The sequence below is a fragment of the Dermacentor albipictus genome, chromosome 5, assembly GCF_038994185.2.
Source record: "Dermacentor albipictus isolate Rhodes 1998 colony chromosome 5, USDA_Dalb.pri_finalv2, whole genome shotgun sequence".
NCBI lineage: Eukaryota > Metazoa > Arthropoda > Arachnida > Ixodida > Ixodidae > Dermacentor > Dermacentor albipictus.
In genome coordinates, this window is record NC_091825.1 from 30,493,990 (window position 1) to 30,638,168 (window position 144,179).

Consider the following 144,179-nt stretch of genomic DNA (forward strand, 5'->3'; position numbering starts at 1 on the left):
AGTATGTTATATAATGCACAACACGCTACATAAACTTTGCATGACTTTGAGATGGAAGCATGGTTTACTACGGTTTGTCAGCAGGACACACCAAGGTATGCATACTTGTGCAATTCTGTTCCCACTTTAACGCCAAAGAATAATTATTTATTCCCTTTTGCAACAGCAAAATAACCGTGCATGTACTCATATAAAAATATGCATCAAGTATTTCTGGAAATAAAAATGTTGTATTGTGACAAAGCGTTGCGCCCTTGAGAGCAATGCCAAAATCGGGAATGCTACAAGTGTCGTCTGCTACGACGCCTGCTCGCTGCAAACGCGAGACTTTTCTCGCAGACGACAGGCACTTGCGAACTCTCTCGCTCTTTCGAAAGGTTGCGTCGGCTGTCACAATTGCTGAACGTCTTCAAGTACTTTTAAGCACATCTGCTGCAGTGCTAGCTAGGACGCTAGTGGCCTCCTACGAGTATGCTCCATCATATTTTATATTGGCGTACCGCTTCCGAAGCGTTTCAGCGTAGCTTTGCGGGTACCCATTGTGCGACACTAGACTACAGCTAGGAAGCAGCTATCTTTCCTACCACAAGTAAGTTTGTGTTCTCAAAGTCCTAAAACACGCATTTCAATGAGCACATAAACGAGCACATAATGAAGCCCTCAATAAAATTTGATTGTCAAGCCACTAGAAGTACAATTGTATATGTCTTGTATCAGTAGTGCCTTCTTTGTTCTATTCTGAAGTTTCATAAAGCACGTAACGCTACAGTGCCAACCTAACACACTTAACAAACAAAGGTCTAAACGCTCAAAACATGTTCTTTCAACGTTTACGATGCCGCCGCTTTCTCGTCACGGCTTCGACGCCACACCGCGACACAAGCATCGTCCCAGTCGCTGGCCCAGCGCGCTATCGCCACTCCGAGCAACATAACAAACGCAGAGAGCTTTGCGTTGCACTGTCCAACTGCAGGTTATAGTAATTGCGCTTGGAGCGAAACCGAAACTTTTAAAAAAATACTTGTGCACTAGTTCGCCAGTCAACAGAATGCCAATACGAAGCCTGTACTTCCCATCATTCCCATGATGGTTGAACGATCGCAGCGCCAGATTTGCCTCTAGGTATACTAATATGAAACTCTATGCTAATGTCCTACCTAGGTTATTTAAGTTGTGAAACACCACCTAGGAGCGGCGCGAGAACGCGGCCCTCTGCCGTCTTCTCTCGAGAGGCGTCGCTGCCGCCGCGGTCGGCCTAATGCCCTTGGATACGGATGGATGGATGGATGTTAAGAGCGTCCCCTTTGGAACGGGGCAGTGGGTTGTGCGGTGGCGTAGAGGTAGAACACCCGCCTCGCGTGCAAGAGGTCCGTGGTTTGAATCGCGGTACCGCGCAATTTTCCACCGGACTTAAAAAAAAATCCGCGTGTTGATAAATTTGCATAAAAAGGCCTGGAGTGTGGCCTGATTCCGGTGACCAGAACCGGTAACACACTCCCTCATCAGAGCAGGACTGGCCACCCTGGTGCAGTACTTGGCCACAACCTCCTATATGAACACAACAATCAAATCTCGGCCCTCAATCCATAGCAGCTGCGAAGCGACAGACCACGGCGGCGGTCAGACCTGCGACGCAGCAGAGGGTGCTAAGAATGCCTGGCTCCGGACAGGCCACCATTAGAATATGAACCTGGCAACGTTTAACTATAGAACGTTATCTAGTGAGGCGAGTCTAGCAGTGCTATTGGAGGAATTAGAGGGCAGTAAATGGGATACAATAGGGCTCAGTGAAGTGAGGTGGACAAATGAAGCATATACAGTGCTAAAAAACGGGCACGTCCTGTGCTACCGCGGCTAAGCGGAGAGGCGACAACTAGGAGTCGGATTCATTATTAACAAGAATATATCTGGTAACGTACAGGAACTTTATAGCATTAGCGAGAGGGTGGCAGGTCTTGTTGTAAACCTTAATAAGAGGTACAAATTGAAGGTCGTACAGGTGTACGCCCCCACATCCAGTCATGATGACCAGGAAGTCGAAAGCTTCTATCAAGGCGTGGAATCGGAGATGGGTAGAGTGAAAACAAAATACACTATACTGATGGGCGACTTCAATGCCAAGAAGCAGGCTGGAGACAAGGCAGTAGGGGATTATGGCATAAGCGCTAGGAATAGCAGGGGAGAGTTATTAGTAGAGTTTGCGGAACAGAATAATACGCGGATAATGAATACCTTCTTCCGCAAGCGGAATAGCCGAAAGTGGACGTGGAGGAGCCCGAACGGCGAGACTAGAAATGAAATAGACTTCATTCTCTGCGCTAACCCTGGCATCATACAAGATGTGGACGGGCTCAGCAAGGTGCGCTGCAGTGACCATAGGATGGTAAGAACTCGAATTAGCCTAGGCCTGAGGAGGGAACGGAAGAAACTGGTACATAAGGAGCCGATCAATGAGTTAGCGGTAATAGAGAAAATAGAGGAATTCCAGAAGAGGTATTCGGCTTTAACTCAGGAAGAGGACCTTACTGTTGAAGCAACGAACGACAATCTTGTGGGCATTATTAAGGAGTGTGCAATAGAAGTCGGTGGTAACTCCGCTAGACAGGATACCTATGAGCTATCGCAGGAGACGAAAGGTCTGATCAAGAAACGGCAATGTATGAAAGCCTCTAACCCTACAGCTAAATAGAACTGGCAGAACTTTCGAAGTTATTCGACAAGCGTAAGACAGCTGACATAAGGAAGTATAATATGGATAGAATTGAACATGCTCTCAGGAACGGAGGAAGCCTAAAAGCGGTGAAGAAGAAACTAGAAATTGGTAAGAATCTGATGTATGCGTTAAGAGACAAAGCCGGCAATATCATTACTAATATGCATGAGATAGCTCAAGTGGCTGAGGAGTTCTATAGAGATTATACAGTACCAGTGGCACCCAAGACGATAATGGAAGAGAGAATAGTCTAGAGGAATTCGAAATCCCACAGGAACGCCAGAAGAAGCAAAGAAAACCTTGGGAGCTATGCAAAGGGGGAAGGCAGCTGGGGAGGATCAGGTAACAGCAGATTTGTTGATGGATGGTGTGGCAGATTGTTCTAGAGAAACGGCCACCCTGTATAGGCAATGCCTCATAACCTCGAGCGTACCGGAATCCTGCGTGGACGCTAACATAATCCTAATACATAAGAAAGGGGACGCCAAAGACTTGAAAAATTATAGACCGATCAGCCTACTGTCAGTTGCCTACAAACTATTTACTATGGTAACCGCAAATAGCATCAGGAACACCTTAGACTTCTGTCAAGCAAAGGATCAGGCAGGATTCCGTAAAGGCTACTCAACAATAGATCATATTCACACTATCAATCAGGTGATAGAGAAATGTGCGGAATATAACCAACCCTTATACAAAGCTTTCATTGATTACGAGAAAGCGTTTGATTGTGTCGAAACCTCAGCATTCATGGAGGCATTGCGGAATCAGGGTGTAGACGAGCCGTATGTAAAAATAGTGAAAGATATCTATAGCGGCTCCACAGCCACCGTAGTCCTCCATAAAGAAAGCAACAAAATCCTAACAAAGAAAGGCGTCAGGCAGGGAGATACGATCTCTCAAATGCTATTTACAGCGTGTTTACAGGAGGTATTCAGAGACCTGGATGGGGAAGAATTGGAGATAAGAGTTAATAGAGAATACCTTAGTAACTTGCGATTCGTTGATGATATTGCCTTGCTTAGTAACTTAGGGGACCAGCTGCAATGCATACTTACTGACCTAGAGAGGCAAAGCAGAAGTGTGGGTTTAAAAATTAATCTGCAGAAAGCAAAAGTAATGGTTAACAGTCTAGGAAGAGAACAGCAGATTATGATGGGTAGCGAGGCACTGGAAGTGGTAAGGGAATACATCTACTTAGGACAGGTAGTGACAGGGGATCCGGATCATGGGACTGATATAATCAAAAGAATAAGAATGGGTTGGGGTGCGTTTGGTAGGCATTCTCAGATCATGAACAGTAGGTTGCCATTATTCCTCAAGAGAAAAGTGTATAACAGCTGTGTCTTAGCAGTACTCACGTACGGGGCAGAAACCTGGAGGCTTACGAAAAGGGTTGTACTTAAATTGAGGACGACGCAATGAGCTATGGAAAGAATTATAGGTGTAACGTTAAGGGAAAAGAAAAGAGCAGATTGGGTGAGGGAAAAAACGCGAGGTAATGACATCTTAGTTGAAATCAAGAAAAAGAAATGGGCATGGGCAGGACATGTAATGAGGAGGGAAGATAACCGATGGTCATTAAGGGTTACGGACTGGATTCCAAGGGAAGGAAAGCGTAGCAGGGGGCTGCAGAATGTTAGGTGGGCGGATGAGATTAAGAAGTTTGCAGGGACGACGTGGCCATTATTAGTACATGACCGGGGTTGTTGGAGAAGTATGGGAGAGGCCTTTGCCCTGCAGTGGGGGTAACCAGGCTGATGGTGATGATGGTGGGTTGTGCCACCAAGCTCTTGCTATTATACTGCCTAATGTACTACCTATGTTAAACAATAAAATAAAAAGAAAAAACACTATGAACCACCACACCCAAATTTTCTAATCCCATATTGCGAACTGTGCTTTTGTACGTCTCCATTTTTTATCATTTCCCAACTTGTATTCCACCAATCCTCAAATCGCTTCTTACTAATGCCTATTGCGGACATGTTTATTTTTCCACTGCTCCCGCTGAACTCAAGGGCTGCAAGGAGGCCAGTGGTGCCTAAATCGACCGCAGGATAGACATCTTCACATTCTAATAAAACATGCTCCATAGTTTCCCTAGGTTTACCGCAGCAAGCACATGCTGGTTCTTCCTTTTTATATCTCGCTTTGTAGGTGGGTGTTCTAAGGAATCCCGATCTTGCTTCGGAAAGTAATGGGCTTCCCTTTGAGTTATTATAAATTGTTTCTTTCCTGATTTCGCTTTCTCCTCTTCACTACTTACTCATGGCAGGTTTCGTTTCCATTGCCGTCCACCATGAGATTATGTCAGCCTCTCTGATTTTCCGCTTGACCTTCTTTGTTGCTGTGTTGCCTACCCTACAGGCCGCATACTTGCTGGTAAGCTTCCTAGTTCTTTTCCTGCACTGTCAATCAATGTTTTTTTCCGTAAAGATACCTGAACACTCTCCCAGCCCATTTACTTTCTTCCATATTCCTCAGCCGTTCTTCATACTCAATTTTACTGCGAGCTTCCCTCACTTGAAAACTAGTCCAGCCCATATCATCCTGCACAGCTTCATTTGTAGTCGTCCCGTGAGCGCCCAATGCGAGGCGACCCACTGACCTTTGGTTCCCGTCGAGTCCTGATTGTACCCTTGATTTACAGCAAACAACCGCATTTCTAAAAGTAAGTCCTGGAACCATTACACCTTTCCACATACCTCGGAGGACCTCGTACCTATTGTATCCCCATGGCGCTCTGTGCTTCATTATGGCTGCATTTCTCTTCCCCTTCACTGTTATTGTTTTTGCCTGTGTTTACGTACATCTATTGCCTTCCCTTATCCATATACTAAGGTATTTATATTCTGTTACCCGAGGTATTTCCTGGCCCTGTATCGCCAATTTCTGTACCCTGTTGTGAATACCATAACACCTGATTTTCCAACACTAAATTTCAAGCCTAAATTGTTGCCTTCCTGTCCACAGATATTAGCCAGTCGTTGCAAATCACGTTACCTGTTAGCTAGCAACACAATATCGTCCGCATAAAATAAACTTGGAAACTGCTGCTCTACTACTGCACTCTCATGTTTGTATGAGAGATTAAACCTGATATTAATACCTTCTAGCGCCCTCTCCATCCTCATCATGTACATCATAAACAGCAGCGGGGATAAAGGGCTCCCCTGCCTCAGTGTCTTGTTGATATGAACTTTCTCCTCATCCTTTCCCATTCAACGCAAACGGTACTTTCTAGGTAAATCTCTCTCAAAAGCTGTACACAATCGTCACCTAAGCTTTCCTCTTCCAGAATATCCCACTAAATGTTGTCTACATTGTCATAGGCTCCTGTAATGTCTAAAAAGGCAACATATAATGGTCTGCTTTCTACTTTTGAGATTTCAATACACTGAGTAAGAACAGATAAGTTATCATCTAAACGCCTGCCTGTTCTGAAGCCAATCTGAAGTTCTCCAAAATTCTATTATTCTCTGCCCATGCTTGAAGCTTTAATTTGATTACCTGCATTGCTACCCTGTATATCACCGATGTAATGGTCAACGGCCTATGCGAGTGAATTATATCTTTTTCCCCATTACCTTTATAAATAAATTCATTCTTTTTCTCCAACTGTCCGGTATTCGCCTATCTTTTAAAGTTTTTTTCCACTGCTTTCACCAGAGCTTCCTTAAGTTTTGGTTCTAGTTCATTTATCAGCCTAACGGGAACCTCGTCTAGCCCTGTGGCTGTGCGCTTGGGAATTTTCTCTTCGCTTTCTTGCAGTTGAAATTTGTCAGCACCAGCTCCTTACCCACTTGGGTCTCTTTCATGCTCTTTTTTTCTTCAAATACAACCTCGCCATTGGCTTGGAAATATTCGGCTGTTATTTTTCGGCTGTAGTTTATTGCCGCTTCTCCTCTTAGTCTGTTCTCAATTTCGTCTAGGATATGTTGTTGTATTGTTGCTGACTTCCTGCCTAATAGTTTTATGTGCTTCCAAAATATTCTAGGTGCGGCCTTCTGTTTCTCACGTATTTCTGACAACCAACGTTCCATTTCACCTTTTAATTTTGCTTGCACCAGTATTTGAACCATACACTGTTTCTCGCGAAATATTTCCCTCTTACTGGTTACTTCATCCTGCGGAAACTGCGCCTTCTTTGCCTGCCTGTGCTCTCGGGATGCTTTCTGTCGTTCGGTCATCGCTTCTCGTATCTTCCTGTTCCACCAGCTTTTCGGTTTCTTTCTTCCTTTCCAACGAACATGTTGTTTCTCTTTCCGTATTTCTGTCATTATAAGACTTAGAAGCTCACCTTATTGCCACTCTTTATTTAGCCTCTTGCCAAGTTCTTCCTCGACTCTAGTGAATATAATTGCTATTTGTTCAGCGTTTAAATTTAGACTGGCCATATTGCGCTCCTTGCTCTCTGTCCCAACTACATATCCCATTTTCCAAGTGATGCGTTTATGGTCACTCCCTACGCTGCTATGTCATTCCTCAACAATGATCACTTCTCTCAACTTATCATGAATTCCTTCTGCCATCAGACAGTAATCAATGGTCGATTACCGGTTTCCCACTTCCCACGTGATCTGCCTTTCACACTTAGGGCCTGTGTTCACGATAACGAGGTTATGTTGCTCACAAAAATCTAGCATTGAATTCCCGTTGTTGTCGGTATAGCCATCTAAATCCTGTATGTGGGCATTCATGTCACCTAATAGGACAATTTCAGCACCATTCCCGAAACCCCTAATATCAGCCCTTATGCATTCCACTTACTCTTTATTCTTCTCTGTGCAAATATTTCCGGTCCACAAATACGTAACGCCCATAGTTTAGTAGAACTTGTTGTTGGGCGAGTTGGTAGGTATTAGCGAACATTGTTTAACTGCGCGAGCAAACGAACCACAAAGACAGCGAGGGACAAGGACGGGCGCAGACTTGCAACTAAAGTTTATTCCACAAGGTGCGCTTGAATGTGCGCTTGCGTGAGCACGAATTGTCTATTAGAAATAAAATGAATGTGCGCTTGCGTGAGCACGAATTGTCTATTAGAAATAAAACGAATGGGCACCTGCCTGTCCACTGCCTGGCGTGCACGTGCAAGCCGATCATGAAGGAAACAAAGATTTTGTGCCGCTGCAGAGATAGCCGAGCCAGAGAGCTACTCGAGGCGTACCATATTAAAAAGAAGGGACAACAATGTGTCAGTGACACCTCAGTTTATTTACATACCAGTGAGATTAGGTTTATTGACGAGCGTAGGTAGATCGCGTTTCGCATATACAAGGTTTTACTTATCTTTTACCTTTCCTTTTGTTTTCGCGCACGCGCAGTGGTGTATGTCGGGTGTGTATTTATATGTGTACCTTGTGGAATAAACTTTAGTTGCAAGTCTGCGCCCGTCCTTGTCCCTCGCTGTCTTTGTGGTTCGTTTGCTCGCGCAGTTAAACAATGTACGTAACGCCCAGCCAAATTTCCTTCCCACTCATTGTACCTGATAACCAAAGATGCTCTTGACATTTTGAATTTACTCTTTTCCATTTGGCTCCCTGATGGATGAGCATTCCGACTCCCCCTAACATTCTTTCCGACTTATTTCTGTTGGAGCCTTCCCAAACATAATTATCAATAACTGGCGGCTCTTCCCAGTCTCCAAGGTGCGTTTCCGTAGCTGCATGCACCCTTGTTTGTTCTCTATTTAACTGCTCCTCAATCTCTGCCCACTTTTCCTTTCTTCTGCCGCCTTGCATGTTTATATAGCCTATTACATGGCGAGCTCTCTTTCTTGCTTTTCTCCTTTTTCTGTTATCGACGGCGATGCTCTTCCGAGGTTCGCCTCGGGGACCTCCTTCATTACTATCTACTCTGGCCTCCTGAGCGCCCGCGGTCCCTCTTAAAAAAGCAACAGCGCGACCACCAATTCGCCAGCCCACTTCTCGTGCCAGCCTGTAATTGAAGTGGATCCCATCTCGTTTAAAACCACCACACCTTCTCACTTCCCTGTTTACTTCGACAACCTCTAAGCCTTTCTCACGGCTCATTTTCCATATTGCCTCATTTCCACCCACGACGGCTCCTTGTACGTGACTGTCACGTACAGGCACCTCCGTCACCGTGCACACCATGATCTGCACCTGAGGGGATCATAGTTGACATCATTTAACCATGTTGCAGACAATATGGATATGTACTTTCATTGTATTGCCACCATAAATATAATAAGTAGAAGTTAACCATTCACAAATAGCGCCTTTGCATGGTGGCACAGTGATGGATTGTGGCTATAAGGTACCAGCGCTGCAGGTAGCGCTGCTTGTGCAGAGTACTGTTCAACTCTAAAAACACTGCTTTCAACCATCATCGTTCTTATGTGCATTTGTATAGCGCCAGTTCTTGTGAACAACACACATTTGGTGGAAGAGTAGCTTGCACCTGCAGTTGGCGCCAATGAATAGCCAAATTTCGGCCCGTTTTCATGTTATTAGCATGTTAGTAAAGGCAAACGTTCTTATAGTGACCTGTTTGCCCAGTGCAGAAGCTGCTGCGGGGTGTCAGAATCTTGTACATATCTTCAGCTTTGCAGGGGACACAGCATCTGGCACATAGTTTGTCACAGGCCGTGTCTTCAGAGCAAGTTGAGTTCACCCACTTGCAAAGGGAGAAGCAAGCTTGTTGGATATGAAACCACCTGTACACTCAGTGGCCTTCTTCATTTTGTGTGACATTTGTGCTTATAGCGACCCTTGTTTTATGCACTTCTTGTCCAGCAGCGGCCTTTTGCTTTTGAAACACTCAGGATAGCATTCAGCAAGCTGGACAGCAATAACACTGAAAAACCAGCAGACGTTAATCATTGCACTTATCATGCAAAGCTTCGTACAGTACGATGAGGGCATAAATAAATGAGGATGTTCCTCAAGGCTATGTAGCACAGAACATGAGTTTGGAGCAACATGATGTACAGCATTTTTTGATCGCATGCTATAGATTCACCAGGTGTGCCCATGGTATAAGTGCAGCATAAGGTCAATAAAACAGATATCTATGAGCAGCACCCTGGTAACGGACAGGCTGGGAAAACTAGTGGGAAGCCTATTGAACATCTGGTTGACCCTATTCCTGGCTTCATAAGGCAAAGTGTTAAACAAGAGAAGGAAGTCATCAACACATCAGGTTTTCCATACATACACTGTGCTAAGGTTCTCAGGCAGGTCTCTGTCATAACACGTCAAGTAAGCCTGCAGGCTATGTACGATCAACTACATATGCCTTCTGTTCGGATAAAGAACTTCTCATCGTAACTGACGAGGATGGAGTGGGCAAAAAACAAAAACAGCAGCTCCATTAATCTGGTTTCACTGGTATCAGCAGTGTTTTGTAAGTGTGCACCGCCATACTCCCCAATGCTTTTTGGGTGACACCAGCAAGGACCAGCTTGAGGCAAGGGGTAATACACGTCTTTACAAGTTAAAAATGCATGCATGCATGGACGGCACATTGTGTCCAAAAAGTAGGCCCTTCACATGGGCACTGGAGAAGGAACAGATTATTGACAGTGGGCAAAGACAAGCTTCTCTGCTACAAACACCCAACACTGTTGCCATGTAATAACCTCTGAAACAATCCCTCTGAAAGAGGAAATCATCGTTGTGCATCCATAAAAAGGGCAGACAGGCAAACCCCCTCCAGCAATGCTGCCAGCTTCAAAAAGCCCACTTCGCACATCCAGAATGCTTCCTTCTTAGACTTTACTGAGTGCAAGCATTCTACTCTACAAATGTTGTCATTGAGAGCACTGTTGGCATGGCGGCAATATAGTTCAGAAGCAATTGAAACAAACCTAGTTGGTCTGGAGGCTAACAGTGCTCATGGAGCCGTACCATGAGACAAGCAAGGTGACTGGATGCCTCCAAGCCCTTGTTCGTTTATCCCATTGTTCTGTCAGTAACAACCAAGAGACCTCAAAACCAACAAGCTCAAGTTTGGCACTCATGTGGTTACTGTGGAGGATCCATAATGAAAAGCACAAAAACAGAAAACTCAAGGGAAAGGATAAAGCACCATTTAACTATTAGTATTGCTGCAGCCCACCCCTTTTTTATTTTGTCTGATCGTGCTATATTTTACTATAGATAGGCATGAACTTCTCCTGTGCACAGCTTACTGCAGAGAGCATAGGTGATGTTCCCAAGCTCAATCAGTGTCTGATATTTATATACACTATGTGCTGACTCAAAGAGGCTTGAAACACTTTAATGGAACCTTCTAGTAGAAAAGGTACCTGGAAGAAAAAAAATGTTGTGCTGCAACTGCCTTGGCAACATCTTGTCCCATTAATAAATATTGTGCTTCCATATCAACTTCAGCCCTCCAGTTTAGACTAAAGTACCAGTGCAGTTATGAACAACCAATCAATTCTCAAAGAGTATGTACAGTCCAGATAAAAGCATGGGCATGAATGCGCATTGTGCTCGTGCATTGAAGGTGAATAATGCATTCCATAATGGTGAATGTAAGCTTCCCTGCAATATGAATTTGTAATGTTCAAAGAATTGTCGAAGCTTACCACGAGCACAGATGCATTTGCAAATTATATCACAATTGGAAATAATGAGCACAGTGTAAATCTATGCGCCCTTTCTACTCTTAGTATGCTTTACTGCACGATGCTTATTTCCACCCCTGTATTGTTGAGTAGCAAGACAGAAAATAAACGTTGCATAATTGGGCTTTTTAATATTACCTTTCTCGCAATATACCAATGTTTCGCGGTGAAGCCTAAGCAATGTACTGCGGTGAAGCATATTAAAAGTGGAAAGGGGCCACTGTCACTGGACATAAGAGTTCTTTAATCATACACTCGCGCACCCGCCGCCTCTCAGGTCGCTTAAGTGGACATACTATGCTGGGTGATAGCGGCCACTTCCCACTTTTGGTATGCTTCACCGCGTAACTAAAATGTACTGCGGCAAAGAAGCAGTGAACAAACAAATGGTTTTTACAACAGTACAGAAATAAACGCGCACCATGCATCAGTCTACCACAGGGAAGAGCGTCGCAACAAAAGGTAGCTGATTGACACGGGCTGTGTAGCCCACTTATCAGCTGTAAAGGGTATTATGGGTAAGTCAAAACATCAGGCGCACAGAAATATGTTTATATGCTTACGTTCGTACTCCTTGCGTAATAAGACTACCGGCAATTCCACAATAGAAAGTAATTTACAACACAAACGCAAAGAACACAGACATATGTCTCGTTTTCAACTCGGCCGTCATGCAAATGACATATAGCACGGAAAAACGTGAACATGTGTGTTAGCATCGTAAACATCATACTAGGCAAGGAGCACACCACAATACCGCGACAGCCGCTAATGGGATCAAAATGGGAGCACATGTTTGTGAACCTGCCGATGGAGCACCTAAGCCACTCTGCTCCACCATGTGGTGCTGCACGGCTACACCATTCGTTTCAAACACAGCACACCAAACACATTCAGCGATGAACAGTGGGCGGTTGACGCAGTCGCATTACATGACTTGTAGCGAGCAGCACATCTCTCGATGTCCGTAAGCAAAGTCGGACACGGCGACGTCACATCGCGGTTCGTAGAACTACGCTGTCGAGGCGCTAGGCCACTTCGACATTTCAATTGTCACCACCGCCGGGTTCTCAAGGAAGCACGGGTCACACAACGCGGATTCTGTACTACCAGAGCTCACTGAGGCCAAAGTCGCACTGCCGCACCGCCACTGATCACGGCTTTCCGCCAAGTAACACAGAACCTACAACCAACCCACAAGCAACGCAAGCACAAGCACATGAGCAATGTTGAACAATGCGCGGTCCAGGGAACGATCACGCTGAGGACGAACACGCCACGGCGTCGCTCGGCGCCACTGCCGTGCCTTCTCAAAAATCCTTAAACAATCCTGTCCCTAGGCACCTAAGATCAGGTCACGTGAGGAATTTTGTACGACGTTTAGACGCACGCCTTTCAAAGTAGTGGAAAGAAGCGCGGAGTATAGTGTACTTGAATACAGTTGAGTGCGACGAGCGGCTGGGTCGGCGCCTGCTTTGCAATGCGGCGCGAGGCGATGAAAAATGGTGTGGCGGCGCTGCGATCGAAGTGGACTTAGCCGCATCGAGGTCGCGCCGTTGAAAACTGCTGGCGATACTTCTCGGAACGGTCATTTGTACTACTACACGTGTTGTTCTTTATTCTATGGCGCATTGGTTTACAGGTTGAGACCAGTGAAACGGTGTTTATCATGGCATATGGTATGTATTTATGCCTTAGGAATAGATGCCTGTTTTTCTCTTTTTTATTTCATTTTTTTTTATGTCGATCGGTTATTGCGCGCGCATTGTGGCGGAAGCTTTCATTCTACTATGTTATTGTATTGTTTATTCCCTTTGTAGCACAAATATATTTCTTGTTCTTGAAGCAGCATGTATCACTCGCGTGTATTTCTGCGCACAAAGTTTTCCATCAGTAGGCCTTGCGAAACGGAGACGGAAAAAGACATCTAAGCTTTCTGCTCGCCGCTTCAAATAAATAAAATATATCTGCCCCATCCGGCGCCATGTACCCAATTTTACGGGCAGTATTCTTACAGAAAAAAAAAAAACTGCAGTGCAACATGCCATTCATGTTTCCGTGCTGCTCGCGTAATACTATCCGGAGTAATTGATACGGGTTGTTTTATTGCGGTCGGACCTCGGGCGCCGCAAACAGTTGTCGGTAGCCACTATACGTGCTAATCTTCGGCCCGTAAGCCATGTGAATTTTTTCCTACAGTCCTTGGTTAACAGCAACGAAAAAAAGAACAAAAGTGGCCCGGCAGCCTAATCAGTGCCTACATAGAGAACATGGCGTTGCGCTGCTAAACTCGAGCTCACGGGTTCAAATCCGGTCACGGAATTCGATGATAGCGATATGGAAATACACTCGTTTACTTCTGTTTAGGGCGTGCCTCATAATCAGAAAGTGGTTTTGGCACGTAAAACCCAATAATTTCATTTTTACTTCGTTTAGGTGCACGTTAAAGAACTCCAAGTAGTGAGAACTGAACCGGGTGCCTCATGATCATATTGCCAGACGTAAAACGCTAGAGCTTAATTAAAAAAAAGAAGGTAGCTGCGTTCTTCGGTTTTTTTAGGGGTGTAAAGGAGTGAAACTCTTCTCGAGTCTGATTTCTGAGTCTGATCTTACATTTCATTATTAAATTTAATGTCGTTTCCAACTGTACGTCCGCTCAACTAAGCTGCGTCTGTATTATAAACGGCTTCTTTCAGAGATCCGGTCCAATATCATAAGGACAATAATGAAGCAAATAAAGAAATCGCATGCCTCACATACACGTTGAGATGTTTGTAGATCTGCTGTGTACGTGAAAGAAGGTAAGTGTGGTACCACATTGGGCGCCCACCCTTAATGGATTACATACATGATTGTCAAAAGAAGAAAATGTTTTTCTTGTGTCAATTAGGTTAGCCAAGTTATAGGCTGCCCCAAAACGGGGCGTTTATATTGAATGAGAGCTGCGAACTTGTTCAGCAGAACCGATTAGCACCGTTGCGTTAATTCTCTTAGGAACTGGTCCGCATCTGCGCAACAGCCACGATTTTCCAGCAGCACATTCATTCAGAATAAGATTCCCCACTTGCGTCGACCCCTCACCTTCGAGGCTTCAAAAGTGCTGTTGTGCGTCCCTTTCGAATTGAAACGGCTATTCGGTCATTTTTAATAGTGAATTCTGAAGTCTTTTATTCCCTTTACCCCTTTCCCCAGCACAGGGTAGCCAGCCGGTACTTACACTGGCTAACCTCCCTGTCTTTCCTCCTCTTTGTCTCTCTCTCTCTCTCTCTGAAGTCGAATGCGATCTGATTAGCAAATGCTATTTGATTAGACTTTATATGTTTCTAAGCTTCGTTTAGCCTGCTGGCACCTTGAAGGAGATCACCAGACAAGCTACGAAGTTTGCATTCGTAAAGGCTTCCCGGTCTCCCCGATTCAGTGTAAGCACATATGCAATATATTTTCTCTAACACTGTTGTTCATACTAGACCTTTAGCCTGTGCGCTATGCCGGCAAACGGGGACGGTTTGGACGGATTGCCGGATTTGCGGGGGCCTAAACGAGAGCGGCCGAAACGGTGCAGCTGCCTGGTGGCGTAGAGTTCAACCAGGCAAACACAGAGCTAAAACTGCAGTAACCCACAATACCCTGCTTCGCTGCTGGTGCAAAGTTTCGGCAGCGGCGTAATTGTGAGCATGATTACGCCTCTGTCGAAAATTTACACAAGCAGCTAAGCAGAATGTAGTAATTAGCTTTGTGTTTGTGTGGTTGAGCTTTGCACCACCAGCTGGCGCCACTAATCTGGCCGCTCACATTTACGTCCCCGCTCAACCGGCAAACCGCTCGCGCTTGCCGGAATACAAGACGCACTGAAATTCTCTATTTGCCTTGATTCCTGTTCTTGGAAAGTCGATTGGGCTGGTGCAGCTTTTAAAAGAAACACGCTTAGTCGACGCAAGGCTCGCGTCGACAGACAGCGCCGACAATTCAAGGGTGACCCGTACGTAACGTATGTGGACGTGGCGGCGTACCCTGTAGGGGGCCTCTTTGCGGTAGCCGCCGTGAACGGAAGAGACAACTCCTTGACCCTCGCGGCCTCCGTAAGGGCAGAGACCCCAGCTGCGGCTGAGACCATAGCCGCGGCACTGGTAATAAAGCAAGAAGACAGGGTAGGCAGGGAAGTCCATGTCGTTACCGACTCGCAACAGGCCTGCCGTAACTTTACCAATGGACGAACACCGCTGCTGGCGGCTCAGATTCTAGGCCCGAGGCTGCAAGAATACCATCAAATCACGTGGACGCCGGGCCACGCGGGTCTGGAGGGGAACGAGAGGGCGAACGCCCTAGCTCGAGCGCTAATCAACCGAGCGGGGCAAGACGCATCGTCTCATCAATCCCTACCATTTACCTTCATGCCCCTGCCGTCCAATTACTGCGACCGACTCGAGATCCAGCGACTCAACCGCAGGATTTATCCTCCGCCTCACAGAAAGCTCAGCACTGAAGATGCCGTAGCTCTCCGACTTATTCAGACAAACACATTTCCTAACCTACACAAATACAGCAAAATGTTCCCACATACATATCGCGGCATCTGCCCCTGGTGCGACGACACACGCCCTACACTCTTCCACATCTCGTGGGGGTGCGGGGGCAAACCTCAACACTTAAAGACGCCTAGCACGCAATTTGAGCGGTGGGAGGTACAGCTGACCGGCGATATCCTGACGGGACAAGAAGCTCTCGTCCAGCAAGTACGTCGAGCAGCCATGGCCAGTGGAGTCCTGGAATGAGGACACCACCCACTCGACCTCAAGAGCAACCACCTCGTGGGTTCTAATAAATGTTTTCTCTCTCTCTCTCTCTCTCTCTCAATCAGTGCGTTCAGAATAGTTGATCATTTTTCTCTTAAGGACATGTTTTTGATATATATATACATATATATATATATATATATATATATATATATATATATATATATATATATATATATATATATATATATATATGCACCCCTCGATTTACCAAGAAGTGCATTGCTCATCTGCATCTCTTCGCGCCACGCAGTCAATAAACCTAGTTTATTTCACTATTAATATTCTTTTCTTTGATCATTGTCCCTGGTCGATATTCGACCAACAAGAAGAGCACGTAAAATGACATGAGGTCAATAAAACTTTCTTTCGTAACTTCATGTTGTAGACAGGCAGCTTCTGTGGAAAAAAAAAATTACGTGTTACTTTTAGAGAACAGTGTTAAAAAAGCAGTTCACCTGGCTAGAATTACAATTGGTGCAGGCCTACAAGAGTCGCGGGCGCACCAAAGCAAGCAAAACCATAAAAAAAATTCACTGCACATACTTTCTGCGAGAAAAACTGGGTGGTCGACAGCGTCCGCGTGACGGACGCGCGCTAGCAGACGACGCACTTGACAACGACAGCAAAATTGAAGACGTCGTGGTGTATAACACATGCGTCGAATATGTATTCGTAGCAGAAAGGTGTCAATAAGCATTTCCAGTTGAAATAAAGCAATATTATGACAGCGTACGCGCGCTATTGGTCCCAGCGCCCGCAGCAAAATTAGTAAGTAAGTAAGTAAGTAAGTAAGTAAGTAAGTAAGTAAGTAAGTAAGTAAGTAAGTAAGTAAGTAAGTAAGTAAGTAAGTAAGTAAGTAAGTAAGTAAGTAAGTAAGTAAGTAAGTAAGTAAGTGAGTAAGTAAGTAAGTAAGTAAGTAAGTAAGTTAGTAAGTAAGTAAGTAATAAGTAAGTAAGTAAGTAAATAAAGTAAGTAAGTAAGTAACAGAGTAAGTAAGTGAGTAAGTAAGTGAGTAAGTGAGTGAGTGAGTGAGTGAGTGAGTGAGTGAGTGAGTGAGTGAGTGAGTGAGTGAGTGAGTGAGAGAGTGAGGGAGTGAGTATGTAAAGTAAGTGAGGGAGCGATGAGTAAAGTAAGTAAGTAAGTAAGTTCTTCATTTACCGTAATCGATTTACAAAGCTCACTGCAGGGGCAAAGGCTAAAGGCAATCAAGCCTGACAAAGGCCCCTATCCCTCCGCAGTCCGTTACAGTTCACATGCTTCGAGTTTAGCAAAGTCAAAAAACGATTTTAATACATTATTTTCAGGAAAGTGGCCAACTAGTAACGTGCAAGAGTACACACATCATATCACACATAAATAAAAGAACTTTACATAACATCTTTAAACAATCGTAGAGAAGAAGCCGCTCACGGCAAAATACAGAGCCAAACAATATAAATTCCAAAATGATAGACATGAATGCATGAGGATACACTGTGAAAACATACGTGGAAATACTCAGAATACTAATTCGCAAATGGTTTAAGTATTGATCGGGGAAAAAAAATCCGCTCCTTAATGTTGATACTGTATACATCTGGTTATTAATAAGTTCTTTGCTTGTTTTTTAAAGGCACTACTACCAACTTTAAAGGGCCCCTGAAACGGTTCGGACAAATTTTGTAGACGCGTAGGGTACAGCTTAAGTAGAACATTCGCACCACAATTTAAGTGAAGCGTTACGTATTAATGGAGCTACAACCGATTAGAAGTTACCCTCCTCCCCAGCCATGCTTTTCCTCCTCAACTCGTTCGCCGAGCGAGTGGGGCTAAGCTCCGCCTTCACTGGTCCTGCGTCACGATGCGACGTCACATCGTCCACTTCCGGTTGTTTTGAAGCCCGCCCCCGCCCGCGCGAAACCTCTCCGCTAGCCGCTTGGCTGTCGACCCCAAACGAGAGCTATCGAAGCAGCTTGCGTTGCGAGCATTCTGTCGCAGCGCCGAACGTGTCTGGTATTCCGTTAGCCACAGGCAAGCTGGTCATATCGGCAAATGACTGGAGGCATAAACTCAAGCTGAGGAAGGAACTTTAGCGCAGACGTACGCGAGTGGCCTGATCGATCTGCACGGTCCAGACACTTGTTGGCGCACCGCTTAACCAGCCAAACAAAGCGCTAATATTGCTCTAACCAAGTGTAAGACATTTTAAACATTTATAAAAACAACGTGTTGATGATTACACTCCTGCGAAAAATGCGCACCAGCAGCAAAAAAGAATACGCTTCGTTGCTGCTACTGTGTATGGTTGAGCTCTATGCCACCAGGTGGCTGCTCCGTGCAGACCATTCACCTTTGCCCTTCTGCTCATCTCGGCTCATCCCGTTACGGCACAGTCAAGCGGCCAAACCCTGTCCCCTTGCTTGGACTCGCGAAACGCTAGTGCGTTAGTAATCTTCCGGTGTAAAGTGACGGCCACAAACGTGCAAATCCTGGCGCCGATCGGATATCGGCAGTCCGATGCGCAGCAGCCAGTTCGCTCGTAAGCTGCCCTGCAGAGGGTCACGATGTCGCAGCTTGACATATTGCCAGTCGCTACGTTTGCAGTCCACAAGGCAACAAAGTCGAATCATAGTGCTCGGGAAAAGACTGAGACCAACTCTGACCGCGAAGCTCTCGTCAAAATGGAGTACGTTGTAACACAAGCAGACGACACTTGCTGTGTGCCGGAAGTGCTTAAGTGTACTGAAAAATTGTTCTTGTGCATTCTCTTTCTGCTACTTTCTCTTTATAAAAAGAAAATAACTAACATTCCAACTATTACGAAGATCATTTGTTTACCATAAAGTTGGAAAAATTATCGATCACGCGCTCTGGTCAGCCAATCGGATAGCTCGCCCCACTGACGTCATATTGGTGATTTTGGTCATATGGGTAGGGGCGGCTTAAAATTCCGCCGAGCAGTGTGCTGCGATCGGCAGCGATGTGCATTTTTAAAACCTTATAATAAATTACACGCTTTACGCAGAGCACTTAGATGTGTCAATTAATGATCAGAAGGACCTACTCTAACGACTCAGTACGTTTGTAGAAAATCGTCAAAAGCGTTTCAGGGTCCTTTTAAAGTTCAGTCTATCTGCAAGGATATTCAGAATATGATGTGTTTGGTATGCAGCACTTTCTTTTACATAATTAGATCTTATTTTAGGTGCTCGTTTAATTTGTTCTCGTGAAGAGTAATATGTCTTTCGAGGGGACTTTCTTCATATAGCTTATTTGGTTGAATTACCTGGAGTAACTTAACATAGTACGACTGATCCACCCTGAGCATAAAATGTTTTATGAACACTGGAGCAGTTGGCAGGTCCTGTAATCTTCCAGTGTACTTTTCAAAACAGTGCAATATTTTCTTTTATAGAGTAATAATCCTATGGTAATTTCTTTGCGATGTCGGCCCCCGACTAATATCGCATAATTTACCTTTGAATTGAAGAGTGCACAGGTATAAATACTTATTTTTAACCTTAGTCCACGGGATTCAGTGTACTGTTTTGCAAATACACCAAACTATTCTTGCTAACGCAGTAATCAGGTGATTTACATGTGTATTCCAGTTTAAGTCCTCATGGAACCACACGCCAAGGAATTTTTGTTCCCTGACTTGTGCAATACAATTTCCTTCAAATTTTACACTTGTCTTACTTATAGGCGTGTTAATAGGTCGGAATATCACATAGTTACTTGTTTTTGTTTCATTCAAGTATACCTTATTTTGCCTTAACCAAATTGAAAGATGCCTTAAATAGTTATTTGCACTGACCTCAACTACTTTTAAATTGTCTGCTGAAAAGAAAACCTTGGTATCGTCCGCATATATAATAAGTTTAGGGGAACCAGGTATTTCGACAATATCATTTATGTAGGCAAGGAACAATAGTGGCCCAGTGTGGACCCTTGGGGAACAGCTTGGATTAACTTTACCGTTGTAGACATTGTGCTATTAATTTGTATGAATTGATAACCATCTTCTAGGTAACTTTTGAAGAGTTGAAGTGCGACACCGCGCAACTCCAAACTTCGGCAATTTATGAATTAATAGTTGGCATTGTATGGAGTCGAATGCTTTTTGAAGATCAAGAAAAAGTCCGAGAGCACATTTTTGATTTCCATATGGTCGATTATCTCATCTTTGATATACAGTAGAGCTTGCTCTGTTGATTTATTTTTCTGAAACCTATGTTGACTCTCTCATATAATTTGATGTTTATCAAAAACGATGCAAGTCTATCGTAAATTACTCCTTCAAATATTTTTGATACTGTGGCAAGCAGGAATATCGGTCGATAGTTGGCTAAAATATTGATATCACCACCTTTATGTACTGCAGTTACTTTTGCCAACTTTAACTGTTCTGGAAATACACCGGTAGTGAGGGTGAGGTTGATAATATCAGCCAACAAATGACATATCAATGGGGATATCAATTTCAACTCAGCAGAGCCTATTTCATCAATCCCTGATCCAACGCTATTTTCAGTTTTTTTATTATGTTTTGTACTTCAACCGCGTCTGCGGGTTGAATATGCCGCGTTGCGCATCTCCATCCCATTCCAGTTCGCTCGCAGCGCCCTCGCAAAATTTTTCCACACGCGGCGCCTCAGCAGGGAGCACGCCGTTCGAACCACTCTAGCGTGGAATCGTCGTGCCGCTGCTTGCGGAGTGGGCGTGATTGTGTGTCAAGCTGCCAAGGGAGACATGGCACCCCTCGTGCTCGGCTACTGGGACATTCGAGGCCTCGGCCAGCCCATCCGCTACTTGCTGGCCCACGCCGGAGTCCTCTACGAGGACAAGAGGTATGCGGCTCCGGCATCCTTGGTTTGCCGCGGCAGCGCAAACCGGTTCCCACAGCATCTTAGATACAGCGGGGCGTGGCGTTTCCCGCGGCGCTCGACGTTTCTGCGCAGGCGCGAGTAAGAGCGGGTGCGAGAGGGAAAATCTGGGGGCCTTTATCTGACTCTGCCTAGGCACTACGGCGGAGGTTTCTTCGTGTTGTATGCGTTTGTCCCCTAGGCATGGAGGAATGCTACGCTCCGCCGCTGCCTGCCCGCGTGGTGAGGCAGTGGTGCACGGAAGCGCCGTTTGGTAATGGCTGTCTGAAGGAGCAAGGTTCTGACTTGTGTTGTACAAGTCGCGGGTCGCTTTTTGCGTCGGGACGGTAGATGCATGTTTTTTACAAGCACTGCTCCAGGAGGCCACATGTAAAGCCCAGACCACACGTACGCTTGCGGACGCGCGCAAGCTCGCGTTCACGCGCCCACGCATGCGCAGACTCTGCCGCATGGCTCGTACGCGTCGAAACGCGGCGTGATCTCGGGGAGCAGCTTCTCTCTGTTTTCGCGCGCCTGGGTTGCCTCGCGTTGGAGCGCCTAGCTACTCAGCTACGGCGCGGAACGTTCAACTCTCAGTGAAGCAGATTTATATCGTGCAAGAAAGTGGTTCTTCTTTCCTTTTGCGCTTATCTAATAGTTATGAAAATATAACAATTACGTTTATAGATATCGAAGCCTTTTGAAACACTGTCGATAACAATGTACGAAGCGGCACCTGGCAAGGCTTCTGTGAGTGAGCCCAGTGAGCGCGCGCTGTTGCGCGTCCTTGTGGGCGCAAACCGCCGTTACTCGCGAGGCGCGCGTCCGCAAGCGTACGTGTGGTCTCGGCTTAACCGGCAAACGGAGGCCTCAGGAAAGCACCTGAGGTTATAATAGAGAGTTTTAGAATAGAGGCCCCAAACGTATGTTTTGGGGCCCCCAAAAAATACCGTCCACGCCACTGCGCATGCGTGAGACGCAAAATGAATTTGGGTTTTGCGTCGGGCACGCTATTTCACTGATTTGGTGGCAGCCCCGAAAGTTGCCCCAAAAGATTTGCGTAAACAAGCATGGCGACACCCATCGAAGCGGCGGCTCTATTCTACCACCAAAGTGGGTTCGATTCGTGGTAACGCGCGAAGTTCACAAGCTAGGAGAAGTGACTGCGGTTATCGCTTTCTTTCAACTAGCGTGTGTTATGAAGATTGATTCATTAGACGCCGCTGATACCGAATTTGATTGTAGATTTTATGGCTGGTAGGCCTAACACGGCTTAGCTTGGCTGGTGAAGGCACGTGAAGTTGGTTCCTCAGAAATAAGCGCAACTGAATATTTGCTGCATACAGAATAACTTCTAACTTGTAATTATACGCGAATACGTGAAAGTCAAAATTGCTGTTCTTATCATAAAATGGTATATTTGATTTAAGTATATCTGATAGTTGGGGCCCCTATTCTAAAACTCTCTAATAAAGCAGGCGGCGCAGAATTTCCAGGACACCCAAAGGGTAGCGGGGACGCGTATTTTGCTTTCCGCGGATGATCCCACACGCGAGAGAGAGAAAATAAAGGAGGGCGAAGAGGAGGGCGCAACTGCCGCCGTACGCCCTTGTACACTATTGGTTCTCGCCGTGAGGTGCGGCTCTTCCCACGACTGCCGGTAACGGCCTACCTGTCACGCGCACGTGGTTTGCGGACGTCAGGGCGCACCGCGCACCGCGGCTTTCTCTCGATGGCACCTTTCAGGCAAGAAGTCGTGATAGCAGCAGCATAGAGGTTCATTTACGGAAGCTCTTTTCGCTACTTCTGGCGTGTGATGAACGCAACTCTTCAAAAGTGCGCTTTACGTTACGTGCCGCGTGAGTGGTGCATATTCCAGTTTGACGAATGCATTACTCCACGCTAATTCGCAATTTAGTTGTGTCAAGTTTCGCGTATGTGGCTTCCACACGGGTTCCTTCGCGCCGCTCCGAGTGACAGCTGTGAATTTGATGCCGTAAGGTTTTCAGGATTTGAACTATTGCGCGGCAAACAATCGCTGATGCGCCCTTCGTCGACGTCGTTCCTCGTACGTCAACCGGCGCCGCGATTCGGATTACTCTGCGTTCGCGCCGACGAAGAAAGGACGCCATCGTATCACGTGCGTGAATGGCGCAGTCTTTGCGGGCGGCAAGCATGCTCGAGTCCGCAATACCGGTGAATGAAGAAGCGATGTGTTGTCGAGGTACCGTGTACTAGTAATGCATATAACAGAGGCGCGTTCAGAAATTGGGAGTTACACTGAGAGGAATCTGTTATTTTTTAAGTTTGGGGGTTAATTAAATTTAACGCTATGTGACCATATCTCGGATTCGGGAACTGCCGACCGAAACGAGCCTATCACGCTAGACGACGTCGCTCGGACGAGTGCAGGTCACGGCACTGCTACGCATTTAGCACGGCCAAGAATTGATTAGTAGTAGCGCGATTATGATTTTGCCATCACGGGCCCCAGTGCAAGTGGAAAAGGCAAACGTATGCTTAAAATTGATAAGAATTCCATGCAGCTAGAATACCACTGGGGAATAATCAGCCTTATCTAATCGTGAATGCTGCGGAGCGTGAATAGGAAGAATAAAACTTGTCGCACGTTATCAGCTGGCACGGCTCCACCGCCAGCCTCACACGTGCGATACCAAATTAAAATTCCCCAGATCATTAGAATATTCAACATTATTAAACCGTGGTTTTTAACGAAAATCGTAAATGGGGTCGATAACGAAATGGGATCAGCCTACGAACATTTCCCAGCGAATGTTCCTTGAAAATGGCGATCACAAGCGGCTTACGTACGCGAAATAGCCTTGACAGCGTAGGGTTTAGGATGCTGCTTCTAAAATTCTGTGTATTTTGCTTACGTTGTACGGCAGATGCCCATGCGATGCGACACTCGCGTGGCCTGACATGCTAGCTGGTTGAATATTCGAACTTTCAAGCAAATTTCCTTCGTTCACTTTCAAAAATTAAAACATTCACATTCATTCACAATATTCTTCCCAGTCGACAAACCATGTCGTATTGGTAGTCTGACTGTAGCTGGAGATCCACTCGTACGCGTCTTGGGCCGTGCAGAGGTCAACACGGAAGCACTTGACCTCGCACGTGAATGTCCTGGTGCCCGCCATGCCAGTCGGATCCACGTTGGTCATAGAAACGAATAGATTTGTAATGCATTCTACTGAAAATACAAACAACGCGGAAGGCACTTCTACGTTCTGCAAGTATTATTGATCCACTAGCAGCGCATATGAAACAGGTGACGCCGAAACAGGGCATTCAGCATCCGCACTCTCAAACAAAACGCGCGCGCATGAAGCCGTCGGCGAGAACCACGTGCACGCGTCAGCTGCTTAGTAGGGGGTTGCCGGCAGTCATGGGAAGAGCCGCGCAGGCAACACGTGACCTCATGATGAACCAATAGTGTGCAACAGAGTCCGGTGGGAATTGCGCCGTCCTCTTCGCCCTCGTGTTTTCTCTCTCGCGTGTTGAAGCATCCCCGCGGCTGCGTTCACACTTGGTGTCGGAGCAGGCGGAAGCGGAAAAAACTTGACAAAATCCGCCCGCCTAGGCGGAGAAACGGGCGCAAAACCACATGGCGAAAAAATCGGTCTCGGACCGATTTTTTCGCCCAGGCGAAGCGGAAAGGCGTTCCGCTTTACCGGAAGCTGCAATCGCATGTAAACATCCGGTCGTAAAATTTAACATTTTCCATTGCTCATTGTCTACATTTAGAAAAAGCAACTAGCCAAAGCTATCGAAACTATGTCTCGTTTATCTTCCATGGTAGACGAAAGTTAAAAACGACACGCGCAGTTGCGCGAAATGGTACCTTTAGAGCTGGAACCCGGACTGGTCCGTGGGCTGGGGCCGCGGAGGGCGAAGCTTTGGTGTTCCCGTTGCCGCTTTGGTGTCCTGGAGGGGCCGCCAATAATGTGAAATAATGACACTTTGCTTCGATTAGTAAAAAATACAATTCAGTAGATATAGTTACGCACAGCCGCCAACTTGCGATGCTAAGTTCAATACCGTGCCCTGCGACTTCTGCCGGCATGCCTAGGTGCAAACACATACAACACGTGCTGAAAAAATTTCTCCGTGGTGCCTAGGTAGAGTCATCTATTCAAGGAGCTAACGTCCCCACATTTCCTCCAACGCACCCGCTCATACTCGCGCATGCGCGCACACGTCCAGCGTCTCCGAGAGTGCCACGCCCCGCAATAGTAAATACGCGTCTGGTTACGGCGTGCGCCACACATTGTGAAGGCGACACGAGGCACGGGCGGGATTTCGAGCTTCCCTTTATGGCGCCGTGTCAGAACAGGGAGACGTGCTTCCGTTGTGCAGTACTCTTCGCTCGAGTGTTTGCTTCGGCATGGCGATTATAGGTGGTATTACAAAGAAAAATTGCTAGCCACACTTTTGTTCTTCTGTAAGTTATTTTGGGCGTTCTTCTCTTCGCTATGCAGGCAGCATTCCAATCTGCGTGGAGGGCCCGTGGTGCCGAGATTTCGTTGGCTATTAACAAGCCCCAGCTCCTAGAAACCTATCCACCATTCTCCACTGACGTAGCCTCAGCGTAGTATCTTGGTAAAGTTTGTTTACGGACTTCCGTTGTAGGGTTTCGGAAGACGCTGTTCAACAGCGTCGAAAAGGAACCCAGGTGCGCGTACTTCTCTCGCCTTCAGTCGCAAGCGATGGTAACATTGTCTATTTTTAATGTGCTCGTTTTCACCTCGTGTTTTCCCGCACATTGGCCACCCGCTCAGTAGCTCGAAAGCCCATCGATGCCGGTTACCCACTGAGCACACAGACATCAGCGTAGCTCAAACATATGCGCCGACTGAGCGGGATGTTCCTTCAGCACGCTCGAAACTTCGTCGCGTTGGCAGTTGTACACGTCGCAGGTTCGACACCCGGGCTATACGGCAGCAGCATACTCATTGGAGGCCGAATAAGAAAATGTTAATTTGCCGAGTTGTGAGTGCAATCGTTAAAAATTCTACGATGCCCTAGTTTAAATGAGCGCCACAATCTTTAGGCCAGAATTAATCTGGACCGTTCCGCTGCTTACTCCCGCCTAGTCCAACTGCTCCTTTGAGGCAGTGCACCCCATCACTAAAATCATGACTGACTTAACTTTGCTCTGTATAAGGGAATCGCATTCCCTTCGAATCGTTTAATAAGCTTTTACTGAAAGAAAAGTTAGAAGAGTTACGTTCTAACGAACAAGCGGGAAGCGTATATCGTTCCTGAGTTCGTCCTGTCGCCGAGTATGGCGCAATAGTTTGGGATACTTTCCAAGATATTAACACTTCAAATTCGGAGCACATTCAGCAGTTCACTGAAGGCTTCATTTTATCGGATTATTCGTCTCTGATCGCTGAGTATTTTTGAGCCACGGCAGCTGCACCCGCTGGATATTCGCGTAAAGCTGCTCAACTTAATTTCACTTCCCATACATAAAAAAAAAAAACGGGGAAGCGTAGACAGGTCAGTCAGTCACTTTCGTAGCTTCAGCGCAAGCTTTTCCCGAAGTCGACTCCCGAGCTGTACGTTGGCCACCTTACTGGTTAGGGAATACAGATTGGACAGCCGTATAGGTTTCTTGAAAATGCGTATTGATTCACAAATGCTTTGTCGGTGGCTCACAAGCATAATCTAAAGCTAAGAAAGAGAAATATTGAGCTTCCGTGGGCTTTTCTTTCAGTTAATATACGTTTTCCTTCGGAAGGCTGCAGTGTTGCGTTATACTAGGGGATTGTCAGTAAACATGAAAAATGCAAAAAAAAAATACAGAGGCAGACATAGAGAAAGCCACATGTGAAGGCGACAATAAGGAAGCGGAAGCCACCTTCCTGCCTCTTTGTCCATTCTGCCTCTTGATTTTTGCCCCTTTTTCAAGTTTGATGGCATTCTCCTAGTATAACCATGTACGAACTAGACCAACATGCGGCCGCATCTTGATGGCGGCTGAATGGCGGTCAAGTATAATCTGTAGCGCTTATCCCTATACGGCGTCCCTTATTATTCGGTGTGCTGTTTCGCAAGCTTAAACCACAGAAATTCAACTCTCTTAAATAGAAGAACAAATCGAGTTGGAAGCAAGAAGCAATAACCTAAATTCTCATAACGATGCACATTTATTTTAACGGATTACGTGAATTGCCCGGTGTGGTGTACAGCGTTTCTTTCGACAGCGGCCGCTTTTACGTAGGGCTGACACGCCGTCGTGTTAGCCAGAGATTAATGGAAAATAGAAGGTCGTTAACCGGAGGATCGCCATCTTAGCGTTATTTGCGCTGTCGAGACTGTGAATGCACACCACATTTGATGAGTGTGCTGTTTTACAGAGGCACATGGATGAAGAAATGCCTCTAATGGTCGAGGCATGGCATATGATTAGTAGTGGAAGCGCATGCGTGAGCTAACCGTCTAATAACTTGCACAAAGCAGAAATGAAATGCCTAAACAGTTATCTCTCGCGCAGGCCCGCACGTGTGCCTGATTGACTAGTGGCGCTGCCATCCCCGAGCGTGCGACGGTAAGTTTTGTGCCCACTTTCTTTTCCGCCACGCCCTTCGGTTGATAGCCAGGCGTATTTGTCTGGTTATCTTGTGTCCGTGTCTTCACGTCGTACCTTATGTCAGGATGAATCTTTACAAGCTAGCTTATTTTCTGTGGTTGTGTATTGATTCCGTTGTAATCGGCTCCATGTTGTGTAATAACGGCGCTTTTACTAAATTCAACCTCATGCCCACACTCGCGGTGCGATATAAGAGCCTTTTTGTGAGTCATAATGCGCCGTGCATTCAATTACCGGTGCTGGTGTGTTCAAAATAAATGTGACTGCGTTAAAACCACTTTTTTTTAACAGCGCTGTCATAGCAGGCAACCACGTTGGTGTCCATGAATACTTTGTTTAGCGCAAAACAACAGACACAAGAAAGACGACAGGACAAGGCGCTTTGTCCTGTCGTCTTGGCTTTGTCCATTCTTTGTCTTCTCCTTAGCGCCTTGTCCTGTCGTCTTTCTTGTGCCTGTTGTTTTGTGCTAAACAAAGTATTCATGGATTCGCACCAACTAGCCCGCCAACGCATTGTGCTGAACGTTGGTGTCACTTCTGTCTTGCTGTTGGCAGCTGTATAAGATCTGCTTTAGTGCCGCTTTTACTAAGCAGCCAGATTTCGCTTCCCCAGTGCATTTCTTCGCTTCCAGCTTCCTTGCGCTTAAAGTATCATACTGAGCGAAAAATCACTTTTAGACATTCTCATTCTTTCATTTGGTGCAGAGTTTGACGAGGCACCTTTAGAGATATGGATAATGACCGAAGGTTCGGACAAGTAGTGAAGAAAGCCTGCCGCCATACCAAGTGCTATCTATTTACTTTTAATTGCTCGCTTACCTACAGCGCCCATTGGGTATTAGAGTAGGGAGGAAGCATAATATACATATGTGTATATACAGATGGTTCATAGTATAAAAGAATTCATCTAATACACAATGCAACACAATATTAGAACATACAGTAAATAATACAACGTTACGGTTATGGTTATGAAATCCGAAAGGAATACAATGTAGTGCATACACAATACTATAATATAGTGATAAAGGCAACGTTACACTTGGGGTTAATATTAAAAACCTTAGACAGAATAAGGTCAATCTGTTATTCTATCTAAAGAAAAACAAATTTTTGCACTAAACATACAAATGTTGCGACAAGAAATTTTGAGACGCAGATGGCGTTGCCGCGACAATTTCATGCGACAGTTTATTCCAGCTGTGTGCAGTTTTGGCAAAGAGGGAATGTTTATATAAACTGATATGGCATATGTAGTCTTGTACATTTAGCAGGTGATCTGTTCTGGGTGATATCTAAGTAGGGATCTTCATGCACATGTCCCTGCCCAAACCAGTCTTGCTGTGTAAATGGCGAGGAAAAGTTTAAGTTGTAAATATTCCCCTCGGTTTTCGAGGAGTGGCCATCCAAAGTAACACGTATTTATGATGAGCTCTGAGTGAAATCATAGTAGGCGATAAGGAACCCGGCTGGCGCGTTTTTGTGTTGGTTCCAACTGATTACTGGATGTGTTTATTTCTGGGTCCCAAGCAGAGCAACAGTACTCCAAGACCGGACGAACGTTTGCTAAAGTGGTTCCTTTACATTTTGCGGGGGCTCTGCAGAAATTACGTTTTCAAAATTTAACATACGATTACGCTTTGTTGCCCCGCTCTCTCTATGGTAATTCCAAGAAAGATTATTAAAAAAAAATAACGCTTAAGTACTCATAACTGCGTACCTTAATCAATTTTTCAGTGTGGAAAGTAATCTTTGTCAAGCGGAGTACCCTCTTGTTAGTGAAGCGAACGACATTGCACTTGGCAGAGTTTAATTTCATGCTCTACCTGTCGCAACACGTGGACACTGTCGGAAGGACCCTTCGTAAGATATTTGAGTCGGCAGGGGATGTAATGAGGCGGTATATGCAAATATCATGAGCATACAGGCATATGGGACTATAAAGATGCTTCCTTATGCCGTTTATCATTTTGAGAAATAACAGGGGGCCCAAGACGGACCCCTGTACAACGCTCGATAAAAGTATAGCCTGTGTTGAGGTTGGACCCTCAAGAACAACACGCTATTTTCAACCAGTCCGATACGCCTCGAGCCATTTCATCAATGATGCTGACATGGGGGACAGTTTTAGCAATATAAATTTATGCGAAACAGAAACAAAAGCTTTCTGAAGATCCAGAAATACGCAGTCAACCTGGTATCCCATATTTATTGGCCATGCAATGTCATGGGTGAATTCAATTAGCTGAGTGTCACACGAGAAACCGCTTCCGAACACATGCCACGTGGGTCAAAATAAACAGTTCTGTAGGTGACCCATACAATTACAATTACAATTACATCCGTGACTTTCTCTCCAATCGCACGGCTGCCCTCTCGGCCGGGGATTTACGATCAGACCAGCTTCCCCTTGGCAGCTATGGTTCAGTTATCTCTCCCATGCTCTTTAACTTAGTCATGATTGGCCTTGTCAAGCAACTACAGCAAGTCGACAATATCAACCATACCATCTATGCCAACAACATCACCATCTGGTCGTACCGAGACAGTGATGGTCAAGTGGAATCAGCCCTCCAAGCGGCGATTGACACGGTTGAGGCCTATCTCCAAGGGACCGGACTGCGCTGTTCGCCGGCTAAATCGGAGCTTTTGCTATACAAGTCCATTCAGCGGGGTCGCCCTCCCAAACACCAGTCTACTCACTGACCCTGTGATGCCATCACCCTACGCCTTCAAGATGCCACTCCTATCTCACACGTCCCTAGTATCCGGGTTCTCGGTCTCACCATCTCTATTAACGGCTCGGACGCCTTGGCTCTCAACAAGATCTGTGCCCAATCTCAAAACGCCCTACGACTTCTTAAACGTATATCTAACCGACGAGGAGGACTCAAAGAAGAAAGCCTTCTCCGACTCGTCCAATCCTTTGTCATATGCTACATTACCTACGTTGCTGCGTACCTCAACTGGCACCGGGCTGAGCAAAACAAGCTCGACACCCTCATACGAGGGGTCTACAAGCAAGCACTTGGTCTCCCGCATTGCACCAGCACTGAACTCTTCAACCAACTGGGAGTCCACAACAACCTTTCCGAACTCATTGAAGCCCAACAACGCTCTCAGCTTGAACGGCTCACCCTTACTGAAACGGGGCGCTTTATTCTGTCCACGCTTGGCTTCACCTACCATCAGCAACAGGGCCCCAAACAACCGATCCAGACCGACATCCGTAGCTGGATCTACATAGACCCTATCCCTAGAAATATGCACCCTGAATATAACAGGGCCCGGCGCCAAGCTCGTGCCGGAGCTATCATAAAAGCCCTTGCCCACGTACCTGGCGTCACATTTGTTGATGCAGCCCAATACTCCCATGGCACACGATTTGTGGCCGTCGCCACACGCGATGGAGTCCCACACCACGCCTGCAGCGTCACTACCCCCACTGCCGAGATGGCTGAAGAAGTGGCCATCGCCCTGGCCACTTTAGATCCCACCTGTCACACCATAGTGTGTGACTCTCGCTCAGCCGTTACTAACTTCAGCAAATGCCGTATTTCTCCCCAAGCTCTTCGCATCCTCTGCCAGGCACCACACTCTAAAGACAGCATAATCACCCTAACATGGATCCCGGCCCATGCGGGCCCTGTCCACCCACACCTCCCCAATCTCAACGAGGTCACCCACTCCATTGCGTGAGGCGTAGTCAACCGCGCCGGAGTCAATGGAGATGAGTTGGACACCAGGGACAGTCTGACAACTTATAACGATCTCGTTAAGGCCTTTTACCTCAGTCGCGGAATCTTCCCCCCGCCTCACCCAAAGTTCAGCCGGGCGCAGGCTACCACCATGCGTCTATACAAACAAACACGTACCCTTCACCCGCCCGCCTCCACCTTATATTTCCGGACGGCTACACTACCCCCAGCTGCCGGTGCTGTGGAATTCACCCGGCTACGCTTCCGCATATGCTATGGGAGTGCCCAGCACAGTACACACAAACACCACGACTCTCTCGTCGAGGTTGCATGAGGCTCTGCGGAGCTCCGCCCTCGACGACCAAACCTGGGCGACCCAGCACGCCCGCGAGGCGGCGGCGAGGCGAGCCCTCGACGTCCCTTCGGGGGAGGCTTAGGCCCGGCCATCATAAAGTGCTGGTTCTACAATAAAAGTTTATTCCTCCACCTCCTAGGTGACCCATTTAGTGTAGATTATATGGTCCAGTAATTTGCATGACACGCCCATTAATGAAATAGGTCTGTTATTTGTTTATTTTCCTGTCGCCGCTTACAAATACACGGACTATGTTAACGCTTTTCTAACGTTTGGGCAGGGACGCCTCTTCATTGAATGTGTAAAAAAGAATTCCTAAGAATGGGGCGACGAATGCAGCGCAGTATTTACAGCGCAGCTGTTTATGCGCACCTTGTGCCGTCGTTGCCCGACTTCGCTAAAAGCGGCCACGTGACCTAGCCCGAGAGGAAGAGGGCTCAGCAGGAGGAAAAGGAGTGAACGTGACCCCTTTCCCCCTGTGAGAATGATATCTTATAAGCGAATAATATACGGTTGTCACACGCTGCATTTTCGGCGGTCGAGCCAGATCGGCGTCGAATTTATCGACGCCGATCTACTCTGCCGCCCAGCTTGCCGCGAAAGAAATAAATGTTGTGTTGGTGTTTTGCGGCCAATGGACATTGCCCAGCGATTGAAACGCGATACATGGAGCAGGTGGCGGCCGGCATTTCTTGCGCCAGCAAGAAGTGCCCGCAGCCAGAAGTACCTGGTCAAAGTCTGCAGATAATTAAAGAATGACAATCTATAACAATGATTTACTCAGTGTGGTACTCTAAGCGCAAGAAGCTTGGAAGGCAAGAGATGCACTGGAGAAGCGCAATCTTGCAGCTTAGTCAAACCAATCCAGCCAATCGTCAAAACGATTACAGCGACCGCATCTCCAGTGGAGGACCTTGCGCCCGATATACGGAGCTTTGTGTTCGTGTTTCCGCACATTCCATCCCAGCTACAACTATGGGAAGAACACGAGTAGTGGGTACTCCTGAGGAAAAAGCTGCCTACCACGAACGTCCGCAAGAGTTGGCTCTTCAACAGGCTCGTCGTCGTGGGGCCGACCCCGAGCTGCGCGCCAGAGATGCCGAGTTTAAACGGCAGCGCTCTTAAAGCATGCTCACCACGCGAAGCACGCAAAAGCGAAAATGAGGTGAAAGAATGGTGAGAAATATTTGCAATATAGACTGCTTGCGGAGTTTTACATGCGTGGTGTAACGGTCTGTGCAACTGGCACAGCTTCGCTGTTCGACCATCTTCACGGAGTGGAAAGGGTGGTGAAGTTTTTAAAGATATAGTTTGGAATGTTATCGGGACGAAACGCCGAACTATTTTTAACGTTTCTGAGTATCGAAGCAACTCCAAATTCTGTTATTTCTGTTTTCCATTTGTTCGAAGTCGTTAGAAATTGGTAGGTCTTCCGTAATAGCAGCAGTGCCGGAAAATATTGATTGGAAGCAGTGACTAAAGTGGTTAGCTTTGCTGCTTGTGTCTTCACCATAACTTACGTCATATATAGTATCAGGGACAGCTACTTTACTGTTTCTTTTACTTTTGACATGCAGAGATTCTTCGGATTATATTTTAGTTTGTCACCTAATGTGCCTCAGATACGTAGCCTCAGATTTTCTCATTTCTTTTGTTTACAGATTTAAACAAACATAAACAAACATGTTTAAATCTTTCATCTGAACATAGCTGTCGGAATCCGGGCATCCGCTATATTTGTGATCTAATCGATGCCTTCTGTTAATAATTGATCGACCGTGGCGGTTCATCCATGGCTTATCAGTGCCGTGGGGATGATGCGATGCGCGATGGGACGTGAATTTGAACCAGTGACAGTTGTTTAGCTTTAAACAAACGTCAGGCAGAATTTACGTCAATCTTTAAGGTTTGTCGTCGTAATTCTGGTAGACAGCGGACGAGTTCCAGAGATAGGTGCAAGTAATCTGTTTCATTATATTATTGCTTTATTAGTAGCTTTCGTGGCGGTGGGCTTCTTCGGTGCATAGCAGGGTACGTTACTTTTCCAGGAACGACTTCAAAGTCGCTTGTTCCAGGAATTCCGGTGACGCTGGACACAAGATCTCGATCGTTAGAAACAGATCTAGTACGCTTTCATTAGCTGATTCTCACTTTGTTGGGACTGGAACATAAAATTGTCTTTTATCAGCTCGCAAAATGCTGTGGAGGTTAGAGCTGAATTATTTTTTGGTTGAAAGCTTTCCCATTTATGTGGGGAAAGTTAAAGTCACCACTAAGAATAAAATATGTTGTGTTTAACGAAAGCAGTAAGTCTTTCAATTCAAAGAAAGGCTTCGGTGACCTGCATTTTGGAGGCCTGTAAGACGATCCAATGGCTACGGAGTAGCAGTTTGCGAGCATCCCCTTACACCGGACCGTTTCAGAAAGGCTGCTTTTCACGTTGATTGGAGTGCTGCTCACACTGCTGTGGATAAAAACAAACACTTCCGTGGCTGCTCCGGTCTTTTCTGTGCACACTGTAGTCTGACAGAAATATTTCGCCCTTGTAGACTGTAGTCTCTAGCCATGATTCTATACCAATCGCTACATGATATGTCAATTCCAAAAGGATTCAAGCTGATGATCGTTTTAAAATATTTTTAGACTTGGACAATTCGCAACAATGAGATTAAGCTTATGTGCTGTCTTGCGAGATGTGGCGAACTGTGGCGGCTATCCATCTCTTCTACGTCATCAGTACGAGCGTTATACTTGTAGGCTTTTTTGTCTATTTTCAGCTTATTGAAGATAAGTTTGATGTCACCACCACATAATTTAGCGAACTGAAACAACTTCATGCGCTCAAGACGAACATTCTTTATTCTTATTTCTCTTACAAAAGCTTGCTTTTGGGGTATATATTTTCCCAGAAAATAAGCCATCTGACGTGCCTTTCCTTTAACACAGCGTTTCCTGTACGTAAGTGTCACGAACGGCACGCTCATATCAATGCCATATATAGCGTTGTGAACGGATAGGACGCGCAGCGTAAAGTCACGCAAGATAGATGACTATTGGTTGAGAAGATGAGCCCCAAAGAATGTAAACCGTTTTCGAAATCTTTCCAACATGAGAAATATTTCGAAATTTCCAAATATTTCCGTCTATCGAATAAACCTGCTAGCTTCTTATACCTGTTGAACTCATATTGTCGCTCTATTTCCAGCACGACCATTCGATGGCGAATTTGGTTACTCATAACTATTGCCCTTCACATTGACAAACAAGTTCATGAGGTTATCTTTTACGCTAGAACAAATTAACGTGTAAGAATATGGTATTTTGTTTCGTAAGTAATCTTCTGCAACAAAACTGTGAAATATGTAATCGGTATATTGAAGAGATCACGAACAAATAAAAAAAAGCATTTGCAAGCTTTATCTCATTTTATTTAAGGGTGACGGCTCCTGTTCTTAGCTTCGCCTAATCTCTGCCATTACAAAAAGCGCATTGTCACGATCCTAGGACGGCTTCTGAACAATGCTGGGAACACGTTTGAAGCCACGCCCCTTCGCGCCGTCGATCACGCACAGGTACAAAGCGCGGCCTCTCTTTGCCGCAGTTGTGCAACCACTAAGATCAAGTGCACTGCTGCCTTAACTCAGCAAGTGTCGTGTACAATGGTTGATTCGTCGACTGCATACGGACCGTTATCTTCGTCGCGCTTTGTGACATTTTTTACGAATCCAAGTGCAAACAACGCTGACACAGCCTTCGTGGAATGGGACGCGACATCTGCACAAACGCGTGAACGGCGCCTTTTGAGCCAAACCTTTGCCTTATCTTGGGTGTGCGTGGTAGGAGTTGGGCAGTGCGCTCCAATTTGGAGAGGGGCGTTGCCCGTACAGCGATACGGCCTCCCGACGTTGCAGTATGAGACAATACCGGCGTTAGTACGATGGAAAAAAAATTAATACAAGCGTCAGCTGACACTTTGTTTAAGGGAAAGACAACTTGTTTGTAATTTGTTCCCATAACATAGTAATCGCCGTACTGCTTATGTGGCGCACAAGTATTCTCCTAGCGCGGTAGTCATAAGGCGATGCTTGGGCAGACTGTAGGTTTTCTCGATATGGCAGTTCGGCTTGGACATTTATGTCAGAACATCTTGAATAGGAATATTGTAATATTACGACCTCAGCAAGCATACGGCTTGGCAACATTACAGCGGTCATTTCGAAAAAAATTTTTTTTTGTTCTAGTAATCTCTTCTGACCACTAGCATTTGGTTCTGTTCAAAAACACGAGACATTACAGGCACCTTTACAGGCACAGAAAAGCTTACAATGGCCTTCGTCTTGCATTCCTAAAAATTGTGGTTTGCTGGATGGGAGGTAACATAACCAAGCGGTGCTGCAAGAAATGCTCGGGCGGAGTAGTTGCTGCCCTCGATTGCCAGGCTAGACTCGCTTGTATCGACAACTCCCCATTACGAAATCTGTTCAAAATCACTGTTACCCCTCCACTGATATGGCATGACTGGGCGCGTTTTTTTTCGCACCCACGTGCAGTCGTGGCAGTGCGCCTGTACGTGTATCGAAGTGCCGGCGCCTATTCGTATATCGTTCCATGGCCGAGGTTGCGCTCATCGCGTGAAGAAACGTAATACGCCCTACTGGCGAGCGAGATCACGTGCTCTCCAGAAAGGATACTGCCCGCGTAGTAGGGTTACTGCTGTCCGAGCAGATTCGTTGCCGCAGCGTCATCGCACGTCCCCTGCAGAAGCTGTTCACTCTGGTTTTGACTGGCAACCAGACGCCAAGGGTGTCAAGAACACATTAGCTGCATCATCAAATTAGGCTTCAATAGCAAATTTCACTTTACCGTGAAGCTCGGTAAGCCGAATAAATGCGATGATGAAATGCTCGTGCCGACTGCATTGCCCTAGCTTACTGCAACTTCGTGTACGTTGGCAGTACGTACTCAAGTGCAGTTCATTTTTTATTGTTAAAGGACTAGACTGCGTTATAATATAGCCAGACTTAACCTAATAAGTTGTTAATACGTTTTCTGTGCCAAAAGTAGGTCAAATGTGCGAAAATAGATTGTAGTCCACGACGTCTGACGCACATGCAGACTATAGGGTTTCGCAGCTAAGTTCACTAAAGGAGAAGTTGTACCCTCGAATTTAACAAATAAATATACTTTTATAAAGGAAGTTGTTGAAAATACACTTTTCAGACCATTTTAGCAGCTTAAACTGGTTCACTGCTGCCCACTGCTATCTCTGTAAACGCGGGAGTAATTGTGGTGGGACATTTAAAGTGGCCCAGTTGATCCGCAAGCCAACACTCTCCAGAATGGGACTGCTTACTTCATATCGTTACAAAAATTGAGACGTTTGCTGTGACTGAAATGAAAACATACCTCCTGCTTCAATTCGGAAGTGCCAAAATTTAGAGATGGTCAATTGCACAGTTTTCTTTCCAGTTACTTACTCATTACAGCGCTGGCAGACGTTAAGCAAAACTAATATAATCACTGCTTGGCTAACAAGTGAGCGTTGAATTACCTGCAGTTACTATGGCTCTGATTACTTTGACACCTTAATTAACGTGACCATTGCAGAATTGAAACCTGCGTTCTCCGATCTTGAAGGCTCAGTAGGAATCCTGAATTTTACTTCCGATACGACATATTCGTGCATACTTGTTGCCCGAGAGAAGGATATTTGTCATACGGAATACAGATAGTGTTATTTACAGTAAGGGGAGCTTCGTAGCAAATCGTGTGTAGATGGCGAGGGACTCACTTAGGGCATCTTGTCCATTCTGCTTTCATGTTATATTCAACCTAAAGAATGTTGGCAATATTATAGCGCCTAGAATCGCTCAAACGTTGTGTTTCGTTGAGGCTTGACACATTTTGTGATACCGAGCGCGATGCCAACGTCGGATTGGTTCAGGTGCGCTTTATTTCAACAGTAAAATGGAGCATGGGGAAGAAAGAACCGAACACAGGCACCAAAACCAAATCCTACTTTACGTTCTGAACGAAATTCCCTGCTAAATAAGAAAGTTTCAGATGAAAACAGAATTACTGCTTCCCAATTTCTAGCATACCTAAAGGTGCACTAGCTATGCATTCTTCTTCTTGCATTCTTTTAGCTAGCAACGGTATTCAGGTGTATCGCCTTTATTTCAGTACTCAAGCTTCCCATTTTGTCGCCTTTAAGAAAGAAGACTAAATGGCGGGAAGTGGGAAGCAGCCACATCTCGTTTTCCAACCGCTTTGCTCTATATTTGTAGTTCCTCAAATGATTAAGAACACTCTCCTATACATCACCGCAATATGTGAAGCTTTGCAGTGTTCAAGGTCGGCGCGGATTCGTTGCGCGCGTGTTGAACGTTTACGCAATTTATTGCCATTCCAATTTACTGCTTTCAGTCGAATCGAACTATGCAATCTCGCAAATTCGTATCTATTTTAGTACAACGTGACACGTCGGCGCTGTGTCTATCCTGTATTTATTTTCCAGCTGCGCAATTTCGCGATCTATTTTCAAGTATACGATATGGCACTGTGTTACATTAGAGAGTGCCTCCTAATTTTTCTACAGCCTCGCGTACTTCTTATCGTGCACGTTTACGTGCTGAGCGGCGTTTGGCTTCTCTGCCCGCAACGCTTTCTGGCTGTGCTCAACTACATTTTTTTTATAAGAGTAGTGCCGTCAACCCGAACGCAGCTAACAGCTACAAAAGAAATATATATGATTCCTCGTAAAGAAATTAACTTTTGTTTAAATTGGAGTGTAGCAAATAACGAAGAAACAGAAAGTAAAAGATAACGGAAAGATAATTTGTCGCCGCCGGGAGCCGAACTCACATCCTTCGCATTACACGTGCGTTGCACTACCAGTTGTGCTACGGCGACGGCTACGAATTGGTTCACTATCTTCGGTATTTGTTTCACTAGATCTATACCCAGCAGTGTTAAGCCAGCGCCACTCAGAGTCACGGTGGGCTCCGAGTCGTGTTGAACAGAAAGTTATGCAGCTTCGAAGCTTTTGGTAAATTGCAAAAGTGTTTCAAAGAAGTTTTCGTTCTAAGGGCTCGCCACTACTAACGTCTGACAACTTTGTTTCTTGAAACCGTTCCCCATTGTGGATTTCCACAGAATTTATTTCTTTATGGCATCTTTCGTTGGTCGAGTCCAATTTATGCTTCCAATCTAGCCAAGAATCTGAGATGCTTAGAACCAACTAAACGTTGTCACGGTCGAACGCATCTTAAGAATGCTGGACAACGAGCCCGCAGAAATGGGCATAATTGATTAAAGCATGATTTTCCTTTTTTCCCAGTATCGCTTGCATCTGTCTCCCAGCACTATTTAATTTAATTTTTTATTAGTGCGCCCAAAGAGCGCACAGGCCTTTTAACTCACAATGAAAGGAGGGGAAACGACTATCGTTTACGGGTTCATTATCAGATCTGTCGTACGTTTTATTTTTTTTAAACAAGTTTCTTTTTTTCACATTGAAAAGTAATAATTACAAGCTGCCGAACTAGAACCTCCGTGCTACCGTTGGCAGTGCTAGCTGGTGCGCGAACTGTCTTTTTGCAACTGCTTGTTTCTGTGCCTCCTTTCATAACTTGTCCTTGTGATTAGCTGGTTATGGTAACCTTCGGCGTAGCTAGGAACCAGGTAGGACACACCTGCTGCCCTTAACGGCAATGTCAACGTTTGCTTTATGCTGCTGTGCGAAATATTCAACGTGAAGCTTTCTGGTACACGTTTTACACGAATCTAGCCGCCGGCTAGTAGATTCTTCAATACCAAATTCCAGCAGCTGTCACCGCTGGTTAAGCCCGCTCCACCAGCAGTAGCTAGTCTCGCAAGCTTGATCTGAACAGTGCTGCTCCCACTGGTTTAGCGTAGGATTACGGATTGGCGCTAGGTTGGTAGTATTGTTGCGTGCCCAGGGCTGCATGGTGTAAGAAGGCGTATTCATTGCACAGCGGGTATTTGTATGGGCATAAATGCCCAGTCTTCGCATATTCTCCGTAATGGTTATGTGCCACTGCGACAGAAGCGATATAGAATGCTGAGATGTACTCTGCACACGTGTGTTGTAGTTGTACGTGCGCATACCTCTCGTCAGTTTCTTCCGTTCACAAACACCGTACATCGCCGCCTTTCTCGTGACATCGCTGCTTCAACGTGAATTCGCGTGATGTGCTGTTTGCATTTCGGCACAGCTTGTGGACGGTGTAGCACGTAAACATTTTCGGCATAGCTTGTGGACGGTGTAGCACGTAAAAAAAATTGGGACCTGTGCGATGCATTAGGCATAAAGCTTGAGTGAGGTTGCTTGTTGCATGGGACAGCAATCTACACAGTTCCGTGTTTAGCATTTTGCTGTGTGGTATTTAATTAAGATTCACTAAAGCTTCGTTTTATACATTCCAACATGTCTTGAATATTTCCTTGTTTTTAATGTAACTTCAAATAATGCATGTATTTAGAAGAGCCTTGACATGTGCTAGTTGGTGTGTACTCATTTTTCTTGCGCTAAGTACTGTAACACTCCCCTGTGTCACCTCGTGTCCGTTTCATGTCCAGTGTTCGTTCCGTCCCCGTCGCGTCTTGCAGCACTTGGTGAAAGAAAAATGAATGCAGGTATAGTTAGTGCACCTTAAAAGTTTACTTTACTACATATTGTCTCACTGCCTAAACCAAACGCATGCGTTCGCTCCCGTTATACTTATTTCCTTGGAAGTGGGCATTTGTGTCCCTATGTACTAACGGGTTTGCAACGACATTGAAGGTTCTCCTCACAATTTCGAGCATAGAACGCAACTTGGCACTCCCCAGGATGTTAAACTGAATATGCTTGCATTCCAAGAATTTATCGCTGCTTTAAATGTTTTGCGACTAGTACGAAGGGCTTTGAAGGAGAAGAAAGCAAAAAGAACCACGTCGCACTTAATCATAACTGAGGATCTTGTGAGATTGATCTAGTTTCAGGACGCGGGGAATGGATGTGTGCAAGAACACGTCGATAGCTGTAGGAGCCCAACAGGCTTCCATGTAAACAAAATAAGGGCAAAACAACCTAAGAATTTTCCCGCCGTAATGCAGGTAGGGCTTCGGCGACGGCCCGGAACCCAGCCGGGACGAGTGGCTGGCGGCGAAGTACAAGCTGGACCTGGACTTCCCCAACCTGCCCTACATCATCGACGGCGACGTGCGGATGACTCATAGCCAGGCCATCCTTCGCTACCTGGGACGCAAGCACGGCCTAGCACCGAAGGACGAGGAAACAGTGCGCAGGGTTGAAATGCTCGAGCACCAGGTGATGTGTGGCGGGGCGTAAACCACCGAGAAACGGTTTCTTGGTCAAACAGTATTCAAACAGAAATATTCTTCGCCTCATACCTCGCACATTCAGATTCGGAATGTCTATCGAGCTTGTCTAAACAGGAACGGTGCAATCAAGGACGGGTTCACCACGACGGCGGCTCACGTGTGCGATCCAAACACCTCAGCGCCGGTGGGACAGCATTGTCGGTGGTGGTGTACAGGCGCTGCAACAAAAGTTGGCAGCTCAGCGGACCAGCGAAGAGCAGTCGAATCTCAATGCACCGTCCCTGTGCAATAGCTTCCGGCTGGTGTCTCGTCTTGATGGGAAGAGTGGCTCTTACCTGGGGAAGGGCGTTCCCCATATGGTGTAAGGGAGGGTACTCGGGTGGCTGTCATTGCAACCATGAGGCGCCGTTTGCGTTAAGGCGACGCCATGCGCATTCTGCCCATGGAGGCTGTTTTCACCAGCGACTGGTCCAAGGCACAGATAGGGAATATTCATTGAAGAGCCACTTGTTCTTTAAAACTGAATACGGTACCTGTGCCCATTTCGTGGTTCTCAATCTGCGCTGTCCCTTGCGGTGGATGGTGACCTTCGGGAACCAGAGATTGTTCCGAGCATGTTTTGTGAAAGACTACTGCTGTGCCAGTCAGTCAGAAGTGATTTTATTTAGGCTATAAATGATAAACTAAATTTGTATGTACAGGAGGTCCCATAGTCAGACTGAATTGGGACCTTCTATGGTAGTGAATGTAGAAAAATTAAAGCAGCAAACAACAGTAGTGAACACAAACAATAGGATACATCGCAGGCAAAGCAAAAAAAAAAGGAAGAAACAATAGTAGTGAAATCAAACGATAAAATAACGGTAATTGAACAATCCTAAGCAGTTGACGGATTGGCACAGGGTGAAAAATACTAAAAATAAACGAGAAAAAAGAAAACAAAGAAGTCCCATCTATTTCCAGCAGTGTAAAACAACATCTGATGAGATGCTTCCTCAAGAAAACGCTGTGGACAGGTAGGTATGATAGGGAGGGAGAGAACAAAAATAAGTAAAAGAAAGTAACCAAAATTAGGCAGAATATGACATGTGTGGGATCAAGGTTTACAGTTCTTTTTTTTTTAATTTGCCAATTGATTGAGAGATTTTGATTGCCGGTGGTATGGTATTCCAGAGACGGATTCCGGTGAAGTATGCCGCTTGTTACCATAGTTGGTATGAACTGGAGCTAAAATAAAATTCTGATTATCTGCAAACCTTGACTAGTTAGTATTCACTTTAGGTTGGATTGAGGGATGATGAACAGAGGAAGCTGATTGTTGATTTGCTTGAATAATAATATACCTAGCTTGTATTTGAAAGTGTCATCAACAGTTACGATGTTGTTGGCATGTAAGAGCGCTTTCGCGCCACTGCGATAGGGACTACGGCGAAGTATTCTAATGGATTGATTTTATAAAGATTGAAGGGAGGCAAGGCTGCTGTAGGTATTGCACCAAGATGTGATGCAGTAATTAATACGAGAATGAATAAAAGCGTAGTATAACGAATGTAGGCTGAGAAAATATTGACACGTGTACTTGTTTGTCTATATCGGACGACACGTTTCACCGCCTAACAAATGTTATCGCACAGCGCAGGACGCTCCTGCATGTATCGGAAGTTTCTGGAATGTTATCGATGCTTCCATCCGTGGTCTGTAACCGAACTTTGTGTAATCTGATCGCATGTGTGCGCGACGCGAATGATGTAGAACTTTGTGGAAGGCATGCGGGTCCCAGAGATTACTCTGGAACATTCGATGACTGATGTATAAAAGCCGACGCGCTTGACCCGCTGGTCAGATTTTCGACGATCGCCGACTGTGTTCCCCGCTATCGTTGTGCTATAAGTGTAGCCTGTTTCTGTGGGAACAGGTTCGCCCAATAAATGTTAGTTTTGTCTTTGACAGTATTGCTACTGTTTTCTTCAACGTCACCACCATGTTACATCTGGTGGAGGTGCTGGGTAAGTCCGGTCATAACAACAATATTTGGGGTTTTACGTGCCAAAACCACTTTCTGATTATGAGGCACGCCGTAGTGGAGGACTCCGGAAATTTTGACCACCTGGGGTTCTTTAACGTGCACCTAAATCTAAGTACACGGGTGTTTTCGCATTTCGCCCCCATCGAAATGCGGCCGCCGTGGCCGGGATTCGATCCCGCGACCTCGTGCTCAGCAGCCCAACACCATAGCCACTGAGCAACCACGGCGGGTAAGTCCGGTCATGATCGGTAATTCTTGCCGTGCAGATTCCAGTCGGCGTAATGAGGTGTCCTCCAGCGGTCACAATTTGGGGGCCATCCCATGCAGTCTTAACTCTCTTCAACTGGGCGGCGATGTGTCCACTCTTGACGGAGTAATCGTCCCCTGTATCGACTAAGGCGGTGACTGCGTGGCCGTGGATAAGCACGTCGAGGTCGGTGATTCTTTGTCTTGCATTACGGTTCGGTCTTGGCGTCGGATCACGGCTGCGTCGCGTTGGTTTGTGGCTGGTATGTGACGACGTCAGGTCGTCCTTCGTCGTCGTGTTCTTTGCTTCCGACTTCGTCGGGACGGCGGCGTGTCGTTATGTCGTCGAGGTAGTTTTTTCGGCGTCTTTGTCGGCGGCGGAGGATCTTCGTCAGTTCGACGAACAGCAACCGCACCTCCATCGGTTGCTGCTTTTAGTTTTCCGGATATGGGTTCGAAGAGCGGCCCCGGGCTGGGCCGGTGTATGGTCGGCGCTGCGGCGACAGGTAGCGGCCTGGTGACTGCGAACGGGACGGTCGTCGAGGGTTCCACTGAGTGGCGGCGATGTAGTCGGCGATATCGCGAAGTCGTTCGCCAATCTGTGGTCGCGGCGCGTTAACGGTGAACTCTCCGAGACCCATCTCCCGGTATGAGCATCGGCGGTAGATGTGGCCGGCTTCTCCGCAGTGATAGCAAAGCGGACTGTAGTCGGGAAGACGCCAAACGTCACTCTTCCTTGGAATGCTGCGTGGGATGACGGGTTGGCGTGCTGGTGGCGGGGGTGGTGGTGGACGATGGAACTGTGTCGTCACGGGGCCCAGCCGTGGGCGCAGAGGGGGAACGTGACGGCGGGCTACAGCGGCGTATGCCATCGCTTGCGGCTGAGGCTGCGGCAATTCAGGGGCTACTCCCGAGTTGTTTTAGCTCCTCACGCACGGCGTCGGCAATCGAAGCCACTTGAGGCTGTGATGACGGGAACCGCTGCTGTAGCTCCTGCCGCACGACCGCTCGGATAGTCTCGCGCAGGTCGTCGGTGGCCAGTGACTGAACTCCGGCGTAGCTTGTCGAGTTCACGCGGCGGTCGAATTGCCGGTTTCGCATTTCGAGTGTCTTCTCGATGCTGGTGGCCTCGGGAAGAAACTCGTTGACAGTCTTCGGTGGGCTTTACACCACGCATCAGTTCATCACACATCAGTTCCTTTACACCACGCATCAGTAGGCGGACTTTCTTCTCCTCGGACATATCAGGGTCGGCATGGCGGAACAGACGGGTCATTTCTTCCGTGAAGATGGCAACGTTCTCGTTAGGCAGCTGCACTCGGGCATGCAGCATAGCTTCGGCCCTTTCGTTGCGCACGACGCTCGTAAAGGTGCGCAGGAAGCCGCTACGGAACAGGTCTCATGTTGTCATGGTCGACTCCCGGTTCTCAAACCACGTTCTGGGGGCACCTTCGAAGGTGAAGTATACATACCGCTGCTTGTCGGAGTGCCAGTTGTTGAAAGTCGCGATTCGTTCGTAGGTCTCCAGCCTGGATTCCGGGTGTTCAGTAGCGGCTCCATGAAAGTTCGGTGGGTCCCGAGGTTGTTGCTGGATAACGGGGGACGCTGAGGCAGCCATTCGGGTTGTCTTGGCCACGATCTTCTTTGTCGTCTCAGGTAGAAGTCCGTGCTCTGGGGGCATTCCCAGTCCTTGCAGTGGGCGGCGAGCACGCTGGTCTTCGGTGATGTTGGTTTTGTCCTCGGGCTTCGGGCTTGGATCGCGGCTTTGCGGGGGCGTTCGGTGCATGAACGCACAAGCACCTCCACCAGATGTCACGTGGTGGTGACGTTGAAGAACACAGTAGCAATACTGTCAAAGACAGACACTGTCACGCGATTGAATTAAACACGTATGCCGTAAGCCATTTTTCTTCGCAAGTGAGCAACATGCGAGTGAAATTTTCAAGTGACGCCCAGTTGAATTCTCAAAAACCTAGCCTTCTCTTCTGCTTCAATTGCAGATTGATTTGTATATATTGGCGGGATATAATTACGTACTCGTTGTTGAGAGTGAACGACAAGGAACCTTGTTTTAGTGGAGTTAAAGTGCTATTTATTATGGAAGCACCAAGCCTAAAGCTAGCCAGGTCATTTTTTTAGTTTGTGTCAGAGATTGGAGGCATTTATCAGTGCTAAAATTGTTTTGTCATATGCATAAAGTAAGCATTCTTAAGTAGTAAGAGAAGTTGGCAGATCATTTATATATATTATGAAAAGTGGGCAGAGAATAGAACCTTGGAGTGCTCCTATATTTGTTACTTTAGGCCTTGATTTATAACGCAACCGACTAAGAACCTGACTTTTGTTTAGTAATTTTTTATTAATGAGATTTCGAGACCAGTAATGCCGATTGCGTCGAGCTTCATAAAAAGAATGTGGTGATTGATAGTGTCCAATGTCTTGTTGAAATGTACGAACACAGAACCTGCGTAGAAGCCCCCATCAATTGCTTTCTGCAGCTTTTCGGTTAAAGATAACAAAGCGAGGTCAAGGGAATATGCTTCACGAAAACCGAATTGTAACGCTGTCCACCCGTGAACAGCGTTACACACATTTAGGAAGTATAAAAGCCTTTTTCAAAAGCATTGCGCGGGACCTGGATAGTTCTCTTAGTTTCGAAATAATCAAACATTCTGTGTTCCATTCGATACTCGAAGGTCGTTTCTTTCGAATATTCCAGTCCAGAATTTGATATTTTAAGCGCGTTTTAACAAAAGCTGAGCAATTTGTCATAGCTAACCGGTAGTTTTCTTACTGAGCCCGGACTAGCACAAAAGCGGCCTCTTGCAAATATACGGTTGCGACGAAGCCTTGCAGCGTAAGTTGCGTTACGTATAACTAAAGACACCATAGATATCACGCACGTAACCGACAAAAAGTAAGCAAATATTATTCGATGAGTGCTTTGTCCTAGGTTAATACGCACATGTTTCCAGCTAACAATATTATTTCGGTCCTAAAGATTCCCCTGAAAAATATATTCCCACAGTATTTTATTTTCCATCAGAATATATTTGCAGGCATCTGACATTCAATTGGCCACGTACAGATTGTTTTCTCGAACGTTCACTCCATTGTCCGCTTTGTCTAAAGAAAAATGAAGCGGATGCGAGATTCGCAATTTATACAATGTATTTTCCGAATGCGCGAAATTGTGTACAGTGCATGGTGCAGTAATTCCCAGACGAATAGAAATGGGCTTGAGCATATATAGCGAGCAGACACTTGTGATGCTGGATACATTGCTTTTATTAAAAAGTACACAATCGTGCGTACTGTCAGTTCTAAGCAATGCAGTGGACATTTGGAGGGGATCAGCTGAGCTATAGAACGACCACACAAATAACGATGGAACACTGTAAGCGCTCGTTAAGAAAAGTGAAGATGAGAATGTGCGTAGGACAGCAAATGGGCGTATCTCGCATGCCGTTCCTGCGTTAGGGTCCTCGGCGTAACTGAGCGAACGAGCACAGCGAAGGATGAAAGAGCGAGCGCGGAGCCCAACAGGTGATGAAAAACGGCGATAGCGAAGAGCGGGCAAGGAGGAAAGCGGAGGAGGGTGAAGCGAAACCATGAGGCGAAAAGCGGAAGGGGAGGCTATAGCGAAAGAGTGGGAAGGAAAGCGTACTGCGGCGACGATGGCCAGGTGATGGTGCCACAGTAGCATGCGTCGTCTATTCACCGATGACTCCATCGATACCATACATGGAAACAAAGCGCTGCATGAGCGAAGGTCTGTCTGCGGCTGCTGCTGTGAATGGCGCCCAGGCGTCACCCACACGCTACCTCCCGCGAACTCCAGATTAGCCAGGCATTCGCGCCACACTTGGCTTCACTTACAACGTGCCGAACGAGACGGATTGTCCCTTCCAGCCAACATATCGCGAAATAAAAACACGTACAGAGCTGCGCTCTAATTCTTCATTAGGGAGTATCGTAATTGTTTAGTAGGACCGAAGTGAGAAAATAGGCAGCTTAATAACTACAGCAGGGGTTTCGGCATGTCGGTTATTCATCGTAAGGGATGTAACATAGTGCCCCAGCGTCATCTTGTCCTGTCTCGACTTGTCCCTCGTCCTTACTGCGCTATGTTACACGCATCTTCAACAACCAATCAAGTACACTCTCATGTATATGTGACTATAATATGTGACATATAGCTCTAGGTTTATATAGCTCTAAGCCATATAGCTCTAGGATTGCCCTGATACTGTACACAAGTGCGTCCTGATATCGCTTCTATGCATAGCGTGACTCGCCGAAGTCCGTTTCTCAATGTCAAATCCTTCAATGTAATCTTGAGATTAAGAGCAAGAACTGCAGTTAGACAGATTGTGTAACTCGTAGAGCAGATACCAACTTGGTCAACATCGTAATAATGTGTGCTAAGGTAATGGACACAGCAGAAAGCAGTAGGCATATAGGTGGTGGGACCAGATCAAGAAATGTATAACCATTAGATAGAACTATTTTAAACACCACGATGTGCACAACAAGGACGGGAAGGTATGACAGAGACCAGCACTGGTCTCTGTCCTGCCCTTCCGTCCTTCTCTGCTCTCGAACTGTGCACGTGGATTACCAGCTAGCCTGCAGTCTCGCACCTTAAACGCCACAGAGGTAACTGGAGACCTCCGGAAGGCCTTTGACCTCCAGGGGACCAAAAGTTCAAAATGATGCATTAATGTGTTGGCTTGGCGACCAGCTTTCGTTAATAGTTCATTTTAGATTTATGTCAGCATTTTACGAATGCAAAGGAAACCGTTATCCTGCGTAACTTCTTTTTTGTTCCTCATGTTTTCCTCCTTCGGAACGCAGGCCTCTGACATCGGGTGGGCTGCAGTGCGCGTCTGTCACAGTCCCGAATACACTGAGGAGAAGCGGGTCCAATTCCTGGTCGACATCGCGGACAAGCTGCGCCAGGTCGACACCTACCTGGCCAAGCACGGGCCATTCGGCGCAGGGAAGAGTGTCACATACGTGGACTTTCTTCTCTACGAGGCTCTCCAGGTACGTGGCTGCAAGATCAGCACTTATGTTTGAATGAAGATTACACGAATTCAGATTCAGATTCACATTTATTGGTTTCAAAAAAGAAGTAATTACAACATGGCAAATATACAGACGAGGGTCCCAAAGTGGAAGAACTGTAGTGGGACCCCCGCGGTTAAAAATAACAACATTGATGGTGATATCAATAGTCAGCAAATTGGCGTTATTATAAACAAAAATCTAGAAATAAAATACATAATTAGCAATTTCAGTTACAATCAAACACGAAAAAGCGCGTTATTAAAGAAATCGGAGAAAAGCATGGATGAAATACAAGAAATGACATGTGAGAGAAAAGTCAAAGGTACACCGTCAGATCGAAGTTAAGTTATCGCAGGAAATGATGCTTAAGGGGATCTTTAAAAATTTCAATAGAAGTACAGGATTTTATAGTTGATGGTAATTCATTCCAAAGAGAAATTGCAGCGAAGGAAGACGTTTTTGCCGCAATTGGTATGAACCATGGGTAACAAGAAATTGTTGTTAGCTGCAAATCTGGTCATATTGTTATTCTGCAGAAGGTCAACTGCAATGAACGGAAATGTAAGGTTATTATGAATCAATTTGTGGAGTAAGACGAGTATGTTAAACTGGAACAAATGATTAATTAGCAAGATATTATATGCGCGAAGTAACAAAGAGACATTGGATTGCATGGAACTAGAAGCGATAATGCGTATTGACTGATTTTGGACATGTTGAATTGATGATAAGTGACAAGCGTACGTGTTGCCCCATGAAACAATGCCGTAATTAATAAGACTATGAATGAACGCATAATACAACGCTAGCAGAGCCTCACGAGAAAAAAAGGGCGAGCTTTGATTAATGCACGTATACCAAACGCAGTCTTGTGCTTGAGAAGTTGGAAGTAAGAGCGAAATGTAAGGTTAGGGTCAAGATGTATGCCAAGAAAAGTGACATCAGTGCTAACGGGAATTGAATAAATTCCTAGCTTTACTTCAGGAATCGAAGTTATGGCCCTTTGAGCCCCCACTTTTGAATACCATAACTTTAGCTTTTAGAGGATTAAGAACTAAGTAATTGTTGCTACATCATTTTATAATGTTACTTATAGCGATATTTAACTTAAAAGTAAGAGTAGCAACGGATTGGTCAGATAAAAATATGGTTGGGTCATCTGCGTATAAAATGCAATGAACGTAGTTGGTGGAGTTAAGAGGATCCGGAAGATCATTACTATATAAAAGGAAAAGCAAATGGCCCAGAACTGATCCCTGCGGTACACCTTGGTTAATACATTTTGTAACTGAAAAAGTATTTGCTGCATGTACTGTGTATGGCCGGTCAAGTAAATAATTTTTTAAGAATCTTAGCGCAGGACCAGTTATACCATAAGAGTCAAGTAAAGGAAACAAGGAAAAACGTTTGATAATTTTGTTTTATGGGGATGCTGCCAAGTGAATCGAAGATGAAGGACAGGGAAAGGTATACGAAGGTCACCCGAAAAAGAACCATCCGCTTTGTTACCATACGTTGGGAAAGGGGTAAAGGGAGAGATAATGAGAAAAAGAAATAAGGCCGAGAAATCGACCTTTTCCTAAAGCGCATGCACCGACGGTGCTCACATAAGGATGGCACGATATGGGCGCTGTGTGGCGAAGCGAGCGTCCTTGCTTAGTGTCCAGTCTCATTTCTTCGCGCTGCAGGTGAAGATGCAATTGCAGGGACTCGCCCAACTAGCTATACGGTTCTTCGGAAAAAATAAAGCACTTGCATGAGATAAAGTATGGCAGTGTCAGAGCAGTTTATTTATTTATTTAAGAATACTGCAGGCCTTAAAGGCCAGGCGGGAGGGGAAAGGTGCACACAGAAAAAGAAAGCACAATAGATTGACGAGGGAGTAAAAAAAAAAAGCTCCGGAAAGAATGTAATAGAAAGTAGAAATGCATAATGAGTAAAGCACCTAAATAATGCATAGAGAGTGGCAGATACAAATTGAAACACTGTTTCACAAGCAGAATTTCAAAGCGCTGGAAATGTAATAGAAAAAAAAGAGGAGTGCATAATTCGAAATTATTACAACGCGTAAATCAATAAATGTTGCACAACGATACAAAACGAAACGAGGTTTCGTAACAACAAGCACTAATATTAGATAGTAATAGACGCTATTGAGTCAGTGCTGAGAAGCTTGTTATAAGGTAGGCTGTTCCATAACGTTACTGTTCGAGGGACACATTAGACCATATCAGCTTCAGAAGCACTTTAACGCATTGGTCGCCTTTGGGAACGCCTGTGGGAGCCAGAGCTTAAGGATCACCTACTTTGAAAGTGGCCGTTCATCTATGCGAACCTGCACTATGGCACGCGACTTCCACTGCATGTTTTAGCTAGAAATGAAAGCGATGGTTGCAGTCAACGTATCGCACTAATTTCTCTTGTGGATGTTTTCTATTTTTTACTTGTATGTTTAATTTTTCAGACGTCCCCAGAGTAGTCGGTGCCTCTTCCATCAGTGTTACGAGGTGAAAAAGATACAAATTTTTTCATGATAGTCGGTTTGCTGCCGTAATGTCCATGAACTGAACGAAGTAAGACGTGGCTATGCAGGACCATTCACGAATGAACTTCAGCAGCAGGCCGCTTAGTAATGCATCGACTTCAATAATGCTGCTTTCCTTGAGCAAGAAATGGTTGGATTGGTTGACTACACAAAATCTAAGGTAGGCCTGATTCAGATTGTGATAATGGGAAGCGAACGCGACAACCGGGAAACAATCAGAGCCGCCGAAGAAAATTGCGTGACCTTAGCTGCATTTTATCTATCTCCATGATGATGCTGATTTCTTGGCGTCTCCTTTGAAAAGGGGCTTGAGACATAGCCACCTAGTCTGCTTGAGTTATTCACGTATGCTATACATCCTTTTCATTCTAGAATTTTTGCATACATAATATTTTTTTTCTCTTGCACAAAACCTTTAACTACCTTGTACCGCTAATATATGCCTTTAACAAATCTGGTCGTATCAACCTCCTCCCTGCTTTTTGTCAACCAGTCCTCCAAAGATGTCCTGCTTATCTCGGCTACCAAAATAAAAACGCGGCAAACGACGTCGACCGGCGAAACATTTCTGTTTGTAAGATTATGTATTTTTGGCGCTTCACCGTAACAAGACCAATGTTATTTCTATTTTGTGATGTCGCATAAATCCGACATGGCTGGGCAGAAACAGAGCTAAGCCATTTTTTCAGCACTGTTATGTTTGTGCCCTGGGGATTGCCTGACGGGAGGCCAGTACTATGGTGTGTCGACCGTGGAGGCAGCATTCATCCCCGCATGGTGCCAACTTCGAGCACACGACGAATACGTGCCCGGCTGGGGTTTCCTCGCGGCTGCACGGCGTCCACAACGGAAACGGCCACAGGTACCCGGGCTGCTATTTGGCCCCTCTCCGTGCCGGCAGCAAAGCAGCCCCCCTGCGTCCGGCGGCGCCCGCACCATGGACGACTCCCGCTGTTTTTGGGACGGTAAATAGGAGGGCTGTGTTTCGACCCTGTGCCTTGCAGTTGGTTCCATTTAGCCTATGACACGACATAAAACTTTCCCGGCGCACCATTTTCGCCAGCCGCCAGATCGGCCTGACGCCGCAGCGCAGTTCCAGGAAGGGCCGGCCACCGAGGGGGGCGCTAGGACCACGGAGTCTGTAAAGCCCGTTAAACTTCGTAAATTAGTGACACTCTCCTCCTCCGCCTTCCCTCCTCCTCATTTCTCATCTCTTTTAAGCTTACTCCCTCCTCGGCCGTGGCGACGCCTACAGTGCTCGAGCGTAGCAACGGCGCCAACATGCGCTCCTCGTCACTCCGTAGTCGCTTCTGGAGCAAAAATGGCGCTGATGCACGGCGCGAGGGCCCACGTGATGCTATTAGGCCAATAGCGACGCGGCGTCGGCCTCGGCCTGAGTGCGCGAGGAGGAGGCGGCATTCGTCAAAGTGGGTCACTACTTTATGAAGTTGAAAGGGCTTTAGGAGGCTGCCCGGACCTTCTCTCTCTCGACCTTGTTTCGTCCTTAGGCACTGTCTGGGGATTGAGCGGTGTTATTTAACCAGTTTGAAACTGCTCTGTTCGTCTCTTCTGATAACCACGAGAATGTGTAAACATTGTACAAAGAATTCTTCGCCGAGAAAGCTCTCCTCGTCTCTGGCTCTGCGTGAAGTGGGGTGCAGACCTCCTGCCGGCCACGCATAGTTCGGCACACGTAACAGCACCCATTTATGCCTATCTCTACGGCCCTGGTAGGTTAAATGGAGAGCGCTCAATCGGATTGTATAAAACGGTGTCCTATCTGTCACAAAAGCCCGCAAGTTAACAATATCGCAGCCAGTTTGCGCATACAACGGCCTGGTGGTTGTCGGCGTTGCGACGACTTCTCTATAGCGGACGTCGACGCGCATAATTCTCAATGTTCAATGATACAGCTCTGCAATCTCTGCACGGTGGTCTTCTCCAACCAATTTGACCGTACGCAATACCTGGCAAGAAGTAGCATTTACAGCATTCGAAGACACAGTTCTGGAATGCAAGTATTTTCAGGATATTTTGTGCAGTTTCCTTCTATGAAAGAAATCGGTCAAAAGTTATAGCAAGGTATAATAGCATGGCGCTCGAGCTCCTAGCACGGTGTTCTAATACACGGATGCGACATGGCACAACACAAGCGAAGCAACTACTGCTACGAAGCAGGAAGATCTCCATGCACGTACCAGGCGTGTCACAACTCTGCCTCGATAAGGAACGCCGTTCTACCAGCGTAACACTTCGATGGTTCGGAGATAAGCCTTACGGAAAACCGTCGGCGTAATTAGGCCGTGGCTGAACGCCACGGCCTAATTATGTACACCACTCCTCAGCGGCAAAGCTGATGTGTGCGCGCGTAAACCTCGTGCCAGCAGCGGAAGCCAGAGTGCTGCCCTGTGTCCTCTGTCCATCCAAGTGAGCACTGCGGGGTGTTTCTCATTGACTTCGTAGTTTTTACAGCCAAGCTGACTGCGCGTCTGTGGAGAGCTTCCATCCTTCCACGCGCTTGCCGCGCGTGTGCCGTCGATACCCGGACAGAACGATGGCACAAACGTGCCACGAGTGTCCGTATAATCGCTTTCGCTATAAGTGCTGGCAGGTCGGCCTTAAATCATAATGCGTAGCTGAATATGTCTGATTAATCCTCTATCTAGCGATCCCCGTTATCGTTCTATTGCTCTGGATGACCTCATTATCCCTGCGAATTTCCTTATTTCACCACACCATCTAATTCCACGGAAAACACGGGGAAAGCAGGAGTTGAAAGATCAAGGCGATGAGCGAAACGAAAACAAGGTGAAAGCAGGAGCCTACGTTTGGACAAGTGGACTTGTCTTCTTCAAGGCGACACATGCTTTCCTCTGTGGGGTTCTTCTAAAGGGGAGAGGGCGTAAGGTGGGTGGGTGCGGCAACGAGCGCCAGTGTGTTTGCGGCGAGGATGTCGAATTGAGAATAAACGAGTGTTGTGCACAAGGCCAGGCACACGGCCGTCTGTCAAGCACGTGTCAACGCCCGTGTGTCAGCCGTCGCGTCAACGCCGGCTGACACGCTCCCACGTATGCGAAGATTTTCATGGGGCAGCTCGAAACAGACCTGTTGAAATCTTGCCCTTTAAAACCCCACACCTATCTTCGTTACATTGACAACATATTTATATGGGAACATGGCACAAGCACGTTAACCGACTTAATTAGCCATTTCAATCGTTTTCATCGTAGTATTAAATTTACTTCTTGCGACTCCAATAGTCAGATCGAATTTCTAGACACGACAGTCTACATAGAAAACGGAAAACTGAGAACGACACTGTACCTGAAGCCTACGGATAGCCAGTAATATTTAGACTACAGCAGTCATAATTCGCGACACTGCAAGCAAGGAATTTTTGTCTGACAAGCGAAACAAATAAGAAGAATCTGCAGCGAAGACCACTATTATATCCACCACCTAAATGACCTTAAACAACGCTAGCGGAAAGAAACAATCGACAAGATGCTCTCGATAGAGCTTATGATGTCGTATCAAGATTGGAAAGGCATTCATTATTAGCGAAAGAAAAGACAGCCTACACCAGAATCTGGCAGACCGCCGGCCTTTATAACAATATATTCTAATGCACTCCCAAACATAAACAACATCCTACGAAAATACCACGTGATATTATCAAGTGACGAGCGTCTGAGAAAAGCATTCCCGAATCTTCCAAGGGTGACCCATGGCCGTAACAGGAAGCTTAAAGACAGGTTAGTGCACGCAAAAGTCAGCCAACAGCATTCCCTCGTAATAAAAGCATGTTGTCGCGCTAGGTGCGAAACCTGCAGGCACCTTCAAAGTGAAATTAAAATTGAAAGCACCGCAAATAGTTATACACAAGAATTCAAATCTAGCTTCACTTGAACAAGTTCAAATGTGATTTATATGTTTGAATGTTCCTTCTGTAAGAAACAATATATCGGTGAAACGGGACAGTCAATGAACGTAAGATTAAATGGGCATCACGCGGACACAGCTAAATACTTCCCAAAAACGTCGCCGAGCATTTCAACCAACCAGTTCATAACTTTGATGAACTTAAGCCCTACATCTTACAATCGAATTTCCGTTCTGAACGAGAAAGAAAATACAGAGAATCATACCTTATCCATAAGTTCAGGACATTGCAACCAATAGGCATAAACCTTTCAAAGGGAGCTTTAGAATCTATTCGCTGTGCTAAATTTCAAGGTATAGGCCACAACTAATTTTTTCCTTGGTGTTTTTCTGCATCTTTCGTTTTTTTCATTTTATTTATTTATTTATTTATTTATGCCATTTCAGTATTTTATTTTTTTTCACAAGCACCGGTTTCTGCTGCTCCTTCTATTTTCTCTTTCAGAGACACGATAGCCTACGACCACCAGCGAAACAGGTAATAGAGGGCGATGTGCACGCCGTTGACGCGCCGGCTGACACATGATCATTGATACGTGATTGACAGAAGCCGTGTGCCTGGCCTTGCGCACTGCACTCGTTTATTCTCAATTTGACATCCTCGCCGCACACACACCTGCGCTCGTTGCCGCGCCCACCCAACTTATGCTCTTTCCCCTTTAGATAAACCCCACCTATATATACTGCGGCGACGAGGGCATATGTCGCCTTGAAGAAGACAAGTCCACTTGTCGAAACGTTGGCTCCTGCTTTCACCTTGTTCCCGTTTTGCTCACCATCTAATTCCCTGTCGTCCTAGACTACGTTTCCCTTCTTTTGGCCCCCATTGTGGAACTCCAGCAGACCACTGCCGATATGTTCTTACACGGCCTGCTAAACTCATTTTTTTTCTCTTTGCCAGGAGAATATAGGCTTGCTCCTTAAAGGGTCCCTGAAATGGTTCGGGCAAATTTAGTAGACACGTAGGGTGCAGCTACAGTAAATCATTCGCACCACAATCTGTGTGAAGCGTCTCGTACAGTATTAAGAGAGCTACGGACGAATACAAGTTGCGGCCCCCATAGCCATGCATTTTCTACCCTCGTTCGCCATGTGATCAGGGCTAAGCTCCGCCTTCACTGGTGCTGCGTCTACTTCCGGCTGTCTTGGAGCCAGCGCGTGAAGTCTCTCCCACCTCTCACCAGCAGCCTGGCAGTCGCTCCCGAGCGAAAGCTATCGAAGCAGCGTCCGTTGCGAGCATTGTGTAGCATCGCCGAGTGCTTCCAGTATTTCTGCAAGCACAGGTAACCTGGGCGTTTTAACGCGACAGCGTTAAGGAGCTCGTGTCACAGAAAAGCCGGTGTCGTCGGCGTCGGCGGCGTTGGCCGTGAGCGAAAAATCCAGGAAAGCAATTCATAAATAAAAGCTACTTGCAAGATGGGCTGGGTGGAAATCGAACCAGGGTCTCGGGAGTATGAGACGGAGACGCTACCACTCAGCCGACAAAAGCGGGACAAAAGCGCCTCTAGTGAATCCGTTGTCGCCTTAGAAACGTGCCGTAGAAAGTTATACTGCGGTGTATATCGGTAAGTATAAACATGTAAATTATAGAAGTTGCAGTTAAACGAGTAGCGAAGTACGTTTCCACTACATTTCTTCTGCGCTTGGCGCGCACGCAGAGCCATCTTGTGGCAAAGACAGAAGACCCCATCATCGCAATGTACGGCGCGGCCCCGACGGGTGGCGCGCCTTTCGCCCGTTTCTCCCCCTCTCGTTTGAGCGCATTGGGGCCGTGCGGGGACCGGTGCGAGGATGCCCCAATACCCCTGCGTTTAATAAGTTTTCTCGCTCTCTCCCCTTACAACTTTTGACAGATGGGTGGAGGTATAAACTAAAGCCTCTCCATACTGCTATTGCTGTCATATAGGAGCTGTAGCGTAGATGCGCGTGAGCAGTGTGATCGTTCTACACGGTCCAGCCACCTGGTGGCGCAGCGCTTAACCTGTCAAAGACCTAATATTGCTGTAACGAAGTATCAATCATTCTAAACGTTTAGAAAACAAAAAAAACGCATTCGTGATTATGTTCCTTCAAAAAATTTGCACCAGCAGAAAATTAAAATAAACTTCGTTACTGCTATATTATTTCTGTTTTGTCCAGCTGTGTGTGCCACCAGGTGGCTGCATCGTGCAGACCGTTCGCGTTTCGTGCTTCCGCCCATGCCTTGAAACACGACGGCCGCAACCGCGCGAATCCTGGCGCGGATCGGATACCGACACTTTGATGCGCTGCAGCCACTCCGCTCGTCTGCTGGTTTGCAGAGGGATACAGCAAGGTAAATGTACCTGGTAGCGAAGCTTCCATAGGAGCCCATATGTTCAAAACATGGCGGTCCATCGCCGGTTCATGGGGCTTAGCGCCATCTGTATGTGGTGGGAACACTTCCGGCGGAAAAAAAAAATAACGTGACGCCACGTCCGTTAAAAGCAGAAGTGACGTCATTTTGTTTTCGAAGGCGCGAAATTTGGTTTGTTGTTCTTCCTTTGGAGCTATATATTCAAATGCCCCGCCATTCGACTTGATGGGCATTTCGAGCTTTCAGCGTGAAAAGCGATGCAGGAAAAGGCCAGCCGTACGGTTGTAGAAATCGCATCCCTGCGCAGAACATACTTTCTTTGCAGGCCGACGAAAGCTTTAGGTGTAGAGTGCTGATCCTATTGTCGGATGCCAAGTCCGTCGGCCAGCGCAGTCGCACGAAAACAACTACACAATTATCTGGCGGTCGTAACTCACTACTTTTGACTGAACAGATTAAGAAGCAATGAAGCTACCCGCGTCACCAAATTCAGACGAACTTCGACAAGCACGAAAGCACAAATTGTGCGGGGGGCGTATTCCAACAGGTGATACGAGTGCGCCTTTCTGCCCATTTCAAGACGTGCATTGCACTGCGAGTGATAGTGGCGTCAACGCCCCCTGTAGCGATGGGCGCTGAAAAGAAATGCATTTACTAATAATAATAAAATTAAACGTATTTATTTAACTCATCACGAATATATAAAATTGACTAGGAATTTTATTTTCGTTGAATGAATCTAACTGTTTCTCGTTTGAATTAAAAAAAGGCGTTTTTCTTTCCCAATGTTTGTTCCCTCCAAACATAGTCGCGCTTCGATCGCTGCTCCCATAACCCCCCATGCTGATGTCGGTGACAATGTGTACTGAACCGCTTTACGCCCGAAGCTTCGCGACCTATTTGAATCGGCCTTGGATACAGTGTCGCAGCTTGACATTGCCAATTGCTACGTGTGCGTCCACATGTGACAAGGGCCAACGATGGTGCCCGCGAAAAAAAAGATCGAGACGAACACTGGCTGACCGCGGAGCTATCAGCAACAGGGGGCCCTATAACGTAAAAATATTCCATTATGTTTTTATTTGAAATTTCTGACGTCAAATTTGCGTAACCCCCGACGCAAATATCGGCCGGTCACCCGCAGGGTTGTCTGAACAGACCAACCAAACGCTCTACTCGTTCATAGGAGGTCACTTTTGTTGGCATAAAAAACATATAACATTGCCTACGCTGAGCGGCTCGTATTATCTAATTGCCTGACAAGAGGCGAGGAGCACGCTCACTTGGAGAGGGATTCGATGAAGCCGAGCCACTGCACTGAGAATCGATAACTGCATGAAGAGGGTGGTTCCGGCATCTGCGATGGGTCCGCTTTCCCATACATAGCTTGCAATGACTGGTCGAAAATTGCGGCGGAATGCAACGGAAGTTTAAGAATGACGCTAATGCGGGTCCTCAGCAAAGAAGAGTTGGCAGAACGAGGTCGGAAACGTACCGAAAGTTCTTGAAGAGGTTACACGGCCACGCAGAGTTTTATTACACGCAAATAAACCCCTGCACTCTGGCAGGTGCGAGTAGCCAGTGCGTGAGCGATTGGCGGCAGCCGTCTTGTATTTCTTTCGGAACGGGGCAACCTGCGGCTATTCAGAAGAAAATTCAATTTTGTTCGGCCTAATAATGCATCTTTAACGCTTACACGCCACTTTGACGGGGTGAGATCTTGCGCTTTTGCGACGTCGCGTGGCCGGCTGGTGAAGTGGGTGCAGCCCTAAAACTATTGACAAATAGCCGAGGGCTAATGGGGAAAAAGCGTCGAATCAAAAATAACTATTTTTCTTTTGTTTGGTCAAATCATGCACAATCAATGTGTGCACGTCTTAACCGGTAAGGAGCTGTTGCGGTTTTCGTGACGTCGCGTGACAGACAGGTGAATTGGGGGTTGTCGAAAAAAGCTGTCGACCAATCGCGGAGGGCTGATTGCAGCATTGGAATAGGAAAATTTAGAATAGTTTTGCGTTATATCGCCCAAGGAGCACGCTGTAACACAAGCAGACTACACTTGCTCGGCTGGAAGTCTGCAATAGAGTGATAAATTGTCTTTCTGCATTCCCTTTCTGCTGGTTTCATTTTTATAGAAACAAAGTAACTAAATTTCCAACTAAGTGAACCAGCATTTGTTCGCCATAAAGTTGGAAAAATTATCGATGCGGTGCCCTGAGCAGCCAATCGGATAGTTCGCTCTACTGGCGTCACCGGGGTGAACTCGCGTCACCTGCTGAGGGGCGGCTGAAAACTCAGCCGAGTGGCGTGTTGTGATCGGTAACGATGTGCATTTTAAAACCTCATAATAAATTGCACGTTTTACACGGAGCACTTAGATGCGTCACTTAATGATCATAAGGACCTGCCCTAACGACTCAGTACGTTTATACAAAATCGTCAAAATCGTTTCAGGTTCCCTTCAACTACAGCGTTGTCTCCCAGTTTAAGTTACCCCTAGCATTTCTTCCATGACGGGGTTCTTGACCTTTTCTCGAGCTTCATCGTTATCCGTCAAGTTTCGGCTCCGTAGATTAGTACAGGCTGAATGTAATGATCGTGCACAATTGTTTTTAGTGTGCTGTGGTGTCAAGCAGGCATTGTCACTGTTTTTCTCGCAGTTGGTCAAGACCATAGGCCCAAGCACCTTCCGCAAGGGCTTCCCTGCCCTAGTTGAGTACTGTCAGCGCGTGGCTGCCCTGCCGGGACTCAAGGAATACCTGGCGTCTGACCGCTTCAAGTCCTGGCCCTTCTTCAGCCCCTACGCCAAGGCCCTTTCGGCGCGGAACAAGCCTCCCGCCGACAACTGCTGAGCGATTCAGTCGAGCGATCACACCTCCTTTCATTTTCTTTCATTTTTTCTTGCTTTCGATTGGAACAATGATGATCTATCTTTTTCGTTTACTGTTTAGAATAAAGCATTCTTGCTTTTATCAAACCGGCATCGCAAATTACTCAGCAGGCTGTGACATAGCTCACTTTGTGCCTGCACTTTCTTGCTGATGGTGGCGCCAACCGTATCGGCTTTGGCCACTCGTTTCCCACTCGCTGTCACTTTGGCTCAGACTTTTGAGTCGAGAAGCGCTCTTTCACCACGATGAAGCTCAGCGAGGGATAGCGGTTTCTTAGTGCTCACTCGCTGCATAGGTGATCACCGCCTTTACGAAGGGTCACACGTAGCGCTTCGACAGTGGCGTCGGAAAGTGAGGGGGCAGTCAGAATCACTGCCGATATTACGTCACACAGCGAAGCGGATGTTTACCTGTGTCTGTTATAAGCTCCAACTCTCTCACCCAGCAACCAACTCGCCCAGCAACAAGTTCTACTCAACTACATTTCTAGTACAGTGGGCCCCTTTTCTACCATGTCTACTTCAAGTTACATCAACCATTTGAGTCTTATTGTGCAATCAGTGTGTCGGTCTAGGTTCAGCGCTCAATCTGTCGTTTCGTGCTCTTCCTTCCCAAGTTATTATTTTCCTTTTTTTGGCGCAACAATGTATTCTTTAGATCCCAACCAACTCGCGCAGCAACAAGTTCTACTGTCGACATTGTGTTGTGCGAGTATTTAAATTGCTAAGATACGCCGTCTGATAGAACAACTACTACTCAGGTAGAGCTGTTTGAATTGGTGGAACCGTCCGTGTAAATTTGTATGCGGTGAAAATAAGACTCGTTGAGAAGAAGCAGGGACAACTGTTCGTTTCGACAACGTTTTGACAACGTTGTCGAAACGTTTGTTCGACAACGTTTCAAGGCTAGCGGTGACAATCCTACCTTCTTAGCGATCTCAGGAAATGAGTGGCACGCGGGAATTTGCCGGAGACACCATAATGCCCATGTTGGGCGTTTCGCAGGCTTGATGCCAGCTGGTATCGATTCATGGTGTCTCGTCACAATACGTCAGAATGTAGCCTGTGGTCGTCGCACTGGCAAATCGGCTGAATGGTGGGATGGTAGCCGAGAGAAGTGTCGACTGTGCGCTCTTAGGTCTCACCGACGACACGAGTGGTGATCGGGGCTCCTGTGCAATAACAATCGTTGCAGCTGTCGAAGAACAACTCGGGAGGCCAAGACATGTCTGAAGTACTTGGGTTTGTATGCTCTGCAATGCAAGTAGATTAGTTTAGCATGTGTTGGACAAAACGTAAAGACTGTATCGCAAAAGTGCAAGAAAAAGTGCCCTGTATAGCTGCAACATGGAGCGCAGGGACGGTCCCCACGATTTTCCAGCTACGAATTTAAACATATTCGCAATACAAATGAGCTTTTTCTTCATGTATGAGACATGCGAACTCCAGGTGAGGTCATGATCCACAATAACGCCTTAGAACCTGTGAGCTTTCTTGTACGCGATGGACTGGCCCTCGATACGCACCGGGTATAAATACATCGCTTTTCGTGTAAATGCCACTAGTGCACATTTTTCTGTACAAATCGTTAGACCTTGTCGCTGAAAGTATGCCACTGTCAGAGTTGCCGCTTCCTGTATTCTGGTGCGCCTGTGTGGCCTTGCGACGCCAGACGTGCAGATGCAAGCGCAAGCAAAAAGAGCTCGGCGGGAGATCAGGCCGACAGCCATGGCCACTTAAAAAGGCGATGGCCCGATCTCGGGCAGTTGGGTCGGGCCGGGCTCGGTTTTGGCACGTGGCCAATCTGTTTGCCGATAACCGGCAGGTGGTCGGTAGTCGACATAGGGTGGACGTCGTGGCTGCCGGGTATCTTATTGTGGTCGCGTTTGGCCGCCGCGCGTGCCGACGACTTCCGCACTACGGCTACAGTGTGGCTTGTCAACGGCCAGCGTTCTTTTGCAAGTATTTTTATCAAGGCTTTTTTTTTACTCACATGCATTGAGTGTTTTCACTTATGTGGAAATTTTTAAGGCTGTTGCCGCAGGTACCAAATATCCCGCTTCTTCAACAGGCTTACATGAATTCGTGAGCAATACATTCTGGATAATGCGCGAGTACAGAAGCATTTATTTAAAAACATCGCGCTAATTATCCATTTAAATATTGGTTTGCGGACACATGTCCTAGTGGCGGAAATTATCATCATCAGCAGCAGCAGCAGCCAGGTTACGCCCACTGCAGGGTAAAGGCCCCATACTTCTCCAACTACCCCTGTCATGTACTAATTGTGGCCATGTGGTCCCTGCAAGCTGCTTAATCTCATCCGCCCACCCAACTTTCTACCGCCCCCTGCTACGCTTCCCTTCCCTTGGAATCCAGTCCGTAACCCTTAATGACCATCGGTTATCTTCCCTCCTCATTGGATCTCCTGCCTATGCCCATTTCTTTTTCTTGATTTCAACTAAGCTGTCATTAACTTGCGTTTGTTCCCTCACCCAATCTGCTCTTTTGTTATCCCTTAACGTTACACCCATCATTCTTGTTTCCATAGCTCGTTGCGTCGTCCTCAATTTAAGCAGAAGCGTAAGCGTCCAGGTTTCTGCCCACACGTGAGTACCGGTGAGACACAGCTGTTATACACTTTTCTCTTGAGGGATAGTGGCAACCTGCTGTTCATGATTTCAGAATGCCTGCCAAACGCACCCCAGCCCATTCTTATTTTTCTGGCTATTTCAGTCTCATGATCCGGACCCGTGGTCACTACCTGCCCTAAGTAGATGTATTCCATTACCACTTCCAGTGCCTCGCTACCTATAGTAAACTGCTGTTCTCTTCCGAGACTGTTAAACATTACTTTAGTTTTCTGCATATTAATTTTCACACCCACCCTTCTGCTTTGCCTCTCCAGGTCAGTGAGCATGCATTGCAATTGGTTTCCTGAGTTACTAAGCAAGGCAATATCATCAGCGAATCGCAAGTTGCTAAGGTATTCTCTATCAACTTTTATCCCCAATTCTTCCCAGTCCAGGTCTCTGAATACCTCTTGTAAATGCACTGTGAATAGCATTGGAGAGATCGTATCTCCCTGTCTGACGCCTTTCTTTACTGGGATTTTGTTGCTTTCTTTGTGGAGGGCTACGGTTGCTGTGAGCCGCTATAGATATCTTTCAGTATTTTTACATGCGGCTCGCCTACATCCTGATTCCGTAATGCGTCCACGACAGCTGAGGTATCGACTGAATCAAACGATTTCTCGCAATCAATTAAGCAATATATAAGGGTTGGTTATATTGCGCACGTTTCTCTATCTCCTCAGTGATAGTGTGAATAAGGTCTATTGTTGAGTAGCTTTTGCGGAATCCAGCCTGGTCCTTTGATTGACAGAAGTCTAAGCTGGTCCTGATTCTATTTTCGATTACCTTAGTAAATACTTTGTAGGCGACGGACAGTAAGCTGATTGGTCTATAATTTTCCAAGTCTTTGGCGTCCCCTTTCTTATGGATTAGGATTATCTTAGCGTTCTTCCAAGATTCCGGTACGCTCGAGGTCATGAGGTATTGTGTATATAGGTTGGCCAGTCTTTCTAGAACGATGTTCCCACAATCCTTCAACAAATCTGCTGTTACCGGATCCTCCCCAGCTGCCTTCCCCCTTTGCATAGCTCCCAAGGCGTTCTTTACTTCTTCCGGCGTTACTTGTGGGATTTCAAATTCCTCTAGAATATTCTCTCACATTATAGTCGTGGGTGCTACTGGTAATGTATAAATCTCTATAGAACTCCTCAGCCACTTGAGCTATCTCATGTATATTAGTAACGATATTGCCGGCTTTATCTCTTAACGCATACATCTGATTCTTGCCTATTCCTAGTTTTTTCACTGCTTTTAGGCTTCCTCCATTCCTGACAGCATGTTCAATTCTATCCATATTATAGTTCCTTATGTCAGCTGTCTTACGCTTGTTGATTAATTCCATGTCTTCATTAAAGTTTTCGACTTCCTGGTGATCATGACTGGAAGTAGGGGCGTATACCTGTACTACCTTCAATTTGTACCTGTTATTAGGTTCACAACAAGACCTGCCACCCTCTCACAAATGCTCTAGAATTGCTTTATGCTACCAGCTATATCGTTTTTAATCAGGAATCTGACTCCTAGTTCTCGTCTCTGCGCTAAGCCCCGGTAGCACAGTACGTGCCCGCTTTTTAGCACTGTATATGCTTCTTCTGTCCTGCTAACCTTACTGAGCCCGATTATATCCCATTTACTGGCCGCTAATTCCTCCAATAACACTGCTAGACTCGCCTCACTAGATAACGTTCTAACGTTAAACGTTGCCATGTTCAGATTCCAATGGCGGCCTGTCCAGCGACCTGCTATATGAATACAGGCGAGATAAGTTATTATTAATATGCATCGCACACAGAGCCTCGCATTATTTAGCTTCAATATAGGCGTCGCACAAATCTCACGCGAGCGGGGAACAAAATTACGGTTGTCGTCGCGAATACTACGGGCTACATGTATCACGCATAAATGCATGTACACAAATAGCAGGCGATGGGCAGTGGCCCTAGATATCGCTCTTTCGTGCGTTCATGATGCGCTCACAGTGTACCAATGTGTGTTCCCGACCCTACAGCTCGCTGGCATGTGAACTCTAGCGCATAAAGTGCAGCTACAACCACCACGACATCGAATTTAGGCTGCTCCCTGCGTACGCGTGCGCCGGTGAACTGCTTTCAAAAACAGAACACGCATAGTTTCGTGTTTAATTTATATACGTATATATGAGCCAGAAAAAAGGGAACTATTTGCACAGGAGTTGTCGATTTAATTGAGTTTAAAGTAGGTGACATGTAGGATGAACAGATCGAAAACGCAGACAAGCTCTCCAAACAAGTAAACTCAGCTTCAACTGTACACATAGCGTTTTCTCTCGAAATTAAATCGCAAGAAGATAGGCGCGAACAGCTTCAATACGACGCACCACTTATGTGTAAATGTGGGGTCCCGTACGAGGTGAAAATTAATCCACAGGTTGGAAGCACCGGAGAAAAAGATCGATGATCAATGCGCCGACCAAGCAGCCACCGAAGAATGAAGGACCAACTTTTTCCTGCCAAAAGGTCCCCTTATATCCTTGCCGGTCTCCCACGTGACATCCGAAGCAGACCCTCCTTTCCTACTCGCACGCGTATTCCAATCCTCCTCGATCCTCCTCAGATTTCGCTCTCCTTCGGGCCAGCGCATATATGTATGATAGTTCAAAAACGTCGGGCCAGCGTGAAGTTTACTTCTCTGGCCAGCCGAAAGCGGTGAGCCCTGTGGTCATTCCTCGGCAAATTTTGCCTGGGAATATCATCAGCATAGTGGGAGACATTCGCAGTCTGTGGTAGCGTTTTGACAAGCCCCAGAAGAACGAGAAAACAAGAGTGGGGCTTTCACATTGTGGGACACCACGATTGGAGATAAATCTACTTGTCGGGCCATCGTCTGTAAGGACAAACACAGATTTCCCTGAGAGATAGCTCCCAATCCACATAAAAATGTGGCCTCCAAGTTGTGCAGCCTCAAGAGCTTGGGGAATGGCTTCATGAATTATGCTGTCGTGGGCACCTTTTACGTCTAAGAAGAGTGCCACAGAGAGGCGCTTCATAGCTTTGTGTTGCTACACAGAGGTCAAGAGATCACGAGGCGCTGTCAGTTGAAGACCGTCCACCTCGAAAACCACCCATAGCCTCAGGGTAAATGTTATAGTACACGAGGTACCATTCTTTACGTATCAGAAACATCATCTTCATTACCTTAACGATGCAACTCGCAAGTGCAATGGGCCGGTACTATGTAAGTTACAGTGGAGACTCTCCAGGCTTCAGTAGAGGCACCAGTCGGCTACACTTCCAACCGTCGGGGACTATGCCGTCACGCCAAAATTGATTGAATATATCCAGAAGACAACGCTGTGCTACTGAACCTAGGTGCCTTAACGCAGCGTAGGTCACCCTATCGGGACCGAGTGATGACGATCGCCTGCACACAGCCAATGCCGCTTGCAGTCCTTCCAGTGAGAAAGGCACTTCCATGTTTTGATCTCTCGCGATGGGAATGTCATGTAGCGAGAAGTCAGCCAGCAGAACGAAGTAGCCAGTAACTTTCGCACAAAATTCTCCCGGGACCTGAAGCTCTGGACGACTTTGATCTACAGCCAGCACTGTGTAGTGACGACGTTGTTGTGAAGGTGAGCGAAGAAGCTGAAGAGTTCTCCACACCGGCTACAACGGCTTGCGAGGTTTCAGCGATTCGCAGAAGCTCTTCCATTGTTGCTTCTGAAGTTTGTTCATCTGACGTTTAACTTTGTTCTGATTGCGTTGGGCTACCATGAGGTCATAAATGGACTCAGTGCGCCTATATCGTCTCTCGGCCCGCCAACGGATCACCCGAAGCCCGAGATCTGTACGTCTTGTAGATATTGTAAACGTCCGCCTAGATGCCTGCACAGCTTGTGTGATCATGTTTTCGAGGGGCTCCGGATGGTCGTGTCTGCACATTCCCTCGATCGAAATTCGGTGCGCTTGCTAGTCTATTTGTTCTTAGGGCACAGGGCAAAGAGAACTGTCAAGGCCTCTGATAGTCATGCACGTAGGAATAGGGTCGCTGCTATGAGTTTCAATGCCTGTGAACCATTGAACTTTGGAACTTGAACTATGCGACACTAATGTCAAGTCCTAGTAGAAGCTGTAAGTCACATCTCGGATAAGCCGGGCTGCCATCGTTCAAACCTCTTAGTCCATGCTCGGCAGCGAGATCAACAAGACTCGTGCCTCGTTCATTTGTCTTGAGGCTTCCCCAGAGTGTATGACGGGCGTTAAAGTCACCCATGATTATTCAAGGACCTGAAGTTCTCATGAGTATGTCGTTTAGTCTCTGTCGATCAAGTCGACATGACGGGGATATGTAGGCGCCTATCAGTATGAACGAAACTTTCTTCTTTCTAACACGGAGACACGCGTATTGATTATTGTTGTGAGGCTGCACTATTTGGTGAACATATGTGTGCTCCTTGCGGGCATATACAACAACCTGACTACGTTCAATGCATGATGAAGAAAGAAATGATTAGTTGTCCGACAGTCGAATTGTCCTTGAAAAATTAGGTTCACAAGTTATGATAATGGGGAAGTTGCTCTCAAAAACAAAGTGCCGAAATTCTGATGACATCCGTGACTGCACAATTCTGGCGTTCTATTGAAGTATGGAAGCACACTTGACTTGTTCCCGGAATGGCCGCAGCGGTCGTGGATAGCAAACCCTCTTGTTACTGTAGACCCGCAATTACTGGTTCAAGGGAATCCAGGACTTGCAGAGCGCATTTAGCGGATGGCGTTTGCATATTATTTAGGAGTGCTCAAATAACACTCACCAGCGACCTCAGCATAGCAACCACCTGGACATCTTGCACTGCTTGATTATCTGTTGTCGAAGTAGTGCTTGGCGGTAGACAATTCTGTCACTCGGCGGAGAAGTGTGCCTTCGGTAGCGCAGGCTATGCAGCGTCAGATAATTTTTTCTGAGCCTCGGCATTCCTCTGACCATGAAGCTGTAGGGCGCTTGGCGGTGGTGGTGGTGGCGGCGGCGTAAAGGAACGCTCTGGAGGCAAAACAACTTTTTTCTTCCTTGGAAGCGCGCCTACGACGGGAATGGCGTATTTTAACAGTCGTTATCGCTTCCTTCCGCGATGAGCCGTCCTTCACCACTTGTCTTAAAATTATTTTCTCCTTCTTAATTAGTTGGTAGTTCTTTAATGAGGCATCATGATTTCCAGTGCAGTTCCTGCATTTTAGGGTAGTCGCCTTGCAAGACTCTGCTGTTTGGGTTTCGGCACAGCACGGGCAAGCTGCCTTGTTAAACATGCCATTCACTTGGCCCATTCTCAGACCCTTGTGGCATTGAAGGGGCCTCGGAATATAGGCTCAAACGACATGACGACAAAGGCCAAGCTTCACATGTGATAGAAGACAGTCGCCCTTGAAGATCACCTTGACACAACGGGAGATGCATGTTCGGCAAACTTGCGGTATGTCCGTAGCGTCAATAGCTGATTGACCAGAACAGGAAGGTCAGCATTTTGTATAGAGACGTCGACATCGTCTATGACGCGCGTTGTCGTGTCTCTGTCCTGTGGGATATAAGTACGGACTCTGATGTCACCAAGCTCCACAACAGCTCGCAATGTACGTAAAGCGGCCGGGTGCTTGACGTCTATGGCCGGAACCTTCTTACGTGGGTTAAGTCGAATGGCTATTATCTCGTTCGGCACGAGAGCTTCAAGTCATGCCGAGATGACTTGCCGATTCATGCTGCTCAGATAGGTCGAAGAATTAACGGGAACAAGTAGTACAGTGTGGCGTGGCAGACCACGGGAAGCCTTCACTGTTGACGTACTTCCTGGTGAATACTCGCCGAGGATCCTCCTCTACACCTTGAACTTCTCCACAGGGACGAAGTCGTCGTCGCTGTCATCGCTACTCGCCGTGTACAGTTCAGTGCTGGCACTGGCGGCGTCATCATCTAGGCTGTTCCGCTTCCTTGAGGCCAACGTCTAACGCAATGCCATGTCGGGACTACGTACAACGGGGTCAGGAGCCATCGCCACTCGCAGGATAGCGATGATCCCCGGAATGCATGAAAATCAAAATAACTCAGGGGACAGTAAGAACAGCATTCCACAGGAGAAACACTTCGTCTCAATGCAGCGATTGGACGGGTTCGGAGCGACCGACTGCACGTCTTCATGCATGTCCACGCACAATGCATCGCTATCGCTGCAAGCGGGTTTTCGCACCATGTCGTGAGCTTCACGCCGCAGCATATGAGTATGTGACAGTACACAAGCAACCATTGTTGCTTGGACGCTGTCAGAACGGTACAAAAACAAATTTGTTATAACTAGGGACTTCGATGCCTCCTTTGATACGCCGTCGGGACGATTCAATCTTTTCTTTTCTTTTCTTCTAAATTCTTGGGAGTTTCAATATCATTATTTTTCAAGTTGCATCGCACGCATGTTTATCTGCCTTCTCAGCGAGCGATTTCCCGCAGTTTGTTTTTCTTAATCCAGTGCATTCATTGTTTGGTGCTAACACTAACATGAGTATATGCCATGCCTTTGTTTTTAAATGTCCTTCTAAACGTTCCCGTTCCGTTCCAGTGAACTTGCCATTATCTAGCACCAAGAAGTTCATAGATCAAAGGTTCATGACATTGGCCGGGCAGTATGCGTGGGCGAGCATCTCAGTGCGGGCTTTTGCTGCTCACGGAATATCGCAGCACCGACGCCGTAGCGGAAGTCTTTCTCGCGGAAGTACTTGCTGCACACTGGAGGTGTAGCCAATGGCTGCTTGCTTCCAAGTTCCACGCAGCTACTTGTCATGCGGGTTCGTGTGAAGGCTGGCACCGCGGGCGTCGTTGCGTACGTCAGGCACTGCGGCACCGAGCAGTAGCCTACCCCGTTGGACACCTTCAAAGGCAGCCACTACCTGGTATAGTGCTTTCAGGTGATGTCATGCAGACATTAGAAGCGGCAAAACCTCCCCACTTAATCAGAACCGCAGCGCAGGTGGGACTTTTAAGTTTCGCTTTCAGCTGGCTTCGGCGCTTCTAAGCAGCCGACGCGGCCGCCGTGTCCACATGATCCCTCATACCACGTTACGCTTACGGCGACGCCAGATTTTCCAGTGGTCGAGCTCGCCCCCCAATGCGGATTTTTAAACCGGAATTTTAGAGGGCGGAATGCAAGAGCTCATATTCTTTGTTTGTTGAATAATACGGAATCGCAGTCAGTCGAAATGAATCTGAAGGGTTTCAGTGCCGTTTCTTGTAGCCTTTTATGGAGCTTTCGTATATTAATCTCCATTATAATCCGTGCCATGTGGCCTAATCATTAAGCTTTTCCAATAGCTCTCTGGGGCAGATTAGTTGAATGTTTCTGAAATTCCCTTAAACAACGTTTTTGCCTCGATGCCCATGCCATAGTTTTCTACAACAACTTCTAGAAGTGTCCTGGCGCTGACATCGTTCAGCCAACACGTGAACGATGGGCAGTATACATATATTTATGATCTTCGTTCTTGTGGATTCAGTCTTTCTTGTAGCTTTGTTTAGTACACTATTGGCCTTAATTGTCCCAGCTTGAAGAACCATCTATACTTTTCTAAATGAACAACGCTCTGCAAAACGCACATTGCCCACTAGCAGTTTAGCAGCCTGTCGAGGTGGCCAAATCGAACCGCGCCACGCCTCTCGACGCGCTGGCTTGCCCGCGAGAAATTCATAAGCGTGGTCTTCGACACTTGTTGGTTAATGCGTTCGTGGCGTAAAGGTTTATCAGGCTCCTGTACTGAGGTACTGTGTTCGAGTGCTGCTGTAGGAAAATTTTTATGAATGTTCATTTAGTTATTTATTTTGTAATGAAGAACAGTAGCGTGCCTGCGCCACAGCACCATCGCTACCGGTATGAGCGTGTGGTTGCTGTCCTTGACCGAGTGTTTCTGACCGTTACCCATTCGCCTGCGCCCGTTGCTAATAAATGGCTTAGAAAGTCGTGGACGTGCTGGGTTTCGACCACCCTGGAACTTCGGAGGGTGCCAAGGCCCTCCGCGCTAGTTCTTCTTTGTGCAAAAATGAAATTTATTTGCAAGGTAAATCATCTCGCCCAGCAGTGAGAGCGGGCTTAGAATAAAGAGCACATGGACCTCGTTTTGCAACTCACTTATGGACCGAATAATGAAGCTGTGCTGTAGCATACTGAGCCGAAAAATATTACCATTGCGTTGCATGTCACAGCTTCTTTCGACGCTGAAGTCAGACTTTTAATCACGCGCAAGTCTGCTTGTAACTGCCATCCAAAACGACAGTACTGAGCTCATGCGGCAGACTGTCACAAAGTGTTTGTAGTGTTTACGTTGTGAGCGTATGTAGTTTGTAGTAATAACATTTGTCCTGTGGCCAAAACCACACCCGCGCTCCCTCTGAAATAAATATATGTGAGCACTTCAAGCAACAAACGTCCTCTCTACGTATGCGCAGCTCCTTGCTTGTAGAAACATAAGTTACCGCGCTGCTCATAGGTTACGGCGCAAAGGTTAGATGGCATCATTTGTGATGGTAACCTATAAATTGCTCGCATGTTGGATGTTGTAACCTTTAGAAGGCACAGAAATATAAAAAAAACTAGAAAACAAAATACTTGTAACTTTATTTCATAAGTTACTCGCGCCCGAAAGTTACATTACAAGTTACTGTGTTTAGAGTGTAACAGTGGGCATGGTATGAGGAACAGCCAAATTTCCTTCAAGCAGTATGTCATTGGTGCGACATAGTATACAGCCGCCGTCAGGGACAGATGGGAACGACAGTAGAGTGACGTATGTAGTGGCTTGAGGCGACAGGCGGATGTTTTCGGAAGAGCATAACCGTGGCTGTGTGACTGGTTGAATATAGCAGCCGTAGGGCAGTTCAAGCTGAATGACACTAGACACGCGATCAAAGAAGGCTGATTGGAATGATAAAAAGACTAAGGTGAGTATAACGTCGTAAGGGCATTGATTCAAAACGGCAAACAAAACAGTCGTCAGGCACCCCACAATGCCAATGCGAGCGCTGCACTTTCCAACCACGGCAGGCGTCCCTCCGTCGGCAACGCGGAGGGTGCGTGATGCAGCGGGTGTAAGAACTTTCTTCAGGCGTATGCGCAATCGGACAATCATCATGGATATGTGCAGTGGCGTAGCAACAGGGGGGGCCGGGGGGCCGTGGGCCCCGGGTGCAAGGGGCCAGTGGGGAGGGGGGGGGTGTCATATACTCCTGAAGACACCCTTTCCGCCGGCTACACCCGGGGGGGAGGGGTGACGGAAGACCTATGGGCCCCGGGTGCCAGACGACCTAGCTACGCCACTGGATATGTGCACACCACTGTCAATGAGGGCTGGGACACTGAGGCCATTGACTAAAGCGTCCATCAAGTGTTCTGTTCGGTCAGCAAAGTGATCAGAGGATTTTGCCGTCGAGTCGTCAGTGCAGCGTCACCTCCGGGAGCTGCATCGCTTTGTTTTCTGGAGACGGGTGTCGGGGCTGCGCCGGGGACAGTGGGTGGCGAGCCTGTGGCGATAGGGATGACGGTCGACGAGGAGCAAGAGCGTCATTGTTAGACTGTTGCGGTGCCAATGATTGCTGGTAACAACACTCGCTCTGTTTGGGGTGATAATAACTACTGAATGGTGGTTGTGCCAATGGTGAGCAACGTTACTGATATGCCGGCAGGTAAATTAGATTGGCCGATCGTCTGCAGTTCGCCACTCAGCTAAATCGGCAGCGTGCAGTATACCACGGACCCGTCAATCGACCTGGAACATGAGACAGCTGTGAAGTGGCAGCGGCAAATGCAGAATAAACTATGATCGAGATTAGCCAGCTCTTCGCGGACCATTGCGTTCACAAATGGTGCTGTAGGCAAGCTGTTCGGCTCACTGGGGCAAGAAAAAAGGCGATGCAGGTGCCACGGCTTCAAGTTCTCACCGCACTATCCGCGTCGGGTCATCTGATGATGATGGTCGCTGCACTTCTAGCCTGTCCTCTCAAGAGGATATCTCAGCTGCGCTCAGCAGGCGTGCAAATGGCATTGCGATGCGGCCGCTCTTGCCCTGCTCAAAGCGTTGACACTGTTTTATGATGTCCTGCACTGTTTCACAATTTTTGCACATGAGTAGGTTGAAAGCTTCGTCAGCGATCCCATTCAGCACATGCCCAACCTTGTCTGACTCAGGCATATTGTTGTCGTCCTTACGGCACAGAGCCAGCACGTCCTGGATATAAGGGACGTATAACTCTGTGGACATCTGGGCACGGGTCACTAGTTCTTTCTTAGCGGTGCTCTTCCGCTCGGCGGGAAGTCCCGAGAAGTTCCTCAGCTTCTGTTTGCACGTGTGCCAGTCGTTAAGCTCTTTCTCGCAGTTGTCTTACCACATGTTCGCCGTGCCTTGTAGGGTGAAGACGAAGTTAGCCAACAAAATTGTCGGATCCCATTTACTGTGGGCACTTACAGGATCATACCTGGCGATCCAGTCTTCCACGTCGAGGTAGTCGGTAAGGCCGAATGTTCCTGGATCCCTCGGCTGAGCCAGCACAACCGTCGAGGTTGTAGGCGTTGTGTAGGCCACGCCATGCCGTGTGCTGCTTCGTCCGTCATGTCCAGTCCGAGGTGACGACCACTGCGGAGTTCCGTTGTTGTTTCTCGTGCGCATCCGGCCCCTCTCGCCAATTTGTTACGTTGCTGAAATCACAAATAACGCTATATTCACAATACTTACAAGAGAGACAACGATGCACAAACAAGATGGCTCTCGAGGCCGATTCCGCCTACGCACGTCAAATCTTCTGACACTGCCGGCACTTTTGTTGCCGTCACACACACACCGATATATATATATATATATATATATATATATATATATATATATATATATATATATATATATATATATATATATATATATATATATATATATATATATATATATATGAGCGTTTGTGTATTTGCGCTCGCTATAGTGGTTGCCGCCCAACATGTGCCCCCCACTCGTCCGAAGAGAGACTTTAAGCCCTGACAGCAAGTGTGTTGACGGCTTACCGGCAAACTTTTCGAATGAAGTATACTGTTAATCTGATGACCAATGATAAGGCTATAACAAGTGTCACTACTTAGTCATTCGTCGTTAAGGCAACGCAATTCAGTGCTTGCCTTGGCGAAGTAAAGAATCATTCCAAATATCCGAAATCTATATAGAAGTGGTATAGGGAATAAAACATATTGAGTGCGGACCAAATATGAAGAAGAAAATAAACAGATAGCCCCGTTGTCTTCAGGTTCCTTCACCCGCACTCCACGTGTTCCGTTTTGACATTCCGCATTCTGAAGCTTTCCCACCTTTGATATCCTCAAGTGGACAGTACGAAACTAACACTGTAGTGCAGCCTTCCGCAGTGTCATTCCATTCATACACTCTGTCCCGTGCTATGGTTTACGCATCCGACGAGCTTTGTGCGCCTCGTAACTTGCCACGCCATTTTTTTACTACCCAAGACAGCAATGTAAAAAGGAATTATGAGCTACTGGCCTATATGAACTGACCTATATACGCAATGGACATATTGATCACTGCAGGAAATACGTTTGCAAATCACACAATAGCGCGGGTTCCCGCGTCCGTAGCGCCGAGCAAGCCCTCTTTTGAGCAACTTAAGGCACGAAGGACGGTATGGGCCATGGGAGAGTACCATACAATAATTACTAGAAGGAACTATGGCGCTAATGCCTACGGGAGTTGAAAGCGGGGTGGTTCAGCCAGCATGGGTATGATGAGTGGTACATGGATTTGCCTAAACTTTGTCCTTCTGTCTTCTACCGTCTTCGTGAATTTGTAAACTGATCAATTTCAGCAAAGCACTGCATATAAATAAATAAACAAATAAATAAACATATTAAAAGTTTTCTAACGGCAGTACTCGAACACAGTACCCCAAGAACAGAAGCCAGATAAACCATTACGCCACGAATGTGTGGCGACACACACCGCGCATATTTCTGCGCACCCTTCCATCTTATCATCTGGCCAAGCATACCACAGCTGCACGCTGGGTTGCATGGTCGATAAAGCATAGCGCCACCGCCATGTCACCCGAGGTATGCGTCACCGACGGTGGCTATAAGAACAGGCTGCCTGGCTGATAAAAGCCGCCTTCTACCACCCGCTACCGTGACGAACGTAGCGTTGGTATGCCCGTCCGCCGGCCTTTACAGCCACCTTACAGCGGACCCTACCCAGTCATCCGTCGCGACGACAAAACCTTCACCCTGCGCATTAAAGGGAACGCCGTCCGCGTCTCTATCGACCGGCTGAAGCCGGCCTACACCGATTCCGCCGAACCAGCGAATACCAGTACACCCACGGACGTCCATCCACGACCGCCGACATCGCAGCCTGCTTCCGTCACTACGCGCAGCGGACGTCGCGTACGCTGCCCAGATTTTTTCAAGCCCTGAGGGCTCTCCACTCCGCGGGGGGGGGGGGGGGGGGGTTGATGTGGCGACACACACCGCGCATATTTCTGCGCACCCTTCCATCTTATCATCTGGCCAAGCATACCACAGCTGCACGCTGGGTTGCATGGTCGATAAAGCATAGCGCCACCACCATGTCACCCGAGGTATGCGTCACCGACGGTGGCTATAAGAACAGGCTGCCTGGCTGATAGAAGCCGCCTTCTACCACCCGCTACCGTGACGAACGTAGCGTTAGTATGCCCGTCCGCTGACATCGTTCACCGAATAAAGAAGCGTTACGTTTTTATGTTGGGATTCGTCCTTCGCTAGCCGCGACATCCCCACAAATGCATTCACCGACAAGCTTCAAAGATCACTTTTATGAATTTCTCGCGGGCCAGGCAGCGCGTTGAGACACTTGGCGCCTTTCGATTTGGCCACCTTGACAGGCAGCTAAGCTGCTGTAATTATTAGCGATTGTGCGTGTTCGCAGACCCTTGCTCACTTAGAAAAGTAAAAATGGTTCTGCAATTTTGGACAATGAAGGCACATAGTGCCTAAACCAAGCTACAAGAACTTCTGAAACTATCTGAAAGATGTACTTATAGTTGGCTGTCTGTATAAGCCCATGGAGCAAACCAGAATGAAGACTCAATGACTGATTGCACGGTTCGCAGCGACCGACTGCATGTCTCCATGGATGTCTGCGAAGAATGTTTCGCTTTCGCTGCAAGCGCGCTTTGGCCCCGTGTCGTGAGCTTTGGACCGCAACATGATCATTTGACAGTATACAAGCAACCATTATTGCGTGGACGCTATAAGAACTTCGACGCCTACGGTGACCCGTGATGCGTCGTAACGACGATTCGATCCCTTTTCTTCCCTCCAAGTTCTCGGACGTTTCAGTATCATTATTTCTAAAGTTCCATTGCACTGTATGCTGATCTGCCTTCTCAGCGAGTAATTTACCGCTGGTTATTTTTCTTTATCCAGCACAATAATTGTTTGGTGCTGACACAAACATGAACATATGCCATGCCTTTTTTTTAATGTCCTTACTGTACGCTTTCCATTCCAGTGAACTTGCCACCCTCCGGCGTCAACAAGTTCACAGATCAAGGCTTCATGACAGCGTCCATGTAACGATTGCACGGGTTTCGCAGCGACCGACCTGTAAGTACTCTGAAAACGACGGAAGTATTTCACTGTCCCAATAATAATCTTGGTCAAACAAAGCACATACTGGTTTACAGCCCCTATCTCTTGACCGAATACGTACAGTGAATGCTCACTGCGCGCGGTCGCTTTGATGAAGTCCCCCGAACCGGTTTCTTGCGTGAAAGGTAGGCAGTCGCTGAGAGAGAACTGTCTGTTATAGTGGGCTGTCCGTATAACCAAGTGGAGCATACCAGAATGAAGCCTCAATGCAGAGATTTCACGGGTACCTCGTGGAAAAACAGCTCTTCTCGATTCAAATGCCTGAGCCAGAGTAACCCCGAGTGAGCCATGATCGGACAAAGTCGATACGGTTGGAGCGACCGCCAGCAAGAAATTGGAGGCACAAAGTGAACTACATCACGGCCTCTCGAGTAATTCACGATACATCGTTGAGAAAAGCAAGAATACTTTATTTTAAACAGCAAACGCAAAAGGCAGTGCATCATTCTTCAAGCAAGGCAGCTCACAGCAAGGAAAGGAGATCCGATCACTCGACCGACTCGCTCAGCAGTCGTCGGCGGGTGGTTTGTTCTGCGCCGCAAGAGCCTTGGCGTGGGGACTCCAGAAGGGCCAGGACTTGAAACGGTCAGAGGCCAGGTACTCCTTGAGTCCCGGCAAGGCAGCCACACGCTTACAGTACTCCTCGAGTGCAGGGAAGCCCTTGCGGAAGGTGCTTGGGCCCATGGTCTTGACTACCTGCGAGAAAAGCAGTGACAATGCCTGCTTGATACCGCCGCACACTGAACTACCGGGCAGAAACTTTAAGCATAAAAATGAAGCTCGAGAAAATGTTAAGAACCCCTCATGGAAGAAGGACTGGTGGGCGTAACTTAGGCGGGGAGAGAATGGCGTAGTTTGAGGGGAGCCTGATACGATGGTGACGGTTTTGTACAAATGTACTGAGTTGTTAGTCTGATTATCATCTCACGCATCTAAGTGCTCCACCTAAAGCGTTAAATTTATTACAAGGTTTTAATAATGTACATCGTTACCGATCACAGCACGCCACTCGGCTGAGCTTTAAGCTGCCCCGGATCAGGCGACGTGACTTCACCAGATGAGGCCACTAGTGCGAGTTATCCCATTGGCTACCCAGGGCGTCTCATCAATAACTTTTCAAGCGTTTTGGTGAATAAATGTTGATCCAATTAGTTGAAATGTTAGTTCGTTTTTATAAAAGGGAAAATAGAAAGGGAATACACAAGGACAATTTGTCACTACACTAAAGACATCCGGCGCAGCAAGTGTAGTCTGCTTGTGTTACAACGTGCTTCTTTTGTTGAGATCTCGGCAGTAATTCAGTGTTTGTCTCGATGTTTCTTTTTACGAGCACCATGGTTGGTCCTTGTTACGCTGTGGACTGCATACGCAACGACTGGCAATGTGTCAAGCAGCGACATTGTGTCCCTCTGCAAGGCAGCAGATGAGCGGAGTGGCTGCAGCGTGTCGGGGTGGCGGTATCCGATCGGCGCCAGCGTTTGCGTCCATTACGTTTCAAGGCATGAGTGGAAGCGCGAACGGTTTGCACGATGCAGTCCACTGGTGGCACACAGAGCTCAACACAGAACTAATGTAGCAGTAACCTAGAGTATTCTATTTTTCTGGCCGCGTAAAGTTTTGGTAGGAGCGTGATCATGAGCACCTTTTTTTGCAGACGTTTACAATGATGAACACTTGGTTAGAGCTATATTAGCTCATTGAGAGGTTAGACTGCGCCACGGGCCGTACAGAGCTATGAGGCCGCTCATGTACGCCTATGCTAAAGGTCCTTCCTCAACTTTAGTTTACACCTCCACCCGTCCTTCAAAACGCCCAGGTCGCCTGTGGTTACCAGAATACGGGATACGTTCAGCGCTGCGACAGAATGCTCGCAACGCACGCTGCTTCAATAACTCTTGCTTGGGGTCAACTGCCGGGCGGCTGGCGGAGAGGTTGGAGAGGCTTCGCGCACTGGCTTCAAGACAAACCGAAATAGACGACAGCACGTCCTATTGAGATGGAGAACCAGTGAAGGCGGAGCTTAGGCCCGCTCACACGGCGAAGGAGTCGAGAAAATGCATGGCTATGAAGGACGGTAACTTGAAATCGTTCGTAGCTCTCTTAACACTGTACTAGACGCTTCACATAGATTGTGGTGCGAATGATTTACTGTAGCTGTACCCAACGCGTCTACTAAATTTGTGCGACCAATTTTAGGGGCCTTTTAAAGAGCAAGGAGATATTCTCCTGGCATAAAGGAAGAAGTCGAGGTGAGCAGGCCATGTAGGGGCAGAATGGCGGTTGCTCATTGGAGTTCCGCAATGAGTGCCAAAAGAAGGGAAACCCACTCTAGGACAACAGGGAACTAGATGGTATGATGAAATGAAGAAACTCGCAGGAATAATGAGGTCATCCAATGAAAGAAAACGGTAGTGGGGATCGCTGGATGGAGAAATTAGACTGCTTCAGCTATCTATGGTGATTTATGGCCGACCTGTCAGTTTTTATAGCGAAAGCGGTTATAACGACACTCGTGGCACGTTCGTGTCGTCGTGCTGTCCCGGAATAGACGGCGCACGCGCGGCGAGCGCGTGGGAGGATAGAAGGTCTTTGCAGAGGCGCAGTGAGCTTGGCTGCAAAAATGATCAAGCCAATGGGAAACGCCTCGCACCACTCATTTGGCTAGGCAGGGAACACATGGCAGTATTCTGGCTTCCGCTGCTGACACCAGGCTTACTCGAGTACACAGCTTTCCTGCTGAGGAGCGGTGTCCATATTACGTCTTGGTGCGCATAGTGGTGTTATCGGAAACGATAGTAAACGTAAATGTAACTATATATAATCGTTTTACTAGGCGCCAAAAGCCCATGGTTTTCCGATAGGCTAATCTCGCAAACCACCCAAGTGCGCTTCTAGCACGGCTTTCCTTATCGATCCAGCGTTGCGACACGCCTGGTACGTGCAGGAAGATATTCCTGCTTCGTAGCAGTAGTTGCTTCGCTTGTGTCGTGCCATGTCTCATCCGTGCGTTATAACAGCGTTTTAGGAGCTCGATCACCGTGCTATACCTTGCTGTCACTTAACAGATTTCTTTCGTTCTAAGAAACTACACATAATATTGTGAATACGTATTCCAGGGGCGGCTTGCACGAACATTTAGGAACGAGAATAACGAATTTACGAACGCGTTTTTGTGCGGACTAGGTGTTGTCGATGGAACATTTAAGAACGCATTCCTAAAATCCTTATTTTTGTTATAAATGTCCATGCAAGCCACGCCAGACCTATCTTTGAATGCTGTAAATGCGGCTTCGTACTGGGCATCGTTCCAGCGAAATTGGTTGGAGAACACGAATGAACTCAATCACTGAACGTTGAACATTTTGCGTGTAGATGTCCGCTACAGAGAGAAGTCGTCGGCGTTCGGACGACTGCCTGGCCGTTACGTGCGCACTCTGCCTTCGATATTGTTAATTTGCAGGTTGTTGCGACAGATAGGACATGCGGTCTATACAATCCCATTTTGAACTCTTAATTTGGCCTGCCAGGGCCGTAGATATAGGTGTAAATGGAAGCTGAGAGAATGGCTCAGTTGTTTCTGATCAGCAGTGTTGAAACTATCTGCAATCATTACCGTAGAACGAACATTGCTGGTAAGATAAAGCGCCAAAAATACATAATCTTAGAAACTGAAATGTTTCACCGATGGACGTCATTTGCAGAGTTTTTTTTTCTCACTTTGGTAGTCGAGATAAGCAAGAGATGTCTGCAGCATTGGTGGAAAGAACAGGCAATTGATTGGTACGATCGGATCCGTTAAAGGCATGTATTAGCGGTGTGAGACAAAAGTGTTGAAGAGAAAAAAAAAAGATTCAGATTATAGAAAAATGCTAGAAAGTAAAGGATGTATAATATACCATGCAGGGAAGGTGACTATATGTCATAGCCCCTTTTCAAAGGGTATGCGAAAAAATTAGCATCATCATGGATATAAATAAAACGCAACTAAGGTCACTCAATTTTCGTCGGCGGCACCAATTGTGCCCCGATTATCGCATTCGCTTCCGCTTATCACAACCTGAATCAGTTCTGCCTTCGCTTTCATGCTGTCAGCCGATGTAACCATTTGTTGCTCAAGGAAAGCAGATTATTCAAGTGAATCCGTTACTAAGCGGCCTGTTGCTGAAGTTCATTTGTGAATGGTTGAATGGTCCTACATAGCTACGTCGTACTGTGATCAGTTCGTGGACACTACGGAATCAAACAGAATATCATGAAATCGATTGTACCACTTTGACCTCGTAACCCTGATGGAACTGACTACTCTGGGGAGGGTGAAAAATTGAACGCACAAGTAAAAAAAATATAAAAGCGGTCACAAGAGAAATGAGGGTGATACGTTTACTGCGACCATCGCTTTCATTGCTATCAAAACACGCAGTGGAAGTCACTTGCCATAGCGCAGGTTCGCACAGATGAACGGCCCCTTTCAGAGCGGGCGATCTTGTACTTCTGGCCTACACGGGCGTCACCCCAGAAGGCGATCAATGCGCTAATGTGCTTCTTAAGCTCATATGCTCTATTGGAACTACTCTGACACTGCCATGCTTTCTCCCATGCATGTTCTTTATTTTTTACGAGGAACCGTATTGCTAGTTGGGCGAGTCGCTACAATCGCATCTTCACCTGCACCGCGGAGAACTCAGACTGCACCCTAAGCAAGGAGGCTCGTGTCGCCGTACAGCGCTCACGTCCTGCACCTCTTTGGGTCGCGTCGGTGGTTCGCGCTTTAGGTAAGGGTCAATGTCAGTCTTTCTCCCCCCATTATCTCCCTTTCCCCTTTCCCAACCTACGGTAACAAAGCGGATGGTTCTTTTCCAGGTGACTTCCGCATTATTTTCCCCGTCATTTATATCCGATTCACTAGGAAACGCCTCAATGAAACAAAATTATCAAATGTGTTTCCTTTCCGTCTAAATCTTCACTCAAACATCGGTGCTGATCTTGCAGCAACGTACCTGGAGAGCCTCGTAGAGGAGAAAGTCCACGTATGTGACACTCTTCCCTGCGCCGAATGGCCCGTGCTTCTCCAGGTAGGTGTCGACCTGGCGCAGCTTGTCGGCGATGTCGACAAGGAACTGCACCCGCATCTCCTCAGTGTAGTCGGGACTGTAGCAGACGCGCACTGCAGCCCACACGATGTCGGAGGCCTGTGATTCGGAGAAGGACAACGCGGGTGACAACCAAAACGGTTAATCAGGATAACCGTTTCCTTTGCATTCGTAAATTGCTTAAATAAATCTAAAATGAACTATTAATGAAAGCTGGACGGAAAGCCAACACATTAATGCATCATTTTAGCCTTTTCGTCCGCTAGAGGCCGGAGGCCTTCCGTAAGTCTCCAGTTATCTCTCCGGTGTTTAAGGTCCGAGACCACGGGCTAGCTGGTAATCCACGTGCACAGCGCGAGAGCAGAGTAGGACGGAAAGGCAGGACAGAGACGAGTGCTTCTCTGTCGTACCTTTCCATCCTTGCTGTGCACATCGTGGTATTTAAAAGAGTTCTAGCTAATTGTTACACATTTGTTGACCGTATCCAACCACCTAAATGCCTACTGCTTTCTGCCGTGTATCCTTTAGCGCAAATTGTCATGATGTTGGCCAACCTGGCATCTGTTCTACGAGTTACACAATCTGTCCAACTGCAGTGCTTGCTCTTAGTCTCAAGATTATATTGAATGATTTGACATTGAGAAATAGGCTTGGGCGGGTCATGCAACGCATAGAAGCGATATCAGGAGGCACTGGTGTACCCTATCAGGGCAGTCCTCATGCTATATCGGTTATGGCATATGAGTAGTTGTTGAAGATGCATGTAACATAGCGCAGTATTGACGAGGGCCAAGTTGAAACAGGACAAGGTGACGCGTGGGCGCTATGTTACATTCCTTGCGATGAATAACCGACATTTACATTACATTATGGGGTTTTACGTGCCAAAACCACTTTCTGATTATGAGGCACGCCGTAGTGGAGGACTCCGGAAACTTCGACCACCTGGGGTGCTTTAACGTGCACCTAAATCTAAGTACACGGGTGTTTTCGCATTTCGCCCCCATCGAAGATGAATAACCGACATGCCCAAACCTATTCTCTTCTGTAGTTTTTAAAGATGCTTATGTTCTCACTCCGTCCCTATTAAAATATTGACCGACGATTACGGTACTCCCTAACGTGAAATTGGAGCGCAGCTCTATAAGTATTTTTATTTCGTGATATATTGGCTGGCGCAGACAATCCGTCTCGTGTGGTACGTGGTAAACGAAGCGAAGTGTGGTGCGACTGTCTTGCTAACCGGGAGTTTGCGAGAGGCAGCGCGTGGGTGACGCGTGGGCGCGGTTCACAGCCGCCGCCAAAGACAGACCTTCGCACTAGCAGCGCTTTGTTTCCATGTATGGCATCGGTGGCGTCATCGGTGAACAGACGACGCACGCTACTGTGGCGCCATCATGGGGCCATCGTCACCGGAGTGCGCTTTTCTTCCGACTCTTTCGCCATAGCGTCCCCTTCCACTTTTCGCCTCTTGGTTTCGCTGCACCCACCTCCGCTTTCCTCCTTGCGCTCTCTTCGCTTTCGCCGTCTTTCATCACCCGCTGGGCTCTGCGTTCGTTCTTTCATCCTTCGCTGTGCTCGCTGGCTCAGTTATGCCGAGGACGCGAACGCTGGGACCGAATTTTACATACGCCCGTCTGCTGTCTTACGCACATTTGCATCTTCAGCTTTCTTAACGGAATGCTTAGTTTGTTCCATCGTTATTTGTGTTGTCGCTCTATGGCTCAGCTGGTCGCCTCCAAATGTCAACTGCACTCTACACAATTTCGCGCATTCGCAAACTACGCTGTCTTGATTGCAGGTATCGCATCCACTTCGTCCTTTTTTTGTACAATGCGGACATTTGCGTGAACGTTGTAGAAAACAATCCGTACGTGGCCAATTGAATGTGAAATTCGTGAAAATATTGTGATGGAAAAAATACTGAGGATTGTATCTTACAGGGGAGTCTAAGACAAAATAATATTCTTAGCCAGAAACATGTACGCATTAACGCAGGCCAAAGCACTCACTGAACATTAATTGCTTACTTTTTGTCGGTTACATGTGTGCCATCTATGTTGCGTTTAGTTATACGTAACGCAATATACACTGCAATGCTCCGTCGCAACCGTGCATGTGCAAGAGGTGGCTCTTATTCTACAGTGGGGCTCAGTAATAAAACTACCGATAAGCTATGACAAATTGGTCAGCTATTGATAAGAGGTGCTCCAAATATATTAAATTCTAGAAAGCAACATTGGAAAGAAAAGACCTTCATATATAAAACGGAACACAGAATATTTGACTATCTTTAAATTGAAGTTAAATATCAAGAATCCGAGCAGTGGTTTCAAAAAGGCTCACACCATAAACGTGCGTAACGCAGTTCACAAGTGGGCGTACAGCTAACTGAGTAGCTTGTGAATTCCTTTCAGTTGAATGATCTATAAATGCAATGCCCGCGATGACCCATGGGTCATCAGGCCCGCGAACAGTGCTGCGCTTGTTGGAGAAACACACGATACCACAACACCGCACATTGTTTTACTTTGTTGCGAGCAGGCCGAGACTGGTTATATAAAAACTTGGACCGAATCGAGAATAATAAGTGGGCCACCTAAAAACGAGCCATTCTTATTGAATCGGGGAATTATAACGCGTGTGGCCTGCGCGGCCTCCGAGCGATTGGTGACAGTGCAAGAACTGCTGTTGTCCTTCAGCAAATGCATTCGGAATAGTCAACACTTGTACTGGTATTGGCGTTTTCTTCTCCGAAAGTTCAATAAACGTTACTTATGTTATTTAAGGAGAAACGGATAGTCGAGAATTTCGAACAATAGATTCTCCACTCGAGCAGGAACCGAACTGAAAATGCTATTTGTATTCGAAATCTAGAATATTCGCAGGCCTCTACCTTTATGCTTCAAACGTCAGATATTCCCTTGTAATATTTTGTAATTACTGAATAGCCGATGTCCTGCCACTTACAGTTCTTATTTTCCAGTAATTGCGCGTTTGTCCCAAACACACTAGTCGTCTTTCACAAAACTTGCGCGGAAAAATTACTCGTTACAGAAGGTCACCGCCTGCCCCAGGGGACAGCGCGGATTTAGAACCACTAAAGCGGCATCGATGCCGTTTTCAGCTCAAAAAAAGAAAAGTAACAATAAGTGGCCCTCCATCGAATATTCTGTGCCTGGGATCATAAGATGGTGAACACACTCAACATTGGCAGAATGCGCATGGCAACGCATTAACGCAAACGACGCCTCGTGGATGCAATGACGGCCACACGAATGACCCTCCCAAAAACATTATGGTAGCCAACGCCCATCCCGCCGCGAGAGGCGCTCTCCGCTTCAAGACGAGACACCAGTAGGAATATATGCACAGGGGCTGCGTGTTCAGATTCGACTGTTTTCGCTGGCACGCTGAGCTGCGACTTTTGTTGCAGCAACTGTACACCACATCCGACAATGCTGTCCCACCGGTGCTGAGGTGTTTGGACCGCACAATTGAGCTACCGCTGTCGTAGCCCGCCCTTGATTACACCGTTCCTGTTAACACAAGCTCGATCGACATCCGGAATCTAGGTGTGCCAGGTGTGAGGCGAAGAATATTTCTCTTTCAATACTCTTTGACCAAGAAACCGTTTTTCGGTGGTTTACTCCCTGCCACACATCACCTGGTGCTCGAGCATTTCAACCCTGCGGACTGTTTCCTCGTCCTTTGGTGCTAAGCCGTGCTTGCGTCCCAGGTAGCGAAGGATGGCCTGGCTTTGAGTCATCCGCACGTCGCCGTCGATGATGTACGGCAGGTTGGGGAAGTCCAGGTCAAGCTTGTACTTCACCGCCAGCCACTCGTCCCGGCTGGGTTCCGGGCCATCGCCGTAGCAATACCTGCATTACGGTGGGAAAATGCTTAGGATGGTTTCCCCGATTTTCTTTACATGAAAGTCGGTTGGGCTCCGACAACTATCGACGTGTTCTTGCACACATCCATTCCGCGCGTCCCGAAACTAGATCAATCTCGCAACATCCGCAGTTATGATTAATTCCGACATGGTTCTTTTCTTCTTCAAAGCCCCTTGTACTACTCGCAAAACATTTAAAGCAGCCATAGTCTAGTGCTATGGAAGCATATGCAATCTAACGCGATGTCCTCGTGAGCGCAATGTCACCTATGTTCGATATTGTGAGGAGCACATTCATTGTCAATGCAAACCCGTTTATAGGTAGGCACACAAACACCCACTTCGAAGGAAATAACGAAAGCGAACGCATGCGTTCGGTTTAGGCAGCGAGACAATATGTGCTAAGGTAAGCTATAAGGGTACGCCAACTATGCCTGCATTCATTTTTCTTGCGCCAAATGCTGGAAGACGCGACGTGGGCGGAACGAACACAGGATATGAAACGGACACGAGGTGACACAGGGGAGCGCACCTCGTGTCCGCTTCGTCCTCGATTCGTGTTACAGTACTTAGCGCAAGTAGAATACGTACACAAGAACTAGCGCAATTCATAGCCCTTCTAAATGCATGCATTATTTGAAGTTACGTTAAAAACAAAGAAAGATTCAAGACATATTCGAATCTATACAGCTAGAAAGCGAAGCTTTAGTCAATCTTAATTAAATGCCACACAACAAGATGCTTAACATGGAACTGTGTAGATTGCTGTCACATGCAACAAGGCAATCACACTCAACCTTTATGCCTAATGCATCGCACAGGTCCCAACTTTAATGTCACTCGATGTTTACGTGCTACACCGTCCGCAAGCTATGCCTAAATGCAAACAGCACATCACGCAAATTCACGTCGACGCAGCGATGTCACGAGAAAGGCGGCGATGTGCGGTGTTTGTGAACGGACGAAACTGACGAGAGGTATGCGCACATAGAAGTACGACACACGTGTGCAGAGTACATTTCAGCAGTGCTTATCGCTTCTGTCGCAGTGGCACATAACCATTACGAAGAATAGGCGAAGACTAGGGACTTATGCCCATATATATATATATATATATATATATATATATATATATATATATACCTACTGTCCAATGAATACGCCTTACACCATGCAGCCCTGGGGATTCCACAATACTCCCAACCTAGCGCCAATCCCCAATCCTACCCAAGACCAGGGGGAGCAGCCCTGTCCAGATCAAGTTTGCGAGACTAGCTACCGCTGGTGGATCGGGCTTAACCAGTGGTGAAAGCTGCTGGACTTTGGGACTGAAGGATCTACTCGCCGACGGCTACATTCGGGTAGAACGGGGACCAGAAAGCTTCACGTTGAGTATTTCGTACAACAGCATAAAGGAAACGTTGACATTGCCGTTAACGGCAGCAGCTGTGTCCTACCTGGTTCATAGCTACGCCAAAGGTTACCATAACCAGCTAATCACCAGAGCAAGTCAGAAAACGAGGCAAAGAAACAAGTAGTTGCAAAAGACCGTTGGGGCACCAGCAAGCGCTGCTAGTAGCACCGAGGTTCCAGTTCGGCGGCTTGTAATTATTACTTATCAATGTGAAAAAAAAAACTAGTAAGAAATTATGCATATAAGAGACCTGATAGTTCACCGTTAAAGACAGTGTCGTTTTACCGCCTCTCAGTGTGAGTTAAATTAACAGGCTTGTACACTATTTGGCCACACTAATAAACTAAATTAAACAGTTCGACTAAGCAAATCCGGCCGTGAAAACCTTTAGCTGTTTCTGAGCATCTCGGATTCTTGGCTAAATTTGAGGGATATATTGTAATTGAGGAACGAACTATGCCATCAAGAAATAAAATTCTGTGGAAATGCACAATGTGTAACACTTTCGAGAAACGAATTTCTCAGACGTTGGTCGAGGCGAGCCCTCAGAACTAAAATTCTTAGAAAGGCCTTTGCAATTTACCAAAGCTTCGAAGGTGCACAACTTTCTGTTCAAGAAATTGCGCAATACGAAAAGAAATACAGGACAGACAGGGCGCCGACTTGCGACGTCATACTAAGAATAAAAGAAAAGCGAATTCGCGAGTTTGCATAGTTCGATCCGACTGAAAGCAGTAAACAACGGAAACGTTCAAGACGCGCGAAACGAATCTGCGCCGAACTGAAACACCGCAAGGCTTCACATACTTCGCTTATGCATAGCCGAGTCTGGTTAATCATCGGACAGAATACAGACATGGGTAAAGCGTTTAGAAAACGTGATGTGGCTGCTTCCGACTCCACCCCATTTATTTTTGTTTCTTAAGTGCGACAAAATGGGAAGCTTGGGTACCGAAAAGGAGGCGATACACCTAAATATCATAGCTGCAAAACACTAAAAGAGCATATGCATAGATAGCGCTCGTTTAGGCGTGTTAGAAACCAGGAAGCCGTAATTTTATTTTCGTTTGAAACTTCCTTCGCTAAGAGGATTTCGTTCAGAGCCTAAAGTATCATTTGGCTTTGGTGCCTGTGTTTGGTTATCTCTTCTCCGCCCTTCTTGTTGCAGTGAAATAAAGCCCATGTTAATTCCACGTTGGCATCCTTTTCGGTAGCCACAAAATATATCAAGCCTCATCGAAACATAACATGTGAGTGATTCTAGGCACTATAATATTGCCAACAACTTTATGGTCCAAAATAAAACGAAACCGGAATAGACAAGACGCCCCAAATGGGTCCCTCGCCATCTACACGCGATTTGCCACGAAGATCCCTTATTGTGAACAGCACAATCTCTATTCGGTATGACAAATATCCTTGTCTCGGGCCACAAATGTGCACGAATACCGAGTACCGGAAGTTGAATTCAGGATTCCTACTGAGTCTTAAAGGTCGGAGCACGCAGGTTCCAATTATGGAATGCTCAGGTAAATAAAATGTCAAATTAATCAGAGCCATAGTAACTACAGATAATTCAACGTTCAGTTGTTAGCCAAGCAGTGATTATATTAGTTTTGCATAATATCTGCGAGCGCTGTAATGAGTAAGTAGCTGGAAAAAAAGCTCTCCAATTGACCGTCTCTAAATTTTGGCACTTGCGAATTGAAGCAGGTGGTATGATTTCATTTCAGTCCCAGCTAACGTCTAAATTTTTGTAATGATACGAAGCAAGCATTCCCATTCTGGACAGTGTCGGCTTGCGGATCAACTGGGCCACTTTAAAACTCAGGCCAAAATTACTCTCACGTTTACAGAGTTAGCAGTGGCCAGCAGAGAACCAGTTTGCGATGCTCGAATGGTCTCAAAGCTATTATTTATTAACTTGAAATATATTTATTCCTTGAATCCGAAGGAACACCTTCCCCTTTAGTAAACTTAGCTCCGAAATCATTGTCTGCACGTCCGTGGGACGTCACGTACTTCTATTTATTTTCGCACATTTGACCAGTTTTGGCACAGAAAATGTTATAAAAACTTACTAGTCTGGTTATTCCACAACGCAGTCTAACCCGTTAGCACTAAACAATGAACTGCCCTCGAGTAGGTACTGTCAACCTACACGAAGTTGCGGTAAGCTAGGGCAAAAACCTAATGTAGCCGGCAACTGAATATCGTCATCACATATTTTTCGGCTTAACGAGCTTCACGGTGAACTGAAATTTGCAATTGAAGCGTAATTTGCTGATGCGGCTGAAGCGTTGTTGATGCGCTTGGCGTCTGGTTTCCAGGCAAAACCAGAGTGAACAGCTTCTGCAGGGGACGTGGGACGTGCGAACACGCTGCGGCACCGGATCTGCACGGACAGCAGTAACCCGACTGCGCTGGCGGTGTCCTTTCTGGATAGCATGTGATCTCGCTCGCCTGTAGGGCCTATTGCGTTTCTTCACGCGATCAGCGCAGCCTCGACCATGGAACGATATACGAATATACGCCGGCACTTCGATACACGTACAGGCGCACTGCCACGACTGCATGTGCGGTTGCAAGGAGGCGACCAAGTGCCGCGAAAAGCGCCTCGCAATTTCTGTCCGCTACCGACCACCGACTTTAATAAATACGCGAAAAAAAACCCCAGTCATGCCGTATCAGTAGAGTGCTAATAGTGATGTTGAACAGATTTCGTAATGGGTGAATGTAGATACAAGCGAGTCTAGCCTGGAAATCGAGGGCAGCAACTTCTCCGCCCCAGCATTTCTTGCAGCACCGCTTGGTTATGTTACCTCAGATCCAGCAAACCACAATTGTTAGGAACGCAAGACGAAGGCCATTGTAAGCTATTCTGTGCCTGTAAAGGTGCCTGTAACGTCTCGTGTTTTTGAACAGAACCGAATGCTAGTGGTCAGAAGAGATTACTAGAACGAAAAAAAAATCTCCGAAACGGCTGTTGTAATGTTTGCCGGGTTCTTAGCATTACAATATTGTTATTTAAAATGTTATTACCTAACTGTCCCAGCCGAACTGTCACCTTGAGAAAATATACATTCTACACAAGCATCGCGTGATCAAAACCGCGATAGGAGAATGCTTGTGCGCCAGATAAGCAATATGACGATTGCTATGTTAGGGGCAAAAATTATGAACCAGTTATCTTGCCCATAAAGAAGCTCTCAGCTGATTCCTGCGTTAAATGTTTTCTCGCGTAGTGGCGCCGTTCTTATCTCGTACTGCTAAGTCCGCCAGCCGTGCCATTGTGCGGGCAACGCCCCTCCCAATTTGAAGCACAATCTCCAACTCTTACCACGCACACCTAAGATAAGGCAACTGCTTGTTTCGAAGGGCGTCGTTCACGTGCTTTTGCAGAGGTCGCGTCCCCTTCTATGAAGGCTGTATCAGCGTTGCCTGCACTTGGATTCGTACAAAAAACGTCACAAAGCGCGACAATGAGAACGGTCCGCAGTTGTCGAATCTGTACGCGATACTTCCCAGTTTATAGCGGCAGTGCACTTGATCTTAGTGGTTGCACAACTGCAGCAAAAATAGGCGACGCTTTTTACCTGTGCGTGATCCACGACGTGAGGGGGCGTGCCTTCAAAGGTGTTCCCAGCAATGTTCAGAAGCCGTCCTAGGATCGTGGCAATGCGCTTTTCGTAAAGGCAGAGAGCAGGCGAAGCTAGGAAAGCAGCCGTCACCCTTAAATAAAATGAGATAAAGCTTGCAAATGTTTTTTGTTTGTGACCTCTGCAATAGCCCGAGTAATTACATATGTAAGAATTTTGTTGCAGAACATTAATTACGGAACAAAATAACATGTTCTTACACGTTATAACTTGTTCTAGCATAGATGACCTCATGCAATTGTTTGTGAATGTGAAAAGTAATAATCATGAATAATCAAACTCGCCATCGAATGGTCTCGCTGGAGACAGAGCGACAATACGACTTTAATAAAAAAACTTGTTTCGCTATAATGAACGCGTCGTTGCAACGGCTGAGAAAGGTATAAGGACCTTGCAGGTATATTCGATAGACGGAAACATTCATAAATTTCGGAAGATTTCTGGTATCGGAATGATTTCTAAAATATTTTACATTCTTTGGGGTTCATCTCGCCAAACAATAGTCGCCTAGATTGCGTGCCTTTTCTGAATGCTGCGCAACCTCTACTTTCCTTGGACGACGATATATATCACACTGACATGAGCGTGCTGTACGTGACACGTACAGGAAACGCAGTGTTAAAAGAAAGTCACGTCAGAAGGGTTAGTTTCTGGGACAATATATGCCAGAAAGGGTGCAAGTTTTTGTAAGAAAAATAAAAACAGAGGTTCGGCTTGAGCGAAGGAAGTTTGTTTCATATCGCTGAATCACGTGGCAGTGACTTCAAAGTTATCTTCAGTAAGCCGAAAATAGGAAAAAAATGCACAAGTATAATGCCGGTACTGATGACGTAGAAGAGACGGATAGCCATCACAGTTCACGACATCTCAGAAGACAGCACATAAGCTTAATCTCATTGTTGCGAATTGTCGAACTCTAAAAAATATTTTTAAAAAATAACATCCCTTTGAACCCCCTCCTGCAATTGAAAATATCTCATGTAACGATTGGCACAGAAACATGGCTAGATACATCAGACTACAATAACGAAATATTTTCATGAGACTACAGTGTATGGAGAAAAGACCGCAACATCCACGGTGGGAGTATTTTTTGTTTTGATCCGCAGCTGTGTGAGCAGAACTCCCTTCAAGGTGAAAAGCAGCCTTTCCTGGAACGGTCCGGTGTAAACTGATGCAAGTAAACGGCCCCTCCGTAGCAATTGGATCGTCTTACAGGCCTCCAAACTGCAGGTCACCGGGGCGTTTCTTTGAATTCAATGACGCACTGCTTTCGTTAAACACGACATATATTATTTTTGGTGGTGACTAGCTTCCCCCATACTAAATATTGAAGTTTTAAACCAAAGAATAATTAGTCTCTCATCTCCACAGCATTTTGCGAGCTGATAAAAGCGGATTCCTCGTTCCAGTGCGAACAAGGTTAGAATCAGCTAAGGGAAGCGTACAAGATCTGTTTCTCTGTAACGATTGAGATCTTGTGTCCAGCATCACTGCAATTCCTGGAACAAGCAACAAAGAAATGGCTACTGGATAATCAACGTATGCTGCTATGCGCCAAAAAGGCCCACCATCACGAAACGTGTTTTTTATGATAAAGCAGATTACTTATTCCTATCTCTGGAACTCGACCGCTTTCTACCAGTATTACGACGACACACCTCAGAGATTGACGTAAATTCTGTCTGACGTTTGTTTAAAGTTACACTGTTGTCATTGGTTCAAATCCACGTCACCTCACGCATCGCATTTTCCCCACGACACTGATAAGCCAAGGATGAACCACAACGTTTAATTAATTATTAACAGAAGGCACCGATTATATCGCAAATGTTGCGCATGCCCGGATTCCAACATGTTAGGATGAAAGATTTACACGAATCAATAAACAAAGAAATGAGACAAGCAGAGGCTACATATCTGAGCACGTTAGGTGACGAACTAAAATGTAACCAGAAAAATCTCTGGATGTAAAAAGTTAAATGAAGAGTAATGTAGCTGCCCTTCTTACTACACATGACGTAAATTATGATGAAGACACCCCCGTTATTTGTGATATTAATAAACGACATAGGGAAACATCCTTCCACTCACACCTGTATGCAAATGATATTTGCATATACCACCCCATTACGTCCGCTGCCGACTAAAGTATCTTACAAAGTGACGTTCTGACAGTGACCATGTGTTGCGTCAGGTGGGGCATGAAATGAAACTAGTGCATTGTCGTTCACTTGACTAAGAAGAGGGTACCCTGCTTGTCACAAATAACTTGACACACTGAATAATTGATTCAGGTAAGCAGTTATGAGTACTTAGGCGTGGTTTTGAAAAATATTTTTGGAATGACCATATAGAGAGTGTGGCAACGAACGGTAGTCGTGTGTTAAATTTTTTGAAGCGTAATTTCTGGAGAGCGCCCTATAAGGTAAAGGAAGCAGTTTAACTAACATTAGCAAAGTGATCATCTACATACGGTGTGAACTGACTTACGTTGTTCATCCAGTACGGCCACATGACACTAATCAGTATGTGTGTTTGACCGTGAAAAAACAAAAACTTGCGTTTACTTGAGTGGGCGCTTACTTTTCTCCATCAAGTAGTTTCGATAGGCAGAGACTGAGTGACATTATAAATGCGACACCTGGTCCATGGATTGTTGTTGGGCACTTCAACGCGCATCATTCACTTTGGGGAAGCAAGAAGATAAATTCCAAAGGAAGAAACCTCGTGTCCTTTGCTTGCGATCATGAACTTTGTTGTCTAAATGATGGAAGTCCCACGTTTCTGCGCGGCCGGACGTACAGTCGTTGTTGAGACTTAGCATGTTTCGCGATGCCTCACTCGCTGTGTCCATTGGTTCGCAGATATAGACACCCACGGAAGCGACCACAGTCCTAGCTACCTGAAGATAAAAAGCCTCACCAAATCCGTTCCATCAAATTTTAAACAAACTATCGATTGGCCTGTGTTTAAACCACTTAGGGAAGACGCATGCCACGAAGGCATTTCGTCCACACTAAAATTTGAGATCGCCAAGGCTATGCAGGACGCTATGCGCTCATTTGGGCCATTTGAGAAATACACAGATTTTGATTCGGAAATACAGAGCCTCCATACAATCCGCCGGCGTGCGGAGTGACGGTACAGACGGACTAAATCACTCTACGACCTTAAAGAGGCCAGACGCATTCAGAAGAAAATTCACCGTCGCCTTGCTGTACTGCAAAATCAACGCTGGAAATCGTTTTGCGAGTTTCTCGACCCGCGTAAACCTCTGTCGGTTGTCTGGAGAACAATCCGTGGACTTCGAACAACTCCTCAACAGCGTCGTCAAGGACGCCAACATCAACAACATCAAGGACGCCGAGAAGTCGAGGTAGCCGAAGATTACTGCGCAAGGATCGCGGGTCCGTCGCTCACGTATTCAACTTGCGCACCAATTCCCATTGTGCCCCCTTGCTTCCGAGATCCTCGTATAGACGCTGATTTCTCCATCGAAGAACTGGAGGCCGCGCTTGCTGCGTGCAGGCGATCTTCGTCACCAGGACACGATGGCATCACATACTCTGCGCTTGCAAACCTTGGTCAAAAGGCTAGAGATGCTCTTATTGGCTTATACAACGCACCATGGCGTGACGGCCTGGTCCCTACAACGTGGAAATCCAGTCGGCTTGTTCCACTCCTCAAGCCTGGCAAATCCTCGTTGGAATTGTCATCTTACCGTCCAATAGCACTGGCCAGCTGTGTCGGCAAGGCAATGGAGAGAATGATCCTTACACGGTTAGAATGGTGCTTGGAATTTTACAACGTCTATCCAGAGGTAATGGCTGGTTTTAGGCGTGGCCGCTCGTCAATAAATAGCGTGATTGACCTGGTAACATACGTACAACACCAGAAACATCTTAAACGAATCACTTCGGCCCTATTCCTTGATGTTAAAGGTGCGTACGACAATGTAGATCATCATGCAATTCTGGACGCCTTAGAGGCTGTAGGGATTGGTGGACGCACCTTTCGCTGGATATGCAATTATTTGAATGGCAGATCTTTATTTTGACTGAAGACGGACCAACGACATCTAGCTATACCAGTCGTGGTGTACCGCAAGGCGGAGTACTCAGCCTTACCCTTTTCAACCTGGTGCTCGTTGGTCTCGCTGATTTGTTACCGCAAACCGTTCATCTCTCCGTATATGCAGACGACATTTGCATATGGGCTTCAGGCGTGACACGCGTACAAGTCCGCGCACGACTTCAGAAAGCCTCAACGGCTGTGTCAACATACCTAAGAAGACAAGGCCTGGAGCTTTCCGCTGAGAAACGTGCACTCGTTCCTTTACTCGCAAAGCGATGGCCCCATGTGCTTTGCGGGTTAACGACCAAATTATACGATATAGACAAATGGACCGATTTCTTGGCGTCATCATCGATACGGACTTGTCTTGGAGCCCTCACATCTCATACATGACAAAGCGTTTGGCCGCCATTGTGGACCTTCTTGCGTTTCTCGGCGGGAAGTCCTGGGGCGCAACAGTACCGTCAATGTTGCAACTATATAAAGCACTGTTTTTGGACTTCCTGCGGTCCAGCTTACCTGTGCTAGGAAATACTTGCACTACAAGTATTCGCAAACTCCAGAGTGTGCAAGCCCAAGTTCTCAGGACTTCTCTCGGTCTTCCAAAAACTACGTCATCGATTGCGACAGTGGCCATAGCCAGGGACGCTCCTTTGACAGTCTACATTGATACAGATGTCCTGAGAGCGCACATCCGACACCTGACTCGGATTACCTCACACGATCTTGCTTGCTTGCCAACAAAAAGGCCACTTTCAACTTTTGCTAGAACTATTGTAGGACATCAGTCCTACTTGCCGTCACAATTTACGCCCGCTACATGATTGTCAGATCCATTGTGGTGTCTGCACCGGCCGCAAGTGCAACTGACAATTCCAGGAATCAGAAAGAAAGCTCGAGCGCCATTGCAAGCGTTGAAACAAGCAACTTTGGAGCACATTCACAACGTGCACAGATTCCGGCAACATGTATACACAGATGGCTCAGTAAAACTCAACATCTCTGCTGCTGCAGTCATCATCCCTACACAATCTGAGGAAATCAAATTAAGAACTTCATGTGTGACCACATCGACGGGTGCAGAACTCGCAGCGCTCCGTGCTGCACTTGATTTCATTAAGCAGAAGCCACCACATAATGGACAGTCTTTAGTGACTCCAAGGCAGCCCTTCAGTGCATACGAAGCCCAATGCGCCATGGACCCCATGAACAACTGCCTTCAGAAATTCGGCACATATATCATTATAGTCATGACAAGGGACACAACAATCTTTCAGTGGCTTCCAGGACATTGTAACATCAGCGGGAACGACCACACCGACGAAGCCGCCCGATCTGCACATGAAAGTGGTCAGCGAGTCTTCATTCCGCTTTCGCGAACAGACGCTGCGGCTGAGCTGCGATTGATGTCCTGCGAGTGTGCTTTGCCCCTGTGGGACACGAATGTTTTCACCATGTGTCGGTTGCGTTCTTTGTCTCCGGACATATGGATGCATCTCCCGCTTGGATTACCACGACGTGAACAGACCATGCTCTACCGTCTGTCGCTAGGCATTGCCTTTACAAACTCATATGTTTTCCTCATAGGAATGGCCAACAGCACCACGTGCGACACATGTAACATCGACGAGACGCTCGCACACATTATCTGTGTCTGCCCGCGATACAGTGTTGAAAGACAAGTGATGTGCAGAGTACTGGACCAGTCGGACAATCGTCCACTTTCAGAACTAAAAGCCTTAGGCGAATGCTCCTAAAGAACATCCGCGTTGAAGGCCTTACTCGCGCTATTAAGGTTCTTGCGGTCCACGGGGCTTCACGACAGACTAAGAATGCCGCCCCCTACCGCTCTGTAGTGTACGCGCTTTGTTCGTGCTTGTCTCCCTTTCTTTCTATCTCCCCCTTCCACTCTGTTTCTCTTTTTACCCCCTTTAACCCTTCCCCCCGCGCAGGGTAGGCAACCGGAACTACATCTGGTTAACCTTCCTGCCTTTCTCTGCATTATTTTCTCTCTCTCTCTCTTAACAAACATTCGTCACATTTCGAGTACGGTTGCTCTGCCCGGGACCCAGAAACAAACATTAATTAATGAACAGGAACGAATCCAAAACGCGCAGCCCGGTTCGTTACCACCAGCTATGATTTCACTCGGAGCTCATCATGAATATCTGTTAACTTGGGATGGCCACTCCTGAAAAACAGACGTAAATGTTTACTAACACTTTTCTTCATAATTTACACAGGCAAGACTGCTTTGTGCAGGGACCTTACATGAGGAACTCCACTTGCACATCATCCAGAACAACTCATTGGCTAAAAGTACAAGACTACAAATGCCATATCAATCTATATAAGCATTGATTGTTTCTCAAGACTACGCGACTGGAATAAGCTGCCGCATGACATTAGAGTGCTTTAGTTGAGTGTCGTAACGGTTAGCTCCAGTCAGAGAGAGGGATAGAGAGAGAAACAACTTTATTTGCCACTGCAGGGTAGAAAGTTAGGGCAGGTAGGCCTAGTGTGGCTCCCAGGTGGGGGTGACGTCTTGGGCCCACGAGACGAGTGCCAGTTGCGTTTTCTTGTCTGCTCTTGTCAGCAACTGGTTCCAACCCTCCTTGGAGGGAGCTGGCAGTAATGATTGTGGGGGAGAGTAACCCTCGCATCCCCAGAGAAGGTGTGCCCGAGTGGCGAACACTCCATGGTCGCACTTAGTACAGACGGGGTCCTAATCCCCTTCAGTGATGAAATAAAGTCTAGAATGACTGAGAATCGAATCGGTCTGCAGTCTGCGAAGCATGCTGGCTTGCGCTCGTTCGAGGTCGGGGTGGGGAGGCTGGTTCACGCGTCTCGTCTCCTTGTAGAAGTTTGTAATTTCAGCATAGGATTTTGGGGCCTCTACGAGCGCATCTGGGTTCGAGGGGCCGGCCTCGCGGTTAGTTAAGCCTCGGTCTAAACGGTCGACCCCTTCGTTACCAGAGTTCCCCGCGTGAGCAGGTACCCACACTAAGCTTACAGTTCTGTCGAGAGCGCAACCGCGGAGGATCTGTGCGGCGGGGAGACAGACTGAGTTTTTTTTGAGAAATTTTGGATGGCTTGTTTAGAGTCACTGAGAAACGTGCTTGTGGGGGGACCCGCGATGGCTAGCGTGATCGCGACCTCTTCGGCAGCGGTGGAGGTGTGTGTGCGCACTGTAGCGGCACTGATGAGAGTGGTGGTTGGCGTAGCCACGCAGGCTACGTATGTGTTAGAGTCGCATTTCGCCGCGTCCACGTACATGGCATGTTCATCGGCGGAGTAGGTGACGTCTAAGGCTTGTGCCTTCAGTTGGCGGCGCCTTTTGTGGCAGCTGGGTAGCATATTCTTGGCAATGGGTTTGATGACCAGCCGACTGAAGACTCCTGTCGGTAGGGGAGCCACGGGGTGATTGTCGCGTGTAGGGTTGATGTTAAGACGATTAAGAATGTAACGACCGTGTTCGGTGCGAGAAAGACGGTGCACCTGTGCAGTCTTGTGTGCCTCTATCAACCCACTCAGAGTTGCCCTGATAAGCATACAGCGGAGCGGCGGGCGATTTTCGCGTTTTCGTTACACGTTAAGCGTAGCGAAGCGGACTTTTCGTAGTTGCAGTACGCTCTGGCCAAACTCAGGGTAATGAAAGAAAAAAAAAACACCCATTGATCACTTTTATAGAGTAAAACGAATAAATATAACTTATTTGTCCATGAAATATCTAGACGTGCGGTTGTAATGTGCTAACGGTTCATTTTATCCAGTGGAAAATAAAGCGCCCTCTTGGGCAACAACACGTCACTATAGCCAGCGAGCTTGTTTTTGCATCCAATCCTATGTGACGTCAACGCGAGCCAACGCGCAGCACAGCACGCTCCGCTCAGGCGGCTTGTAAGCGGACCGTGTTCGTCACTCCGTTAGCCCGCTTGCGGCTAAGCGGAGGGCGCATGCGCAATCGCGCGTCCGCTCTGCTCAACTGCTGAGCGGTTTTCGCGGCATTTGTATGTTTAGTACAAAAACTTGTTTTCCTTAGTGTAAGAGAGTGACCTTTTTTCTGTCCAGAACTTTTAATATTAACCCCAAGTGTAACGTTGCCTTAATCGCTATTTGATAGTATTGCGTTGTATTATGTATTATATGGCATTGCTTTTGGATTTCATAACCGTAGGAACAATGTTGTATTAGTTACTGTGTTTTATACTGTGGTATAAAGTTTGTAAACAGGGATAAGATGTCTCAGAAAGGCTGGCCAACGTTTCGATAGGAGGACCTATCTTTGTCAAAGGCGGCCTCGTCATCCTCGACGTGTTAGTTTTAAAGGGTTAGTGCAGTGACGTCACGCGCGGGTGTTGTCGCTGGCGGCTGGAAATCGCCGTGCCGACGGAAACATTCGAGCGAATAGTTCTGCTCAACGGAAGCACGTCGCCCTGTTCTGGCACGGCGCCATACAGGAAGGCTCGAAATCTCCGCTCCTGCCTCATGTAGCCGTAACAATAGAGTGCTTTAGTTGAGTGTGTTTACACTCCGCTAAGTAACTAAGCGGGGCGGAAGCACGAATGCGCATGCGCCGTCCGATTAGGCGTAAGTGGGCTAGCGGAGCGAGGAACACGGTCCGCTTAGAAGCTGCCTGAGCGGAGCGTGCCACGCAGCGCTTTGGCTAGCGTTGGCGTCAGAAAGGATTGGATTGGATGCAGAAAGCAAGCGCGCTGGCTATCACATGGCGTTCCCCAAAACGGCGCTTTATTTTCCATTGGATAAAATGGATCGGTAACGCATTACGAGCGCACACCTAGATACTTCATAAAGAAATAAGTTATATACATATACATATTGGCACGTGTACTTATCTTTATCGGGCGACCACGTTTCACGCCTAACAAATGTTATTGCACAGCGCGGGACGCGCCTGTATGTATCCGAAGTTTCTGCAAAGTTATCGATGCTTATTCGCTGTCTGTTGTCGCGAATTCTTATGTTATCTGATTTCATAACCTGACTGGAATGGCGTAGAATTTTGTGGAAGGCACGCGGGTCCCAACGATTAGTCTCGAACATTCGACGATGGATGTATAAAAGCCGACGCGCTTGACCCGTTGATCAGATTTTCGACGATCGCCGACCGTGTTCGCCGCTATCATTGTGCTGCAAGTGTAGCCTGTCTTGTGGGCACAGGTTCGCCCAATAAAAGTTAGTTTTGTCGTTCACAGTATTGGTACTGTGTTCTTCAACGTCACCCCCACGTGGTATCTGGTGGAGGTGCTTTTTGTTCATGTACCGGACGCCCCCGACAAGCCGTGATCCAAGCCCGGACCGCAGAGGGAACACAAGCGTAGTCCCGGACCATAGAGCAAGCTGCTGTCTTCAACAGCTGCTCCCAGAGGATGGACTTCTACCTGAGAAGACCGAGAAGATTGTGGCCAAGGCAACCCCAATGGCAGCCCCAGCGTCCCCTATCGTGCTGCAGCAGCCCAGGGAACCACCGTCGTTCCGCGGTTCCACATTTGAGGACCCGGAAAGCTGGCTGGAAACCTATGAGAGGGTCGCTACGTTTAACAGCTGGGCAAGCGACGACAAGCTGTGACATGTCTATTTCGCACTGGAGGACGCCGCCAGGACGTGGTTCGAGAATCGAGAAGCCACCTTGACGACGTGGGACCTGTTCCGAAGCGGCTTCCGGCAAACATTTACAAGAGTCGCGCGAAATGAGCGAGCCCAAGCTCTACTGCAGACCAGAGTGCAGCTGTCGAATGAGACGATCGCGATCTTCACTGAGGAAATGCGTTGTCTGTTCCACCACGCCGACGTGGAAATGGCCGAGGAGAAGGAAGTCCGTCTACTGATGCGTGGTGTAAACGAGGAACTTTTCGCCGGAATGGTAAGAAGCCCACCGAAGACCGTCGACGAGTTTCTTTGTAAGGCGACGAGCATCGAGAAGACACTGGACTTGCGGAACCGGCAGTTCGACCGACGAACCAAGCCAACAAGCTACGCCGGAGTTCAATCAATGGCCACCGACGACCTGCGCGAGACAATCTGGGCAGTCGTACGAGAGGAGCTTCAAAGAATCTTCCCTTCATCGCAACCTCAAGTGACCTAAATCGGCGAAATTGTCAAAGAAGAAGCCCAGCGATCGCTCGGAGTTCCCGAGGTACAACCACAATCATCGAAGCCCCAGCCAGAAGCGATGACCTACGCCGCCGTCGACCGCCGTAAAGGCCCCCCTCTACGACCGCGCCAGGGCCCTGTACCGCCGCAATTCCGTCGACCACCGCCGCCGCCGCCGCCAGCATGCCCACCCGTTGCCCAGCGCAGCTACCCGAGGAAGACAGACGTTTGGCGCGCTCCTGACTACCACCCGCTCTGCTACCACTGCGGAGAAGCGAGTCACATCTACTGTCGACGCCCATACCGGGAGATGGGACTCCGAGGGTTCGCCGTCATCGTACAGCGCCCGAGGGAAGCTGAACGCCCTCGTGACATCGCCGACTACCTCGCCGCTACTCAGTGGATCCCTCGACGACCGACCGGTTCGCCGTCATCAGGCCGCTACCTGTCACCGCAGCGCCGATCATACACTGGCTCAGCTCGGGGCCGGTCCGTCAGCCCATATCCGGAAAACTAAAAGCAGCAACCGATGCAGGTGCGGTTGCTGTTCGTTGAACTGAATAAGATCCTCCGCCGCCGACGAAGACGCCGAAAAGACTATCTCGACGACATAACAACGACGGCACACCACCGTTCCGACGAAGTCTGGCAGGAAAGAACACGCTAACGAAAGACCACCTGACGACGCCACGTACCAACCATAGGTCAACGCGACGCAGCCGTGATCCGACGCCAAGGCCTAACAGTAACGCAAGACAAAGAACCACCGACCTTGACGTGCTTCTCGACGGCCATGCAGTCACCGCCTTAGTAGACAAAGGAGCCGATTACTCCGTCATGAGTGGACCCATCGCAGTCCAATTGAAGAGAGTAAAGACTGCATCGGAAAGCCCGTTAATTCGGACCGCTGGAGGACACCTCATCACGCCGACTAGAATCTGCACGGCAAGAATTACCATTCATTACCGGACTTACCCTGCCACCTTCGTTATCCTGCAGCAGTGTTCACGAGACGTCATTCTCGGCTTGGACTTCCTGAACCATCACGGCGCAATCATCGACCAGAAGTCGAAGTCAATAACGCTGTCGGAAAATCAAGCGAGATCGCCGGAGAGCCCTCGTAGTCACCGCGCCTTGAGTGTGCTCGAAGATCAAGTGGGCATCCCGCCTCGCTCCAGCATTGTTATTTCGGTCGGCACCAAAACACCCGATGACGTAGAAGGCGTCATCGAAGGCGACCAATGTCTACTGCGCGACCGTGAAGTTTGCATCACAAGAGGGATCGCTCGACTGCACGGAGGAAACACGAAAGTGTTGCTGACAAACTTCTGCCAGGAGTTCAAGCACATCAACAAGGGCACCACGATCGCATACATCGAGGAAATTCAGGAAACCAGCGATGCGTTTGTCCCCTCGGATTCTGTCGCATCTACCCCGACGACCGTAGTTCCCGAACTAGACTTCGACATAAATCCAAGTCTCCCCATGATTAAGCAACAACAGCTCAGAAGTTTACTTCGACGATACAAAGACTGCTTTTCGACGTCGTCGAGGATTCGACAAACGCCAGTCGCAAAGCATCGCATAATAACCGAAGAGTGCGCTCGACCACTTCGCCAGAGCCCTTACCGAGTTACGACGCGAGAACGCGAAGCTATAAGACAACAATTCAACGAAATGCTGCGCGACGACATCATCCAGCCGTCGAAAAACCCGTGGGCGTCTCCAGTTGTTTTAGTGAAGAAAAAAGGACGGAACCCTACGTTTCTGCGTCGATTATCGTCGTCTGAACAAGATCACGGAGAAGGACGTATACGCCCTCCCACGGATAGACGACGCATTGGATCGGCTCTGCGACGCTAAATACTTCTCGTCGATGGACCTCAAGTCTGGCTATCGGCAAATAGAAGTCGACGAAAGAGATCGCGAAAAGACCGCCTTCATCACCCCAGACGGCCTCTACGAGTTCAAGGTTATGCCATTTGAAATGTACTCGGCGCCTGCAACGTTCCAGCGCGTGATGGACACGGTTTTAGCACGATTGAAGTGGCAGACCTGTCTCGTTTACTTGAATGACGTCGTTGTATTCGCCGGAAATTGACGATCACCTTAGGCGGCTTGCCACAGTACTAGATGCCATCATGTCATCAGGGCTCACTCTGAAGCCAGAAAAGTTCCGCTTCGCTTAAGATGAGCTTCTGTTCCTAGGCGACGTCATCAGCAAGTCTGGTGTTCGCCCCGACCCGCAGAAGACAGCTGCCATCGCAAAGTTTCCGCAGCCCATAGACAAGAAGGCAGTGCGTAGATTTCTTAGGATGTGTGCCTACTACAGGCGATTTGTCAAAGACTTTTCACGCATCGCTGATCCACTGACACAGCTAACTAAACGTGACGTAGAGTTCAAGTGGGAAATGCCGAAGGCCGACGCATTTCAAGAACTCAAACGACGCATTCAGTCACCGCCCATACTTGCGCACTTCGACAAGCACGCCGATACCAAAATACACACTGATGCCAGTAGCCTAGGCCTCGGTGCCGTCCTAGTCCAGAGAAAATATGGACATGAACACGTGATAGCTTACGCTAGCCGCTCGTTGTCAAAAGCGGAAGAAAATTATTCTACAACCGAAAAGGAATGCCTCGCCATCGTTTGGGCTACAGCGAAATTTCGCCCTTACCTATATGGCAGGCCATTCAATGTGGTCTGCGACCATCACGCGTTGTGTTGGCTAGCTAACTCAAAGGACCCTTCAGGACGGCTGGCACGGTGGAACCTCAGACTACAAGAATACGACATCACTGTAACATACAAGTGCGGACGGAATCACTCAGATGCCGATTGCCTATCAGGCGCCCCCATTGACCCGCCGCCGCAAGATGACGAGGATGACGCCTTCCTTGGAATAATAAGCGCGGAAGACTTCGCCGAACAGCAACGAGGAGACCCGGAGCTAAAAGCCCTAGTCGAATATTTGGAAGGGCACACCGACGTTGTCCCTAGGGCATTTAAGCGTGGATTGTCTTCGTTCAAGCTTCAAAACAACCTACTCGTGAAGAACTTCTCACCAGTCCGCGACAACTACCTTGTTGTTCCGTCGGCGCTGTGTCCAAAAGTACTGCACGCCTTACATGACGATCCGACCGCTGGGCACCTCGGTTTCTGCCGGACGCTATCGAGGATACAGGAAAGGTATTACTGGCCGCACCTAACCGCCGATGTCGCCCGTTACGTCATGACATGCCAAGACTGTCAGCGACGCAAGACACCACCGACAAGGCCAGCGGGATTACTACAGCCGATCAAGCCTCCTTACCGACCTTTTCAGCAGATCGGGATGGACTTGTTGGGACCGTTTCCGACATCAACTTCTGGAAATAAGTGGATCATCGTAGCGACGGACTATCTCACCCACTTCGCTGAAACTAAATCTCTACCGAAAGGCAGCGCAGCCGAAGTGGCGAAATTTTTCGTCGAGAATATCCTGCTGCGACATCGTGCTCCAGAAGTCCTCATCACCGACAGAGGAACGGCTTTTACAGCTGAGTTCACCCATGCCATTCTGCAATACAGCCAGACAAGCCACAGGAGGACAACTGCCTACCATCCGTAGACGAATGGTCTCACGGAGCGCCTGAACAAGACCCTCGCCGACATGCTAGCAATGTACGTCGACGTCGAGCACAAGACGTGGGATGCGGTCCTGCCGTACGTAACACTCGCTTACAACACGGCGGTGCAAGAAACAACACTGATCCAATCATTTAAGCTGGTTTACGGCAGGAACCCGACGACGACGCTCGACGCCATACTGCCGCACGTAAGTGACGAGCAAACTCTTGACGTCGCTACCTAATTGTCCGTCGCCCGACAGCTCGCCCGCCTGCGGATCAAGAACCAGCCGAGGACCGACAGTCGACACTGCAACCTCCAACGACGCTTCGACAAATACCAGCCCAGCGACCGTGTTTGGGTTTGGACCCCGATACGCCGACGAGCACTCAGTGAGAAACTACTTGGACGCTTTTTCGAACCCTACAAGGTCATCCGACGTATTGGCGCACTGGACTATGAGGTCGTGCCAGACGGCATTTCTCATTCACAGCGGCGCCACGCAAGATCTGAAGTGGTCCACGTGGAGCGCCTTAAACCCTTTTACGGACACTGACGACCTTATTTTGTTGTTTTCTTTGCTACGAATGCTTTTCTTTATTACTTCGGTTTGTTTGCAGCTTCGGGTCGATGCTTTTTAAGAGGGGGGTAATGACACGTATACTTATCTTCATCGGGCGACCACGTTCTGCGCCTAACAAATGTTATCGCACAGCGCGGGCCGCGCCTGTATGTATCCGAAGTTTCTGGAAACTTATCGATGCTTCTATCCGCTGTCTGTTGTCGCCGAACCTTGTGTTATCTGACTGCATCGCCTGACGCGAATGGTGTAGAATTTTGTGGAAGGCACGCGGGTCCCAACGATTAGTCTGGAACATTCGACGATTGATATATAAAAGCCGACGCGCTTGACCGGTTGATCAGATTTTCGACGATCGCCGCCCGTGTTCGTCGCTATCGTTGTGCTTATTATAAGTGTAGCCTGTCTTGTGGGCACAGGTTCGCCCAATAAAAGTTTTGTCGTTCACAGTATTGCTACTGTGTTCTTCAACGTCCCCACCACGTGACAATGTATACATTTTAGTGTATAAGAATGATCATTAGGTGTATTTTTCTTTCATTACTCTGAATTTGGTCAGGGGGCGCTGCAACTACGAAAGGTCCGCTCCGCTAAGCTAAACGTATAACTGAAACATGAAAAGCGCCCGCCGCTTCGCTGTGGCTTAGCGGGGCAGCTTGGAGCAGGGCGTACCCTTAAGACACTCAACTAAAACACTAATTTGTGGCGCAAGCCGTAACCGGACGAGGCGGGAAACCGGCATGCACTGCTGCGGCTAATCCAGGATGTCGGAGCCGCATACCTCTTGTCCTCATAGGGGACTCCGGCGTGTTCCAGCAGGTAGCGGATGGGCTGGCCGAGGCCTCGAAGGTCCCAGTAGCCGAGCACGAGGGGAGCCATGTGTCTCTTGACAGCTTGACACAAAAGACACGCCCAGTTCCGACAGCAGCCGGTCGACGTCTCCGCGCTTCTTTCCACGACTTTGAATGCGCCCACTCTGCCACCTATGAGCAACGCGCGATCGGTGACCGAAGCGACCCCAGGCGGTCCACGTCAACGGGCGGGCGCTGGATTTCGCAACGGCGTGACTTCGGGTTGTCGCCGATACGGAGCGCGGCACTAACTGGTTTAGACCGAGCGGCCGAGCCTCAAACGACGCTTTGAATGGGAAGCGCTATGGGGCAGATGATGCCCAGAGTGCCGCTTGTACGCGCTTTTGCGCAACCTTCGTGCGCAGTGACGGACGCCGAGTGGGCGTTCGTCGGCGTGTTAGCAGCAGGCATGTCGGAAGGTACTACACGCGGGTGATAAGCGCTGGCCCACTTGCGCCGAGTGTATCTTTTTACTTGCATTGGACTGTTTGCAGGATTCATCGCTCTCCTCGTGGGTGTCGGTGTGAATTGCCACCAAAGAAAATAAACAAAATAAAACGCAGAAGACACACAGCACTGGCTCCAGCAACGGCCCACCTGTATTCCACACATCATTCAATGAACCCAGGTCCTGCGGACCGTGGATATAGTAAAGTTGAGAGAATAAACAACAAATAAGTAAATGATGCATCAATACGCATACCAGACAAGCATTAGTACGAATTTGCTGTCGCTAATTGTTTCGATGTCGCCCAGATACAGAATAACAAACATTTAATAAGCAGAAGGCCGTGTCGACCCGTGTGGGCAAGAGGGAAGTATAAGGCCGTACAGCGCTTCTTGGGTATACACCGTTCTCTGATTTTCATAGATTCACCTGTTTCTGTTTCTTAAACGGTAACCTGTTCAAGCCACCTGATGTTTTTTTGCGTTGTAGTTATCACCGCTTCTGTCTCGCATACCTAAGTGTTTTCTTTAGAATTATCAGTTGTAACAATTGAGTTGCTGATGTTACTGACCTTTAATACTTTGCTGGATTGACGCCATACAATAAGATGTACGAAATGAACGCAAGATTGGCACAGAAAAAAAAGTAAAATTCAAGGAAGCAAGGTTTGATGATAGAGGTACCTTGTATGAAATCGGGCATTCCATTTAGGTCAAAGGAAGAAAAATACCCAGCGATGACGGCGGTGGTCCTGCGATGGGTGCCCGTACTGTCGTATTATACGTTGAATTGCCTCCATAACTTAAGCAGGCCATAATGATCCGTTTCTTTACCAAACTAACCTCTGTCGGATGCCTAAAGGCCGTGACAAATGGACAGAGGAGTGGCGGCTCGTCTCCGCCAAAAAATGTCGCAGTTTCGCCCGAAAGACGAAGCACGCATTGCGATAGCAAATTATAGCACAGTTATACGAAGTAAGGTTACTCGTTTTATGAGTTGCATAAACTGCTGTAAGGATTCGCATAGTAGCTAAATTAACCAGCAAATTGTCACGAACGCAAGGGCAAACGTGAACAGATCTCACTAGATGAACTCGGACACTCGTTTTGACAGCTTTGCTTGCATGAGGAAGAGCAGCAGCAGCAGCGAGCAAAGTCACATTCGGGCTTATCGTAGAAGCCATTTCGTGCTAGGAAGCGGGACATGAAGGCATTTTTCACGAAACTGTACAAACTTCCGGCATTCAAAACTTAAAGGGACACTTAAGGCAAATATTAAGTCAAGCTAAAGTGATAGTTAAGTGGTCGAGAATCTATGAAGGCGTCAGTATTATCCCGAATAGGGCCTTAATAGTCCAGAAATTGAAGTAAATGCCGGACATGATTAGAGACACCCCCGTAACATTCAAGTACTTACGTGATGACGAAAGCATTCCTGAGTTAAACTCTGTCACTGGTACTCAACCACTCGTTGAAAAAATCATACTTGTATTCTAATACGAAATAAAACGCTGCTTCTGCAGTTCTATTTTATTTTTTAAGAAATATAGGTACTCGATATTTCCCTTGCCAATGACGCGGCTGGCCGAAAGGTTTCCTTTTCGCTCGAATCTTTTCAACGGTTTCGTTATCGCGTGGTGCTGCGCAGGCTTTGCTTTCTCGCGAAACTCGCACAAACTATAGGTAGCAGAGAATTCAACTTCCACGTGATTTTCCGGGATGCCCGAAAGGTCTGCCCACTTGACCGAAAAGCAGCTGCAGCGGCGAATCCCCCACTTTCTCTTGGCTCGATGCCGCTGTCTGTCGAGCGCCGTTTAATCACCGACGGCAGCAAAAGGCGGTGATGGCCCATGGAACGTCACCGCTCCCCCGGTTGGGTGGCGGGAGATTAGAAGTTTGAAGAAGGTACTCGGACCCTTCAGATGCAATTTTCTCCTAAACTAAGTCTTTTCTTGTCACGAAACAAGCGTTGCGAGGTTTCTGGAATGGTATTTAAACAGTGCACGTCCACTTAGTATTTGCCTTTAGTGTCCCTATAAGTGGGGAGGTTTTGCCGCTTCTGGTGTCTGCATGACATCACCGGAAAGCCCTACAATAGGTAGTGGCTGGCTTTGAAGGCGTCCAACATGGTGTAGCTGCTGCTCGGTGCCGCAGTGCCGGACGTACGCAACGGAGCCCGCGGTGTCAGCCTTCACACGTGCCCGCAGGACAAGAAGCTGTGTGAAACAGAACCGGCAAGCAGCATCGGTTCTAACTGCAACAACATCACCAACTGCGCCGAGGTCGCGAGAGAGGCAATTGTACCTTTTGTTGACGAGGGTAGCAACTCCCCAACCTCCTGAATGTGAGGATGCTACCAGATAACCTGCGAGTTTGATAGGAGTACTAGTTACAACTTCCTGAATAGCGATGATTTGGGGCTTCACCGTGAGAGTTCTTAAATATTGCTGCATAAGCGGCTTCTTGTTGGGAAACCCTCCGCAGTTCCATTGCCAGATACTAAAGTTCTCGTCCGCACTATCCATGGCTAGGCTGAGAGGAGGCTTGAACGGCCCTGAGAATCGCGCCCTCCGTCGGTGGTGCTAGTACATGACGTCGTGCTGCGACCTGCGAAGGAGCGGGGCTGGGTTCTCTCCTGGCATCAACGTCCTCTAGTTTGCTTATCCTTTCACTGAGTGCACCTAAGCCCATATTTATATGCGCTATAGATTCCTGGACCTTTGCTAAGCTAGCCTGTATACTGGCGAAAGCATTCTTGAGTTCTGAGAGCAACTTTATAGTCTCGTCTTCCTCTCTGTTCTCTACCGCTCGACGCTTGGGCGGGCGAGCCGCGTGGGATGTCTCGGACGTATCCATGGCGACCGGGGCCAAAGCGGGTTGCGGCGAGGAGGGTGAAAGCGCGAGCTTTCTAATCTCCGCCATCTCCGCAGCTAGCTTGCTAATTTCTTGTTTAACCTGCGCGTTTTCTTCCCTCAACTGCTCGTTAACTCGTCGTAACTTTTCGAGCTCATGTGCGTGGTGCGAATCGGGAGGCGAGTCGCCACCTCTTGGACCCTCACGTCCCCCTCGAACCTTGTCGGCCCAGGAGAGCGTGAACTTGCTTCTAAGGGCGGTGGGCGTGTGGGAGCGGAACCTAGTCCGCCTCGACGTGTCGCGCCCCGGCCTGGAGCTGGAGCGAGGCCGAGAACCGCAGAGTCCCCGAGAACAGGCCCGTTCTCTGGACCCACGGCGGGTGCCGGAACGTGCCCTGGAAGCGGACTGGGCCCTGGATACGGAACGGACTCTCGAGCGGCCCCTGGAACGGGAGCGTCTTCTGCGCTGAGCACCTGGAGTGGACGAAGCCTGGACGAGATCCGCAGTGCCCGAGCGCGGCTGAGGGGACGGTGGCGCGGCAACGGCCATCTTGGTGCGCTCACTGCGGCGACGACGCACGATGTATGGGATCTTGAACCTTTGAGCACAGTCCTTATTAGCCGTGAGATGCTGGCCACCACAGAGTTTACACTTGGGGGTACACTGATGCTGCTCGTCGGGACTAGGGACACCACAGCCATGGCAAATAGCGTCACCAGGATTTGGACACACGTCGGCGCGATGACCGAGGCGGCCGCACGTACAGCACACGCCGATTTGCTTGCGGTAGAGTGAGCACTGCATGAGTAACGGTCCTTATCTGACAAATTTCGGTACACGATGCCCGTCGAACGCGACGATGACCATGCCGGTTTGAGCTATTCTCTTCGCTGCTAAGGCAAGTGGATTATTGGCATTGACAATCTTGGCATCGATGACGTCAGGGCCGTCTTGAAGAGAGATGTTGCGGATCACTCCCTTGCAGGTGGAGTGCGGGGCCGTCTCCGTAGACACTGAGCTCATATACGTTGCCCCAGATGAGCATCTGCCTCATCCGGACGTAGCGGTTCGCATTCTCGCGCTTGGGAGTACTGGCAACCATAATATTTTGTTGTAGATTCGGGCATAGAGTATCTTGGCATAGATCTTCCTGACTGATGCCAGCGGTGGCGAGTATTGCGTCAGCCACCGTAACAACGCCAATCTTGGAGATATTGAGTCCACCTTGCGGCCTGATCACAATCTTGATATCGTCTAGAGGAAGTGAGGGCATTCGTCCCGCTCGTATCACTTTGGATTTTAGCGCAGCACCACCCGATTTGCCACGGCGCGCTCCCGGCTGGGGCGATGGCGTATTAGTGTCAGCCGTGCGCGTTTTGGCGCTAACCCTTCTGACCCCGCAGACTGCCAGCCTTGATGTTGGGTAACCTCTTCCGGGGAGATATCCTCCCCTGTCACTTGATACTTCATCTTGAGCAAGAAATGACCCGTACCCCGCCTCCAAAGGGCCAGCACGCGGTGGGCAGATGGTTCACGAGGCGAAAAGCTCGGTCTCAAAGCTCGGGCACGGGCAGGCGGCTCGTGGCCGAGGCGCGAGGCGCGTGGACTCGGCGAGCAAAGCTTGGCAATCCTCCGTAGGCTTAGTTTGGCGGCCGCCGCCTTGCTGCTGTCAAAGCGTGTGAATCTGTGAAAAATGAACTCACAGCGCTGAGGATGGTCTCTCTAAATGCCGCTTTTCGAGCTGCGTCGAATGATGCAGACGTTCTGGCGCTTCCAGGTTGTAGTCCGCAGGAAGTACACGTTGAATCGGGAGCTCATGTGGATCAAGTCCGCTGAGTTGGCCCCCTTGCGGTGAAACAAAAAAAAAAGCATTTTTTGCTTGCTTACTGGGGCCTGAGCCAATGCTCACGGGGGTATGAGCCATTGATAACGACATTTTTGGACATGCCGTTTTGTATGTTGTATGCGTGATTAGAATAATTTTTAGCACAGTTCGTTTCACTTTGCTGAGTGCTTGTACTCTCTGCCTTACGGGGCTATGAGGCATTGCACTTTTATGCGAAGCATATTACGAGAGCTCAACCCAGCTCCTCAGGCGCGGCGGTGTCGCCTTCAATACCACGTGACACCGTGACGTCACGACAGATGAGAAGTGGCTTTCGCTCAACTCTTGCAAGATGGGCTGGGTGGGAATCGAACCAGGGTCTCCGGAGTGTGAGACGGAGACGCTACCACTGAGCCACGGTTTTTTTTTTTCTTTATTGCCTTTTCACAAACGCAAACAAAAAGATCAATTACACGAAATGTACATATTCTAAAAACACCAGCCACAGCTCGGCCAGTGTAAGGTGTTTAGAAGGGCTTCACAGAAGCCAATTGGTCTAGTACAGGAAGCCATTCCGGGGGTTCACATAGTGCTCTGAACAAGTCGCGTGTGTATATAATGCTCTCAACAAAATAGTGTCTTGCTGAGTGAGCCTGTATATGACAATGTCTGATGTCCATTCTCGTCTTCCATACGCTGTGCATGCAAAGCAGCATTAGCATATCACTCGGCGCTTCCCCTGTTTCTGCACGTGGAAGAAACCGGATTCCAAAAGGGCTTATCGGCAATTCTTTTTTAAGTGTTCTTTGTAGGACGTCCCACAGAAATACGGCGTCATGGCAGTCAATAAAAATATGCTCAATTGATTCTGGCTTATTACAGATTAAGCAGTTTACCGACCAAGGTACAGAAAGACCTTTGCTTTGTAACCATGGCTTTACAGGGAGAGTGTCAGTATGTAATTGAAAAAAGAACGTTTTAGCAGAGGGTCTCACTGGCATTTTTTTAACGCGCTTTAGCACATCGCGCTCAGGACCTAGCCTGTAGGCAGCTCGGTAAACCGGTAATGGTAAAAATACATCGAGAATATCAGAATACAAACGCTTTTTCGTGACATCACACAAGTATTCATATGAGAACCTTGCCTTGAGCAGGCGTACAGAAGTAACCACTTCACGCAAATAAGGACTGAGCGGTCCAGCTCCAAAAGAAACAGATGACACGACAAAGTCAGATAGATAATCCTGCAATGGTGCTTGGATCACAGTTCTCAAAAACACATCAGTTTGGTCCCGCACAAAGAAGAATCTGCTTACTAGCTGCTTGAAAAACAGGTGTGAGAGCCCTAGCCCACCATTTTTCACCTTGTGAAACAAATTGCACCGGCTTGTGCGCTCCCATTGCGATCCCCAAATAAAGGTCGCAAACACTCGGTGGATTTTTTGAACCGAAGTTCTTGTCATGGCCATCACTTGCAACACGTAGAACACTTTTGCAATTAAAAACATATTACAAACGGAAGCTCTTGCGAACATTGAGAAGTTATGGCCACCCCATTTATCGGTAGCATTTTTGACGCGTTTATTTTCCTCAGACCAATATTCATCAGCATTGAGGTAGTTATTTAGCGGGACACCGAGATAATTTCCGGGGGAGACGGTCCAATTCATATTACAGTACACCTCGGGGGTGCTCTGCCAGTTGCCATGCCAAAATCCAAGGCATTTCGACCAACTGATCACGCTACCAGTTGCTGTGCAGAACGCCTTAGCAACACTGACAACTTCCTGCACGCTTCTAGCATCAGTGCAAAACACGGCTATGTCGTCCGCGTACGCTAAGACCTTAACTTCACTGCTGAAAAAAGTGAAGCCTCGAATACATGGTGTTGCAAGCAAACGTAAACAAAACGGCTCCAAGTATATCGCAAAAAGTAGAGGGGACAACGCACATCCTTGTTTCACACTCGACCGCACAGGAATTGACATACTTAATTCTTTGTTGATCACTAATTTGGCTGTGCAATCATGATACACCATTTTAACGCCTTCAGTAATTACAGATCCAACATTTACGTGCTCCAGCAATAAAAACAGAACTTCATGTACAACTTTGTCGAACGCTTTATGTAAATCTAGCTGAATCATAGCTACGCGGTCATGCATTGCGTCACAACATTCCAGAATACTTCTTGCTATGTGTATGTTTGTAAAAATTGTTCTACCTTTAATGCCACAGGTTTGATGCGGGCCAACGAGGGACTTAATAACGTTTTGGAGCCTTCTAGCTAACACTTTCATGTATATTTTATAATCTGTATTGGTCAAACTAATGGGACGGTAGGACTCAACTGAAAGTAATTTTGCAGGATCGTCAGTTTTGGGGATCATTACTACGTGCGCAGTCCTGAACGAGAGAGGCGCTTGCTTTTTTTCATAGCATTCAGCGATCACTCGGTGTAAAGCCACTGCCATTTCTGCCTTAAAAAATTTGTATACGGCTGCGCCCAGTCCATCTGGCCCAGGTGACTTGCCATTACCCAAGTCATCGATTGCCGCTTCAATTTCGGCCACGGTAATTTCAGATTCCAGTGATTCTCTAACCGTGTCCTCTAATCTTGGCATAAGAGTTAGAAAGTGGGCTTTGAAGTACTCGGGGTCATAAATTCTTCCTCCAAGAAGTTCGGTATAAAAATCAACAAATGCACGTTTTATTTCTTCGCTTTCTCGTGTAATTTTGTTGTAATAGCGAATTTCATTTATCTCCTTATTTGCAGCATGCTTCTTTTCTTCACTTAGCACACGCTTATTGGGCGTTTCGCCCAGCCACAACTTTTCAGTGCGCGCCCTTATCATTGCGCCGCGGTACTTATCTTCGTCGATCAACTCGAGTTTCGCTTTCACCTCTCGTATTTCTTTTTTAAACGCTCCAGGCACTTCATGTTCTACCCCTAACATGTACACCAGTTCACTGTGTAACTGTTCCTCTTGTTGCCTTTCCTTGTGACGCAATACGCATGCTCTATCGATGGCAGCAATTTTAAAGTCGCATTTAAACTGCTCCCACACTGATATGAAACAGTTGGTTTCCGTATGCAGGGCATTTGAAAGATACTCCTTGGCTCTCGTGACAAACAATTCATCTTGCAGCAGTTTTTCATTGAACTTCCACAGGAACCAATTAAACTTGACACTCTTTCGTTTTTCGCCAATCGTAATCGAGACCAAACTATGATCGCTAAAACTGAGATATTGTGTTTCATAAGAGGAACACAGTGGTACAAACTTCGCCGGTACGTATATTCTATCAAGCCTCGCATGGGAATCACCTTGAAAGTGCGTATACCGTGCTTGGCCATCTCGCGTCATTGCATAACCAGTGTCCTCAAGCTCTCTCTCATTTACTATCGCGTTCAACAGCTCAGCGCTTCTATCGCGTACTTTGAGGCTCGTCGTTTTATCTTCAGCTGTACAGACGCAGTTGAAATCCCCAAGAAGCACAACATGTCGTTCTGTTTTCAAAAATCCTTCAGCATACTTAAAAAAAATCTCGCGTTCATGAATTTTGTTCGGTGCGTAGATGCAGACAGCGCGCCACAGTAGACCAGCAAAAATAAAATCACATGCTACAAGTCTCCCACTTTCGCAGGTGGACACTTTTTCTACAACCGATATGCTATTGCGAATAAAAATGACGCAGCCTCCTGACCGTCCAACAGCATGGCACACACATACACTGTATCTAGATCGAAAAACTTGAACCATCTGTTCTGTTTGCTCCTCACTCTCAATTTTTGTTTCTTGCACAGCCAGAAGGTCAACGTCATTCTCTAAAAGCATGCGACTAATCTGGCACTGCCGCCTGCACTGAGCCACGGGTACGATACTTCAAAGCGGTACAAAAGCGCCTCTAGTGAATGCGGTGTTGCCTTAGAAACGAGCTGTTTCTAAATTAGGCTCAGGCGTGCGTCGCTTGCTCAGGCGCACATTTCGTTGCCGCACCGAACGCTGCGTTGCTCGACGCTCACCGCGTCCAATGCGGGGCGCGTAGTCGCTGCGCCGTAGCGGGTCGACGGGAACGCTGTCGCGTTCCACTCTTGAAGGCGAAGCAGAGTAACGCATGAGTTGTTTCTTCGTCTAGCCGAACCAAATATAGCCAAGCAACAGCAGTTCACAAGGCTAAACAGTGCTTCAACAACTAAAATAAAGGCTAGTATGCTTCGCATCTTGGGCTTAACCTTACCTAAGCCACAGCCATTTTTTTTCTTGATCGGGAGTTTTCTTGTTGGTATACAATTTTCTAATTCACACATTTCACCTAAATATAATATTTGAGAAGGTGAATAATTATTTAAGGCTGATTATCTAATTAAGCCGAATGACAAAGACTACTCTGAGTATCTCCAAGTGATGTCAAACAACATTACATTGAGTCTGTTCAGCTACGTTGCATTTGCATATATTTAATGTTTGGCTCAAGTTAAGAGGGACACCCTGTATATACGCATAGGTATATGCACTGTTTGACTATGCGTATGACTTGCTGTTGAATTGACACCATGTAATTATTCGTCCTCTTATTAAAGATCATAAGTCCCGATTTCTCTGTGCTAAATTTAAGGCCTAGGTTTGTCGCGGCGTTGCCACAAATATACTCGTGTCTAAATCACACGCAGTGTCCGCTAGTGGAAGGATTGCGCGATTTGTCGATTACTCATGCAAGATAAATAAGACCCTAATTCAATGTTTTCCAGTCGCAAAGAACCCCCCCCCCCCCAACCACAGTGCCACTTTGAAGGGATTGCGCATCGCGACAAGCTTGGAGAGGCCGGTTTTCACGCGTCCCAGTTCTAGCCATCCTAAAGCAGCGACTTGGACGTTGCGCCGCTAAGCCCGAGGGTATGGGTTCGAATGCTAGCCGAGGCGGCCGCATTTCCACGGCGACGAAATGCAAGAAGTGTAGCGTTGAAAGAACGCCCAGGTGGTCAAAATTAATCGGGAGCCCGCCACTACGACGTGCCTCATATATCGTTGTTTTTGCTCGTAAAACCGAAGGATTTATAATAATTCACTTTAGACAATCAATCTATTTGCAGCTAAGCACTTATCTTAAAATTCCGATATTTTCCGTGCCAACCCAGATCTAATCGGTTCTGCACTGCACCATCCCCCTTGTTACGAATAACGGAAAAAATTATCCAATGCATTGCCTCAGACAGTTCTTATTAAGGCAAATAGCATTATTTGCCTATACTTCAGCCCTTTCGAACCCACCTACCTACCTACCTACCTACCTACCTACCTACCTACCTACCTACCTACCTACCTACCTACCTACCTACCTACCTACCTACCTACCTACCTACCTACCTACGCGCCCGCCCGCCCGCCCACCCACCCACCCACCCACCCATCCATCCATCCATCCATCCATCCATCCATCCATCCATCCATCCATCCATCCATCCATCCATCCATCCATCTATCTATCTATCTATCTATCTATCTATCTATCTATCTATCTATCTATCTATCTATCTATCTATCTATCTATCTATCTATCTATCTATCTATCTATCTATCTATCTATCTATCTATCTATCTATCTATCTAATTTCATTTCATTTCATTTCATTTCATTTATTTTACCCTCAAGGTACATAGTACATTATAGAGGGGAGGGGCTAAGGGAATACAAAGTAAACATCGGTAAAAGTAACTCAAACAAAAAAATAATTATAACAGCAGTAATAATTGCTAATTGAGTTGACATCCGATGATAATAAACAGAGGTACAAAAGATACAAATACAAATGTGATGTACACAATGGTAAAGAGATTAAAAAAAAACATAATATGTACAGTAGATTTACAAAATGCATTGTTAACTTTTTGATCATGATGCTGATGAAAACTGATGAAAACGCTGCAATAGAGAAAGGTACATACACATAGGCAAGACAAATGGTAAGTATATTACAAAAGTTCGTTTTCAAGTGCGTTTCTAAACATAAGTGGATTAATTATACCTGTTAATGAAGGGGATAAGCTGTTCCAGTCTTTGCTAGTCATTGGTAAGAATGAATTTGCGCCCATGATAGTATTGAAATGAGATATGCTAACCTTCTGATTATGACCACGACGAGAAGAAATGAAAGGTGCTGGCCTGATCCAAAGAGTGTGTAAAAAGGTGTTATGATAATAGATGTTGTGAAAAAGACAAATGCGTGAGTGTTTTCGGCGGTCGGATAAGAGAGGAAGGTTTAATAAACATTTCATGTGTGTTACGCTTGCTGTCCGATTGAAGTTATTTAAAATGAAACGGGCTGAACGGTTTTGTATAGCTTCCAGCGTATGTATTAGTGTTGAATGCCAGGGATCCCATATTGATGAAGCATACTCAAGTTGCGAGCGAACGTAAGTGGTATATAGTAATTGTTTTAATGATGATGGCGCACGAGAAACATTTCGGCGTAGGTACCCTAAAGTGTGGTTAGCTTTGGACACTATGATATCAATATGCGATTTCCAAGACAAATTGTTAGTTATGGTTACTCCTAAATAACGATACGAGGTGACACATTCAAGTGATATATTAGTGAGAGAATAATTTGGAGAACTAGAGTTAGTACGAGAAACCCTCATAGTTTTGCACTTCTTAATGTTAAGTTGCATTTTCCACGTGCTGCACCAATCAGTTACTTTATTTAAGTCGGTTTGTAGGGCTGTTACATCGCAGTTATTGGAAATTTTGCGGTATATCACACAATCGTCTGCAAATAAACATATTTTTGATGAAATATTAATAGGTAAGTCATTAATGTATATAAGAAACAAAAGTGGGCCCAGGACAGATCCTTGAGGGACGCCTGAGCCGACAGGGGCTAGAGAGGAAGTACACTCATTAGCAGAAACAAACTGAACGCGCGATGTAAGGAAGCTACAGATCCACCTAAGTAGTGTAGGGTCAATAAAATGCTTAGTTTGTGTAAGAGTAGAGCATGACACACCTTGTCAAATGCCTTAGCGAAGTCCAAAAAAATACAGTCCGTCGTGAAGCCTGCGTCAAGGTTAGAGTGTAAATCGTTTGTAAATGTGAGAAGCTGTGTTTCGCAAGAGAAGTTTTTTCTAAACCCGTGCTGGTGAGGAGTAAAGAAATTATTATCGTCAAGGAAGTTAATGAGATGCGTGTAGATTACATGTTCCATATATTATACAAGGTACTGAGGTAAGAGAAATTGGTCTATAATTAAAGGGATTATGAGTGTCACCTGATTTGTGTATGGGAATGATTTTTCCTGTTTTCCAATCAAGCGGAAGCATGCCAGAGTTATGTGATTGCGAGAATAGATATTGCAACATGATAGATGAAAATTCAACTGTGCTAATTAAGAATTTGGTGGTGATTTCATCGACACCGCAGGAGGAAGTAATTTTCAAATTTTCGATTATTTTTTTAATTCCTGTTGCATAAAAAATAATAGGGTCCATAAGAGGAAAGTTACAGCCCTGTAAGACGGGACATTCGTTGTTAGGTGCGGGAGAGGAAAATGATTGCACAAACGCGCTGTTCAAGACGTCTGCGCAAAGATAGCTGGGAACCTGACTACCAGACTGTGTTAATGCAATCTTATTTCCACGTTTACATTTTACTACGCTCCAAAAGCGCTTTGGAGCGTAGTGGAGCGTATCTATCTATCTATCTATCTATCTATCTATCTATCTATCTATCTATCTATCTATCTATCTATCTATCTATCTATCTATCTATCTATCTATCTATCTATCTATCTATCTATCTATCTATCTATCTATCTATCTATCTATCTATCTATCTATCTCCCGGTCTGTCTGTCTGTCTTGCTACGTTGGAGAAGTCACATATAACGATGTATTTACAATATTTGCAAGAGAGACAACGGTGCACAAGGAAGATGGCTATCGAGACCAATTCCCACCTACACTCGTCAACTTGCCTTCTTGCGACTGGCCCCACTCTTGGTTGCGCCGTAACAAAACTCCCGCCTGTAAAGGCGGTGGTTTTGTAAAACGGAGGTGAACTCGTGGCAAAGTAAGGCTTCAGCGGGACACATGCACAACGTCCGTGGGTAGACGCGAGTCCAGCGGAGCGATCTCGCAGTTCACATCGCCAAGCTTACACACTATCGTGTAGGGCCCTTTGTAGCACGGCAGCGGCTTTTCAGACAAGCCCACGCGGCGACACGGTGTCCATAGGAGCGCAAATGAGCCAGGAGGAAGTCGAACGTCCCCATGTCTGCTGTCGTACCGGATCTTCTGCGTGGCCTGAGACTCAGTGAGCCAGGAGCCGGCAATCTGGTGTGCCGCGAGAGCCCAGGCGAAGAAGCCTTGAGCATATACAATGGGAGTGTTCGTCGAGGAAGGAAGCAGTCTGTCGAATGGCAACGAAGGGTGGCGGCCGAACAGACGGTAAAATAATTAAAAGCAAGCGGTCTCGTGACGTGACGTGATCGAGGACGTCAGAAACGTACATAGAAATCACTTCTCTCAACATGCGATTGAGCCGCTCCACAAGTCCGTTTATCTGCGATTGGTAGGTCCTGGAAAGCTCGTACTTGGCAGAACAGGAGCGAAGTAGGTCTTCAACTACTCTGGACAAGAAGGTGCGGTCGCGATCAGTGAGGAGCTGCCAGGGTGCGTGCGCCGTGGTGGAGGATGACGTCATGTAAAAGGAAATCTGCCACCTCAGTTCCACAACTTGTGCGCAAAGCACGAGTGATCGCGTGCCAGGTCGTGTTATAAGTCGCGACAATGACCCACTTATTGCCAGATTTCGACGTCGGAAAAGGGCCGAGAATATCAAGACCGACCCGAAAGAATTGTTCTGAGGGCACATCGATGGGATCAACGAGTCCAGCGGGCAGCACAGCAGGTTTTTTGCGGCGCTGACAGAACACACAGGCTGCAACGTAGCGGTTCACAGAGCGGTTCAGACCTGGCCAGTAAAAGCAGAGCCCTAGGCGAACGTAAGTACGCGAAACGACGAGGTGGCCTGCACTGGCGGCGTCACGCAACTGCTCAGGAACTGATGTCCCGAGATGGTGTGGTACAACGAGTGAAAATTCTGGTGCTTCAGGGCGTAAGCTGTGATAGTAGAGAACGTCGTCGCGGAACACGAACATAACATGCGCAGCGTGGGCTCTGAATGTCGAGAATTGAGACGATCTGTGAGAATACGTAAGTAGTCATCCCCGCGTGTTCAGTGCGGATGTCGCGCAGATAAGAAGTGGCCAGGACGCAATAGTCGGTGTCATGCATCTCAAATTCAGCGCGGTCGACAGGATGGCGGGAGGGGGAGTCGGCGTCCTTGTGCAAACGGCGTGACTTGTACAAAACAGCAAATGCATATTCTTGGAGCCGCAGCGCCCATTTCCCCAATCGTCCAGTGGGGTCTTTAAGTGAGGAGAGCCAGCATAAGGTATGGTGATCGGTAACCACGCAATATGTGCGGCCGTACAAGTAGCGGTGGAATTTGGCGACTGCCCAAACTAAGGGCAGGTACTCTCGTTCGGTAATTGAAAAAATCTTCTTGGCGGGTGGCAGGAGGCGGCTGGCGCATGCAATTACGCGCTCTGCGCTACGCTGCCATTGAACAAGTAAAGCCGCAATTCCATGGGCACTGGAATCCGTGAAGATTAGTGTCGGCAGATGAATCATAATGAGCCAGCAAGGGGGGAACCGTGAGCAAGCGTACGAGAGCGTAGAAAGCTTTGGGTTAAGCAAGAGCGCATGTGAAACCAACGCCCTTCTTAAGTAAGTCGGTGAGTGGGCGAGAGGTTTCGGCGAAATTCTTGATAAAACAATGGAAATACGAGCAGAGCCCAGAAAATCTTCTCACGTCTGCATCGGAACACGGAGCAGGAAAGTTTTGGACAGCGCGAATCTTGTCAGGGCTGGGTTGAACGCCAGCAGCACTGACGAGATGACCAACGGTAATTTGACGTCGTCCAATGCAGCACATGGATGAGTTCATTGGCAGGCGGGCGCGTCGAAAAGCAGCAACAATACCCGACAGACGCATTAGACAACTTGTGAAAATTAGTGAAAAAACTATGACATCATCTGATAACACATACACGTGGACCATCGATAGCCGTGAAGTAAAGAGTCTCTCATTCTTTCGAAGGTTGTCGGCACATTACAAAGGCCGAATGGCTCAACCTTGAATTGGTAGATGCCGTCAGCTGTTAGGAAGGCAATATTCTTACGGTCCATATTATCTACTGTGATTTGGCAATAGCGTGATAGGAGGTGTATTGATAAAAAGTGCTTGGCCCCTTGCAAGCAGTCCAAGGCGTCATCAATGGGTAGACATACTTGAGTGTGATTTTGTTGAGGCGTCTGTAATCCACAGAAATGCGTCAACTGCCGTCCTTCTTCTTCACGAGGACAACAGGGGACGCCCACGGTCTGCATGATAGCTCAATAAGGCCTTTAGTCAACATCTTATCGACTAATAGTTGAATTACGGCCGGCGGCGCATCAGACTGGCGTCTTCGATGTACATACGATTGTGACCACCAATGTCTGTGCTGAAGGGCGGCCGTCAAGGTAAAAAATGTGGCGGTAAATTTCCAAGTGACGGCGATGTCAGCAGCTTGCGCCGAAAGAAGTTCGGGTGCAATAACCTTGCTATGTTCGTCTATGAGAGTAGGTGAATGGGAAGGTCCTGTAGAGGGCGACGGAATTTTGGCGTCAAGAGCCGACATCTCGCAATGGTTCTCAGGCGAGATGCAGCCCAAAGACATAGATCTGGGAAGAATTTGAGTCGAGCAGTTAAAATTAAACAGAGGGAGTGAAATTTGATTGCGTGTAACTGTGAGCACGGTATGAGGAACAGTCAAATTTATTTCAAGCAGTATGTCAGCGGTAGGACATAGTACACAGCCGCCGTCAGGATCAGATGGGAACAACAGTAGAGTGACGTATGTAGTGGCTTGAGGCGACAGGCAGATGTTTTCGGGAGAGCATAACCGTGGCTGTGTGACTAGTTGCATATAGCAGCCGTGGGGAAGTTCAAACTGAATGACACTAGACACGAAATCAAAGAGGGCTGAATGGAATGATAAAATGTCTAAGCTGAGTATAACGTCATAAGGGCATTGTTTCAAAACGGCAAACAAAACAGTCGTTAGGCGCCCCGCGATGCCAATGCGAGCGGTGCACTTTCGAAGCACGGTAGGCGTGTCTCCGTCGGCAACGTGGAGGGTACGTGATGCAGCGGCTGTAAGAACTTTCTTCAGGCTTGGGCGCAATCGGACAATCATCACGGATATGTGCATACCAGTGTGAATGAGTGCTGTGACACTGACGCCATTGACTAAAGCGTCCATCAAGTTTTGTTTGGTCAGCAAAGTGATCAGAGCGTTTTGCGTTCGAGTTGTCAATGCAGCGTTACTTCCGGGAGCTGCATCGCTTAGGTTTCTGCAGACGGGTGTCGGGGCTGCACCGGGGACGGTGGGTGACGAGCCTGCGACCATAGGGACGACGTTCGACGAGCAGGTCGCGAATGGGAGTGGTGATGTCGCACTGATGACGAGGGACCGTTTCAAGGCGCAAGAGCGTCATTGTTTGGCTGTTGCAGTGCCAATGGATGCTGGTAACAACACTCGCGGTTTGGGAGTGATAACTGCTGAGTGGCGGTCGCAGAGAGGAGGAGACAGTACGGTTGTGCCAATGGTGAGCAACGTGACTGATGTGCCGGAAGGCAAATCAGATTGGCCGATCGTCTGCAGTTCGCCACTCGGCTGGATTTCGGTAGCATGAAGTATACCACGGACCAGTCAATCGACCTGGAACATGAGACAGCTGTGAAGCGGCAACGGTACATACAGGATAAACTATAAGATTAGCGAGTTCTTCACGGACTATTGCCTTTACAAATGGTGCTGTAGGCAAGTTCTTCGGCCCACTGGGTCAAGAAAAAAGGGTTGCGTGTGCCATGGCTTCATATTTTCACCGCCCTATCCACGTTGGCTCATCTGATGATGATGGTCGCTGCACTCCTAGCCTGTCGTCACAAGAGGATGTTGCAGCTGTTTTCAGCAGAAGTGCAAATGGCATTGCGATGAGACGGCCCTTGGCCTGCTCAAAGCATTGACACTCTTTTATAATGCCCTACACTGTTTCACAATTTTTGCACATGAGCAGGTTGAAAGCTTCGTCAGCGATCCCCTTCAGCACATGCCAAACCTTGTCTGACTTAACCATATCGCGGTCGGCCTTACGGCACAGAGCCAGCTAGTCCTCGATAGAAGGGACGTATGACTTTGTGGACGTCTGGGCGCGGGCCACTAGTTTTTAGCGGTGCTCTTCCGGCCTCTGGGACAGCCGGACAAGTCCCTCAGCTTCTGTTTGCACGTGTCCCAGTCGTTAAGCTCTACCTCGCAGCTGTCTTTTAACACGTTCGCCGTGCTTTGTAGGGAGAAGACCAAGTTAGCCAACAAAATCGTTGGATCCCATTTGCTGTGGGCACTTACACGCTCATAGGTGGCGATCCAGTCTTACACGTAGTAGAGTTACTGTATATGCTACCGTAGGTACCTGCGGTAGCACATACAGTAACTCTAACACGTAGAGGTGGCTGTTGTCGCAGAACTTTCCCGGATGCCGCGGTTGAGCCAGCACAACCGTAGAGGTTGTAGGCGTTGATGTGGGCCGTGCCATGCCGGGTGCTGTTTCGTCCGTCATGTCCAGTCCGAGGTGACGACCACTGCGGAGCTCCGTTGTTGTTTCTCGTGCGCACCCGGCCCCTCTCGCCAATTCGTTACGTTGCTGAAGTCACATATAACGATGTATTTGCAATACACACAAAAGAGACAACGATTCACAAACAAGATGGCTCTCGAGACGGAGTCTACCGACGCACGTCAAATCGTCTTCTGATTGGCACTACTCTTGGTTGAGCAGTAACACACACACACACACACACACACACACACACACACACACACACACACACACACACACACACACACACACACACACACACATATATATATATATATATATATATATATATATATATATATATACACACACACGAGCGTTTGTGAATGTGCGCATGCTATACTGGTTGCCGCCCTACGTGCCCGTCCCGCTCCTCGGAAGAGACTTTAAGACCTGGCAGCAAGTGTGTTGTACGCTTACCGACAAGTTGTGTAGCATGAAGTATGCTGGTAATCTGATGACCAATGATAAGGCTATAGCAGGTGTCACTATTTAGTCAATCGTAGTTGAGGCGATGCAATTCAGTGCTTGCATTAGCGAAGTAAGCAATCATTCCAAATTTCCCATAGCTATATAGAATTGGTATAGTGAATAATAATTGAAGATATTGAGCGCGGACACAACTATTAAAATAAATATAAACAGAAGGCCCCGCTGTCTTTAGGTTTCTTCACCCGCACTCAACATGTTCCGTTTTGATATTCCTCATCGTGAAGCTTTCGCACCTTTGATGTGCTCTAGTTGATAGTACGAAACTAACAGTGCAGTGCAGCCGTCTGCAGTGACATTCCATTCATACACATTCTCCCGTGCCATGATCTACGCATCCGAGGAGCTCTGTGCGTCTCGTAGCTTTCCATGTCATTTTTTTACTTCCGAAGGCAGCATTGTAAAAGGGAATTATGGCGCTAATGTCTACGGAAGCTGAAAACGGGGTGCTTCAGCCAGCATGGGAATGATGAGTGGTACATGGATTTGCCTAAACTTTGGCCTTCTCTCTTGAACAGTCTTCGTGAATTTGCAAACTAATCATTTTTAGCAAGGCACTGTGTAATATATAAATAAATGAGTAAAATATATAAATAAAAAACGTATTTCTCACGGCAGTACTAGAACACAGTACCCCAAGCACAGAAGCCCGATAAACCATTACGCAACGAACGCATTCACCGACAAGCCTCAAAGATCGCTTTCATGAATTTCTCGTGGGCAACGCAGCACGTTGAGACACTTGGCGCGTTTCGGTTTGGCCACCTCGACAAGCTGCTAAACTGCTACAATTATTAGCGATGGTGCGTGTTGGCAGAGAATTGCTCACTTAGAAAAGTATAAATGGTTCTACAATTTTGGACAATGAAGGAAGCTAGCGTACTAAGCAAAGCTAGAACAACATCTGAAAGAACTATCTGAAATATGTTCTATCAGTGGGCTGTCTGTATAACTAATTGGAGCATACCAGAATGAAGCCTCAATGCAGCGATTGAACAGGTTCGCAGCGACCAACTGCACGTCTCCATGAATATCCGCGCAGAATCACTCGCTTTCGCTGCAGCTTCAGGCCGCAACTTACTTGATGGTACACAAGCAACCTTTGTTGCGTGGACGCTATTAGAGCTGTTCAAACTTCGGACGCCTACGGCGACTTGTGATGCGTTGTAGCGACGTTTCAATCCCCCCTTTTCTCCCTGTAAATTCTTGGAGGTTTCAGTATCATTTCTCAAGTTGCATTGTACTGTATGCTGATCTGTCTTCTCAGCGAGCAATTTCCCGCTGCTTATTTTTTTTAATCCAGTACATTAATTGTATAGCGCTAACACAAACATGAACATACGCCATGCCTTTTTTTGAATGTCCTTACTGTTCGTTTTCCATTCCAGTGAACTTGCCACCCTCAGGCGTCAAGCTCACAGATCAAGGCTTCATGACAGCCTCTATGCACCGATTGTACGGGTTTCGCCGCGACCGACCTTTAAATACACTGAAAACGACGGAAGTATTTTACTGTCCCAAAAAAGCTTGGGCGAACAAGGCACAGATTGGTTCACAGCCGCTGTCTCTATACCGAACACGTACAGCGAACGCTCACTGCGCGCGGCCGCTCCGACAAAGTCCCTCGAACCGGTTTCTTGCGTGAAAGGTATATAGAGAGTCGGAGATAAATACCTGAAATATGCTCTTATAGTGGGCTCTCTGTATAATCAAACGGGGTATACAAGAATGAAGCCTCGATGCAGAGATTTCACCGGTTGCTCGTGGACAAACAGCTCTGGTCGATTAAAATTTCTGAGCGAAAGTAACCTCGAGTGAGCCATGATCGGACAAAGTCGATACGGTTGGGGCGACCATCAGCAAGAAAGTGGAGGCACAAAGTGAATTACATCTGAGCCTGTTCAGTAATTCGCGATGCCAGGTTGAGAAAAGCACGAATGCTTTATTTTAAACAGCAAACGTAAAAGGCAGAGCATCAGAGTAAGAAAGGCAGCCCACAGCCAGAAAAAAAAAAACGGAGAAAGAAAGAAATGACATCCGATCGCTCGACTGAATCGCTCAGCAGTCGTCGGCGGGTGGTTTGTTCTGCGCCGCAAGAGCCTTGGCGAAGGGACTCCAGAAGGGCCAGGACTTGAAACGGTCAGAGGCCAGGTACTCCTTGAGTCCCGGCAAGGCAGCGACGCGCTGACAGTACTCCTCGAGGGCAGGGAAGCCCTTGCGGAAGGTGCTTGGGCCCATGGTCTTGATGACCTGCGAGAAAAGCCGTGACAATGCCTGCTTGACACAACCACACACTAAAAACAATTGTATATGATCATTACATTCTGCCTTTACTAATCTACGGGGCAGAAACTTGAAGGATAGCAATGAAGCTCAACAAATGACAACAACACCGTCATGGAACAAGTGGCAGACGTAACTTAGACAGGGAGACCGCGATGTAGTTTAAAGGGAGCCTGAAACGATTTTGTACAAACCTACCGAGTCGTTAGGGTAGATCCGTCTGATCATTGACGCATCGAAGTGCTCCACGTAAGGCGCGCAATTTATTATAAGGTTTTAAAAATGCACATTCCTGTGCATCATGACTTGCAACACCCTCGTTCGTGGTCGAAGGGGCTCCAGGGCTGCGCAGTGGTTCTGACATGCGAAATAGCGGTTTAATAAGTACCACTAATTGAAGCTGTGTTTAGGCCTGGAACGTACCCTGTGTCTGCGCAGCTGTAATGTCTTGGAGCCTCTTCAACCATGGTCACCGGTGTTGCAGGTCAAATTGCACGTGACTGTACATTGTTAACGATGACAGCACGCCACGCGGCTGAGTTTTCGGTCGCCCCTGACGCCACTAGAGCGAGCTACCCGATTGCCTGCCCAGGGCGTCTCATCGACACTTTTTCCAACTTTATGGAGACCAATGCTGGTCGAATTAGTTGGAATGTTAGTTTGTTTCTATAAAGATGAAAGTAATAGAAAGGGAATGCACAAGGACAATTTATCGCTAACTCAAGACTTCTGGAAGAGCAAGCGTAGTCTGCTTGTGTTACAACCTGATCCTTGAGAGCTCCGGGGTCAGTCAGTGTGTCTCGACCTTTCTTATAGCGAGCACAATGGTTGGCTCTTGTTAGGTTGTGGGCTGCACATGTAGCGACAGGCAATATGTCAAGCTGCGACACTGTGTCCCTCTACAAGGCTGCAGACGAGCTTAGTGGCTGCAGCGCATCGGACTGTAGGTATCCGATCGGCGCCAGGATTTGCGCGTTTGCAGCCATCACGTTTCAAGGCATGAGCGGAAGCGCGAACGGTCTGCACGATGCAGCGACCTGGTGGCACACAGAGCTCAACACAGAACTAATGCAGGAGTAACGAAGTGTATTCTACTTTGCTGATGGTGTAAATTTTTGGCAGGAGTGTAATCATGAACACCTTTTCGTAGACCTTTAGAATGATGGACACTTGGTTAGAATATTAGCTCTTTGTTTGAGAGGTTAAGCTCTGCGCCGCGGGCGGTGCAAAACAATGAGGGCGTTCATGTACACCTATGCTAAAGGTCCTTCAACGTTAGTTTACGCTTCCACCCATCCGCCAAAACGCCCAGGTCACCTGTGGTTACCGAAATACCGGACACGCTCGGCGCTGCAACAAAATGCTCGCAACGCACGCTGCTTCAATAACTCTTGCTTGGGGTCAACTGCCAGGCTGCTGGCGGAGAGGTTGGAGAGGCTTCGCGTGCTGGCTCCAAGACCACCGGAAGTACACGACACGACGTCGCATCACGACGCAGAACCAGTGAAGGCGGAGCTTAGTCCCGATCACACGGCGAACAAGTTAAGAAAATGAATGGCTCTGGAGAACGGTAACTTGCAATCGTCCGTAGCTCTCTTAATATTGTACTAGACGCTTCGCGTAGACTGTGGTGCGAATAATTTATGTAGCTTCACATGGATCACGGTGCTAGCGATTTACTGTAGCTGCACCCAACGCGTCTACTAAATTTGTCCGAACGGTTTCAGGGACCTCTTAAGGAGCAAGCAGATATTCTCCTGGCAAAGAGGAAGACTGAGGAGAGCAGACCGTGTAAGGGCAGAATGGCAGCTGCCTGCCGGAGTTCCGCAATGAGTGCCAAAAGAAGGGAAACGATTTCTAGGACAACAGTGCTCTAGATGGTGGATGAAATAAAGGAATTCGCAGGGAAATGAGGTCATTCAGCGCAAGGAAACGGTAGCGGGGATCGCTGGATGGAGGAGAAATTAGACTGCTTCACCTATCCATGGTGATTTAAGGCTGACCTGTCAGCTTCTATAGCGAAATTGATTATACAGACACTCGTGGCACCTTCTTGTGCTGTACGGGAATCGACAGCGCACGCGCAGCCATCACGTGGAAGGATAGAGGATCTTCATAGAGGCGTAGTGAGCTTGGCTGCAAAAATGGTCAAGCCAATGGGAAACACCCCGCACCGATAGCTTGGCTGGGCAGGAAACACAAGGCAGCACTTTGGCTCCCGCTGCTGGCACGAGGCTTACGCGCGCACACAGCTTTCCTGCTGAGTAGCTGTGTACATAAGTCATGGTGCACACAGTGGCGTTATCGGAATCGATAGTAAATGTCAATGTAACTACATATAAGCGTATTAACAGGCGTCAAACGCCGACGGTTTTCCGATAGGCTTATCTCTCGAAGCACCGAAGTGTGACGCTAGTAGCACGGCGTTCCTTATCGAACTAGCGTTGTTACGTGCCTGGTACGTGCAGGGAGATTTTCCTGAATCGTACAAAATCCGGAGTACCAGAGCGTCATTGAGGAAAATAGGCAGCAAAAACCGCGCCCATCCAACTACGAGCCCAAAATCGAAACTTTAACGCAACGAGTGGCCATGCATGAATGGGCACAGGCTGAAACCCGTCAGCGATCGCCACAATCTGAACTACCACAGCTAAGCACGCTCACAGGGTATCCACCACTACAAACACAACTGCCCCCCTCCTCCCAAACACCACCAAAGCAGCCTCAGGCGCACTCACCGACTGAGAGCAATCTAGTAACCCAGGACCAATTGCAACAAGCACTGCATCAATCACCACAACAAATAATACAACAAATACAGCAACAATTTCAAGTTTTTTGAGGAATTCCAAGAATTAAATAAATACGTTAAAGAGTCCCTGACCAAGGAACCCAAGCGTAAACGGAAAAGTAATAAAATGCGCTCTCAGGCAGAGGGCGGTAGCATGCCAACTTCCGACACATACAGCACAATACCGTCTAAATCCCATCATGGCCCGTAAAACACAAATGGAAAGCGAAAGCATCACGATCTGGTCCAGGAACTGTAGGTACATTAAAATCAAGCACGCATCCCTCTTGCTACACGTAGAGGCTGTGCTAGTCACCCCTGACATTATCTGCCTGCAGGAGGCGAGAGAGCAACCGAAGCCAATTATGGAGTATAAAATACAGTACGACCCCAGCTACCGTAGGTTGGCCACGCTCGACCGCAAAGATTTGACAACAACCCACATCACAACGATGTGGTCTGTCAATGGGAGATCAAAACATGTCGTATGCAAGGTATACAGTTCCCCCCGTGACAAAAAGGCTGACTTCGCGTCATTGTTCCGGCACCTAAGGGAATGCTGAAACTCCGCGATCGCCTAATTATAACCGTGAATGTCAACGCAAAGCAGAACACGCGGGGCGACTCAAAAGCAGACACCAAAGGCACCAAGCTCCTAAAGCCATAGAGCGCCACGAATACACACTGATTACTGTACCAGGTACGCCTACTAGAATAGGAAACAGCGTCAGCAGGGACATGACTCCTGGTCTCACCTTCGCCAACGATACCGTGGGAACAAGCTGGAGGGTCCAAGACGGCTCACTAGGATGTGGATGCCAAAAAAATTAGCACCATCATGGAGACAGACAAAATGCAACTAAGGTCACGCAATTTTCGTCGGCGGAACCGACTGTTCCCTAATTATCGCGTTCGCTTCCCCTTGTCACAATGTGAATCAGTTCTGCCTTCGCTTTTGTGCTGTCAGCCAATCGAACCATTTCTTGCTCAAGGATGGCAGCATTATTCAAGTGGATCCGTTACTAAGCGGCCTGTTGCGGAAGTTCATTCGTGAATGGTCCTACATAGCTACATCGTACTGTGATCAGTTCGTGGACACTACGGAAGCAAACCGACTATCACGAAATCGATTGTGCCACTTTCACCTCGTAACCCCGACGGAAGAGGCACTGACTACTCTGTGGAGTAAAAAATTGGGCGAGTTGCTACAATTGCATTTTCACCTACAGCGTGAAGAAATGAGACCACCTTAAGCGAGGACGCTCATGTCGTGATGTCCTTTGCCTCCCGTCGGTATTCGCGCTTTAGGTAAAGGTCAATTTCTTAGCCTTTCCCCTTCCCACTATCTCCCTTTACTCCTTTCCCAACGTATAGTAACAAAACGGATGGTTCTTTTCCAGGTGATTTCCGCATACCTTTCCCCGTCTTTGATCTCGGATTCACTAGGAAGCACCTCAATGAAACAGAATTATCAAATATCTTTCCTTTCCGTGTGAATCTTAATTCAAACATCGGTGCTGATCTTGCAGCCACGTATGTTCCCATATGATCAATGGGAACTACTATGATACTGCCATGCTTTCTGCCACGCATGTGCTTTATTTTTTACGAAGAACTATATACCTAGCTGGCCGAGTCGGTACAATTGCATGTTGACCTGCAGGGCGAAGAAATCAGACTGTACACTAAGCAAGGACGCTCATGTCGCCGTACAGCGCTCATGTCGTGCTGTCGTTTGCGTGCCGTCAGTGTTCGCACTTTCGGTAAAGGTCAATTTCCCCGCCTTCCCACCCCCCCATTACCTCTCCCTTTACCCAGTGCCAACGTAAGGCAACAAAAGAGATGCGTCTTTTCCGGATGACCTCCCGTATACCTTTCCCCGCCCTTGATCTCCGATTCACTGCCAAACATTACAAGGACACTAAAATATGATATGTGCTTCCTTTCCGTGTAGGTTTTCATTCAAGTGTCGGCGTTGATGTTGCAGCCACGTACCTGGAGAGCCTCGTAGAGGAAGAAGTCCACGTATGTGACGCTCTTCCCTGCGCCGAATGGCCCGTGCTTGGCCAGGTAGGTGTCGACCTGGCGCAGCTTGTCGGCAATGTCGACCAGGAACTGGACCCGCTTCTCCTCAGTGTAGTCGGGACTGTAGCAGACGCGCACTGCAGCCCACAAGATATCGGAGGCCTGCGATCCGGAGGAGGACAACATGGGCGACAGCAAAAAAAAAATAATCAGGATAACGGTTTCCTTTGCATTCGTAAAGTGCTGAAATAAATCTAAAATGAACTATTAAAGAAAGCTGGACGGAAAGCCAACACATTAATGCATCATTTCAGCTTTTTTGTCCCCTAGAGGCCGAAGGCCTTCAGGATGTCTCCAGTTAGCTCTCTGGTGTAACGTCCGAGACCACGGGCTAGCTGGTAATCCACGTATACAGCGCGAGAGCAGCGTAGGACGGAAAGGCAGGACAGAGACGAGTGCTTCGCTGTCATACCTTGCCGTCCTTGCTTTGCACATCGTGATATTTCAAACAGTTCGAGCTAATTGTTACACATTTCTTGACCGGATCCAACCACCTAAATGTCTACTGCTTTCTGCCGTGTATCCCTTAGGGCACACAATGTTGGCCAACCTGGTATCTGCTCTACGAGTTACACAATCTGTCCAACTGCAGTTCTGGCTCTAAATCTCAAGATTATATCGAATGATTTGACATTGAGAAATAGACTTGGGCGGGTTACGCTATGCATAGAAGCGACATCAGGAGGCACTGGTGTACCATATCAGGGCAGTCCTCGTGCTATATGGGTTATGGTATATGAGTAGTTGTTGAAGATGCATGTAACATAGCGCAGTATGAACGAGGACCAAGTTGAGACAGGACAAGGTGACGCGTGGGCGCTATGTTACATTCCTTACGATGAATAACGGACATGTCCAAACCTATTCTCTTCTGTAGTTAAAGATGCCTATGTTCTCACTCCATCCCTATTAAAATATTCACCGACGATTACGGGACTCGCTAATGTGAAATTTGAGCGCAGCTCTAAGTATTTTTATTTTGTGATATATTGGCTGGCGCAGACAATCTGTTTCGTGCAGCATGTCGTAAACGAAGCGAAGTGTGGCGCGACTGTGGCTAATTGCGAGTTCACGAGAGGCAGCGTATGGGTGACGCGTGGGCGCGGTTCACAACAGCCGCCAAAGACAGACCTCCGTTCAAGCAGCACTTTGTTTCCATGTATGGTATCGGTGGCGTCATCGGTGAACAGACGACGCACGCTAATGTGGCGCCATCACGTGGCCATCGTCGCCTCAGTTAAAGCTTAGTTCCACCGTTATTTGTGTTGTCGCTCTATCGCTCAGTTGCTCGCCTCCAAATGTCAACTGCACTCTATACACTTTCGCGCATTCGCAAACTACGCTGTCTTGATTGCAAATATCGCATCCACTTCGCCCTTCTTTTTGGACAATGCGGAAAATTGAGTGGATGGATGGATGGATGGATGGATGGATGAATAACTTTCTTGAGGTCCGTCGGTGCGCGCGATTAGTGCGCAGCGGGCCGCTCCCACGTCGGGACAGAGGCCATGCCCCTCCGCCGCGTCGCGGGCCCGATGTACAGCCCGGAGCTGTGATTCAAGGTCCGAGCTGCGTAGAGCTCAGTCCGTTACTTCCTTGGTGGTCCTGGCCCCCGACGCCAGGGGGCAACCCTAGAGCATGTGAGCAAGGCTAGCTATATCCAGACAGTAGCGACAGGTAGGTGGGTAGGTGGGTGGCTAGCGATGGGTAGGTGCCCGTCTCATGCCGCCTGTACGTGACTTCTTGTGCTTTATTGGTTCTCTTGAGTAACTTATAATGCTGGGCGAGATCGTTGTAAGTGACGAGCGGGCCGCGCTCGCTCTCCCATCCTGCCGAGAGGGAGTCCGGGCTCGCATGGTGAGTTAGGTCTCGTGCGGCTTCGTGTGCCGTCCCGTTGAGGTCAGGTAGCGGCCCCTCCACTGGTCCTATGCGTGCCGGGAACCAATTGATGTAGTGTGAGGTGAGGTGATGCCGTATCCTTCCGACGGTCGGGGATATGCTCCCTGTTCCGAAGGACAGAATTGCCCTGTTGGAGTCGCAGTATATCAAGCTTTTGTCGTCTTCTAGGTGTGCAAGGCTGATGGCCGCCTGCTCGGCCACCTCAGGACAATCAGTAGGGACCGTGCAGGCGTTGATGTCCGTGCCATCTTTGTTAACCACCGCGGCTACATAGGCTCGTCTGCCAGGATATTTGGCTGCGTCCGTAAAGCAGCATGCTTTCCCGGAGGCGGCTGCCTGTCGGAGGAGAATTGATTGATGTCGAATGGAGTGAACGTTGCACAAAACAATGCGTACGTGGCGAATTGCATGTAATATTCGTGAAAATATTCTGATGGAAAAATACAGTGGGAAAGTATTTTCCTGGGGAGTTTCAGACAAAATAATATTCTTAGCCAGAAACAACATGTACGCATTAACGCAGGCCAAAGCGTTAATTGAATAATATTTGCTTACCTCTTGTCGGTTACATATGTGACGTCTATGTTGTGCTTAGTTATACTGCAAGGCTCCGTCGCAACCGTGCACGTGCAAGAGGAGGCTCTTATGCTACTGCGGGCTGAGTAATAAAAGTACCGATAAGCTATGACAAATTGGTGAGTTATTGTCTAGAGGTGCTCAAAATATATCAAATTCTGGAAAGCAACATTGGAAAGAAAGGACCGTCATATATCGAACGGAACACAGAATATCTGACTATTTTTAAACTAAGTGAACTATTAAGGTCCCGCGCAGTGGTTTCAAAAAAGCTTACATTATAAATGTGTGTAACGCTGTTCACAAGTGGATGTACTGTTAACTGAGCAGCGTATGAATTCTTTTCAGTTGACTGATTCATAAAAACATCAGACAAAGCAAAACATCAGACGCGCGAAGAGCGCTGCGTTGGTCGGAGAAAGACGCTATAGCACAACACCGCACAGTATTCAAGTTGTTTGCGAGCAGGCCAAGACTAGTTAGATAACTTGGACTGAATCGAAAATAATAAGTAGGCCACCTAAAAACGAGGCATTCTTATTGAATCAGGGAATTATAACGCGTCTGCCCTGCGCAGCCTTTGAGCGACTGGCGTCAGCGCAAGAACCGCTGTTGTCCTGCACCAAATGCATTTGGAATAGTCCCCACTTGTACTGGTATTGGTGTTTTCTTCTCCGAAAGCTCAATAAACGTTACGTATGTTATTTGAGGAGAAACGGATAGTCGCGAATTTCGAACAATAGATTCTCCACTCGAGCAGGAACCGAAGTGAAAATACTATTTGTATTCGAAATAGAGAATATTCGCAGGCCTCTATACCTTAATGCTTCAAATGTCGGATATTCCCTCGTAGCCATTTGTATTTACTGTACAGCCAATGTCCTACCACTTAAATGTTTTTACTTTCCAGTAATTGCGCGTTTGCCATAAACACAGCAGTTGTCTTTCACAAAACATGCTCGGAACAATCATACGTTCCCGAAGGTCACCGCCCGCCCCAGGCGACAGCGCGGATTGAGAACCACCAAATCTGCACCGGTGCCGTTTTCAGTTTAAAAAAAAGTGGCTCTCCATTGAATATTCCCCGTCTGTGCCTGAGATCATTGGCTGGTGAACACACTCAGCATTGACAGAATGCGAAACGGCGCCTGGTAGATGCAATGACGGCCACACGAATGACCCAAAAACACCATGGTACCGAACGCCCTTCCCCAGGTCAGAGCCGCTCTTCCCATCAAGACGAGACATAAGACGGAATATATGCACAGGTACTGCGTGTTCAAATTCGACAGTTTTAGCGGGCACGCTGAGCTGCCGATGTTTGTTGCAGGAACTGTAGACCACAACCGACTATCCTGTCCCACCGGGTCTGAGGTGTATGAATCGCACAATTGAGCCACCGCTGTCGTAGCCCGCCCTTGATTACACCGTTCCTGTTAACACAAGCTCGATCGACATCCGGAACCTTGGTGTGCCAGGTGTGAGGCGAAGAATATTTCTCTTTGAATACTGTTTTATCAAGAAAGCGTTTCTCGGTGGTTCAGGCCCTGCCACACATCACCTGGTGCTCGAGCATTTCAACCCTGCGGACTGTTTCCTCGTCCTTCGGTGCTAGGCCGTGCTTGCGTCCCAGGTAGCGAAGGATGGCCTGGCTTTGAGTCATCCGCACGTCGCCGTCGATGATGTACGGCAGGTTGGGGAAGTCCAGGTCAAGCTTGTACTTCACCGCCAGCCACTCGTCCCGGTTGGGTTCCGGGCCGTCGCCGAAGCCATACCTGCATTACGGTGGGAAAATGCTTAGAATTGTTTCCCTTGTTTTATTCACATGTAAGCCTGTTGGGCTCCGAGAACTATGGACGCGTTCTTGCACACATCCATTCCCCGCGTCCCGAAACTCGATCAATCTCGCAACATCCGCAGTTATGATTAATTCCGACATGGTTCTTTTCTTCTTCAAAGCCCCTTGTACTACTCGCAAAACATTTAAAGCAGCCATATTCTAGCGCAATGCAAGCATATGTAATCTAATGCGATGTCCTGGTGAGCGCAATGTCGCGTACTGTGTTAGACATTGTGAGGGGAATATTCATTGTAAATGCAAATCCGTTATTGCATAGGGACACAAACATCCGCTTCGAAGGAAATAACGAAAGCGAACGCATGCGTTCGGTTCAAGCAGTGAAACACGTAAGTAAACTTCAAGGGTACGCTAACTATACCTGCATTAATATTTCTTGCGCCAACGGCCGTTAGAAGTAACGGGGACGAAACAAAGACGATATGAAACGGACACGAAGTGACAGGGGAGCGTACCTCGCGTCCGCTTCGTCCTCGATGCGTAATACAGTACTTAGCGCTAGAAAAATGCGCACACACCAACTAGCGCAATTCATAGCTCTTCTAAATACATGCATCATTTGAAGTTACATTAAAAACAAAAAAAATATTCAAAACACGTTCGAATGTATAAAGCGAAGCTTTAGTGAATCTTATTCCATGGCAGATCGCTTTCAAGATAGGGGTACATTAAATGCCACACAACAAGATGCCAAACACGGAACTGTGTAGATTGCTGTCACATGCAAAAAGGCAACCTCACTCAACCTTTATGCCTAATGCATCGCACAGGTCCCAACATTATTGTCACTCGATGTTTACGTGCTGCACCGTCCGCAAGCTATGCCTAAATGCAAACAGCACATCACGCAAATTCACTTCGACGCAGCGATGTCACGAGAAAGGCGGCGATGTGCGGTGTTTGTGAACGGACGAAACTGACGAGAGGTATGCGCACATAGAAGTACGACACACGGGTGCAGAGTACATTTCAGCAGTGCTTATCGCTTCTGTCGCAGTGGCACATAACCGTTACGGAGAATAGGCGAAGACTGTGGATTTATGGCCGTGTATTTATTTATTTATTTATTTATTTATTTATTTATTTATTTATTTATTTATTTATTCAGTTTACCCTACAGGCTCGGAGGAGCATTGAATAGGGGGAAGGGGTTACAGAAAAATGGCAAATATTTAACCCAAAGAAGGGAACTACATTGTAAGAGAAACAAATAAGTTTGTACATTGGAAAAAAAGGAACACTGATAAAGAATGGAAAAATACATACACATTCAAGGAAATACAATGAAAAACAAAGTCCAAAAACAATATATACCTACTGTACAAACGAATACGCCTTATACCATGCAGCCCTGGGGATTCAACAATACGCCCAACCTAGCGCCAATCCCTAATCCTACCCTAGACCAGTGGGAGCAGCCCTGTCCAGATCAAGCTTGCGAGACTAGCTACTGCTGGTCGAGCGGGCTTAACGAGCGGTGACGGCTGCTGGACTTTGGAACTGAAGAATCTACTCGCCGGCGGCTAGATTCGGGTAGAATGGGGACCAGGAAGCTTAACGTTGAATATTTCCCACAGATGCATAAAGCAAACCTTGACATTGCCGTTAAGGGCAGCAGCTGTGTCCCACCTGGTTCTTAGCTACGCCAAAGGTTACCATAACCAGCTAATCACAAGAGCAAGTCAGAAAAGGAGGCAAAGAAACAAGTAGTTGCAAAAGACCGTTGGGGCACCAGCTAGCGCTGCTAATGGTAGCACCGAGTTTCCAGTTCGGCGACTTGTAATTATTACTTATTACGAAGAAAATGCTAGTTAAAAAAATTAAGCATAAAACAGACCTGATAGTTGACCAATAAAGGACAGTGTCGTGTTACCCCCTCTCAATGCGTGCTAAATTAACAGGCTTGTACGCTCTTTGGCCACACTAGTAAATTAAGCAGTTCGACTAAACAAGTCCGACCGTGACAACATTAAGCTGGTTCTGAGCATCTCAGATTCTTGGCTAGGTTTGAGGGATATATTGTAACTGACGAACGAAATATGCCATCAAGAAATAAATTCTGTGAAAATGCACAATGTGTAACACTTTCCAGAAACGAACTTCTCAGACGTTAGTAGAGGAGAGCCGTCAGAACTAAAACTTCTTAGAAAGACCCTTGCAATTTACCAAAGCTTCGAAGCTGCACAACTCTCTGTTCAAGACTCGGAGCGCACCGTGACTGAGTGGCGCTGGCTTACCACTCCTGGGTATAGATCTAGTGAAACAAACAAATACCGAAGTTAGTGAACAAATTCATAGCCGTCACCGTAGCACAACTGATAGTGCAATGCACGTGTAATTGGCAAAGGGTTGAGAGTTCGGCTCCCACCGGCGACAAGCCATCTTTCCGTTCACTTTTATTTCCCTTTTCATGATTGGTTCCTACACTCCAATTTAAACCAAAGGTAATTTCTTTACGAGAAGTCATGTGTTTGCTTTGTAGCTTCGAGCTAGATTTGGGTGGACGACAGTGCTCTTATAAAAATGCGGTATTGCACAGGAAGAAAGCGCTGCGGTAGAGAAATAAAACGCTGCTGAGCTCGTGAATGTGCACAATAAGAAGTACGCCAGGTGTTTAGTAAAATAAAGAGGCGCTCTAGTGACTGTGCCATATGCTACTTGAAACTACAGCACGAAATTGCGCAATACGAAAAGAAATACAGGATAGACAGGGCACCGACTTGCGACGTCATACTAAGAAAAAAAGAAAAGCGAATTTGCGAGTTTCCATAGTTCGATTCGACTGAAAGCAGTAAACAACGGAAACGTTCAAGACGCGCGAAACGAATCTGCGCCGAACTGAAATACCGCAAGGCTTCACATACTTCGCTTATATATAGGCGAGTCTGGTTAATCATCGGACAGAATACAGATATGGGTAAAGCGTTTGGAAAACGTAATGTGGCTGCTTCCGACTCCACGCCATTTATGTTTGTTTCTTAAGTGCGACAAAATGGGAAGCTTGGGTACCGAAAAGGAGGCGATATACCTAAATATCATAGCTGAAAAACAAAAAAAAATGCATAGCTAGCGCACATTTAGGCGTGCCAGAAATCCGGAAGGAGTAATTTTGTTTTCGTCTGAAACTTTCTTCGCTAACGGGGGATTTCGTTCAGAGCGTAACGTATCATATGGCTTTGGCGCCCTGTGTTTGGTTCTCTTTTCTGCGCACTCCATGTTACTGTTGAAATAAAGCTCATGTTAACCAATTGGACGTTGGCATCCTACTCGGTAGCCACAAAATATGTCAAGCCTAATCAAAACATAAGATTTGAGTGATTCTAGGCACTATAATATTGCCAACATCTTTCTGGTTCAACATAAGACGGAACCGAAACAGACAATTGAGACGCCCGAAATGGGTCCCTCCCCATCTAACACGCGATTTTAATAGCACAATCTGTGTTCCGTATGACAAATATCCTTGTCCAGGGCGACAAGCATGATCGAATACCGAGTATACCGGAAGTTAAATTCAGTTTTCCTACCGAGTCTTCCAGATTGGATCACTCACAGGTTTCAATTCTTCAACGGTCACGTTAATCAAAGAGTCAAAGTAATCACAGCCACAGTAACTACAGATATATCAACGTTCAGTTATTAGCCAAGCAGCGATTATATTACGTTTGCTTAATGTCTGCCAGCGCTGTAATGAGCAAGTAGCTGGAAAGAAAACTCTGCTATTGACTGCCTCCAAATTTTGGCACTTGCGAATTTAAGCAGGTTGTATGTCTTCATTTCAGTTACCACTAACGTCTAAATTTTTGCAGCTATACGAAATAAGCCTTATTCTGGACAGTGTTGGCCTGCGGATCAACTGGGCCGCTTTAAATCTCAGGCCAAAATTACTCTCGCGTTTACAGAGATAGCAGTGGCCAGCAGTGAACCAGCTTGCGATGCTGAAATGGTCTGAAAACGAATTTGTTAACTTGAAATATATTTATTCGTTGAATCCGAAGGTACAACTTCCCCTTTAGTAAACTTAGCTGCGAAACCATATAGTCCACTACCGTGGGACGTCATGTACTCCTAAGTATTTTCGCACATTTGACCCGTTTTGACACAGAAAACATAATAAAAGCTTGCTAGGTTAAACCTGGTTATCCTGCGACGCAATGTAGTCCTTTAGCAATAAACAATGAACTACCCTTAAGTAGGTACTGCGAACGTAAAAAAATATGGGGTTTTACGTGCCAAAACCTCTTTCTGATTATGAGCAACGCCGTAGTGGAGGACTCCGGAAATTTCGACCACCTGGGGTTGTTTAACGTGCACCTAAATCTAAGCACACGGGTGTTTTCGCATTTCGCCCCCATCGAAATGCGGCCGCCGTGGCCGGGATTCGATCCCGCGACCTCGTGCTCAGCAGCCTAGCTGTGAACGTACACGAAGTTGCAGTAAGCTAGGGCAATGTAGTCGGTAAGCTCAAGTTTGCTATTGAAGCCTAATTTGCTGATGCAGCTAATGTATTCTGGACACCCTTGGCGTCTGGTTGCCAATCAAAAGCAGAGTGAACAGCTTCTCCAGGGGGCGTGCGAAGACGCCGCGTCACCGGATCTGCACGGACAGCTGTAACCCGACTACGCGGGCAGTATCCTTTCTGGATAGCACGTGATCTCGCTCGCCTGTAGGGCGTATTGCGTTTCTTCACGCGATCAGCGCAGCCTCGACCATGGAACGATATAAGAATAGGCGTCGGCACTTCGATACACGTACAGGCGCATCGTCAGGACTGCACGTGCGGTTGCAAGGACGCGACCAAGTGCCGCGAAAAGCGCTTCGCAATTTCTGTCCGCTACCGACCACCGACTTTATAAGCACGCGAACCCCCCCCCTCCCCCACTCCCCCCCCCCCCCGTTATGCCGTATAAGTAGAGTGCTAATAGTGATTTTGAACAGATCGCGTAATGGGGGATTGCAGGTACAAGCGAGTCTAGCCTGGCAATCGAGGGTAGCAACTGCTCCGCCCGAGCATTTCTTGCAGCACCGCTTGGTGATGTTACCTCACATCCAGCAAACCACAATTATTAGGAATGCAAGCCGAAGGCCATTGTAAGCTTTTCTGTGCCTGCAAAGGTGCCTGCAACGTCTCGTGTTTTTGAACAGAATCGAATGCTAGTGGTCAGAAGGGATTACTAGAATGAATAAAAATTTACGAAATGGCTGTTGTAATGTTTGCAAGCTGTATGCTTGCCTGGGTCTTACTGTTATAATACTCCTATTTATTATGGTATTACCTAACTGTCCAAGCCGAACTGTCACAATGAGAAAATCTACATTCTACAGAAGCATCGCTTGATCAAAAACGCGATAGGAGAATACTTGTGCGCCAGATAAGCAGTACGACAATTGCTATGTTAGGGGGACAAATTATGAACCAGTTGTCTTGCCCTTAAAGAAGCTGTCAGCTGATGCCTGCGTTAAATTTTTTTCCGCGTAGTGACGCCGGTCTTATCTCGTACTGCTACGTCCGGCAGCCGTGTCGCTGTACGAGCAACGCCCCTCCCGAATTAGAAGCGCACTCCAACTCCTACCACGCACACCTAAGATAAGGCAACTGCTTGTCTCGAAGGGCGTCGTTTACGTGTTTGTGCAGAGGTCAAGTGCCCTTCCATGAAGGCGGTATCAGCGTTGAGATTCGTAAAAAAGTCACAAAGCGCGACAATGAGAACGGTCCGCAGTTGTCGAATCTGTACGCGATACTACCCAGTTTATAGCGGCAGTGCACTTGATCTTAGTGGTTGCACAACTGCAGCAAAAAGAAGCGACGCTTTGTACCTGGGCGTGATTGACGCCGTGAGGAGGCGTGCCTTCAAACGTGTTCCCAGCCTTGTTCAGAGGCCGTCCTAGGATCGTGAGAATGCGCTTTTCGTAATGGAAGAGAGTAGGCACAACTAGGAAAGGAGCCGTCTCCTTTAGATAAAATGAGAGAAAGCTTGCAAATGTTTTTTGTTTGTGATGTCTTCAATAGACCAATTTTTTACATATGTCAGAATTTTCTTGCAGAACATTATTTACCGAACAAAATAACATGTTAACTGTTGTAGCATAACAAGTTAACGTGTTAACAAGTTAACTTGTTCTAGCATAGATGACCTCATGCAATTGTTTGTGAATATCAAAAGTAATAGTCATGAGTAATCAAATTCGCCATCGAACGGTTGTGCTAGAGACAGAGCGACAATACGCGACCAAAAAAAAACTGACTTGTTCCGCGATTCTGAACGCGCCGGTGCAAATGCTGAAACGGGTATACGGGCCTTCCAGGTATATTCGATAGACGGAAATATTCGAAATACTCTAAAGATTTCTGATTTTGGAAAGATTTTGAAAATATTTTACATTCATTGGGACTCATCTTGCCAAACAATAGTCATCTACTTTGCATGTCTTTCCTGAGAGCTGCGCCACTTCTACTTTCCTTTCACGACGATATATATCACACTGACATGAGCGTGCCGTTCGTGACACTTACGTACATGGAACGCAGTGTTAAAAGAAAGGCACGTTAGATGGATTATTTTCTGGGACAACACATGCCAGAAAGGGAGTAAGTTTTTCTAAGAGAAATAAAAATATAGGTTCGTCTTGAGCGCAAGAAGTTCTTTCACATCGCTGAATCACGTGGCCGTGACATCGAAGTTATCTTCAATAAGCTGAAAAAAGGAAAAAAAAAACTACAAGTATAATGCTGGGACTGATGATGTAGAAGAGACGGACAGCCATCACAGTCCACGACATCTCAGAAAACAGCACATAGGCTTAATCTCATTGTTGCGAATTGTCAGTCTTAAATATATTTAACAAACGACATCAGTTTGAATCCCTTTTGCAATCGACAAAATCTCATGTAACAATTAGCACAGAATAATGGCTGGATACAGACTGCAACAATGAAATACTTTCATGGGACCACAGTGCATACAGAAAAGACCGCAACAACCACGGTGGGAGTGTTTTGTTTTGATCCACAGCAGTGGGAGGAGCACTCTAATCGACGTGGAAAGCAGCCTTTCCTCAAACGGTCTGGTGTAAGGGGATGCTGGCAAACGGCCACTTCGTATTAATTGGATCGTCTTACAGGCCTCCAAACTGCAGGTCACCGGAGCGTTTGTTTTAATTGAATGACGTACTGCTTTCGTGAAACACGACATACATTATTCTTGGTGGCGACTAGCTTCACCCATACTAAATGTTGAAGTTTTCAACCAAAAAATAATCTCTTATCTCCACTCCATTTTGCGAGCTCATAAAAGCGGATTCCTCGTTCCAGTGCCAACAAGGTTAGAATCAGCTAAGGAAAGTGTACTAGGTCTGTTTCTCTGTAACGATTGAGATCTTGTGTCCAGCGTCACCACAATTTCTGGAACAAGCAACAATGAAATGATTACTGGATAATTAACATATACTGCTATGCGCCGAAAAATCCGACCGCCACGCAGGGTGTTCTTTGATAATAAAGGAGATTACTTATGCGTATCTCTGGAACTTGACCGCTAAATTTCTACCAGAATTTCGACAGCACACATCAATCATTGACATAAATTTTGCCTGAAGTTTCTTTAAAGGTAAACTATTGTCATTGGTTCAAATCCACATCCCCTCACGCATGGCATCTTCCCGACGACACTGATAAGCCAAGCATGAACCACAACGTTCGATCAATTATTAGCAGAAGGCACCGATTATATAGCAAATGTTGTGCATACATGTCATGTCTTCGCATACAAGGAACCTGGAAGCGAAGAAATACATTGGAGAAGCGCAATCTCGGTGCATAGTGGAAGCGGCACTAAAGCAGATCCCATAGAGCCGCCAACAGCAAGACAGAAATGACACCAACGTGATTGCCTGCTATGACAGCGCTGTTATAGAAAGTGGTTTTAACGCAGTCACATTTACTTTGAACACATCAGTATCGATAATTGAATGCACGGCGCATTATGACCCCCAAAAAGGCCCCTATATCGCACCGCGAGTGCGGGCATAAGGCAAAATAAAAGTGCCGTTATCACACAACATGCAGCCGATTACAACCGAATCGATACAGAACCACAGAAAACTGAGCTACTTTGTAAATATTGATTCTGACAGAAGGTACGGCTTGCAGACACGGACACGGAGAAGTCAAGGAGTCAGGAAGGTAGCTTCCGCTTCCTTCCGGTCGCCTTCACATGTCGCTTTGTCTATGTCTGCCTCTCCATTTTTTCCCTTCAAGTTTGCTGGCATTCTTGAATAACGCAGCGCTGCAGCCTTCCGACGGTAAAAATTTTGACAGGAAGCATGCCATATAAAGGTTTTTATTTTTCGCGAGAAAATAATTTTGCAAAGCTGCAGCACGAGTGAGACTCAGCTGCGTTGATTGGCCGGCAATCATTCCCGTATATTAACTGAAATACTGCGGAAGCGTACGTAAGCTCTCCATGTTAGCTGTAGCTTGTGAGCAACCGAGAAAGGATTCGGGAAGCAATGCGCATTTTCAAGAAACCTATATGGCTGTAAAATCTATTCTTTCCGACCATGCAGTAGGATGCCCAACGTGCAACTCGGGAGTAGACTTCGGGGGAAAGCTGGCAATGAAGCTAGGAATGTTTTTGGAATGGCTTTTGAGCTACAGAGGGCGTG

The 144,179-nt window shown here is 47.2% G+C and overlaps 3 protein-coding genes across 4 annotated transcripts in view; 1 reads left to right on the forward strand and 2 right to left on the reverse strand.

Moving 5' to 3' along the window:
* Positions 1–30,034: 30,034 nt before the first annotated feature.
* On the forward strand, positions 30,035–60,043 carry LOC135913853 (glutathione S-transferase B-like). The gene is made up of 4 exons (XM_065446551.1): positions 30,035–30,169; positions 40,755–40,964; positions 48,108–48,299; positions 59,806–60,043. Exons 1-4 carry the CDS (start codon positions 30,035–30,037, stop codon positions 59,995–59,997), a joined length of 729 nt encoding a protein of 242 aa, XP_065302623.1. The 3' UTR covers positions 59,998–60,043.
* Positions 60,044–76,741: 16,698 nt separating this feature from the next.
* Positions 76,742–105,947, reverse strand: LOC135913844 (glutathione S-transferase Mu 1-like). 2 transcript variants are annotated; one of them, XM_065446544.1, is made up of 4 exons: positions 105,573–105,947; positions 85,110–85,323; positions 81,346–81,541; positions 76,742–77,044 (listed from the first exon to the last, which is right to left on the reverse strand). In XM_065446544.1, the coding sequence occupies exons 1-4, from the start codon at positions 105,668–105,670 to the stop codon at positions 76,857–76,859; spliced, it is 696 nt and encodes a 231-aa protein (XP_065302616.1). In that variant the 5' UTR covers positions 105,671–105,947; the 3' UTR covers positions 76,742–76,856. The 2 variants fall into 2 exon arrangements, with proteins under 2 accessions (XP_065302616.1, XP_065302615.1); XM_065446543.1 differs by having other exon boundaries at positions 76,742–77,048; positions 81,350–81,541; positions 105,573–105,944.
* Positions 105,948–125,945: 19,998 nt separating this feature from the next.
* The window catches only part of LOC135913843 (glutathione S-transferase B-like), a 19,133-nt gene continuing 899 nt past the window's right edge, over positions 125,946–144,179 (reverse strand). Inside the window, exons 2-4 of the mRNA XM_065446542.1 lie at positions 135,219–135,432; positions 131,093–131,284; positions 125,946–126,273 (exon numbers count right to left, since the gene is read on the reverse strand). Coding sequence (XP_065302614.1) covers positions 126,082–126,273; positions 131,093–131,284; positions 135,219–135,432 — 598 coding nt within the window. The 3' untranslated portion in view covers positions 125,946–126,081. The remainder of the gene's footprint in view (positions 126,274–131,092; positions 131,285–135,218; positions 135,433–144,179) is intronic.

Bases quoted from the DNA above. Each gene is read 5' to 3' on its own strand.
- LOC135913853 (XM_065446551.1), top strand. From the start codon at position 30,035: ATGATTGGCCTTGTCAAGCAACTACAGCAAGTCGACAATATCAACCAT. The intron at 30,170-40,754 runs GTTGAGGCCTAT...TAATGCAGGTAG, and splicing joins TCCAAGCGGCGATTGACACG to GGCTTCGGCGACGGCCCGGA. The intron at 48,300-59,805 runs GTACGTGGCTGC...TTTTTCTCGCAG, and splicing joins TTCTCTACGAGGCTCTCCAG to TTGGTCAAGACCATAGGCCC.
- LOC135913844 (XM_065446544.1), bottom strand. From the start codon at position 105,670: ATGGCTCCCCTCGTGCTCGGCTACTGGGACCTTCGAGGCCTCGGCCAG. The intron at 85,324-105,572 runs GTATGCGGCTCC...ACCGTAATGCAG, and splicing joins GTCCCCTATGAGGACAAGAG to GTATTGCTACGGCGATGGCC. The intron at 77,045-81,345 runs GTTGCTGCAAGA...TCTCGCAGGTAG, and splicing joins CTACGAGGCTCTCCAGGTAC to TCAAGACCATGGGCCCAAGC.